The following is a 144,179-nucleotide window of genomic DNA, read 5'->3' as shown; positions in this document are numbered from 1 at the left end:
GCATCCACCACCTCTCTGGGCAACACGTTCCAGTGTTTCACCTGACTCGTTGTAAGAACTTCTTCTGTATATCTAACCTAAATCAACCCTCCTTCAGCTATAGCCACTGAAATCTGAGGATGCAAAGACTTTTTGTTGTAGTTACCTCTATTTACTGAGACTCATTCCAAAGCAGCCCTTTCCTGCAGGCATCTGTCGTGACTTTAATTCTGCGTTGCACTGGAGCAGGGAAGCACCAGAGGGAGCTCCGAGACAGGCTCAAAGCCAGAGTAACCCAAAAAGCGGAGCTTCTGCTGGACATGGCTGGGAGTACAAACCACCAAGGCTGCGAGGGTTGTGTTTGCCTTCAGCGCTGTCTCTCATGATTATCCCTGGTTTATTCTTACTGTAATTTGCAATAGCCGCTAGATTTTCTAGTGGTAATACACCTGCTCTGTTCTGCCTCTCCAGGACTTTGGCAGAAGAGAGCTGAAATCAGAATAGGGCTTCCTGGTTGGAAGTTCAGACAGTTGAATGATTCAAGATTGTTTAATGCATATGCACAAGAGGCAATCTAAGGCTGAACCAAACTGTCTTAATTCATGGGGGTTTTCTGGGGGTTTTTTGTTTGATTGATTGGTTGGATTTTTGCTTCAAAAGCCTTAACTCTGCAGTATTAATGTTACCATACCCAAAAGAGTCTGATAGATGTATTTCATTTTAGGAAATGAGCCGACATTTTACAGGCCAAAACAAATGTTGAACGCCCAGAAGAGATATTGCAAAACATTAGCGACAACTGGTCTGTTTCAGTGACATATCACCTGAAGAAAATAAGCAGATCAACATGAAGGTTTGGTTTGGTTGTTCTGAAAATTATGAGGTGCAGTGCATGAGTGGAAAGCCCCACCTTTAGAATTCAGTCTCTTTGCAGGTGCTCCCAGGATCTTTCAGGATAAAGAATCAGGTTTCTTTTCTCTTTTAGCTATGCTTTATAAGGTTATTTGTACAAAGACTGTCTCATTTGTATTGCAAATAAAAATGTAATAGCAGTTAGAGCCTATGGGGAGATGCTCTACAGCAAAGTGAAAGAAATAATTCATCTGCAGATGTAATAACTGCAGAAATTCATCCTTAGAGACTACTGCATCAGGTGATATGGTTTTGCAGGAAAGCAGCAACTAGCAATTTTTTTAGGCAAAGAGAATTACCATGAGTAGCCTTGAAAACCTTGGGGTGAGACTGACAGCTCACAGAAGGAATTACTTTACTCCAGCTTATCTCTGTCAGTGGTCAGTGCTACATACTGCAATTTGAAGGCTCCTAAAAGGTATTCATGACATAGAACGTCCTCTAGAGAATTTTTCCAGAGGTTAACAATTGCTTCTCTACACTGTGAGAATTTATAATTTAGCCTATAGAGTTCTAGCTCAGCACTAAACACAGAAGTCGGCATAAGAAAATCCTGAATTCTTTTCAGATCTTTTATATAAATAGAATTTTACCCATAACATTGGGGGGAGTGGAGACATTTATCATTATTTTCAATTTTCAACCAATCATCTTTCAAATCTGTTAGACTGTATTAGGAGAAGAAAACTTAAACATTAATGAGAAGACTAGAGAAGAAAATCAACAGTTCGCCATTCTGCCTTCTAATTGTTCCCCCTCCTAAATTTAACAATTCCAAATTTACTCTTGCAGTCTTCAGAGACAAACATAGGAGAAAAGATTTTAATAATGCTGGACTCTCTCATCTTTCTCCAGGTTTTTAGACCCTTTCTCAGAAAAGAAACTTCCCTTTCAAATTTCCTTCTGATCTTTTCACTTTATGTTTTGCCTGAGAAGTTCCTCCTCACCTAAGCTTCCATGAAAAAGTTTGTTGGTCTGTAACAGCCATTCATTGGATAATGACACCCTCCAGTTTTATTAATAACACTTTCAACCAAGCCCTCAGCACAAAATCAACACTCCACTCTCAAATTTTCCATTTGAAATCATATCTTTAAAATAAAATTAGATTCCCATCTAGACACACCTCCAAGCTAAACAAGCAGTTTTCCCCTTCTTATAATCTCTCCCAGGTGGTTTTGCTGGCTTTCCTACTCTCTGCCCCTCTCCTACACTGCTTAATGTCATTTGTAGCATTCTCCTACACTGCTCCATGTTATTTGGCAGTCTCTGTGGGCAGCACAGTGTGATCCTGTCAGCCCTGCCTCCATCCAGGTCTCTCCATGCAGGAGATGACTGCTCATCTACAGGGCTGCATAGGCATACCTCCCGTCATGAATACATAATGTGAATTCCAATATCCTCTTCTTCATTAAATCCACATTAAACTGATTTTAAAAGACTGATTTCAAATGACACTAGAATACCTGTATAATAATAATAATGAAAAATCTAATTTCTCTATTCTCAGATTGGCTATCTCAGAGTTTCAATTAAGTTTGAAAACATCACCTTGTTTCTTCAAACACAATCAATGCTCAAAAAATAAATCTATCAATCAATATTTAATTTTGGGGTCTTTTTCCAAGTGCCATGTTGAGTTTTGTACTCCCAAATTACTGATGCTGCTACTGCATGCTCTTTGAATATTACTAGTCATTGCAAGGACTAAGAATGAAAATTAAATATTTTGCATAAAGAAAATATTCTCAATTGTAAGACCCAGTATTTCATTACCCACAAAATTAAAAATATTATAAAGAAACATTTCAGGATGAGTTGGAATTCTTTGAAACAAATTCTGATCTGTTGATTTCCCAGGAATACAGCAAAAATAAGCAATCAAGGAATAATACACTCCAGACAGGGCATATTGGTATGATTATTGCATGCCTCAGGTGGTTCTATAAAACTTAAAGACAGTTTTGAACTTGAACCACCCAAGAAGAAGAATTACTCCATCAGCATTGCCTAGGAGGTCAGCATGCTCTTGTGAAGAAATGAAAGCATACCTGTTGTATGCATTCAGTTCTAAGCAGCTTAGGAAACATTACTTTTCTTTTTTTTCTTTTTCACAAAGGAAAGTCATAAAAAATACATTTTCATAAAACTAGACATTGGCAAGGAACAGTGGTTTCAAATTACCTGTTTAAGAAATAAAGAAAGAATCAGGAAGACATTGAATGTCCGGGATGGGACCTCCAATGTAAGAGATCACTCTAAGGTACTCCAACTGTGTGCTAATTGCAATCTCCAGCTGAACAAGTCTGAGTCGGACTCAGTTTGGGAAAGGGTTTTTGGAAAGCTCTCTCAGGAGTGTACCTGAACTCTTGCTTAGTCTGGAGTAGAAAAACAGAAAATGTCTCCATTCTTTCTGAGAATAAAATTTAAAGCTGTTACCTGACAGGATTTCAAATGGAAATAAACATTTGTGTTTGGGTATTAGGCCTTATTATATTATTGCCTTCAGAGCCTTTACTCTCAGTGCTTTGACTTTTAGATTAGAGGAGAAAGGAATGCTGATAGGATAGAAAGAAGCAGAGACACAATAAAGCTTGGAAAACCCCTGCTGACCTCCAGGATCATCTCCTGCTTCTTCCAGATTGCTCTGAGCACTTCCAACTGCCCTCATCTGATCTGAGTTCTCAACAGCTGTAGGGAGCAGAACAAAAGAGATTTCATGTGCAAGTACAGGAGCAAATATGAAAGTAAAGAAGTCATTTGTCTCAGAGTCGAAATAGCTCTTGATAGCATTTGGTACAACTATATTGCACCAGAAGTAGTGCAACAAATGAAAGAGCAAAAATACCAGGCACTTCTCATTCACCAGAACCTATCACCTTAATAAAATAATAGAAAAATGGCAATGGCCCTTGCAAATCTCTGTCTTCATTCTGGGTTAATAAAAGTTGAGTAATGGGCTTGCGGAATTAAATTTAACCATCAAGTGCCAAAGGCTATCCTGGCCTGGCCAGGATTATCAACATTACCTGGTTTTCTATTCTCTTTGGCATGAATTACAGTTTCCTTCACTTCAATCTGCAATCATTTTCCACATGATGAGATTCAAATAAAACAAAGTGAAATAAATTAATTAGATGTCATAATAAAAACAAATTTCAGGCATCTTAATATTTATTTTTATTTGCACTCTAAGCTGGGGATTGGAGTCTTATGATAGAGGAAGCAAGAGTCAGGGAAGCTAAGTAACAACCTTGCTCAGCGTTCACATCCCTGAACAACTTGTTCCAAAGTTTGACAACCATTTTGGTTAATAACCTAATACCCTATCTAAACCTCCCCTGGCACAACTTGACACCATTTCCTTCTGTCCTATCACTTGTTACTTGGGATCCCCACATGGCCACAACCTCCTTTCAGTTAGGTGTAGAGAGTTATAAGGTCCCTCCTGAGACTGCTTTTCTCCAGACTAAACAACCCCAGCTCCATAGGCCACTCCTTGTAAGACTCATGCTCCAGACCCTCCACCAGCTCTGTTGCCCTTCTCTGGACACACTCCAGAGCCTTAATGTCTTTTATATAGTGAGGGGCCCAGAACTGAACACAGGATTTGAGGTGCAGCCTCACCAGTGCTGAGTACAGGGAATGATCACTGTCTGGTCCTGCTGGCCACACTATTGCTGATCCCGGCCAGGATGCCGTTGGCCTTCTTGGCCACCTGGGCACAGCTGCCTCATGTTCAGCTGATGGTGACCACCACACCCCAGCTCCTTTTCCAATGGGCAGCTTTCCAGCCACTCTGTCCCCAGGCTGTCGTGCTGCCTTTGGTTGTTGTGACCCAAGCACAGGACACAGCACTTAACTTTGTTGAACTTTTTACAATTGGCCTTGGCCCATTGATCCAGTTTCCCCAGAGCCTTTCGGCCCTCCAGCAGATCCACATTCCCACCAAAATTCAAGTGGATGTTAACTCCATTCACCACCATCCTCTGGGCCCAGATATCCAGCCACTTTTTTACCCAGCAAGCAGTGCACTTTTCCAAGCCATGACAGCCAATTTTTCCGGGAAGATGATGTCAAATGCTTTCCTAAAGTCCCAGTGAACAACACCCACAGCCTTTTCTTTATTCACTTATCATAGAAGGAGATCAGGTTGATCAAGTAAGACCTACCTTGCATAAACCCAGGCTGACTGGTCCCAGTCCCCTTGTCCTATATATGCTGGGTTACGACACCCAAGACAATTTGCTCTGTGATCTTCCTTGGCACTAAGGTCAGAGTGACAGTGCCCAGGATCTTCATTCCAGCTCTTCTTGTAGACAAGCATTACATTTGCTGACTTCCTGTCACCTGGACCTCCCCAGTTAGCCAGGGCTGATGAAAATTTTTGTCTTTTTTGAAAATTTTGCCTTAATAGAGGGAAATTAGACACATCAATTTACAGCAGACTGATTTGGAGGGAAGGATTAAAATTTTTCACTGTTTTTTAACTTTCTTAAACATACTGTCTAAGCAAGCCAAGACATCTCACAACAAAATAGCTAAATTCCAGCTTTCAGGCTACATGTGTGTCACCTGTACCACACTAACCTTGAACTGCCTGCTCAGAGCCACAGCCAAGGATGCAGAGATGTTGAAAGGATATGTAAAGGGCCAACAAAAAAGTTTTATTGTGCATAGTTTTGTTGTTCACAACAATACAAATGTGGGCCCTACCTGGGATTCTCATGCTTTCCTCTAGCACTGGATAGAAAGAGAGGGGGTATGTTTTTATTTCACTTTCTTCTCATCAAATTAAAGATTCTAGCCTCTACAGCTCCATGCAGTCACTTTGCTAATTTTTCAGGTAACAAAATCATGAATTACATTCATTTTATCCATATTCATGGCCCCTTTGATCTTAGCAGGTGTATAAGAGAACAGGCAGCAACTTGAATTAACCAGCAACATACAAAAGAATGAAATTCAGAGCTGTTACAAGCCAATTACTATAAAATATCACACAACAAGTTAACATTATGCACAAATAAATAAGGAACCATCTTCAACTGTCCACAAGCACGATCATCAGAAAATGCACCACAGCCATGTTATGGGTGAGTTCAAATGAATGTTTATATGTGTCCTGTAAAACCATGTTCCTTAGTAGCATTCACATGCATGAACCACAACAGGACTGATGTCAGTACAGTGATCTGGTACATCCAAATTGCATTTCCTCCAGGGAGACTGCAATCTGTTACTGATGATCTGTTGAGAAAATCTGCCTTTGCCAGCATGGTAGTTTCATCAGAGGACAGGACACAAAGGGACATGTAGTACTGCAGAGCATTTCATTAAATGACAAGAAAATAACAGAAGTTTCAAGGTGTTCTGGAAAGGATAAATGAGTGGGAATTCTGATGCAAACAATCTGCAGACTAACAAATTCACTAGTCAAAAATGTCCTCAGCTCAACCCCTCATCATATTAGGTACTCTGGTTTGACAAGTAAGAAAGCCTGTTGGGGAAACAGCTGGACATTTCTTAGTTCATCTGACTCTCACTTTCTTTATCATAAGACTCCATCATCAGGTTCAGTTACCGCATTTCAGTGAAATACAATGCCTCAGATGAGCTGCAGGAACAGGCCAGGAACAACTTTCAAACTCTATCTTGCAGCAGTTAAGTGTGTTCACTTGAACATCTTTTATAGAATCACAGAACATTCTGAGTTGAAGACACTGAGAAGGATTATCTCTTAAGTGAATGTTGCTGTTGAGCCGCTAGCAGAGAAAAGGACCCGGGTTCTCAGTGTGACAAGAAAAAGAGGACTTTATTATTTTGATTTCAGCTTATATAGACTTTCCAGAGATTACCCAGATTGGTCAGTCAGAAACCTTGCCCCAGGCCTGATTGGCCAGGTCTGAACTGTCCAAATCTCGAGACACTGTTTTTAATAACATCCAAACTTTATCTTTGTTTATAAAACACAGAAGAAGTTCTCATGGGAAAGACCTGTGCTAGCCACAAGTGAATGACCCATACAGGGATTGTAGCCACAACCTTGGCACTATTAGCACCATGCTCTGACCAACAGAGCAGATCATCACAGTTTGAGGGCATTTTCCAGTTTGCATTTGCAATGGGCTGAGAACATTCCCTAAAGTGGATTCTGCTGTTCAGCTGATGCGATATGCAAGCACTGTAACCCCATCCATCTTGAGTCCTGGAAGCTCTAGGACATGACCATCACTCAGCTGATTGCAAAAACCCTAGCAAATAGTAACTACTGAACTCAAAGGATATAGGAAAAAAGATTATAAATGGAAAGCGAGGAAATCTCAATGTTTATGTCAAGCAAGAGTACGACAAGCAAAAGAAAAAAGTATTTAGACCATTTAGGTTTTGTACAGCAACATCCCAAGGATAGTCCCACTTCCACATCTCAGATTAAGGATGCCAAACTAGTTGCAAAACCAGCAAAATAGAGAATAAAAAGAGTACTTTTCTCAGGGGTAAAGTAAGCCTTTTGTGCAGTAGATACATCTTTTAAATGAAACAAACAATGACACTTAGACAGGATTATAGCGGCCTGGGTGTAAGAAAGGCTGACTTACACATTGGTCCTTCTAGGGTAAGATTTTAGGAAACTGGTATCTCCAGCACACAGTCCCCTAGTCAGTATGCATGTAGGTACAAACTGTAAACATGTCAACAATTAATTAAGAAATTGACTGAGAAAATTCCTCATCTGTTTTCCTGTCTTCTTTACCATTGTTTCCTTACATGCTACAAGATTATAAAGTTGCAAGTCTTTTGCAGTAAGGAATTTAATTAAAATGCTTGTTTGAAATCATTTAGCTGCACTATCATCATCTTGCAATTACTTTGTTTAATCCATACTACGTTAACTAACCACAGATGTTTCCCTTGGCTCATCAGTGATGCTTTCTGAACTTATGTTCCTCTTCGGAGGAGCTGAACCCTTCCAGGAAGGCAGTGCAGAATTTCATTTATCATCTTTCTCTCCAAGAAAGTGTAGCCATTGATAAGTATCAGAGAATTTGACTGCTTTCAAACACCACATGTTCCTGCTCTTTGCTCTGAAATTATGTGTTTTTCTAAACCAAAACTTGGTTTCATTGAGGATAACTTCAATTCAAAAACATGATCTTAAGTGACAAAGATTGCATGACAATGGTAAGTATTTTATAGTTTCTTGTGGCATCTTTCAGGTCAGGAGCTCAGACCTTAGAAGAATTACACTTACTTAAACTTGACCCTTCTGTGAGGTAACAAACATCTTAAAGATTAATAAGTGAAGACAGAAAACATTTACTGTCCATTGGATATGTGCAACTTGAAAGGAAAGCCAGTGAGGCTGTGACAATTTTGGGAAAAATATCTCTTTTTAAATGTGTAATCCTGACCCTGCAGCATTTAGCAAGACTATTTCATTCCTAACATGATACTTTCTTTTAATCACACATTGGTTTCAACTCATAAACAGTCACCCAGCTTGAGAAAAGGATTTCTTAAAAAACATTCTTAAAAGAAATGCACCACTTGTAGTCTCACTTGTTAGCCTCATTCTTTGGTTGATCAGAGGAAGACAAAGGATTCTTCAGACTAAAAAGGAAAAAAAAAGGAAGAAAAATATTGCAGAATTCTTTGCAGTAACCCACAGCAATACCAAACTGTTTTTTTCCCGTGTCACCTTAGACTTTTGATATATTGGTACACTGCTTATAAATTTACATATCCCCACAAAAGGTACAGAAAGTACAAGTGAAGTGATTTTTCAATTTAATAGCAAGAGCTGAGCATTAACGAGCCTTACCCTCATGCACAGTCAAGTTTATCACTCACTATCTCCAAGGAAATAGAGGCACTCTGTTTATTGCCAGCTGTTGGGGTTACTTGCTCTCAAGTTGGCTAATAAGAATCAAGTGCCAATGAGTACACCCCAGAATTGCAAAAGAAAAAGAATTACATCTTTCTTGTCCTTTAAAAATGATATGCCAATGTGAAAAAGAAAACAAAGCATCCATATCATCCATTTGAGAAAGGGAGAAAAGTTTGAAGTATAAATTAATGTTATTCTCACATGCTGTGGCAGAAATAATTACTACAGCACTATAATTATTTTTTTCTGGTGCCCGAATACAGTGGGAGTGCAACTCAGCAATTAACAATAGGGTATACATTCTTAAAATTCCACTTAAAATCCAACTGTCATTCCATTCATAAGCACTGGCAGAAAATGGAATAAAGGCAATACATGCTGATAAAACAGTGTCACTCCACACTAGTGTACTTTCCAAAGGATGAAGGAGGTTGCACTTTATTATAAAGTATGTCTTGGCTTTTTTTATTTATTTGTTAGTTGTAATGTTAACATTCAGGCATGGAGAAATACAATTCAGTGAAATTAATACAGGTTAAATTAACTTGTTCAAGCTGTCATGGGAAAATAGAACATATATGGGTTTGTTTGCAAGGACTTGAGTTATCACCCACAAAATAAAGAAGGAACCATTTCCTTATAAACAACATATAACTTGATTGCTTCAGCTTGCAGCTGCAAGTGGGATTAGAGAGAACTTAGTCTAAAACTAGTGTAAAGGGATGTCAGATCTTTACTGCAAACAGAACTTGTAGCTACTGTCGGAGCACCTGATTAATCAGCCTGTTAAATGATTCTATAGTTTGAAAACAGCTCTTAGAAAATCCTGTCTCTGATGAAAGAGTAAGATGAGGTGATGCCTTGACACCAGATTAAAAGAATGTGGGTGAATTCAACTGGCCATATCAATTCAGTTTTCCTAGTGGAAATCTGGGTTAACTTCACTGGATTTTGGAAAGTTATACTCACATAACCAAGAGCTGCTGGCTGCCCACCTATGACTTAGGATGCACGCCAGAAGAAGGAAAGAAGTCCATTATTTTTGTCAGTCACTGACAACATAAACCATTGGCTTATCTCATTGCAGAGACTAGTTTAAAATTGCACCTTAGTAATAGAAACAAATGATAAATAGTGAGAATTCTTTCTCTATTGCCAATATTAATGTGGATTTTGTTTTTATCTACCAGTGATGATTTCATGATAGGGTTCATTAAAGAACACATTTTCATCTTCCTCCAATCCAAATGCTTCTTAGAAGAATGTTCCTCAAATCTTCTGTCTCTTCAGGGTCTCTCAAGGGGTATCTCTTTATGTACCAGGTCCCAGGTTTTTACTGCTCCTGAGAAAGGCATTTGCAGCTTTGTGATGAGCAGCCCAACATTCCATTCTTATATATATATATCAATTAAGGTCTACCTATCAGTAGGAGTCACTTGATATAAAACTTGCAGCTCTGTCTTTTGGCTGGGTACTTGCTTAGAGTCTGGAGGCCCTCAAAAGGACAGAAATACTTGTTTGAAGTAATTTTCAATATTTGAAGTCACTGTCAATGGATGTTGAAATATTTTTTCATTGCTTTTTCCCTAACAAGTGTGAAGGGCCTTCAAATAAAGCCAGCAAGTGGGAGGTTCAAAACAAACAAAAAGAGAGTTTATACACAAAATGTGTAAGTTACAAAATTCCTTGACTCAAGATAGTGACAAGCAGAAGTGACCAGTATATAGGTATAAGAAGACACTGGCATGTACACTGAAAAGAAATTCCCAGGGGATACTAAACACACAGAAACCTTTTCTGCCTCAGGAAGTCCCTGTGCCACAAGCCATTGTCAGCTGGGACTTTTCTCAGAGCAATTGTCATTGTATGATTCCTCTAATCTAATCTTTTTTCCTAGGCATTCACTTGAGACCATTGTTCAAGACAGGAGAGTGACCTAATACAGCCTCAGTTTTCTGATGTCCATTGGCTTGTTTTCACATACAAAGAATAAAATGAGCTTTAAAACAACAAATACTGGAACAGATGCTTATGTCATGGCCTGGTTCTCCTCTCTTCCCAAGACTTATCTGTTCTGTAGATCAAGTGAAATACCTCTTTTCAGTTTCTGGGCTTTCTTTCCATAGAAGGAGTTAAGAGGGAGGTCAAGCCCTCTTCTCTCTTGGTTTTGCAACTGTCTTTAAATGTTTACCAAGATATAACTTATCTCTGGCAATTTTTTTCTTTGTTTGCTTTTCTTACAGCCCAGTGTTTAACTAAACAAACAGCCCAACAGTCATCCCAACGGTCATGTCAACACAGTATATTCATTAACTATTTTTGCAGCTCTTCATCCATCACTGTGGATTTCAGAGCTTGACCTGGACATGGAAGGCATTGTCTTTAAGGACAAGCATCTGTGTGGTTTAATTCTCATTCATCTGAGTGGGTTTGATGTGATGATAAGCACAGCTGGGCTTATTTAAATGTGGAAGGTTATAATCTAAAACACACTTCATGTGTATAGGTTCAAGTCTTCATTTTTAAGAAGGGCAATTAACTACTGAAAATAGGCTAGCAAAGGAAGTAAGGGACTGTCTGTTTCCTGGAAACTTTGTGGCTAGTTAAATGGGAATGGTTTAGTCAAATATGTGAGATACAAATGTGATTTGAGGAAAGGGATGAAGGGGGTAAGAACATTGACACTTTATGCTATACTACAGATGACATTAAAATGATCCATTCTGGCCTATATAAGATATCCCAATTTCAAAGTCATGTTCTAGTAGAGCAATCATCCCTCTAGTGATTCCATTTAAAACATGATGACTGGGATAATTCATTGACCTTGTTAAATCTTCCATCAGATTACATAAATTGGTAAAATCAAGTATGAAGTAAGAGAGAAGATAGGATAGTCTTTCTATTTTGCCTTTACTCACCCCTTTCATAGCTCTTTTTATGTCCTGTTAAATAACTGACCTGAAAATAAATTTATCATTTAAAAAATAGAGTCCAAAGATTTTATACATGAGTCCAATGAATTTTTTTTGAGCTGCCACAATCATGTTTTAAAATATTTTCTATTGATTTGGTATTTACTTGCCCTACAGTTCTTCACTCAAACACTGCAGTGTTTATGAATTTTCAAGCAGCAGCTGTAACCATACTTGATATCAGAAACAATACATGTTATTATCAGTGTATTTTAACCAACAAAATCCCTTTTCACTACCTGTCAAGTTCAATAAAATAACTGTAATTCTGGAGACAATTCCTCACGTAACGATGTGGAGTTTCTCACTGTATTTTCCTTGCATTGTGGAGTTGTGTGTATGATGAAACATGATGAAACGGCACATTTTCTTAATTTTGTTGTAAGTGGAAACAGTGTTTGCACCAGCAACACTGTTCAATATTTGCACTTTAAACTTTCACATGAGGAAGCAGATCATCCTTCCTCAGCAAAAGGAGTGCTCCAGGTATAACCCAACTAGAGCTGACTATGCACTGGACTGTGTGGGAGCAGAGACACAGCTCCATATCCTAGTGTCTGATGTCTTCCAGGCACCCCCAGGACTGGACTGGGGAAGTGGCAAGTCATATGCCAATTAGCAGAAAAAATTAATGAGAAAGAGTTAGAAATCACTGGGGCTAAAAATCTGAAAATGGCACCATGTCCATAATAAATAGGGCACAACGGAAATACAAGTATAAGCTCGGTTTTAATAGCAGGTTATGAGATTTAATTATATGTCACTAAAATAAAATATTATTTTTCCTTTTGAAGAGAAGGATTATATGTACAATTATGGTTCTACAAACCAAAAAGAAGATTTACATACTCATCAAAGCACACTATCCAAAGGAATCCCAAACCAAAGACTATTTTCTTGTTTTTTAGTATTAAAGAGATCACATTTTTTTTTCCAAAACTGAAAAAACCATGCATTTTACAGGGTCCTTAGTAGAAAATCCTTAATGAGAATAGATCCTTGAAGTGCAATCTGATTCAATGGCAAATATTCCAAAACAGTCATATATTGAAAAATATATTTGTACCTACTCTGTAATGATGTACAGATAATAAATGTGCTTTACTTCTGTGTTTCATTAAATCTTAAATATTCACAGATGAAGCTATGCTGTGCAGATTTCTCATTATGAAAATACCTTTTAGGGAAAAGCATTTTTCCTTTGTACAGCCAAGAGGGAACTGCTTGGCACAGCAAAAGAACTGGAGAAGCTCTAATTTGCTATTCATCCATACACTTAACAATGATAACTGTTTTTTGACAACGAGGTCTTAGCCAGACATGTCTCTTCTTGTTTGTCTGACCTGTGCTTTTCAACCCATTGCACTAAATTCAGTCCTGAGCAAAGCTCACAAGCACGTGCATCGACATTTTGGGGTTTGATTTGCTTGCTCTAAAGGCATTTCAGAACCATTGGCCCAAACAGGGGTCTCCATCAAAGTGAAAAGCTCAACCTGGTGCACTCTGGCCTGTTCCCAGTCAGCACACATGACACCAGGTTAGAGTAGACTGGGACAAGGTGACCCTCAGCTGGTGTGTCACTGCAGCTGCTGTGCCGCCAGCTGTAGGGGTTAAGCACACGAGTCACCAGGCACGGTGTCTGCAAGCTGTGGAAAGAGAAGGCCAGAAACATATCCTCCTGAGGAGCTGTGTTGTGCTGATGGCAGTCACTCAGAAATGTCCCTGCTCCAGCATTGGTGGCCTGTTGCCGCAGTCCCTTAGCAGTGTACCTGCACTCCCCACAGCAGCACTCCATTCTGATTCCTAAATAAGCCCAAATTCCTAAATAAACCTTCTGAGGGTTCCGGCGGCTCCTCCAACTGCTCAAGGTTCAGGCACAAACTGAGCTGTTCATACGTGTCCCAGAACCATCTGTGGCTGGCACAGGGCAAGTTCATGGCCCCCACAGCCTCCTGCTGCCCACATCCTGCTACTCATGGCCAGCAAAGTATCTGCCAAATGGCCAAATTGAAGAGCAAAAGAAAAATGACACTTTCTTAATGGCAGGATCAAGCAAAGGGACATGGTTCTCCCATGATCACCCAGCTCAGTGACACGGTCCTCCTATGGTCACTCAGCTCCTGCTGTGATTTTGGAGGGACTCTCCAAAACCTGTGCTTCAAGATTCCTGAGCAGTCCAGGCTTATTCAGTGGTCCCAGCTGATGCCCTGTGGCCTCAAGAGGGGTTGCTGAGAAGTAGTATTAATGTGTTTTGATAATCTGGAAACCTAATAATTAATTACATGTTAATAGAATTTATTGCTAAACTAGGACTGAAACTATTTTGTTGTGGCTGGTGTACAACACTCCGAAGCCACCAATGTCACTGACACATGATGTCATCTTCTTGGCAAGGGGGAAGCTTTCGAAAGTTCACTCTGAAAGGACAATTTTTATTTTAATAATTCATCATAGTTTTCTTCATGTTCAAAAGAATGCCTTTTGTGAATGATCACATTGTGGGGATAATTAGAACAATATGAAATAAGTGGGATGAGTAAATGTGCTTTTTTAACAAAAATCAGAATTGAATATGGAGTACTCTTTTGTGACTAGGTTTCCACACACAGCAAGGGTGTTTATAGCAGTACAGATAGTTTGTGATTCAAACTTAATTTAAGTTTCTGGCTGGATTATACTCTATTTCAACAGGAATTATAATTTTAATACTAGTCCTCTATTTAATTCCAAAACTGTTGGAGTTGTGTGTTTGTTTACATAATTTGATCCAAGATAAAATCTAAATGACAGTAAATAAACATTGTCATGAAATCCCTATTTATTTATCACTGCTAAGAGAATTCATTTGTGTTTAACTGTTTTTCTAAAAGGGTTTTTAAGGGTTTGTGGGTTAGTTTTATTTTGTTTTCTGTTGGGTGTTTTTTTTGCAAGTATTTTAACTTTATTGCCATGTTACTGAAAATGCTGGCTTTGCACTGAATACTGCTCTCACTTGTGTCCTCCTGTGTAACAGACTTTTCGTTAGCAAACACACTTTGAAAGTAAGGGTTCCAAGTACTGATATTTGCTTACAATCTCACCTTTGGGGAAAATATTTATTGGGGTAGGGCATCCTGTGGAAATTTTCTTTTCTTCTTCTGTAAAATATATCAGTTTAATAGTTTTACTCTAGAATTTTGTTCTGCTATTTTTATAGGGTGATTATTGCACATAGATACATTATGGGAATATATACCAGGAAGAAGGAAAACCTGCTTAAACTCTAACATTAGTGGTACTCAAGGACAATTTGGTATGACTGAGCTATGAAATTTGGAAATAGGCTTAGGTTCAAAATTTTAACCATCAGAAAACCAAGGTCATGCTCTAGTTTTGCAATAGATGATGGGGGGCAAAAAGCCAAACTTATTTTAAGACACAAACTGACAGAAAATTCTGACAAACAGAAGAGTTGTCTTGGAGGAAGAGGAGATATGATTTTATGTGACAAATGAAATGGGTTTCTTCCATGGTAGCAGTTTCCAAACCAACCTCTGAGAAGAGCCAGGATTTTTCTGAGTATGAACTAGGAGGCTATGTTTTCAAACCATTGTATCTTCAACCTCCACGGCTAAATGAGGACTTGGGTACAGACTTGAAATGGACTTTTACAAAGGCTTATGAAAAGGAGAGTGGAAGACACAAGTTTCACAAAGACACAAAGATAGGAATTTAAGGAAGCACATTTCAGTACTTTCATAGGCTATGCTATATTTTCCCTGGATATAACTGTAGGAAAAAGGAGAGTTCAAAAGAGTTGACACTGTCTTAAATAGTCTGTGCTAAGGATGTGAACTATCGCAATGAGGAAGAAGAAAAAAAATGTATCAAGATCACTCCAGGCAGATTAAAAGCTCTCTAGTATCTTCAAAATACAAGGAAGCATCATCCAAATAAGGCCAAATTGCAACCAGTATTAACCAACAGTTTAAGGATTTAGGCCCAATTCATGGAATAAAATATCTCTTGCTCTTGCTAGTTATGCCAAAGGTTAACAGAAGATAATTTTAGCTGAAATTATGAAGCAGAGCCTATTCATTAATCATTCTCTGTTGCACTATTTAAGGTTTGGAAAAAAGTCTTTCGGAAACCATACCTTCTCTTCCTCAGTATACACCTTATCATTCAGACCCCATAGTTTAAAGGAAAAATAGCTCATCACATATAAGACCTCTATGTTTCAAACAAGGCCATTAAGGTTCATTTTCAAACAGAGGTACCACCATTTGGAAAATCATCTAGTGTTTTCTTAAAGCTACTTACGCAAACAGTGTGGAGTCATTGCTACTTCAGAAAATTATGCAAATGTCTTACCCAAACACTGTTGACCATAAGCCATGTACTTGTACTGAGCCCCTTTCGATGAAGCACAGTGACTACACTTCATCGGCAAAAATTCAAGCGTAGGCAAGTAAACTCTGTAAACATTTGGCATGTCTGGGCTAGAAAGGAAAATTCCACCACTTGCACTCATCTGAAATTTAGCTGTCTCCCATGTAACACAAAGTAAAATAAATAATACATGTCGGAACTTACTGACCTTTTCTACAGCTTGAGGAAGGAGTCAATTTATGTTCCCAAACACCTAACTAGCTCTTCTGGTGTTTGGGGTTTTTTTAATCTATCCCTTGTTCAGTATGTCTTTGCAAGTACAGAGGTAAAAAGTTTTAAAGTACAAACTAGAGAAGTAAGCATTTGCATTTCTATTGAGCTTTCCAGCAGGTGCTGTTTTGGAAGAGTGGCAGAATGATTGAAATACTATGGCTAAGTATTTTAAAATACTTCCTAATCAGACCATTTGAATGAGTTGATTAAGAGCTGCGAATAAAACAATTTACAGTTGCAACCCAGTGAATTACAAGGCAAAGGTTTAATCTTATGTTAGGTTGTCTGAATATTAGTCAAAAGACAAACCACAGAAAATGTAAGTGAAACTATAAAAGAAATAAAATTTTCCACAAATTTGTGTAAAGTGAAACATCTGCTTTTGGGTAAATCACCAATCTATCTATCTATCCCTGCCATACTGTGCTCTCTCAGATATGCTCATATAAACAATCCATTTAAGGAATTTTACATTTGAAAAGGACCTGATTCTAAACCTTACATGTCTACATGGCTGCACTATATATAATAATGTGGACATCAACTGTGTACCTGATCCAGAGGTCCTAAATGTCCACAGTCTTACTGAGTCAGGTGGGAGTTGTAAGTTCACACAGGTTTTGAGAAGTATACTGATAAGTTCCAACAGGCAGTCTCAAATAGATCATTGTACTACAGATGAAGTATTCATGATATTAAATGTACCTCTGTCATTTAAGGTGTGAAAAACTGGCATTTTCTTTTACATATTGCCACACAAAACTTGCAGTTATAAGTGGTGGAACTGGAGCATGAAGTGTTGAAATAATTTCAAAATATGCATATTTTTTCCTCATGCAAAGATAGTCAATGTCAAAAGTACTTGTCATATAAATTACAGTTAATGCCAAGCAGCAACTCTTACCAAGAACCATGCTTCAGAGCACATCAAGCTTGACAAATTCCTCGCTTTCTTGAGCTCAGCAAGCAAGGTGGCCACAAAGGCCAATGGCATCCTGGCCTGTATCAAAAATAGTGATGCCAATAGGACCAGGGCAGTGACCATCCCCCTGTACTCGGCAGTGGTGAAGCCACACCTCAAATACTGTGCATTATTTGGGGTCCCTCACTTCAAAAAAGACATTAAGGTGTTGAGTGGTCCAGAGAAGGGCAATGAAGCTGGTGAAGGGTCAGGAGCACGTGTCTTACAAGGAGTAGCCAAAGAGCTGCAGTTGTTTAGTCTGGAGAAAAGGAGTCTCGGGGAGGATCTTATTGCTCTCTACAACTGCCTGAAAGGAGGCTGAGCAAAGCAAGGTGGGGGTCAGTCTTTTATCCCAAGCAACAAGTGATAGGACAAGAGAAAATGGCCTCAAGTTGCACCAGAGGAGGTTCACATTGGCTGCTGGGAAAACTTCTTGGTGGAAAGAGTGGTCAAGCACTGTAACAGACTGCCCAGGGAAGCAGTTGAGTCACCATCCCTGGGAGTATTTAAAGACGTGTAGATGTGGCACACAGGGACATGGTCTAGTGGTGGACTTGCCAGTGCTGGCTTAACAGTTGGACTCAATGATCTTAAAGGTCTTTTCCAACCTAAACGACTCTATGATTCTAAGATGCAACATTACACAAAGTGCCCATAGCCAGCAGGAGCCTGGGGAACTGCAGGTTATACAGCAAACAGCCCAGATTAGAACCAGTCCTGTACAAACAAACATGAGATGAAGGACTGCAGTGTAGGAGAACAAACCTACTTTTGAGGCAAGGTTGTGTGGTGAGATTAATTATAATACATGCAAAACCATAAAATTTGTTAATACCTAATAAATTGCTAATGGAGGCAAGCAGGGAAATTACTGCTATCTTGAATTAGTGTTTTCAGCTGTGACTGAAGTACAAAATCTCTCATTAAACAGAATCGTTATTGAATGAGTCAATGAACCATGTAATAATAATGCTGGTCTCCTCGCATATTTCATCTCCATCAGAAGTGTTCAGATAAACTCTCATGCACAGTAAGCAAAGTCTCTACTCCTTCATCAACAGACATCTTGTGATTCCATTTCCCTCTCCACAGCAATGTGGTGTAGCACTTTATCAGGTGTGGGTTTCTTTTTTATTAAAAAGCCGACAAACTAACAAAACCAAATAAAGCATAAAACTTAGGTATCAGCCTGTTAATATAACTTACCATTTCAGGTCCTCTTTCTGAGTCTCCTTTATTATCTTCCCTGTCCCTTTTCTCTCCCATAATATCATGGTGGTGAAGCATGTCAGTGTGAAGTGTGAGGATAAAGACTGCATTTCAGAACTAATTCTTGCTGAGAGCAAGCTATGCTTTTCTTTACAAATACATCTTCAATTAATTTTCTATACAAATATAAGCACAAGATACAAACTTTTTCCTGATTCCAGAACTCCATATGTAAGTTTTCTGCAATGCATTACCCTTGGACTGACAACTGATACAGTCATTGATCATGTGTAGGCACCAAGGTATTCTCCTAGTCCAAGTTAGACAGAGATGCTAGGAACCTAATAGGCATCCATCTGTGCAACCAGCTTGAGAGACTTCTGACTTCAAGCACAGCCACTTTTGCTTTGGGTTTGAAGCTTGGTTTGCTTCTCCTCCCACTTGTCATAAAAGGCTGTTGGATTGCAATGAGCCTCTTTCAGCTGCTGCTGGACTTCCACTTCTGTGGGCTGCTATGGGTGTGGAACTGCAGTCTCAGCCAATGTTGCCAATGTTTTTTCTGCCAGACACTTTGGGAATATTTCCATCTCTTACTTTGCACCAAAAATACACCGTTAATTTCTTGTAACACACAACAAGAGGAAGAACTCTTACCCAGTATGATTCACCTAAGAAAATTAACTGAGCACAGTTATTTTTTGTGTATTTTATGTACATAAAAGAGAAATCTATCTTTTTATTTGCTAGAGTTTCGTTGTATCACAGGTAAAATTTGCTGTTAACAGAAAAATTAAGTCAGCTATAGATTTTTGGTTCTCTTTCAAATCCAAAGAATAAAAAATTTATGATGCTGTTCTGGAATCAGTCCTAAACATACATTCTTGGACTTGTTTTAAAAGAATTCTTTATTCCAAAAATAACTCCATATTCCAAAATTTTTTATTCAGTATATACTGCCTGTATTAAAGGCTTACATGGCTTTAAAAAGCTTAAGTTCTTCATATTTCCTTTGTTTCAGAAAGAAACTGTACAGTTTTCATTGTCTCTGTAACAAATAGGTTGATTAAAACAAAACTTGTCATGGCAAAGTTGTAAAACATGATTCATGGCATAATGACTTTAAAATCAATTTCAGATTCCATGTAAGTAGATGCACCATTACATTTTTTGTAGCAATGACTCATACCAGATCTGAATTTGGCTCTCTGTCAGAAACTGAAATCTTGATACCTCCATTGCTGCAACATTGGCCAATTTTGTTTCCTCTGTAAGTTTTAGTGGATTCTATGATGTTTTAGAGCTGTCTTTAATTCAGCACAATAGAAGGGTGCACAAATTCTTAAGGCGCAAGATTTGGACAAAGAGTATCTGGTACAGACTTCCTGTGAGATCTTTGTCTCTGGAACTATTTCTATTTGAAGACCTAAAAATCCAAACAATAGGTCTTTCTATTTTTACTACCTCTGACTCTGGGGTGCATTCCAGACCTCTAATTTGAATTTTTCTTGTTCGATGTCTAGGCTTGTGACAAGGTGTTTGAGGAGAGTTACACAGGTCAAAACATATGCTTTCACAGTACCTTTCTGAACAGTGATCCAACTTAAATATCTCTATTAGGAAGCTGGCTTCACCATGTATTCAACAGAGACAGATATTTCTTCTTCCTTCCATTGATTTCAGTTAAATAGTTGAAATGAGATACAACAATATGTCCTGAGAAGAAGCAATCCAAAGGCCTATCTCCACCTGCAGAAAAGCCAAAAAGAGCTGGACCATGAGATACAGTGATGGAACATTTCTGGATAGTTTTTTTTTTTGCTCATTAGGGTTCCAGACTCTGGAATTCCTTCCCTTTCACCAAACCTGTGTTATGTACCTGAAGATATCCTTACCAAGAGCTCGGCATTTGCTAACCACTTTTGAATATAGCTGGCAGAGGAAAATGTATGGCAGGCCTTGCTCTCCATCAGGTTGCTGAGTGACTGACAATCTCAGCCCGCCACATGTCCAAACTACCTTTTGTCAAAGGAATGGCCTCTGATTTCTGCAAAGACAGATATGTTTTGTGCTGAAAAAGAGGGAGCCTGACTGCAACCTACTGCCTAGGGCCCGTATCTATGAGGGAGGAGTTTTTGTCTCTACCTCTGAGTTTTACCTATTTCAATACAAAGTGGGGGAGAAGGACTCCACTTCCTGTGACTTGAATGCCTCAGCCAGCAGGTGACAGGACCAGCAGTCCCCTCACACCTGGTCTGGCCCTGTGAATGCTCTTTTTTCTGCTGCGTACAGAGACATATGCATCATTTGCCTAAATGCTGGAAGTTAGGTAACCTCTCTGAAACAAGCCTTAAATGAGCAATTCTCAGGATGGCAATTGTTTCTCAATAACTAAAGCTTTCCATTCAGTCCAAATGCAGTAGCATTCAGATTCTGATCTGGGTGATCAGCTAACATGAAGCACCAAATACATTTATGTAAATTCTCAAGTCCTTACTGTCATGATGTAACCAATGTTGTCAAATATTGCTATAATGCTATCAGAGTAGATAAGGAAAGGGGAACACATCTCCCCATGGCAGGGGAGTTGGAAGTAGATGCTCTTTAAAGTCCCTTCCAACCCAAAATTTTGTATAATTCTACAATTACATGAAATTTTCATAACTTTACCATTATAAATGTAAATTTATTTTATAAAGGCAAGTTATACAATACATAATTGTCAATTAGCCATTTTTAGCAAATTAAATATTAAATTAATAATTAGGGACACTATAGTCTCTATAGTATTCAAGAGTATTCAATAATTTTGTCCATATTGGTATGTGCTAGATGATGAGACTGCCCAGACAGAATATATATAGTGTATATCTATATAGATTATCAATATATATTAGTCCATATAAAGTAGATTAAAACTGATTTATGCTATTATGTGATAGTTTACACAATACACTCATATAATTATTTATGACTATTTAAAACTGCAGTAAACACTAATTCTGATGTAAAGCACAGAAATAGTTAGGCCTTCTACTCTGCAAATTCCAGCAGATTCTTCCCACAACACTAAGCTTATCCACAGTTTAACTATTTTATGGTGCAACATTTTTAACTTCACATTAAATAAAGCACCGTGATTGTAACTTAGAAAGAAAAACAGAAATAAAAAGGCTATTGAAGTATTGTGTGAGTGAGTTAACAGTATTGTAAGAACTCTGGCTTCTGGAATTTCCTGAGTTTTGAGTGCCTGACTTTAAGACTTGGTACTGCACCAAATCTAAAAATTTTTAATAAAGAGGGAACAAAACCCAGAAGATTTTGTTTGCTATTTTTCTACATGCTTTTCACTTCCTGAGCACAATTTACAAATTGCCTAAGCACAACCTTACACCTCTTTATCTAACATCAGCTAAACACAGAGATAAACTTAATAAGGAGGCCTTGGAAAACTATAATCTCTCATATACCTTATTGCCCAGCACAGTCTGCTCCAGCTAGCTAGAGCCACTACTTTTCACCTACTTTCCATCTGCTGCTCTCTCTAATCCTCATGCATTAAGGAATGCCAATCTGCTCTCCAAATCTTAGTAGCTCCTTGCTCCCATAACATTCAGACTTAAGTAAAAAATGCCTTTACAAATGTGACATGCAAAAGTGGATGTATGGCTTCGTGAATCTGGACAAGGAAACTTGTATTTGCTGTACTTATCTTTGCATTCACGCTTGCCTCTTGTCTGTTTAGACATAAGCTTTCCACTGCAAAAGCTCTGTGCACACTTCTGACTAATGCTAAAACATCGAGGCTGCTTCAAAGTTGGTGCACAGACCACAGGTGTCATAATCTCCTGAAACTCAAGCCCTACCAGCTGTCTACCTGATCCTAGCAGCTTTCCTGACTTTCAAGATACTGAGAGGCAATGCACGCAAGCTTCAAGTACTGTTGTTTATTCCTCTGCTTAATAAGGAAGGAAGCCCAATACAGACTGCTACAGTGCAAGAAACAAAATAAAGGGACCTTAGTTTATGGCCAGACTAACACGTTTAATGGGGCACACAATTTAGTGTCACCAAAGACAGTGGCAGTGTGGATGCAGATTATGTGCTTGTCATGCACCTTACAGAAATGAGGCCCAGCTGCTGCAACTCAACAGTGCTCAACAGGGACACACTCAGAAGCAAAGTGGGGTTGGATTTTTTTTTTTAAATGGATTAATTTAAAGTACAAAAACTGCTTGTCCTCATTTATTTTTTTCTCTTTTACTTTATTAAATAGCTTCTGTATGCTTCTCATACATATACAGGTCAGACAGACAACCAAAAAAACATCGTTGTTACTGCTGTTTCCATATGCATGCAAGGCAAGCTGCTGAACACCTTTTAAGCTGGTTTAAAAGGTGTTCAAGGGCTTCTCTCCTTGAATATCATCAGACTCCTTACTGCAATACTGTGTAATCCTCAAATGTACTTTGTTTTACTGACACAGAAGACATAAACCAGACTAGAAAGTGGTCTTAGAATCAATGTTTATTGTGCGGGTCCCACATAAAGATATGAAATATATCTGATGTGTGATATGAGAGCAAATAGTAAACGAAAACCAAAAGATTGCTTCTGTACCTAATTGTACTAATATACAGAGCTACCAGAAAGAAAATAAGCCAAGCTGAAAAGAAACTTTACAAGCACAAAAGCTGTCCTGCACAAAGAGCCAAAAGCAGCATATGTGCTTCTAAATCTCATCCTATTTTGAGGAATTTAATCATGGATAAGCCTTTTGCTGCCACCTGTACAGAAATCAATGTACAGAATACTTCAGGGAAGTGAAAATAAGCAGGGTATCAAACAGTTGAACTAACAGACATTAATCAACCAGAAATCCAAACTTTTCTGCAGTAAAAGTTTTATCCACGTTAATTCTCGCAGATTGCAAGTTTAATTGCTGTTCAGTAACATTCATTTTCATGTGAAATAGCATTTCAACTTTGGCCTGCTATTTACCCAGTATAGAAACCACACAAGTATAAGCAGCAGGTGTCAGAGAACAAAACTGTGGCAGACCAATGCAGTTGTTTCCAGAGCTCTTGTGAGACTGTTAGTCTGATGAGGGTGCTCACATCCCTCTTACGCTGAAATCACAAACCTTTTTTTTGTGAAAAGTTGTGTTTTTCTGCCTCAGAAGCATGCCAGAGCGGAGCGCTGGAGGACCACTGACATCTGGTGGCCACTTCACTCTAAAGAAAGCTAAGTCATACATTTAATTGCACTGTGACTTGATCAAATTACATATTACAGATGGTCTGACAGAAATACATGTCAGGGAAGCATTAAGTTACAGGTCTTACTCTGTGTTTATTAACTTAGTGGAATTTGATAGCTACAAGTAAATGCAGATGAACTGCAATATACAAACAACAAACTCAGTTAAAGCTGCCAGTACATTAATAGTTTTGTTGGATTAAACTCACTCTAGAGATAATAAAGCTTTTCTAAATAGAGCACATTTAATGCAACAAGTTCTTGAGAACAACTGGGTCATGAAATAGAATTATATAAAACTGTCTTTTTGACAAATAAAAAAGTGCATTGTTTCCTAGGTAAGATGTTTCTTATTACTGAAAAGGAATAATGAGATTTAGGTCTACTTGTCTAGACAACAGTACAATATTGAATAACAAGCAAGAGTATTCAATAATTTTGTCCATATTGGTATGTGTTAGATTATGAGAATGCCCAGACAGAAACTGCCTCAGTTCTCTCCAGCAAACTTGAGATGATCTTCTCACCTAAATGCAATTGTGCAGAGAGACCACAGCCACCAGGACTGGACCTAAAGTGTACTTAGACCTGTTAGCACTGATTGTTGATAGGCAAACATTTAAAGCTATGCTTTGTTGCAGCTACGTACAACTTGTAAACAAAACTCTGAGGCTTTCAGACATTCATCAAGCATACAAAAATCTTACTAAACTGTCATGAGAATTTTCAGCCCTTCCCAAATGCTTTTTTTGCTGCAAAATGGTTCAAAGTCTACTTCCAGGTAAATGTACCTAACTTGTTAAAACAGGAGCTCAGTTCAAAACGAATAAAATTCACAGCATCTGCTGAATAGTAGGAAGTAATCAAAATGTTTTTCTACACCTTTCCTCCATGCTACAAGAGTGCAGTTTTGCAAAAAATCAGCAGTACAAATCATCTGTCTCCAAACTGCACTGTATTTTTCACTTACCATCATCATGACCCCTATCCACAAGTAAACAGATTGCTAAATAACAGCTTTACTTTCAACCTAGGCTACCTAACCAGACTGATAGTGAACTGTTTTTAAATTACTTATACAAAAATGCATTGCTGTGCATACGTTTTCTAGTTGGCTGTGGCACATTGTGGGTGAACGTTTTATTGAGGCACATGCAATTGCTAATGTTGCCAAAAAGCGTGCAAAAAATAGCCAGTGCTCAGAGTGAAACAAGAAATGGTAAATGGGACACTCACACCAAGGCAACTGCATCAAGCCACCCCAATGAAAGCAGCAAATGTGCACCATGATAGTTTGATTTGATTCTGCCAGTCTGCGGCTGAGCCCAAAAGTCTTTTTAAAGCCAAGTGTCAGGTGTTTCACTACCATCTGTATTTCAGCAAAATTCTAGTGTCTGCTGTCCAATGATGCCTCTGGAGAATTTCACTTGTGTGGTCCACAAATCACTGATGTTCTTACCTGTTTCAGTTCTTTTCCTGTACTGCTGCATGAACATACAGTGACAAAAGTGGCTTTCCAAGATTACTTTTTAACACATTCCTAAAGGTCCAACTGCAAATCAACAGACATTGATCAGTATAGAGAAACTTGCTCCTGTACACAACAGGCACAATGTTCCACTTAAATCCTACTCTGAGCATTCAAAGTAAGAGCTATTTTCAGCATTTTAAAAATGCTGGTTTCTGCACAATAATGCATTTCATCTACAGTGAAAAGCTGTCACATTGCTGAATATCTATAAAATAAAAGCATTTTAATTAGGTCAGCTACCGGGTAAAGGAGACAATAACCACTTTTACAAAGCACTGTCACAGTTATAGGCCCTTGGCTGAAAACAAAGTCTCTTCTTTCCTTTGTCATCCCCCCAACATGTATTTTTGAAAAATATCTCAGCATTGCCAACCCAATTATACAGCAGCAGATGATTACTGTGTGACGATGTTCTAATTCACAGACATAATCATTCTTCTACACTTATATTTTATTGAGGATATTTTCCTGGGGGGCAGAGATGCCCTCCACTCACCACGAGGGACAGACAGGGTCTAAAAATAATTTTGCCTGGTTCTAATCGATAGCACCATGTTGGCAAATCTCTTCCGAAGACACAGGAAAGCAAGATAACCAACTCCCGCCAGCATGCTGACCAGCAGGGTGGTGCCAAGAACCCTGGGAGCTCTTTTCTTGGCCACACGGAATGCTGTTGGCAGAACAGCTGAGATTAATATATTGTTGACGTGTCCCAAAACTTTGTAAAATGCTTTTCTCTTCACGACACGCTCGTAATAAGCTTCCAAGTTGGGCCGCTTTCCATTCCCCCAGTTTCTTCTTGCTAATCCCAGAAACTTCAGGCGATGTAATGTGACAGCAAGGGATACATCTGCCAGACTGAAGAAATCACCACAGAGCCAAGGCTGATTTCCATCTTCTAAGCAGAGATAAAACATAAAGGATTAGGAACTAATGGAATATAAGCACATTTAGTTTAGTGTTGTTTCAAAGTACTATCCAATAAACAGCAACAACACTTCAGCTAAATTATTACTTTAATCAGTGAACATTTTACTAATCCCTGTCCACTCTGCACAATATCGTAAAGTTTTAGGCTCAGCAGCTTGGCCTACATTTCTTAAGGAAAAAAGATCCACATTCCAGGTTCATAAATTAAAACCCAGAGTAAACACTTATTTTCCTCAACTACATTTCTCAAATCTGGATTAAATTAAACAGTATTGGAAAGGAGGAAGGCAGTTTAGCTTTTACTAAAAAGCTACCACTTGTCTGAAGAATTTATCATCTTGCCTGTGTCACTCAGCTCTATGACATTCATTCAAGAACTAACTCCAGCTAACTTGAACTAACTCCAGCTAACTTGTTGGAGGCTTTCAAGTCAAAAAGAAATAGATCAGATGGCTGACCTGCACCAAACATATCAGGTCAGTGAGATGACAGAGTTTGTCTACCTGTCCCTCTTTTGTGTCTCTTACACCCCAAACCACAGAGTTTTTACACTGAGATGTTTGAGAAGTGACAAATATTCACACTGCTCACCACTAGCCAGAATCACAGATGGAGACCCCAGATTCACTCTCCAGTCAAAGGAAAGAGGTGAATACTCCTGGGATGGCTCAGAGCAGGCACTGCAAGGCAGCATTGCCCTTTGCCGTCAGTGATCTGGACCACCACCACCTGAAAGGGCTGACCCATAGTGACTGCACCAAGAGCTTCTGAAACCCAGGATATGAAACTTGATAACCAGCACAGCTATCACAGCTGCCAGCATAAGTATTCTGCTCTAGCCTAGATCTTGAATAAGGAGGACTATGCTGTTCCCTTCTCATTGTAACTTCTGCAGTTCATCCCACACAGCAGCCATGCAAAAGTACTGGCACGAACACTGTGCAGCACCTCTCTGGAAACAGAGAAATTTCACAATCTCCTCTCCAACACATTTGGCACCAGAGAAAGGCAGCAGCTTGGCACAAAGCTGGTACCAGTCCATTTTGACTGGTTATGTAGATCTGGAAGAAAGGCCTCTGGAGAAAAGGAGCGTATCCCATGTTGCTGGAAGGATACCTGGGGATTCATCCAGTGCATTAAGCAAGTTGATGGAAAAGACCAAAGAATCTATCCTGTGTGAAAGAAAGATGCCTGCAGTGGCAGCAGCAGTAGTTCAATCATGGATTCAAGCAGTAGCAAGAGAAGCAGAAGCTCCGAGTTTGACCAGGACCTGGAGAAGCACAGATCACAAAACTCAGAAGCTGGAATATCTCAGACAAAACTTCAAGAGGCAAAAGCCCTATGTTTTACAAAATCCTCTGATCCTGGCAGTTTTCATAAACTCATCAATACTGTACCAGTTGACTCCGTGGAAAGGTGACTTAGTAGAGAAACAAAAGAGGCTGCTGAAAATGGTGGCGGACATAGCTGAACAAAATCCTTCCCTTCTTTATGAGTTAAAATATTTTCTGTGATCCTTTCACTGTTGAGTCAGTAGAAAATTTAATCTAGATTTTCAACTGCTGCTTCGAATCTACAGCTGTGATAGTAACCAATAATTATTACAACAGCTATTTACAGAGCTAAATGCAAAAAGTTATTGATTTGAGCAGATACAGCTGATATTGACTGATGCTTCATGCAGTTCCCAGTGAAGTCAGGGGAAGGACTCCTATTAGCACCACTGAGAGCTGAACCATGCTGTGAATAAGCAGAAGGCTAATCCCATTTAAACAGAATTTAGGATGCTGGCAAGGTTAAGTGGCTGTGGGTATAGATCAGGAGGAAAGTAAGCAGGGCAGATGTCCTCGTAGGAGTGTGTTACAGACCTGTTAGCCACCATGAAGAGGCAGACGATGCATTCTACAAGGGATTGGCAGAACTCTCTTTATTTCTAGCCCTTGTACTCGTGGGGGACTTCAGCCTGCCAGATGCCTGCTGAAAATACAACACAGTGGAGAAAAGGCAGTCTAGGAGGTTTCTGGGCTGTGTGCAAGAGAACTTCCTCTCAACTGGTAAGTGAGCCTTCCAGGGATGGTGCCCCACTAGACCCGTTATTTGTGAGCTGAGAAGGACTCATGGGTGATGTGGTGGTCAGGGCTGTCTTGGCACAGCAACCACAAAATGATGGAGTTTTCAGTTCTGGGTGAAGTAAGGAGAGATACCAGTAGAACTGCCCCCTTGGACTTCTGCCAGGCACACTTTGGACAGCTTAGGAGATTAATTGGTAGAGTTCCTTGGGTGTCAGTCCCAAAAGGCAAAGCAGTAGAGGAATGATGGGCAAGATTTAAGGAGGAACTCTTAAAGGTACAGGAACAGGCTGTCCCCATATACTGTTAAGGAAAAAGACCAGCCTGGCTGAATGGAACTTAGACTGGAACTCAGGGTAAAACTTAGACTGGAACTCAGGGTAAACAAGACTCTGTCTCACCTTTGGAAGGAGGGGGGTAACTACAGAGATGTCACGAGGTTATGCAGGAGAAAATTAGAAAGAAAGCCAAACTGGAAATAAATTTGGGCACTGCAATCAAAGTCAACAAAACCAGTTTCTATAAATACATTGGCAGCAAGAGGAGGGCTAAGGAGTCTCCATCCTTTGCTGGATGCAGAGGGAAACATAGTGTCAGGGGATGAGGAAAAGGCTGAAGTACTTAATGCTTTCTTTGCCTCAGTCTTTAATACCAAAACCACTAGTCCTCAGACTACCCAGCTCCCAGAGCTGGAAGTTGGTGATAGGAAGCCCCCATAAACCAGGAGGGAATGGTTAGAGACGTGTTATGACAGTTAGACACCCACAAGTCTGTGGGTCAAGATGAGATGTGCCCAAGAGTAAGAATGGAACTGTCAAAAACTTGCCAATCATTTCAATCATTTACAAGCAGTCCTAGTTAACCAGAGAAGTCCTGCTGCCTGGAAATCAGCAAATGTAATACTCATCTACAAGAAGGGTCAGAAGGAAGAGCCAGTTGCATCCAGCTGGTGGCTGGTCACCAGTGGGGTTCTCCAGGGCTCAGTATTTGGACCAGTCCTATCTAACAGGATGAGAGCAAATGGCCTTACACTGTGCCAGAAAAGGTTCAGATTAGATATTAGAAATGTCAGAAATGTCCCACACTGAAAGAGCATCAGGCACTGGAAAAAATTGTCCAGAACAGTGGACAGCGTGATATGGTTTAAGGGTGATTATGGTGGTACCGGGTTGACAGTCAAACAGATCATCTTGACAATCTCTTTCAATCTTGACGATTCTGTGAGTCTGTGAAAAATGAGACTTTCATTTGGGTGGAGGCAGGTAAACAGGACTACTTTCCAAGGGGGTGATGGAAGTGGGTTGTCTAACGATTACAGCAATTATCCAGATTGCTAATTCTGCATACACCACAAATATCAGCTGAGTATTTGCACTATATTATAATAAACCTGTGTTAAACATTAAGGTTGTGACCATTAAAGTGAACTGAGGCCTACACCTATAACATCAACATTCTGTAGTTACATTTTTTCTGATTTTGTTGATAAAATACTAAAAAACTGCAGTTAATTATACTCATTTTGCTGAAAATGTGATCAAGCACTCTCATAAGACAGTGAGAACTCAAACTCACTGACAGTAAAATAAGCTAGTATTTAAAACAGTATTGATCCGTTCCATGATGTATAGATCAATATATACTAAAAGTATCAAATCTGACACATTAAAAACAGTTTTATAATGGTGCTGTCAACAAGTTTACTCAGTATCCTCAAACAGAAATATTAACAGGATTTAGCAAAAATAATTCTTTACCTGGTGTTTCCTCATTTCGCCGCTGCAATTCAGTCTCAACCTGATCCAAAACTTTTTCCAGTTCATCCAGTATTTTCTTTAGGTATTTTATATTATCATGATCCAGTAGTTTAGACTAAATAGACATACAGGTTAGTGTTTTAATCATCATAGAGTTTATACTTTTATCAGAGCAGCTTATACTTAGGATACTACAGTTTTTATTCATAAAATGTGATGATTTTCTCCATATAGTCAGCTGGATACTACATGGATACTGGTGACAATTCAGAAAACAGAAGAAAAACTTTGGAGATGCCAGATATCAAGGTTTGCCTCGCCCTGCAGGGTGCTCAACAGCCCAACACGGGCACTGATGTGTACTTACCTTTGAAGTCAGTGGGACCAGTCCAGTACTTCAGCACACACTTGAAGTGTGTAGCTGATCTGGGGACAGACTGCTTCATGCCTTGAAGGGTTAAACCACTGCATGACATTACTGGTAATGACAGGTGAAACAAATGTTTATATTGTGACCAAAAAATCTAGCACTAACAAGCTCATAATAAAGGGGCCAATACAAAGGGGTTTCTCACCTTAAGGCGCTTCTGTTTTGCTATATAAGCATCTTGAAGGTCTGGATTTTCTTCTGCAAGTTTCTTCAATTCCGATTCTGTGTTACTTATTTGGCCTGATTAAATAAAATTAAAAAACCAACAAAACAAAACCAAAATCCAAAGCAAACAAAAAAGGAATGACAAATATTATATATCCAAATATACTCATAATGTAATCCACAGGAACTGATCAATTGCCTGTGTACAAATATCATACCAAAGAAATGGGAAGTGCTACTTCAATACAGCATCTGCACCAGGTTAGGATTTAAATACATCATGTTTTGGAAAACTTAACTGCTTTATAAACTGATCCACCACACCTTCAGCTCATCAGTTGGTAATGTGAAAGTGCTGGTAGGCCCACACTAAGATTTTCTGAAGATCACTGTGGGTCACATGCATAATTTTACAGCACAAGCCTAAATGCCACTGAACATGGAGCCACGGTACTTTCATTTAGCTAAAATATGGTGACAAAGTCTGTGATCTTTTTGGAAATGTTCATTAAGAACTACATGGACATTCTAGAAAAACATTCATTACATGACTTAAAGAAGGAATGATGTGAAAAGTTTAAGTTAATTTTACTGATTTCTACTACACGTTTAGCCTTTTCCTTAAAATGGGGCTTTCCTTGAAACTGCCATACTTATAGAACTAGAATACCAAAAGACAGCGAATAATTAATCTTCTTTGAAAAATAAGTATTTCTAATAATAAACTGAGAACAAAAGAATAATTATAGAGCATGAATCATCTCTCACTTGTACTTCATAATAAAGTTTAGTTACAATTAAGTCATAAATGAAAGTGATAAAAATTCTTTTTAGAGAAAATAAAACTCACTATGAAAAACAAACTCACTATTTTATATATTCATTTCAACATGACTGTGAAAGCCATCCTTCAGTACAGTGTATGAAGAAATTGAAAGATGTAATCATACAACTAAAATCTTACATATGTGATTAATTACTTACTTGGATTTGGTATGGAAAAATATAATACACATGGCTCATACCTTATTATATCTAGCAGTCTCAAAAAAACAGTATTTCAAGCTGAAAAATAAACCATCCAGTAGAAGTCTGAACATGCAAAGGAATTGTTACGAAACATCCACAGGCTTTAAAAAAAATGCTTCTAATAAAAGAATCTATGCTATGTTTTAAGTATAAAAAGATAAGAAAACATTCCAATTTAAATGAGCAATAATTTTAGGTCTACCTGAAATGAACATGCGCAAACTGAGAACAATTTATACCAACTAGAAGCTAGAGGGGAAGAATACATACAGCAAGAAAAGAAAAAGATAATGTTGTAAAGTGAAGTGTATTAAAAGCACTGATTATTACAATGTGAAAACAGAGAAACCACCCACAATGCCTATGAGTGAATCACAATTGTTCAATGAACAGGTAGCATTCACATTTGGAAAAAAAAAAAAAACAAAACCACCTAACCAGACAATGCACTGATGTAAGAGAAAAATTCATGCCCTTGGACAAGGGGGAGTAGCTTTATGCTGAAGGAGGTAGATTTAGACACCTCAAAAATACCACTTCCTCTTTCCCATTTCCAAATCACAACAGACCATACAATCAATAAAAACTATATGCACAAATCATCAAGGACTGCAACTAAAATTTGTTAACTCTGCTCAATATTTTGTGTTTAAGGTGGACTTCAGAAAGAAGAGAAATGTAATGCAGCAACCTACTAATTCATAGACATTCAGAGCTACACCAGTACATACTACGGATTCTGCTGGTAGCATAAGCTGGAATCATGGAGTCCACTGTTAACTCGGGGTGCAGGATGCAGCCATGTGTGTAGGCATCCATAGGCAAGGAGTCTAAAAGCTCTCTATAGTGTTGCACCCTTGGATAATACATGCTCCCCTCTTCTGGCATTAATCTTGGTACTTCCTCTGCAAAACAAAGTTAAAAATAAAGTTAAGAAAAGAAGAACCATGTAATTGACCCAAGTTCACTCAGTTATGTCCAGCTGAGACAGCCACAGTTAAGAAAGCTTCACTTGTTCCCCAGCATAACTCAACAGTGTTATTACAGCTCAGAGAAATGTATATTTGTACTTAATTTTAAAATTTTTTAATAATTCCAATTCCTATGCAGCAACCCACACAAACACATATTTAAGAGGCTTTCAAATCAGAAAACCAGGCTCAGCTCTTGTTACGTACACCTAGGAATGGGTGACTGTGACATACAACCCTATAATGCTCTCACAGTGGGGCACAGCTGAGATTCCAAGGAATTGTTATGGCTGAAACATTACTAGTGCTGAAACGATATAAAAATTACAGTACAGGAATCCTACTCTAAGCATGACTGGAAGTACTCCTGCACATCACTGAGTTTTACCCTACCCTGGATCTACCTGTGCCCCAATGCCTTTTTTGAATAAAAGGCAGCACAAATTATGTTCACTCAACAATGAAGGTTTCTTCATGCTTTAGAACTCGCAGCACTAAATCCCTGAAATACAAAATGCTGCTATCTTCACACCTATACAAAATACAACTCTGCATTTCCTTCAGAAGTTGAGGTCGTTTTTTGTTTGCTTTTTTTTTTTTAATCAGTACAGGCACAAAGAATTTCAAAAGCCTGAACATGATCACTTCCAAGGTTTTTCTTCCTACTCTTTTACCTCTTCACTCCATTTTGGCTCCAAAAATAATTTGCTCATTCTATTTCCCTCGTTCCACAGAAGATTATTCCGGAATTAAGCATGTTTCTTCTTATCCCACAGAGGATCTGCTCAGCAAAGGCAGAGGTGCAGCTCTTTAATCAATATGTTATTTTTCATGGCAGTGCCATGCCAGGTTAGTGCAGAACACTGCTGATGCCACTCCTGGCCTCCCTGGAGGGCTAAGAACAGTGGTAGGTTTTACTTATAAATGTTGTGAAGGTGCTGGAAGGCTTTCAGTTCATTTTAGAGGAGCGTGTTTTCAACCCACGCTGCTAACTATTAGGAGAGCCCATTTACTTGCGAGGTTTTAAACATTTTCTGCCCTGAACCAAGAGTCCCGCAGCGACACAGAGCTGCCCGCACATCGCTGCACCTACGGACTGAGGGAAAGAACCACGTACTGAAATGCCTGTGGGATTACCATCTACAAACGTCGCTTCGAGGTAATCAATAATCTGCGTTGCCTCACAAATGATGTTTTCCCCATGGATGAGGACGGGTACTTCTCCAGAGGAGCTCAAGCGCATGAACCACGGCTCGTTGTGCTCGCTCAGCGGCAGGTTCACATCGTGCTCCTCGCACTTCAGCGCCTTCTCGGCGATTGCCAAGCGCACCTAGAACGGCACGGCCAGGGTCACCCGGCAGCATCCCCGCACGGCCGGGCCCTGCAGCCCTCCCGGCCCCGCCTCGGCCGCTCCCTCCATCCCCATGCCTGCCTCCCTCCCTCCCTGCCCGGGCCGGCCGCGGGCGCAGGGGCTGTGGGCACCCGCAGGCCGCCGCCCCGTGCCCCCGCCCTCCCCTCACCTTCTGCGAGGAGAAGGACTGCGTCCAGTGGTACAGCACTAGTGGCGCCATGCCCGGCTCGGCTCGGCCCGGCTCGGCCCCGCTGGGCCCGCGGCGCCGGGCGGGGCAGGAGGCAGCGCGGAGCGGCGGCAGTGCCCGCCCCGCGCCGATCCGCTCTCGGAAATTAACCGAACGGGATGGCCGGGGGATGCGGGGGACGCCCCGTCTTCCCCCCACCCTCACTGCTGCGAGGACAGCCCCTCAGAAGGGGAAACCGCCTGCAAAGCCGTCTGCAGCATCCCCTGGGGAAACGCAGGAAGATGGATGCGCAAGTAGGGAAGGTCACATGGCAGGATTTTCCCTTTTCTATTTATTTGTTTGTTTGTTTGTTTGTTTTTTTTTTTGAAACAGTGCTTCCAGTATGGATTTCAGGGACGTTGGCAACGTGCACTTGGGGCAGAAAAAGAAAAAAAATTATCATAAGTCGTCATGAATTGGACCCTGTGGGCATAGATCCTCTATTGCAAAATAAGTCATAGTAAGAAGGAACATAGCTTTTGAATAACTTCTTTTGCCTCTAGATGTGTTCTTTCAATCTCAAGAGAGAAGATTTCTTAATAATTATTTTTTTTCTAGACAAAATCAGAAAATTGAACAATTTTGCAGAGCTTTTTTCATTTTCTCTGTGGAAACAAGGTCCTTTCTGAAAAGCATTTGATAACAAACAATGGCTTACATCATCAGGAAATGCCTCCTGTGTATCTTACACTGGAGATAGTTTAGAAGATGCGATTGCTGACAGTACATACATTAGACAGTATCAGCAGCAGGCAGATTTTAGCAAAGTAAAAAACTCTGTGATTACACAGTACAGATTATTGTCCTCCTCATTCTGACTACTCAATTCCCAATAAAGGCAACTACTACAGGCAAGACTGATAACTCAGTCCTATTTCTATATAACAGATGAACCACACCATTACTATCCTAAAACCTAGTATGTTGAGAACTATATCCCAATAACAAGTACATTCAAGTTTAAGGGAAATTTTTACTAATGTTAAGCAAGTGAATGGATTTAAGTCACTGAAAGAGACAATGGACCAATCTTATAAATAAAAAGGGAAGAAACAAAAACCCAGCTTCCAGCCCTGTAGTGGTAATGAGAGTGGGCACAAGGAAAGCCCCATGCCTTCCTCAGAAACTACTCCCTGCTAGAGTCATAAGCCAAAATAATCTCTTCAGAAGATCATGCATGATGAGAAGCTTCTCACAAATCCCAGCTGATAGCAGTGTTACTGATGGTCAATCCCACATTTGGGGGAATTTGTTACTCTTCCAAAAAGCTGGAGAATGTGCTTAGAACAATAAGAATGCAGTCGATGGCATGAGATAAATACATTACAGCTGGATTTACTTCTCTTTAAGATACATGTCTGAGGTAAGAGTGCTGGAATATCCTCTCATGCACTAGAGCTTTAAACTGTCACTCACCAATACATTCATATTCTCCAGGATGCCTGTCTAGGCTGCTATAGAACTGTTCCTCACAGCTAGATCTTACAATAACTCAAGGCAAAGAACTGGGAATTGTTTTTTAAATTTGCATGAACTAGACACTTTCAGGTTTCTGGTTTGGTTTTTTTTCCTTAATTTTGCCTTTAAATCAAAATGTTGTAATTTTGTCAGTTACCACACAGACAGCTACTCCATTTCTCTTGGTTCAGCTAATTAATATCACACATGGACTTCTGTGTCTGTGTTATATTCTGGTTTAGATGTCTAGAAAGGCAGAGAAATGTATAACACAATAAAGAAAAAAGGACCAGTGAGAACACTATTTCCTACTTCAGACCTGTTCAGACAGAGCAGCTGCAATCATATACAGGTGTTTCTTCTACCTAAGCTAGTCATCCATATTGCTATGAAATACAGGAAAGATATTTACTTGTTGGAGGGAGTCCAGAGGACCAGATGATTAGGGGGATGGAGCAGTTCTCCTATGAGAAAAGGCTAGGAGAATTGTCATTGTTCACCCTGGAAAAAGAAAAGCTTACCAGTTACTGAATTGTGCCCTTCCAGTACCTGAAGGGAGCCTACAGGAAAGACTGCAAGAGACTTTTTACAAGAGCATGAAGTGATGGGGCAAAGTGGAATGGCTTCAAACTGAAACAAAGTAGGTTTAAATTAGATATTGAGAAGAAATTATGTACTGTGAGAGCAGTAAGTCATTGGAACAGGTTGCCCAAAGAAGTTGTGGATTGTCCCATCCCTAGAAATATTCAATGCCGGGTCGGATGGGGCTCTGAGCAACCTGCTCTAGTTGAAAGTGTCCCTGCCCATGGCAGGGGTGTTGGAACTGGATGATCTCTAAGGTCCCTTCCAACCTAGGCGATTCTCTGATTCTGTGATAAATACCACCTTGATGTCCATTTTTACAGTCCTGGTTCAGCTGAAGGAGGGAGCGCCTGCGGCCGGGCTGGGCCAGCCCGACAGGGCTGTTCCCACGCCTGACCACACGAGGCCTCCCTTTTCCAAAACACCGTGCAAAGGACCTTCCTTCTCCCAGAGATGAAAAAAAAGGGACAATTCCTTTCTCTTGAGGACGAGCACTTATCCGTCCACCTACGTTTGTCCTTCTACCTTCTCATACCCACAGAAAAGCAAGCAGAAGAGCCAGATTATGAAAAAGCTCACCACATCCTTGAAATTCTTGTTCCACGTGCACTTGCACGAGGCTTTACACAACTGAAATAAAAGTCTCCTTAAAGGCACATTTAATCTGTAAATGCCATGAATACACAAGCAGCACAAATGCAAATCTGACTGGCATCTTTGCACCTTGTGGCTTCAAGCAGACCCGTAGCTCTGTGTGGTAAATCATTTTTCCTACCACACTGATGTTCTTGCCCTGTTTCTCTAAATAGCCTCTCCTTTTTGTAGCATCCTATACACATTTACAAATATATATACATACATACATATATGTGTATATATATATGCAAACCTCTCTACAAGTTTTTTTAATGCACATGTTTTTAGATAATGGAAAGAAAATAACATTTACAGCTAATACTAATAAATAAACAGTACAAAAATCAATTTGATAAACAGTTATATAAATTGGGTCAAAGATCTGGAAATCAGTATTCTGGTAATCAGTTTTCTTGTTTACTTCACCTTTCACTCCATTATATCAACAAGAAACATCTAGGCCAGATGTGTCGTTAGAGTCATTGATGCAAGTTAAAAAAATACTATTTTTTTCTTATCAGATCAATTAATTGTGCATATTGAAACCAAAATTTGGTTAGATTACAGGGACAAAATAACCCTTTTCTTTTTTTTTTTTCTTTTTTTTTTTTTTGCAGCCAGAGCCATTTTGTCTGAAAATTATCTGGATTCTGTGTATGCATCATTAACAGATGCATTGGTTCAATTCCAAGTGCAGAACTGGCCTAATTGACAGTGTTGCAGGAGTTAATACTCATTGGGAAAGCAAGACAGGTTCTATTCTGGACCTTCTGTCATCAGTGGTTATTGACTAAATTCCACTGGCAGATGCTGCTTTACTGGCGATGATACGAGTCAAAAGAAAATAGCATTGAGCTCAGGTACACAGCTGAGACTCAATACTGACAGAAGAACTTTCTTTACCATGACTGAAAAATGAGATATGCAAGTATTTAGAAAGACCGAGAGTGACATTATCTCTTGATAGTCACTGCTGAGACTATCTGTGCCCTAATTTAACTGCATATAAAACCACAGAGGGATGGCAATTCTAGATATCTGATTCGTGTACTCAAGAAATATAATTAGTCAGCTACCATTTTACATCCAACAAAATTAACTTATACTAGAATAAGTTCAGCCACTTTTGAAGTCACTTAACATATTAACTAGGTTTAACTTAACATACTCAATATACTTAACTAGGTTTACTTCAGGGTTTTCACCACAAAATTCTGCCAAATTTTCCCTAAATACTATGGTATTCATTTTCCATGCAGGAGCTTTGTATGTAAATATTTCAGAAATATGCTCAATAATTAATTTTTCTGTATAAAATTTTTAGAAGTTTTATAATCTGTTTCAAAATAGTTATTAGTAATTGCAATATAACAAAAATACTAGTTGTTTTGATATATAAACCTCAACAATTTTGATGACTGGAGTGAATTTTCCTGAAATATCAGGCTTTTAAATCACACACAGAAAGATATTTAATATAGTTACATAAGGTGAAAAAAGTGTAGTTTCTTAGCTGTAAATCTTAAAATCTAGATATTAACATTAAAGTTTATCCAGTCTATCACTCCTCAAGCTTTTATATTAACAGCATCTTTACTATAAAATGTAACATATCAGCCAAATTAAAAATATTTAAACCATGCTTTTTTAATACTTGCCCACATTTGTTGTCTCTGTGCACATGTGTAATGTGCTGGCTCACAAAATTGGACCATTACTGAGCTTTTGGGAACAGTTCTGTATCATCACTACATGCTTCATCTTCCATCACATTGACGTAGACAAGTAACCCACAAGAGTGAAAACTTTATTAAAAAAATCCCCTGTGCTCTGTACCTCTGTGCAAAGCATCCAGGTGCTGATTTTTATACCAGTTTTAATCTAACAGTGATGACATTTTGTTTGCACAGCACCGTCTGGCACATTGGCTTTTGGTTGTCTATTACAATTTGTATTGCCACAACACAAACAATGAATGTTAGAAATTGTACCTTCCGGCTATTGCCTGTGGCCAAAATCAGAGTGCCCAGCTTTGACCTAGACTGGACAAATGCTGAAACAAAGTCCACCAAAGTTAGAGGAGTGATTTGTACTGACTTCAGTGGGTCCTGTACCGGGTCTTAGGCCAGTTCAAATTATATTCCAAATACACTGCAAAATATAAATATCCAGTAACTGAGATGACACCCAAACACAGCAGGCCTTAAGAAAATCTAAGGAGTTAAATACAAGTTTGTAAAATGTCGTTTGATGTCTCATGCTGTATTTTCTTTGACTGGAAAACAGTTTTAAAAATCTTTCCTGAAAAATTACGGAAATCAGATCTTTTCCATCCCTGAAACAAACCCAAAGTTAAATAATTTCCAAAAATTTCTAAAAATCTTGTTACACTTTCCATTGGAAATGCTGTGAACACTTTGATAAGATAATTTGTAAGGAAGTTTAAACATTTAATCTTTTCCCAGCAAACTGCTCAGAAAAATAGCTTTAGGATATTTTAAAGCATAATCATGTACTACCACACCTTGTCACTGACAAGTAAAAAAATAGGGCCCACTAAGGAAGAGCCATTTCTTTTAACAACACTAATTGTTGAGACAACACAGAAATACAGTTCTCATTTAAGTAAGGAAATTCTTGTTTCTTCAGCCTTAATTCTTGCTGTTTTCTCATTACATTTGTAAAAGCTGGACTAAAACCTAAACAGTAACAGCCAATATATTTCAATTAGCCTCCTTAAAATCTCTCTTCATGAGATAGTCAGACATCTGTGTTAGACAGAAGTGAAAAAAAAAGGTGCTTTGGAAAGCATAGGTCACCCTCTGTCCCAGAGCACCCTGCACCAGCACAGCAGAAGGGTTGGAGGCTGTTCTGTCCTGGGCCACCGTGGGCTCCACTCCACCACAGGAAAATCACAGTTGCTGTCTGGGTAACCCAGCTCACAAGTGTCCATCGAGGGGCGGGAGCCATGAGTGTGGGTAGAATATTTTCTCTTGCTAACATCTTTTCCCCTCAGTCTAAATATATGCATCAGTATTGCATTGTCTTTTCAAATTATAGTACAGCAGAAACAAAAAGGAAATTGTAGTGGTCAATTATGATACATCAATTTAATATATATTTACTGAATTTTGAAAACTAATTAGTTTTTATTGCTTGAAATAAATGAACAGGAGACTCTAAAACAGCTGGTTAAGTTCACTATCAAATAGCATGCAAACACAACACTCACCTAACTCCTCTCATAAGCAAGACCCTCATTTGTGAAAGTAAAAATAGGACAAGATACAGTTTTGGGCAGCAATAGATCTGGGCACTGAATCACTGTCTATGTTCTTTTGGCACTGACTGAAACATGCTGGCATGATTTTTTCTCAACTGCATAACGTCACTCACAAATAGGGAACAAATACCAGAGCTACTGCTCTGAAAACACACTTCCCCTGTCACATTTAAAGAAATCCCAATGAGATTTTCTTAAGAAAAACAGAGGTAGGATATTAGTGCCAGCTGAAGGCAGTAATACTTGCTATTTAGCATTTACTGAGTTATCTGGAGAAAGGGGAAGAAAAAGCACTATAGAGAGAAAGGGATGAATTTAAATCCCGCGTGTGTAACTGATACAAATGAAAGTATGAAGCTGTCTCTGTGCCCTGTGCGAGTCCAGGGGAGAAGTGAGGGCAGCAGGCGATGGTATGTGTCTGAAATAACAAACCCTTTCCACTAACACCCGAGCTAATGCACCGGTGCGGGGGCAAAGCCAGAGGAGAGAAGCTGCAGAAGCTGAAATGAGCTTTTCAAATTTTACAGAGACGTGCAAACTGGTGGGGGGGGTGGAGGAAGATGCAGTGCCTTGGCGTAATTCCTGTAGTGTCCCAAGTCCGGTGGGCAGAACATAAAGGTAGAATTTGACCTGTGTTTTACAGTCCTCAGAGCAAAATGCAAACATTACAGAAGCATAGAAGTTATATTAACATGAGTCAATATGAACAGAGCTTTGGGACAAGGAAGTGAGAACATTTATTTGGCCCAGGGGGATAATCTATCTTTTCAAGATGAAGAAATTAACAGTCGTTTTTTTCTTGGCCTTGAATAATTAAAATTTCCCCTCTAACATGCTAGATAGGCCACTGCTACAGACCTTTAGGGCTATCTTACTTCATTTCAATATATTGCACAAAGTAAGCACTAACTGAAATTGGACAAAACCTTTTAATCTCAGCTTCTCTCTGATTTCAGTTTGCAACATATTTTAATTTCAGTTTTGACATTGTGTGTGACCCAAGACAGTTGAACAAAGAGCTATTTTTCAGTTCACCTTTCCTCCTCTACAAAAGCTTCATACTTTAGCAGTTCTAAGTCACCGGAAAACATAAGCTAGCATGAAAAGAGAGTCTAACAAGTACACAGTTCATATTTTGGAGCAGTGTTTTAGTACTGTGATTAAATTTGTATTCCCCCTGAACTGCATTTTGTTTGAACTCCATGGCTTGTGATCCCGTTTCCTCCCATTTTCTTGATGTCAGCTACTTCAGGGCCGGCAGAAGATCCCTCTGAACTGCAGCTGCATTTGTAAATGTTTCATCAAAGGCCCTGAACGTCTGGTAAGCAGCAGACCTGGTGGGTGCTACGAATGTGATCTGGGTCTATCTCGGGGAAGAACAGCATGACCGTATTTACTGCCGATGCTATTCTGGGGGCTGGATGACGTGCTTCTCCCCTCTGGCTGAGCAACACTTGCCCGTTCGTCTTTCAACACTCACTCCCAGCATGACAGGATGAAATAAAACAAAATTTACTGGTAGCAAGCGTACTTGCATATTGAAGACTTCCATTTTAACAACTTCATGCACATACACACAAAGTCTTATTTCAATAACTGTGTTAAACATTTTGCACTCTACGTAGATAAGATTTTAGGTTCCATTTTGAAAAAATAAGGCCTAAAGAAGATAAAGGTATTATCTCATTAAATAATTCAAATTATTATGGGGGCACAAATTTATTTGTCCCCATAAATGAACACTTAAGTGAGGACAGTGGCAACAGAGTAGCTCCAGTTCCGCACAACACCTCCAAATGTGGACAGCAGCTGTGTCTCCCAAAAACTGTGAAAGTAGTGAGGGGGGGGAGGGGGGGGGGGTGGAATACTGCATTTTTTTAAAGCAATTGTGCACATAGGATGACCCCTTCCAAAATCAGGCAAGTAGTTTCCAAACTGAAATTCACTCAGTAGCCAGCAGAATGAGCCAGGCACTTCCAGTCATTGATTAAAGCCAACCTAGTGCAAGATCTGCGCTAGACTTTGTAAGAGAAAGGAGAAAAAAAGTAAAAACCCAAACAAATGAAAAACCCAACAAAATTTCAGATTAAAACGATATGCACATTTTTCACACTTCAAGTGTTATCGTTTTGCCAATATTATTTTTTATCTAGAATATGCCACTGATACCAAATGGCACAGACAATATCACTTTTTTTTTCTTCTCTTAAGCTTATGCAATTAATTTTTCAGCACTAAAACTGGAGAATGACAATGTTGCATAGTGCCAGATTCATTCCCTTTCTGGATACTGAAATATTGGGTAGAAAAATCCTGACATTATAAATTTTCAAAATTGGCTGACATTTTTTGAAACATTTCATTTGGCTCAATTTTGCAAATATGCAACCAGCTGGTAAAAATCAAATCTGATTTAAAGTTTTTTTAGACAAAAACTGCAGTCGCAAACTTACATAAAACCAAAACTATATCCCTTTATATGTGAAAACAAAACTGCAACCCCCAGCTTCTAACTTTATCATGTTGTATCGCAGAACCAGTCCTCCAGCTCTATTAAATTTGTGTTTTATGGCAGAACTTCTTACAAGGAAAACCAGCAGATAGATAACTGTAGGTGAATTAACAAAATTTTTTCAAACTTATCATACAAAATAAGGGAATTTCAAAATTAATTTTACTTCTCAAATCAGCGGAAAAAACTTTTTACCTAACATAACCAAATACCATGCAGGTTAATGGCAAATTTTAAAATTAACAATCTAAAACACAAACTAAGGTGATCTCCACAATGGACTTAAAGCACAGGTAATTTTAGGCATATGTACAAATGAAAGATTTAGTGATAAATACATGCCTAACTAAGTACAAATTATTATTCTGCAATTAAATTACATTTATTATGCATTCAGATAATAGAACATCATATAATTGTCTTTCAAATACAATGCATGATTAGGAAGAAATACATGCCATGATTAGAGCAGATCTGTCAGAGAAGAGATACTTTAACATTCTGCAGAACAAAGTATAGTTGGTATACAAAAACTCAAATAATGGATACTTTTTCATAATGGACCTTTTGTACAAGATCACAAACTTCTACATAGAAGGATTTTATTTACCATAACAACTGCAGTTACTAAAGGATAATACTTTGATAAAAACCACTATGAAACCTGGTTTAGACTCCACACCTAGAATGCAGTGTTTCCTACTAAAATAAAAATTACTTTTAAACAAAACTAAGTCTTGAAACTCTCCCAATCATATAATTTGTTTTAGAAAAAAATGCTGCAAATACTAATTTGTCCAATGTCTATCTTGTACTTGCCAGAAACACATAACACAGATATACATAACTTATTCACATGCAGAGCTGCAAACACAAATTCATGTGAATCCACCAAAACAAGAGCATAAAAACTGTACTGCACCTGCACAACACAGAGAGAGACATTCAAAATTCTGCATTGGTGGTTGTGTTTTCCAAAGTGCAGAATCTAATCTGTAAGTGAAATTTCAGTGGACAAATAGAGAACTATTTTGCAGCAGTGTGATATTACAGTAAGAGCATTTGCTAAGAAATCCAGTTTTCAAGATGCAGAGGGTGCTGATACTGTAATCCACACAGTGAAGGGGTTTCTTCATTATATAAAAACATCACAGCCTTATGTTAAGAGCACTCAAAAAGAGTGCTTTTGAAGAGAAACAAATGAAGAATAAACGAAATCTCGTACCAGCTGGGAGGTTTAAGTCATTGGTTAGGCTGATTATGATGCACTAGCCCTTGCTATATTCTTTCATATAAACTTAAATATCAAAATTAATTAAGGTGTTTCACTTGCGTGTTAGCTATGATGAGAACAATTTTCTTCCCCAGAACAAATATTCCTGGAGAAGCAGAATACACTTATCAATAGGGTGCAGTTCTCAACTCAGGCATAACAAGCATCTGTTTGTCTTTTACTGTTTTATCAAAAATCAGTTAGAGTAAGCCGCATTATCCTCACCAAAGTTTAAGCAGATTGAGGGAGTGGCTTTCTATTAATGGTCTTTGCAGTGCAGCCTGCTTAGCCCTATGGTAATGTCCTCTAAAGCTCAATTCCTCTATTGCAGACTTTGTTAATGGAAACATATCTCAAAAGTGACTATACTGTGCATAAAATATCCATATTACATAAAGCATCAAACAGCAAAACCCTCAGCTTTTGCATCTCTGGTAGCATTTGCCTTGTTTTCTATGTCATAAACTGAAAAAAAAACCAAATAAACAAAACACCAACAAACCCCAAACACTGTCAATTTAGAATGACTATGATTTTCAATTAATTTCACAAATGGATTCACTCAGAAGAACCAATTATCTGAGGTATAAGAAGTACCAACACTAATTCATTGGTGAAATGGAACAGCTGTTTGTTCTGATGGAGTACAGAAAAACAGGAGTGTGACATCAGCCAAGGCCATCAAAATGTCTTTTAAAATTAGAAATGTCATATCTAATTCCCATTTTAACAGTAATTTATCACCTTTCAATTAAAAAAGACATTTCCATTTTTATAAGAAAAAACCCAAAGAAATTCACAAGACATCCCATGTTAAGACAAAATTAGGTATGAATGCAGACAGATACACGGCAGATCCCTACGTCTGCCTGATAAAATCAAGGCAGATCATAGGAACTGCAAGCTCCAGGGAGTAGCTGGAGAGGTGAGATCCCTACGGAAGTTGAGATGGGTGACTTCTTTGAGGTGTACTCACCATTGCAAAGGTCTCCTGGAGGGACCTGCAGAGCTCTGGTCTCCTTCACTGGAGTCACGTGAGACAGAAACACTGCAGGGCTTTCTGTCTGATGTAGGAATTCGCTTTACCAGAGCTCTGTGAAGGTCTGTAATCACTGGTGATGAAAATGCTAACTAATAAAGGAGGATTTTCAATTAATAAGTGGCCTAAAGCATGGCAAAAGGCCTAGATTTCAGGGAAGATATAAGTGGTTCTCAATAGAGGTATTCAGAAAAATGGCACCATGATGAGCAGGAAGGCTGCTGAATTTTTTTCCTATAGTATTAAAGCAGTGTGTATGAAAATTATTTAATTCACTAGCTAATTTACATGACAAATTTGAGAGGAATTAAGATCTCAAAAGAATGTCATTCCTACAACTTAAAAAAAGCAGAGCCACAAAATACACATCCAGGCAGAAGAGAGATGGCTTTGCACGTCACTAACGAATAAGTATTAAACAACTCCAATTCTTACCTGATGTGAGAGTTAAAACAAATCCTCCAAATGATTAGAAAAGCTTCAATCAGGTTTTGGTTCTCCTCAGGCACCTGGAAAATCTGTACGACATGACAATGCAGGATTCAAGAGCTTTGGGTGCTGCTGATAGTTCTTCAAAGCACGGAACAGGGTGAACACGGTGAATTTCAACAACCAAGGGACCTGTTGGGAAAGCACTACAGGACCATTACAGTATAGAATCGTAGAATGACTCGGGTTGGAAAGGCCCTCAGAGATCACCTAGTTCCAACACACCTGCCAGAGGCAGGGACACTTTCCACCAGGTTGCTCAGAGCCCCATCCAACCTGGCCTTGAACATTTCTAGGGATGGGGAGTCCACAGCTTCTCTGGGCAACCTGTTTCAGTGCCTCACCACCCTCACAGTAAAGAATTTCTTCCTTATATCTAATCTAAACCAACTTTCTTTCAGTTTGAAGCCACTTCCCCTTGGCATGTCACTACATACTTTTTAAAATAGTCTCCATGTTTCTTATAGATTTCCCTCAGGTACTGGAAGGCCATTGTACAGGGGAAAGTTTTGACACTGAGCAGATAAGTGACTACATCAAATCTGGAATATCTCTTATTTTATAACCCACAGGGGGTAAACTGACTGAAAGTGCGAGACTAAGGGCAACTTGGGTGAAAGATGGGGGAAATACTATTTGTAATTCCTAGAAAAAGAGAATGGAATTACAAACAAAAATGGTGAACAGTAAAGCTGCCAGCTTTTCTGTATGCTTTCAATTGCATAAGGGCAATTGTTTGTATAGATGCTCTGCAAACAGAACAAAGGATTCTGCTTTAAGAGCAAAATAAAAATAAATCTTTTTGCTGGATTATTTTTAAGCTGGATTGATTTCCTGATCCAAATCACAGCACACTGAAGAAACAGTTGTGCTGGCAGCACAGAGGGCTGGGGGTGTGAGAATATCTCAAGCCAGTGTCGGCCAAGACTGCCCTGTAAAAACCACAAACTTAAGATTTGCTCTCAACTGGGTTTTATTATATTATAAACTCCAAAGAGAGAAATCTGTCAATATAATGTGAATATAATGTGAGAATAATGTGAAGGGCATAAACACAAACTACTTCGATGTGAAGGGAAAATAAGATGAATATCATGAGATAAACTTGACTAAGTTGAGAGGTCTTCAGTGATCCTGAAACACTAGAAGGAAGCATACGCAAGTAAAAAGTAGGTCAGATTACTAAAGGATGAATTTTAGGAAAGAGTGCAAGTATGCAGGGGCAAAATCAGAAAGGCCAAAGCACAGAATGAGTCTTAGGAGCAGAAGAAACCGAGACAGCCCTAGAGAAGGAGGAGGAGGACAGCAAAGGGAAAGGCTGTGCCACTGCTCAGTGGGGAGGAAAAGCTTTCAGCTGCACCAGTGAGATAAACCAAAGTGCTGAAAGCTTTTTGGTTTCTGCCTTCTGAAAGAGATATTGTGTATTTTGACTTCAGCAAAGCTGCTGATGTTTATTAAATGCGATCTAAGCAAAGCTGTAAGAGACTACACATTGTTTATAGTTACTAAGTAGTGGTTATTAATTATTAAGTCCCAAGCCTGAAGGATGTAGGAAATGCTAAATCTGTATCAAACATTTTAATATTCAATACCTTCATGAATCACTTTGATCTTGGAAGAGTTCAGTTATTGTATATGCAAATGTGCAAACTGGTAAAAACCTGTGAGGGACTGCAATGTGGAATTAAAATTCAAAATTAACTTATTGGGAACATAATCTTGAGGGGGAAAAAAGAGTGTGCTAGTAAGACCTGCTGAGTGAAACTCAACTTCACTAATATGAAGTGGGAAGCAACTAGTTAAACAACATTCTGTGGGAAAGGATTAGGACAACAGCAGATCACAAACTGAAGATGAGTTTTTACACATCATCTTCTTGTGTGGAGGAGAACCGAATCATCATAGTGCTAATTCCTGGCACCAGTGTAACAGAATAGTGTCATCTGTGAGCCACACAGAATTATGCTACTTTAATATGACACAATATTAGCCAAATAGTATGTTTTGTATTTGAAATCTGACTTTAGCAACTACATAACATAACTGGAGAAAGTCCAGACAACAGCAGCTGTGACAATCATGAGATCTACAAGCAAATAATGAAACTTAGAACCTCCTTAGGCTAAAGAAAAAGGCTCAAACAAGACTAGACAAGCCATCTTCAGAAGTGGGAATTTGCTGCTAAAAGGAAATCCACAAACCTTTCCCATCCTCTCCAAGGAAGCAAGACTTGAACTACAGCAGTTGCAGAATTCTTATCACCATTTACAAAAAATTTACTGGGGATAAATCTGATTTTCTAGATATTTTCCACCTATATAATTTGAATGCTAATTTAGGGTAATCATTGATATAACACTTTTCTTCAAATTAAGTGTTATAAAATCAAACACATTTGGAGTTAGTTTTTTTCTTTTTAAATGGATTAAGGTGTAGCGATCCACTCATTTTTGTTCTGTAGACACATATAAAGAAAACCCAAAACAACCAACAACTCAACTCTAAATGTTGACAAGATCCAGAAAGAATATATCATGTTTTTCTACTATTATAAAATACAGTAATATCTTCACACATTAAAAAAAATCATTCCAACACACTGTATCTTATTTGTATAGAGAGTTCTCTTACTGTTAAAATCACTTTGGAGACAAAGGTGTTCAACATAAATGCTGCATTTCCTTAAAAAAACCCGGCATTTTTATTTAAAATCTAATTCAGTTGCTTGGAACAATGCTGAAAATAGAAGTCTGGGTACAGAACATCCTCATCTTGTTTTCAAGTTAGAAAAGAATCCGTATTTTTGTTTTTTATAAGCTTTATCAGCACTTTTGCAAGGAAAACAATAACTGTATTCACTGAGCAAGCACAATATCTCTGGAATTAAATATACTGTCTTACTGGCTACGTCCCAGCTTCAACTGCAAGGTAGAACTGACACTTATCAATGCAGCTATGAGAGTAGATTCATAACACAACATTGCTCAAATAGTACAGCAGTTTTTTGAAAAAAACATCCTCTAGAATTACTGTTTCAGTTTTTACATTAACTTATGTGGATTTACAGTGTATAAGGAAAAAGTGGTATGTTCTTGTTATGGAAGTCAGACAACATAATTTGTGTTAAAGTTACACAGAACTATATTTATTAACTTTAATATAGACTCCAGACGCAAAAATTGGCATAAAAGTTGTGGCTATTCCTATGGAGCCAGGAAAGACTTATGTGCCTTTGAAATTCTTACACTGTAGTTTCTGTACTACCTTTCCTCCTGTATTTCTGCCTCCCACACAGCAGTCCTGAGTGTGAACTTCTCCAATACAACGTGTGCGGCGCATGGAGCTCATCACTGAAGCATCCTGTCTCCATTCTGCAAAACACTTGAGAACAGTCTTCTTTGCTTTATTTGAGCACAGATATCTTGCAGATGTTTAATTTAAAGCTCATGTGTAGTCCCACTGAAGTAAATGGGATTACTAAAGTACTTAAAGTAATTCCCTGCTGAATCAGGCTTTTAAGAGTTAGAATAAATGTGCCTAATTTTTATTCATGCATCAGATATCTATAGACTAATAGTTTAAACTCAGCAGTTTTGTATCCAGTAAATACTAAATCTCTGGAGTTAGTGTATCTTCACCTGCTGTATCTACCATCCCTATAGCAAGGACCTTTTTAAATACAACCCTGCAGGACAGTTTTTGCATACATACTGTGTCATCAGTCACTCATGTTTTGCATACATATAGTGTCATCAGACGTAGTGCTGTGATGACTTTTTTGTAAATGATAAATAAACTGCACCTGGCCCTTGTATTTTCTCAGTGTTACATACACGAAAGACTTCAGAGAAGAACCCTTGTAATGTAGATTAAAAATGTAGTGGAAGTAATTCCATTTACTTTGGACAAAAGAGATAAACTCATTCATATAACTGCTTACTTCCTGCATCTGTGGAGTTGTAGAGTAATTTTTAACTTAATTCTGGGGATAAGGAAACCAAACAAAATCTGTGGATCTACAGTATTTAACACATACGTACTAAAGGCTGAATATGAGCTTCACTTACACTGTGGCCAGACGCAAATATGAGGTGGCATGAACTAAAGTTAAGACTCGTCAGTGCAAAATCTGTCAGTAAAAAAAAGAAAACCAAACCAAAAACCAAAATAATAAATCTACAACCTCATCAGCAATGAGACACCTGTAGCTTCTTACATCATCAAGACCTGGCTAAGTGATGCTAAGAGTTCTCTGCAAAGCACTTCTATTCTCACATCTATTAAAATTTATCCCCTGCTGAAAATATAATAAGAGAAGGCTGGTAGTGATGAATGCATCTTGTCATCAAGCATCAAGTTCATTTAAATTGATTACATCATTTAAATGAGTACACCTGGAAATATCAGCCACATGCAAAATTACCACTGATTTTAGCATCATTTGCAGGTCACTGAAAAAGGACCCACTGACACGTGTGATAACAAAAGAAAAATAATATGATTCCTTCCTAAAATGTTTGCTGTTCACCTCTGGCCTATCCAATCTTGTTGGTTCATCTAATCTACTATTAAAACCTGGTAAATTTAAATCAAGGGGTCAAACAAAGGACTGATAGACAGATGCCCATTTAATTTATGCAATGGCACAAGATCTTCTAGTGTATAGTTGTAAGAACTTCAGGCAGCCCTGATTAGCTATAGATTTGGGATATCATAACAGACATTATATCAACAGCTTTAGGAATAAACAATTCATCACTAAGTAACAGTAGAGTAGCACATATACATCAAGGGTGCAACTACACAGATCTTTACAACAGCAAATCCAGTTACTCACCAATGCTGAGCCAAAAGTGATACCCAGCTTGGCAAAGGACTTGCACAACTGTGCTTATTATCTAGGCCATCAGGCAGAGGGACACAGCTGGCTCTTCAAAGAAACAGCTCAGATCCACAGAGGAGCTGGGCGAATCTCACATTCCCTCATCAACCTCTTCCACTGCCAAGTCGCAGCAGCACTGTCTGGATTTGCTAACCTGTCATCACACCCCACCTCTGCTCCCCTCTGTGCTGGTTGTGTCCCAGCTGTGCACAGGGCACAGAAGTGTTGTCCAAGGCAATACTGGCTTTACAGCTCACTTGTGCACACAGCACCCAGAAACACTGTGTAAAGCAACAGCAGGCCCACAACAGACACACCCAAGGCTCAGAAGCTCCAGTTCAACCACGACAACTTGTGTGCTTCATAAAAATCTGTTAATATAATAACATGCAGTTATGGACAGGCAACCTCAATGACTAGTTAATTGTATACCAGTATCAGCTATTATGCATGCTGACTTCCAACAGGGAGTTCCCCACACCCATATAAAGTATTTCAATCTTCTGTAATTCTGTTCAAACATGACAGGGCTTTATCTTCTGACAGAAGAAAGAAAGAAAGCAGGAAAAAAATTAATAGAGTGAAAACAGTAAACTCCTCAAAGCACATGTGTTGCCACCACTATTGTTTCCAATCTTTTTCTTGAGGAAGAAATGCAAGACATGTAACGCATAAAACCCAATAAGCTCGAGCAATAATCAGAGAATGCTCACTGCATCTTCTTCAGCAATCCCACCCACCGCAACATTTTCAGACTTCCCCTCCATTCTCAGTAACAGTTTTCCAAAAATATCACATTGCATTGAAGGTCTCAGTCCTTAACTTCAGCACACTTCGTAGCCTTATCCAATGATACATGAAAGACCTCATGTCTGTGCTACAGAAACAACATTTTTGTCTGGTTTTCTACACTCTAAAACTATGGAAAAAAAATTTATGGCTCAAAGGGGCATTGAAAGCTTCTCCATCTTTTCATGAACAAGGCACAAGTCTTTGATTGTGTCTTTTGCTCTTTGCATGTATGTGTCCAAATGTGTGCGCAGAGTCTTCTACCTCCAGGTGTTCCAGCAGAACTAGAAATCCTCTTACTGGCACAGAAAGAAGGCTTTGAAATATACACTTCTTATGATTAGACAACAGTATCACTTATGGTGCCCAACTCTCCTCTAGAAAGAGAAGAAATACTTTGGCATTAAACTATGTAAATGTGGCATAAAAATGTACACAGAAGAGTGTGCTGTGAAGCACAAAGTTTGAAAATTTATTCAAGTTGTATGGGTGTGTTTAGTATGTGCAACACTTTCATTTAGGTTTAAGTCAAAACTGCTTATATCTGGGCTGAATTTGGCAGATTTCTGAAGCTTCACTCTTTCAACTTCCAGTTATTTGTATTCAAGTCTTTCATTTGCAATTATATTTCTGCTTTTATTCATCACTACTAATATAGCCTTTGCTGTTTCCCCACTTTTCCAAATCGTCTGTGTCCAGATAGTACCACTACCCATGACTAACAAATATGATTCATGTTTCTAACAAAATCCCCATTGAAGAGGAACATTTTTTTTACACTTTCTTCAAGTCCTGGTCTGTAACTGTAAATGAATAAAAAGCTAAGATGCTGTGACAAGCAGCTTTCAATCCCTTCCCCACTATTCTCTCTGCTGTTTCTACGCTTCCGTGTTTCTCCTGTCATTTGCCCTTATATTTTTATCTGATTATCAAATATCTGGCAAAGAAGTAGTTGGCAGGATTTAGAGCTCTTCAGTTGCCTGATAGCCGTGGAGCTGACGGCATAACAAGAGGCTCCTAATGAAGTTCCCAGCAGAGCTGTCCCTGAAAGGCCTCGATACCACTCACGTTCTTTTTGACCCGTATTTCTCCACCCGGGAAACTTGGTGGGCTCCACAAGTGATTTGGAAAAGGGACAAAACACAAATCGGCAGTGCTCTTCATGCACAATTTCAGCTTAAAATTCGTCTTCAAGTTCAGGGCAAGTAAAAAATAAAAACCCCAACCAAAACTAAGAATCACAAGTAGCACTCGGAAGCCCTTTCTTTTTGCCTACTTGTTGCAGGTGTTAGCAGGTGTAGCAGCAACCTGTTCGGGAACCGAGGGGCGGGCAGCGCCAAGGCAGGGCAGGACAGACCCGGAGCCACCATCGCCCCCCGGGCACCGCGGGGCCCCGGCACGGCTTGCGCGCTCCCGGCTCGCCCCGCCCCGGGCCCCGCGCGTCCCCGACAGCGGGGGCCACCTTTTCCCGGGAGCAGATGGCACACGGAGACCTCCCGGCAGCAGCCGCCTTCGTCCGGTCGCTCCCGGGGGGACGAGCCCACCCAAACGCGGCGGCCGCAGGCGCAACCCCAGCTCGCCCCAGGGGCGCGCACCTGCCCCGCGGCAGCGGCGCGGCCACACCGGGGGCGGGCCCGGGCGGGAGCGGAGGGGCGGGCGGGGAGGAGCGGGGGGCGGGCGCCGCTCGCCGCCGCGGGGCTGCGGCTGGGCTGGGCGCGGGCGGCCGGCCGGCGGAGCGCTCGCAGTCGCGGGGAGCGCCGGGGCTGTCGGTCGGGCGGCGGGCGGGAAGGGAAGGCGAGGCAGGCGGAGCAGGGAAGGGAGCGGAAGGCGGGCGGGAGGCGGCGGCGGCGCCGCGCTCGCCCCGCTGCCCTGGATGACGGGCGGCCGGTTCGACTTCGACGATGGCGGCACCTACTGCGGCGGCTGGGAGGACGGGAAAGCCCACGGGCACGGCATTTGCACCGGGCCCAAGGGGCAGGGCGAGTATGCCGGCTCCTGGTCCCACGGCTTCGAGGTGGCGGGCGGCTACACCTGGCCCAGCGGCAACACCTACCTGGGCTACTGGGCGCAGGGCAAGCGCCACGGGCTGGGCGTGGAGACGAAGGGCAGGTGGATGTACCGCGGCGAGTGGTCCCACGGTTTCAAGGGGCGCTACGGGGTGCGGCAGAGCCTCAGCACGCCGGCCCGCTACGAGGGCACCTGGAGCAACGGGCTGCAGGACGGATACGGCGTGGAGACCTACGGGGACGGAGGTGGGCGCCGGCGGGGGGCGCCCCGCGCGCGGCGGGCACGGGGGGCGGGCGGGCACGGGGGGTGGGGGGGCGCGCGCCTGCGTGGGCGCGCCGCGGGAAGGGCCCCTCCTTCCACCCCCGCGCCCTCATCGCCGCCCTCGCACCGGGGTCTCTTCTCCTTCCCCTGCCCGCGGCCGTGCGCCCTTCGCGGCGCCGTTCCCTCGGCGCCCCCGAGGCCCCGCTGGCGGCCGGGGAGCGCCACAGGTGCCTGGCGCGCGCCCCGCCCCGCTCCGTGAGGAGCCGCCCGGCCCCGGCTGCGCTCTGGGAGCGCTGAGCTGCCGAGGCTCGGCGCTTTCTCCCGGCCAGCTGGTAGAAATCCGCATTACGGCCGCCTGCAGACAGCTTTCCTTGCTCCCCGCCGAGGCGGCCGCCGGGCTCCCTGCCCGCGATGGCCGGGCGGCCGCGCCTGGCTCGGGGAGCGGGCGAGCCCCTCAGCTCGCCCCGTGCGCGCCGCGTTCGTGTGGAAACGGCAAGAACTTGTTATAATGGAGCCCTTGTGCCGCGCTGATGTGCAGGCAGGGATGGCTTTGTGCGCTCAATGCGCTCGGCTTGTAAACAGGAGGCTGGAGCTAATGGAGTGGGCACGCAGCTTGCGTAAAATCAATGAAACTTGGGTCCACCCTCATGTAATAACTCCCGTTTTTACCAAAATACGGGGTAGGTTTGAGCATCTTGCTGAAAGCACGAGGTGTGTAGTGCAGTTACACAGACCTGCCTCTCACACCTTCCCCACGGCAAAGCAGAAGTGGCAGGGCAGAGCCCGCGGGGGACGTGCGGAGGGAGGGCCGCGGCGATCCGCCCTCCTGCTCCAGCCGGGAGCGGTCAAGAAGTCAGGGTTCAGTGAGGTCAGTGGGGACTGCAGCTTACATGAGTGCTCACTTACAGTTCTTGCACCTCTGTCACTTCGTGCTCTTCACGACACAGAAGCCTGATGCTCTTTAATTCAGCCTTTGCTGCTGTAATGTCATTGGCATCAGTGGAAGTGCCACCTGCAACTTCTGCAGAGTTGCTCTTCAGCTTAGAACAATTAAACGGATTTGTTTCGTTGTAAGCAGAGGAAAAACGGGTCTCAGTTTTCGGACTAGAGAGTTGCTGGGATTTTTTTACAGAAATGCTGCTTGCTTCAGCGTTCAGCAATGTGTTTAGTTAACATGCAGGAAATAGAATTTACCAAAATCGGAGGTACTGTTCGTGTGATGTGACTAAAGGACTAACTCATGTATCAGAAAACAGTTGATACTTTTGTTGGTTTCTTCAAGGAATTGTGTCAGATCTCTGATCACCCATTCTCCTGAAAGTTTATTTTTGTATTAAGCAGAAGATGAGGTATTTACAGTTGGGCTCCTATTTTTTCTTTCCAAAATGCAAAATACAGCGAGTTTGGTAAGATTTATTTCTGTCAGAAAATGAAATGAACAGTGGTTTTTGTACGTTTGTGTCCCCTTGTTTATAGATATTTGTAGCTGTCCAAAAGTCATTTCCTGGTGTGGAAAGTTCTGATGTTCAAAGACAGCTGAGATATGTATTTGTGGATTAAAAAAAGAAAAAAAAAAAAAAAGGAAAACCACCAAAATCAATGTATGAAAGAGAATCAGAATTCCAGTTTCACTTTCATCATGCAATGCATTTTCAATTCTTACTATATTTGTTTTGGCTAATAAATTACAAACAGTGTCTTTTTTTTTTTCCTCGCTCTCCTTCTGGAGAATAAATTGCCATTCCAGTAAATCTTCTAGAAATTATTTTCTCGAAGTTGTTTTTATCCTTTTTTCTTTAGGTGTCTTGTGGGTATACTTATACTTAAGATAGTACTGATTATTTGAGATATATTCTCTCAATAGTTAGACTTGGAACAACATATGAAGGATCCAGTTCACACTGTTAGCTGAAATCTGTTGTCATGACTCTAGTTCTTTTGCATGTTGCAGTTCATAGGAACAGAGGGGTGTGAAGTCCCATTGATTTTAATGAAAGTACTCATGAATGAAGCAGAGCAGTGCGTCATAGATGTTTGCAGATGTGTTTTTGTTTTCATGCTCTGGGAACAATAGATGTTATTTGCACACCAGAAGAACATCTGAAATGGGTTTATAAGGAAACCAGATTTACACATTTATCTTTAACATAATTTAAAACATTTGCAGGAAAGCTCTCTCTTTATGATTACTTGAGAATAACAGCATAGAGAAATAACTCTTTAAACTACTTTAAATGCCAATTGCCAGTTTGCTTTCAAACTCACTATGATCCAGGCCTCTTTGCTGCTAGCTTTTTCTTTTTTTCTTTTTTCTTTATATATCCCCACTATGTTCCTTTACAGTGCATTGGTGGTATTATGAGATATCACTGAAGGAGAGAAAAGGAAAATAAGCATTGACGGTGTTCCTCAGTGCTTTTGCACACAACACTTTTCACTACAGGAGTAATATGTGTCCTGCTGTGTTTAGATGCTTGAAGTTGTCACTCAGTCAAATCTCTGAGGAAAAGACAGTGAATTATAAACCATGATACTTCATTCATTGCATGTGATTACACTGGGCCTTCAAGTGGCCCATCGGTCTGTCCCCTGCAGCAGTCTGGATTTTTGTGCCTCCTTTAAGCTAATCTGTGTGAAGATGCAAAACATACCAGAGGAGGGACTGTGGCCTAATTTGAAACTTCTGTATTCTAAATTGGTTATTTATGGTCCTTCCAACAACAGCAAAAACCAATTGCGTGTTACTGTTCCACAGAGGGAGAGCAGTGGCAAAAGCACCCTGTGTGAAGGTCACGTATGTTCATTGATTTCTGAGAGGTCTTCTTTCTAGGTCTACGCTTATTCAACACTTAAGTCAGAAAAGCATGCAAAAATCGTGATGAAAGAACAAATTGGTTAAGCCACAGAATATCTAAGTAAAGGATAAGAGCAAGTGGAGTTGTTAAATGGGTCCTTGGCCTCTCAGGTTTTTTCACAGTGTAGGTTTAAACATTAGCTGCAAGTGGGCAATGACATTTACAGCTGTAAGATGTACCAAGGGTGTTTTAGAAGGGATGGCACACTGTAACTAAGGAAACAGGTTATGAAATTATATCTTACAGCAACTTGCCAGCAAAAGGAAAAGAAAATACACTTTCTTATAGTTCTCAACCTCAAAATATGAACACCTTTTCAAGAGAACCAGTTAAACACCAGATGGATGATCAGTAGTTGCGGCTGAATGTTTCATCAGTTACAAAGGCTAGCAAGCCTAGCTTTTGAAAAATCAATGCTAAAAAAAGTTACTGTTTTATTGTCAAATACAATTTTAAAATAGATTAGTAATTACAGTGTTAATTAAAATTTTAACAACTGACCCTTAGAGGAATTGCTTTGAACAGTCAGCTATGGTATAAGGTGAAACAGAATATGGTGTGCTTGTTGATACACCATTCCTATTTATCTCTGTCTAGAGAGATAGGTAAATATTGCATATGTTTGCATCTTCATATATAGAATAAGGTTTTTCATCACGTCTTACATCATACATTGTTATATTTAATTGTATCACCATTTGACATACCTTATCTTGCTTGTTTAAAGATTTCTAACATTTTTTTAATTGAATAAGGTGATGCAGTTGAAGTCTGATATATTCAATCAAATTACTGTTCTAGGCTCTTGTGTCTGCATTCTGGACACTGTCCTCCGTATGCTATTAAAATACTTTTCCTTTAAAGTGTGAGTTGAAAAACCAAGGAAAATTAGTTGGCTTTTTAGCATTAGTGTCAGAAGCCTTTCCCTTAATGGATTCATAATAATAGAAGAGATAATAGTTACCTGTTACACTGCATAAAATTCAACCTAAATATCTCATCCTTTTAAAGGACTGAATTAGTATGAATTTTCCATTTCCTTTTTAACAATTTTGTCTTTAGAAGAAGCTGGCATTGATTTTATTTCCCCCAATAGAAAGGAAAATTGGACTAGTGGATAGCAGCACATCAATAGTTCTTGTTTGAATGCCCATACGGGCAGCAGCAACCACTTCCCTTCTTTCCAGAGTAGTGAAAAATGAAAATCCTAAATTAATTATTTATTTTGAGCTTTCAATTAAACACATGTTTATTAATTAAAATATTAGTAAGAAAAAAAGACTAACCTTTTATACTTCTATAAAATTCTGCACTAAAATAAGTTGATTGTGCTTCAGGTCTGACATTGTAATAGTAGCATGGAGAGCCATAATTATGAGTTGCTGCCCTAATGTAATGTAGTATAATCAAAATTAGACTTAGATTTATTATTTCAAAATTAAGTTAACTGGTGCAGAACATTAGAGGGGTTATAATATGTAGCAATAAATATACGAATCCGGATTTTTAGTTCCAGCATATCATTATAGATCCCAGAAATAATTAGAAAATTAAGTAATTTATGCTCATAATGTATTAATGTGTTTCCATGAATTTTGTTTCATAAAACAAAAAAAAATTAGAATGTGCCAGTATATTTGCAGTATTTACAGAACATGTCATACCAGTGCTTTGTGCTCATGTTTCTATTTGTTCTTCCCCATATGCTGAGTTTTTTAAAATAATCATGTTCCTAGATTCAGCACCCTTACAACCAGTACAGCAGTAGGTATCCAGGATACAGAGAATGAGAAAGAAACTAAGAAAGTTGTTTGTTTGTGTCAGCAGCCATCTGTTAAAACAAAAACCCTCCACTTGGTATGGTTTTCTACCAACACAAAACAGTTATGTTTTGGAACCTATCTAGTATTATATAATAAAGAAAGCAGACTTAGCAAATTTAATTGTGTGTTAACGTTGAAATACAGCTTAGCAGAAGAGGTAAAGAGTAAGGCAGTCCTTGATACATGGTGGACACATTCACAGCCAAAACAGTATGTTTATATGAAAGAACTGAATCTCAAAGCAAATTAATCTAGGAGCTACATTTACAACTGCAGATACTTCACAAATATTCTCACAAAAAATTTATCAGTCACTGAATTTAACATTTGATATTTAGTTTTCTGAATAGTTAATAGGTGTTCCAATTAAATTAGATCCAAATAAAAGAAAATAAAGATTGCTTATTCATTCCATTGTAGAAATAAACATTTAAGAATTCTATGAAGATTTGAAGTAGCTTCAAGAAAAAAAAACAAAAAAACAGCGCTAGGTGGACAATAGACAACATTTTGAGGAGCTTAAAGCAGTGTAATGGAAATTAGAGGGAAATTTTCTCAGAAAGCAAGTTATCTTATATTTGCTCGTTAAGGGATTCCTGTCACTTTCCTTTGCAGCCTCTGGTAAAAGTGGCCTTCAGAGACCAGACACTGGCAAGTGTCACAATGAAAATGCCTTTTGAGAATACAAGAAAAATACAGTCTGCTGTAGTAATCTGATAAAGGTGGGGTTTGGCTCCAGTGCAGCTTTGCATGGGCATCCATGACTTTTCATACCATGCACCATGTTCCTCCTTACATTGCTGTTTAAAATTTTTTACAAGAGTAATTATGATTATATGTTTGCTACAATGTTGTGCAGTATTTTGTTGCTGCCTTGCCTTTCTTACATACTGCAGAGCAAATGAAAGGCAAAAAAAAGGGCTAAGGAATTCATGCTTTTGATCCCTCTGTCACAACATAATGGAAAATGAAGTGCATGTTTATGTACTGGAGATACCAGAAGGTGTTGGTATGAAGAGTTCATAAAGAGAAAGGAATCCTAAGGTTTTGTTCTTTCATTCAAATCTGCACAAAATTTTAAAAAGGTTTTACAGTAGAGGTTTATGACAGTGGATCCAAAGACCCATCTGAAGACAATCCAGTGCATTGTCAAATAGCTCCTGACAAGGAGATGTTTGTAGTTACCTTAAACTCAAGATAACGGGACGTTTACTTCTCCTACTTGCTCTTTCTGTGAGCAACTGGGCACAAGAGCTGTGAGTGTCCTGTTCTCTCCCTTCTCTCCAGCCCAGCTTCCCTCCTCAGCTGACTACATATAATGTGTCTCTGTTTCTGCAGGCCATCTTCCTATCAGTCCACCTTAAAAATGGTTGAGGGAGTCCTATTTTAGAAATTTCTCTCAATTTTTTTTTCCTGAACAGATCCATTAAAAAATGCTTATGATTATAGCTGCTGTGTCTTAGTTGCAAAATAAATTAGTTCAGCTGTGAAAGTGAAGGACTTGCTAAGCGAAAAAATAATTCATAAGAAAAACAAGTAACAAAAGTAGTTTATGTGCTGTGTCATGTGCATCTCTTCTTACCAAAACCAGAGCTGACAATGTAGCATTGCCTGTAGCATATTGGATGTAGAGGTCTAAGTCTTCTACAGCTTCCTAAATTTAACTTCTTTTTACTTTAAAAGGCACCTACCAGGGGCAGTGGACAGGAGGGATGAGGCATGGATATGGCGTACGTCAGAGTGTACCCTACGGCATGGCCACTGTGATCCGTTCACCTCTCCGAACATCTCTGGCATCGCTTCGAAGTGAGCAGAGCAATGGCACTGTTCTGCACGATGTCACTTCAGACAGCCCGGCTGGAACAAGAGGAGGATTTGTGCTCAATTTCCACAGTGAGGCAGAAGCCATGGGCATTAAGAAAAAAGGAGGCTTGTTCAGAAGAGGATCCCTTCTTGGTAGTATAAAACTTAGGAAATCGGAGTCTAGGTCATCGATATCTAGCAAACGGAGCTCCGTCAGGAGCGATGCTGCTATGAGCAGAATTAGTTCTAGTGACGCCAACTCTACAATTAGTTTTGGAGATGGTGACTGTGATTATAGCCCTCTGGAAGACCATGTTGATGCTACCACTACAGAAGCCTATATGGGTGAATGGAAGAATGACAAGCGCAGTGGTTTTGGTATCAGTGAGCGTTCAAATGGTATGAAATATGAAGGAGAGTGGCTGAATAACAGGAGGCATGGATATGGATGCACCATGTTTCCAGATGGCACCAAAGAAGAGGGAAAGTACAAAAATAACATTTTGGTCCGTGGAATAAGAAAGCAACTTATACCAATACGAAACACAAAAACTAGAGAAAAGGTGGATAGAGCAATAGAGGGTGCACAGCGAGCAGCTGCCATGGCAAGAACCAAAGTGGAAATTGCAACCTCAAGGTAAGTTTTCAAATGGAAGGCTGTAAACCTTGGTGTTAGTGAACACTGGCTCACCTTTCAATTTCACATGTGTAGCTCCATTGACTTTAGTGGCATTACACATGTGAAACTTTAAACTTCGACTCACTTGAGTAAAGAGTTTATGTATGTTCCACAGTATACTGTAAGAGTAGATTTCCATTCTTCATACATTTCTGCTCTCTCTCAAGAGCTGCGGCATTATGACTTTAAACCTGTTTGGAAAATAAAACTGGTGAGGAAATAAGTGAATGATTTGGGGGATGTGAGATAAAGTTTGAATATTTTCCCATAAGTATGCTTCAGTTATGCTTATCGTATTGCTGATTCTTTTGATAGCATCTTAAACTCACTGAAGCTGCCCATTTGACAATGGGCATCTTAAGATCCATCTGCGGACCTGAGAAACTGTGGTATGAACAGCATAATGGTCAAGGATGTTGTGCTTTGAGGCTGTTTAAAATTAGACAGATTTTTTTAAAAATAAAATAAATTAGACCATTTTAATAGGTTTTATTGTTAAGTTTGAGAGCTCTTTAAAAAACTAATTTCTATTGCCTTCCAATAAGTTTTTGTAGCAGTTTCTCCATTGCTGGCTTTAGTTTGTTTCCTCAGGCAGGCTTTTCTTGAAATATGCTTTGAATTTAAAAAAAAGAGTCCAGAAATGTGCATGAAAGAAAATCTTCATGCTATTTTAGAAAGAGGATGTCACCTTATTGTTTGAGCTGAACAACTGATTCCTAATTTAGTGTGGTCACTAGCATGTCCTCATCAACTACACTTTTCCTGATAATCATAAAGAATACAGAAAATACCAAAAATTGCCTAAGTGGGAGAGTTTGAATACATAAAAATGCTCATAGCAAAAAGTAGTTGAGACATTAATATGAAGAATGTAGCGTACTGTTAAAGGACCTTTCTGAGAGCTGGTCACGTAAGTAACTAAAGGGTAGTGTATACTTGGTTACTTCTATAAATATGTGTGAGGCATTGTATGACAGTATACCATATTAGTAAAACAGCTGTGTAATAACTAACTTTAAGAAAGTACTGGATCCCATTCATGTTCTGTCAATACATAATAAGCCCAAGTTGTGATAAAAATTGGGTGGGGGATGTATGGAAAGGGGGAGTCACCCTTTTGAGTCCATATAAAGCTGTTAAAACATAGTCTGACACCATTACATTCCAAGGCACAGTTTATGCACTTCCTCTTCAAGAAGTGTCTCTGAAGGGTTTTGTTTGCTTTTCCTTCCCTTTGATTTTTAGGTGGAGGACACAGTTCACATTGCTTCTTTTGGAACAATTCATGAAAACAGTGTTTCTTTCTTGAAAAACCGTTTTTCAAAGTGCAGCAAAAAGAATCAGTTGTAGTCCAGCTGTGACCAGGGGTGATCTCTCCTTTGGTTTCTCAGCTGAGAATCTCTCTGAAACACTCCCATGACTACCAGTATAGATAGTAAGATTGCAGATTCAGGTTTTCTCTCTTTTAAGTAGCCACTGCACCAACTGTACTCGCACTGATTCAAAGGCCAAGAGACCTACCTGACACCTAGTCAGGCAACATCAGGCATGAAGATAATATTAACTTCACTTGTGAGTGTGTGTTGGACTCCTCTAGTAAGAACGACAAAACCCTTCCTGTCTCTCAAGATTTCAGAGCTGTTTTGAGTATCAACCAGTAGGAGTAAGGCCATGGCACTGTGTGAACTAAGGGACTGTCATACTGACAGGGTCAGTAGCACTGACTGTCTGAGAGCCAGATCATCTGGAACAGATTCTAGAGCAGCATTGAGGAAAAAGCTTCCATTTCAAATAGTTGTTAAGATCTATGCTGACCAGATTGGTATGGTTTCAAGATGAAAGAACTTCTGTCTGACTGAAACTTGAGGACCTGTATTGGTTTGTGACTGTATTTTTTACCAAACTGATATATTAATAATATATTAATTCTTCAGACAGTAGCATTCTTGCAATGTCTTCTTAGATGAATATGAGGATGGTGGTCTTGTCTGTTTCCTGATAATTACTACTGTACAAAAAAGTCTAGGAGAAGTGCCTTCTGTAATTTCTCTGATGTTTGATACAAAGGTGGTTCTGCCCATATGGCATAACCTCACTGCACAGTGGCCTTCTGTGTTTCAGACTGGACAGATGTCACCAGCACTGTGTGCTTACTGTAGATTTCCATTCCATTAGTAAAAAAACTCGCTAGATAGACCTTTTCTCAACCCAAAAAGCGTCAAACCAAAGAGCTAGAAATCCTGACTCTCACCAGATACCTTCCTTTTCAATGCAACTTGTAGTTATATGCTGTTCTTCCAGTATTGTTTATTCCCAAAATGTTTGTTCAGTCAAATGGAAACAGACCGCACTCCTCTTCATAGCTCCCTGCTGGTCATGACAGGTTTGGCTGGTAGTTTGACCTGTGACAGATGTCCACACAGTCTTCAACGAGACCTACCACTGTTTTGCTTTATATTCCTGATGTCTTTTTATGTCTAAAAGTCCTCCTTAATAATCTGTGTAATCCTCCTTTATCTAAAATGGCAGTTTCATATACATAGAAAAAAAAAAAATTGGGATAAATAGTGCTTTTCTGAACCTGAATTTACATTGGCTCTCCTGACTTAGCTTTTGGGTTTTTGAGGCATTTGTACTGAGGTGTTTTGGAAATGACAGCAGCATTTCTCAAAAGACAGCAGATTGCAATATTGTGTGATGTATAAAAAGCTGCTGCGTCAGGGAAATAATTACAAGCTTCTGCTACACAGATATGTATTCCAAACAGATTATAAATTAGTGATTAATAAAAATGCTTTTAAAATTATAGTGCATCTTAATGGATTTGATTGTGTTTTAGAGTTTCACTTGCTGTATTTAAGGAAAAATATTTCAGCATAAATACCAAAATCCCCGAATTTGAGAAACTTCAAAAGTGTTTCAACGTTTTCCCTTTTCAAAACTTTATAAGGTGCCCTTTTTAAAATAATGTTAATATAGGGAGTAATTAATGAAAATTAGCACGTTGTGCTGAAAGCAGTCAGCTTTATATGTGTTTTTTGGGTGTTCCTGTCTGAAAGGAGAACCTACTTTCCAGAAACCTCTGATTCTTTTCTATATATGTGAAGTGCTTTAAATGCTGGAAGTTGTAAGTTCGGAAGAGCCTTTTGGAAGATACTGAAAAGCCTCAAATGTTGACTCAACTAAGAGTCAGGTGGAAACTGATTTTGAGGCTATCACAAAATTCTCGCTGTAGGGATTTTGAACTTCCTTTTTTGTCATTGTCATATGTCTCATTCAATGGAGATATCCTTCTGCAGTTCAATGTGAACGGCAATTACATTAGAGCATTTCTTTTCCAGTATGAAAATTACTTAAGTTCTCATTATGGTGTATTATATTAACTTTGCTTTCACCAATACTTATGATGATATAAAACTGTTATGTTTCTGGAATTAATTTTCAGAGTTTGAACATAAACTTACTGTATAATACTGAGTGTCACTGGATATTTTTAAAATACATCAGTCCTGTAAGTAAACATGAAGCACTGGAAGCAGAAGGAATGATGTTCCTAACAACCCTTCATGTTCCAAATTCTTTCAGAAAAGTCAATTTTATGGCTTAAAAATTGAGCATTCAGAGCCAGGCCTTTTTGTGTTTTTTTTTTCCCTCCCTTCAAGTATTTTCCAGTTAATTCTCCCCTTAAAAGGTCTTCTCCTTTAAGTGTCAGCTCTCTGAGGAAAAACAAACTTTGCAGGGACACAGAGGGACCTGATAAAAGTAGAGTAATATGAAATATGAACCGGAAGATAGTGTATGAAGGAAAAGGGAGAAAGAAATCAAAAGAAAAATTATTTACTTGTTGATATTTTCCTTTTCATTGAGATCTCAGGTCATAAGCAGATTAAAGAATTTTAACTTCTTTTTTATTCTTTTTTTCACAGAAGCTAAATACTTTTAATTACTTTAAAGTTTTGAGTGAGTTTTAAGTGAAGTGTATGTATTGTCATAATATGCCATGAGAACTTGTGACCGCCTTAAAAGCAATATTGTAATGGGCTCTCATTACATGAGCACCTGAGATTTTGTGAAGCATAATGGTTCCTTTGTGTCAGGCACTGCACAAACAAATTATGCTGGCTGGAGACCTTGCAGTCTGGGGAAAAGGCAATGCCCAACAGATGAAAAGAAGCTGGCAAAAGACTGGATCCGAGAATAAGATAACAGTAAAGTCAATATCTTGCTACTAATAATATGGAGCAGTGCCTCCTTGTTAATTAGCTGTCTGTGCTCAGAGAGCAGTGACTAGCAAACCTCTAGTCAGGAAGATCTTTTAAGTGAAGCACTGAAGAGGGATTAACTGGCATCTTCTGCAGCGATTTTTTTTTCAGAGCAGCTTTTTTAGTCAGCTCAGTTTTATTTTTAACGTGTTTGTGTCCAAGTCTACAGATGCTATAGTTAAGTTTCAGCCTTTATTTTTTAATAGAAGCTGCTGAAACTCTGTTTGTGCTCCTGTCTCACAAGCAGCCTGCTTTGTTCTGTGTAGCTGGGAAGGAGTCTGAAGTTTTTAGAAGTGGATGCGGGAGGAAGGTGCAGCAGGATTGACCCAGTGGAGATTGACCCAGCAGTGGAGACCCAATATAATAAGTTTGTTTGGGAGTGAACCCACCCCCAGAACATGGACTTTCCTGGGTCCCTGCTCTCCTTCACTGTCGTTGTGGCCTGGAGCCAGTAGCGGGCTTGTGTGATGTTCATTGCTGAGGATGATTCAGGGAACTCCATTTTACCCTGAGTCCTGGCCTGGTGCTGCCCCAGCCTGTGCTTGGGCACTTAGTGTTGGCTTCAGGTCACTGGGCAGCACCTCCAGCTCAGTTGTCCACCCCTGAGCACCCGTGTGCACAGTACAGCAGACACTTAAAAACCCACTGCTCATATTTCTTATAATCTTGATTTAGAGTAAGCTTTGTATGCTGTGCTGCATGATGGGGTTATATGAAGCATGTGGAAGTCTCAAGAAAGAGTACTAAATGGTTTATTAGCCAGTTCCTTTGTTGAGTTCGTTGCCTTGTGTGACCAGTGTGCTCAGCTTGACCCGAACAAGCTGTGATTTCTAGGGAGAGCTGAAATTACATGCATGTGGTAGTACAGTTTGTGTCCACATTAGAAGGCAGCTGCCAGTCATTCCAAACAGCATTGAATTATGTGTGCCACACAGAGCTTTCCATGATGGGTTTAGCTGACTCTACGACTCTCACTTTACTCAAGAAACTAAAGTGGACACTTGCAACACTGGAGCCTCACACGCCTTGGAGATGCTTTACTTATTATAGCTGAAATATGAACATTGTGTTTAGGAATAGGATCCAACAAATACCAAAGGCATTTATATAAGACTGCTTGCTTCAGTACAAAGAGCTGCCTTAGGTTCAAAACAAAATCACTTTTAATCATTTTGCTACGTAGTTTGTTTGAAGATAACAAATAAAATGCTGTGGTAAAACTTAAAATAGGTCTTGAGCTACTATAGATAGTAATTTTAAAGTTAATTCTGCATTCTTTATAGAAAACCGTATGTTCTTTGAATCCTGTGGGAGTTACACCACTAACTTCAGTGGGGCACGTTTTCACTCAGATTTCACAAACAACTCATTGGTAAAAGAATATAATCTTGGACTGTTCCTCAGTTATTTCCTGGGGAATGAATAATACATCTGTTTAAAATACATAAATAGTATAAACATCACTACACAGTTGTTGTTTTTTTTATTTTCTGAGTATTTCATGTACCAAGATTACATGGCTGAAAATACGCAAAATTAGTCCTGTACCGTCCCTCAGCTCGAACTTTTAACAAGCTTCAAGTATTTAATTTTTTATCAAATTATCTATATCCAAATATGCCTACCTACAGCCAGAGGCTTGAATAGGGTTTGGTTTTTTTGTAAGCAGTGCTGGTGTATATCCAGTCTTACCTTGTGTTTGTTTTAGACACAGAGTAGTTACTTGAGAGGTGCTTTTCTAAATTGTTTAAAATCAGGAGATTGCTAGTACAAGATTGAAAACATTCAGTGCTTTCAGAACATAAATGAAACAATGCTGCACCACTGCTTCTAAAATAACCTAAGAAAATAGAAAGCCTTTTTCTACTGTACAGACCTTCTTGAAATGTTTCTTTATTCAGATGATAAGGATGGTTTTTTTCCCCAGTTTCCAGAATACTTAATTCAGGAGCAGAGAGGATCTTTGCAGTGGTGGCCCAGTATATGTATGCGACAACATTAAGGGTTTTTTTAAATGATACTGGGATACACAAAGAGACTAATTTATTTTTTTTTAGCCACAGAAGATGACCTTTTATGCAGATTTCTCGCCTTAGTTTTTACACAGCATGTCAGTTTTGATCTGTATTACAGTAATTGTTCAAAAGCTAAGCTGCAAATAGCAGCTGTCTCTACTGACTTTCAGGAGAATTTCTGTGATGGAAATAAATACCCATTTGAAAAACAAAATCTGGATTGTTGGTACTTGTTAGTCATGTATGAACTGTACTGTAAAGTCATTAGATTTATGTTATTGGTTGCTATAAAAATATTCTCAAAACCAAAAAGGTATTTTGTATTTGTGCTGTATCTAGTACGACTGCATACATATGTCTAGTAATTCTAGTTGGAGCTTGAGTAATTTACTTGATGTTTTTCTCAAAGACTAAATCAACTCTGACAGAACATTCCCAGCTTGCTTCTTCAAAGAGATAAGAAAACTTGGTATCATCTAACTGTAACATTGTCAATCAGTATTCCACAGAGTAGGATGTTTCTCACTGAACAACTACAGCAGAAAAATACTCATTCAAATGATTAATTCATGCTCCCTACATTGATCTAATTCTATGTTTCCCAAATAATAATTGATTAATATTCTCAAAACTGGTGTAGTTCAATGAGTAGTGCTGTTTGTTTGAATACTAGTGGATCAGTGATACATATTATGACTTCTCATGTTTCTGGTGATTAATACATTTTTCTGCTTTATGTTTTTAACAGACTTCATACATACTTGCATTCTTTTTGATATCTCTATGCTCTTCCTTTTCTAGTACTTCTCTATTTGTGCTTTGTTTTCTGCTTTTTCATTCTTCTGCAGTTCTTTGCTCTCATTGTCTGTGTCGATAGAGGCAAAGTCTCTTTGGGGCTAGTGTCCAGGAATAAATTTCACCATACAAGTTTGCCTCCCCTCAAGCCCATGTAAGTGTTTAACATCTGAAACAACCTATTGATTTTTCCTGTTGTCCTCTCAAGATCTAGTATTCCCAGATCTGCTGAATAGAGTGAGTCTCGCAAGAGCTCATTCCCGAGGTCACCTCAAAGCCACTTCTCTCATGAATAAAGTTAGGGTTGTTCTGCTTTGCACATTACACTTACACTGAAAATTGAACTTCATTCACCATTAAGAGTGATCAGTGAGTTTTGCACAGCCCTTCATTGTGGTTGTCCCTCAGACTTTCTGACACTGCCATTCACAATTTCTGCCACTTAGCTGTTTACAGCTTTTCCTCAGCATTTATGAATGACGTTGGTTCTCAGCCTTGAGCCCTATGGATACCCAGTGGTAAACTGCAATTGGGAAACCAGTCATTTAGTCTGTCCCATTATATTCTGTTTCTGAATTAATTTTTTATTCCCTTTAGGATTTTTGCTCTCTTTTTTTCCTAATCCTTATTTCCAGAGTTTTTGGTGAGAAATACTATAATTTAGTCCTACTATAATAAAAGTAGGGGTTGTTGAGAAATGATGGTATTACAGTTTTGCATTTAAAAGCCAGAAATTTCCTTATTAGTTTCTGACTAAAATGAAATCAGTTAAATGTGAATTCTCAGCTCTTTTGTTCTAGGAGGTTAAGAAGAAAGGTATCTATTTCTCTTTTCTCTTAGCACTGAATCTGGTAGGTAAGGCTTGTTGTTACTGCTGTAATGCAGCACCTCCACTTCCTGCTTGCCTCAGTTTACTGGCATTTATAAGAGGAAGAGGTCATTTTGCTGCTGCTTTAGCTTTCCTTTTTGGGGTGAATAATTTCAAAGATATTTTTTATCTGAATTTTTAGACTACTTCATTAATAAAGGCATTGGATCATGTCACTCTTAGTTTTGCAAAAGTGCTTAGAATCCACATGTGGAAACAACCAAGACTCAAAAGAGTCTTACTCTTGAGGTGGTCTGTTGGCAGATGTGGGTATGCATCACATACCTGGTTTGCTCTTATTTGAAGCTAGGGTTTCATACCTGTTGCAGGTTAGAAACTTGACTTCCACGGTGAAAAGAAAGACCAAGATATCTTGGTGATCACTAAGCTGAAGTGACTTCACAGGAACTTGTGTGTGTGTTCACCCAAGGTCACATTTTGGAATGTTTCTAAATGTATTACCATTCATAACACCATTTTCTGCTTCAGAGAGCAGTACCTTTTTGGCAATTGCAGATTAGCAACAGAAGTGGGAAAGGCATTTATAATTTTCATAAAAATCAACAGAACAGATAAGTTGGTGGCTATTTCTGATATTCAGACATGTTTGATTTGTACAGATCTGTTGAAGTATTAGTCAGTAGTTTCTGATGAAGAGGCTTTGCCTTCCCATGGTGGCTAGATTGCTTGTGCACAACTTAATTCATGTTGGAAGGTCTGATGTTGCCCAGCATTCACAATTTCTTAATGGTGCCATGTACAGTATAAATATTGTTTTATATTCTTAGTGGATAATGAATTAGGAGAAAAAAATTACAATGGATGTTACAATCCCAAACAATGTTTGATAGTATATGCAGAATCGGTGAAGAGTGTAGTTTTATTTCCTAATCCAGTTTATACCTGTTTCAGAAATTGATTTTAAGACTGAAAGGGAACAGATAAAAATTAGACTCAAAATTTAGACCACCTACAAAAGATCTAGTTGTATTACTTTATAATTGAACTTTATACAAGTGCTTGTTATCAGGAAAAGACACTGAGCATTTTCACCTCAAAGTCTGTATCTCTGTCTGCGACATGCACAAATACAATGCTTTTCTGATGGAAGAATTGTTGATGGAGCTCTGGGAATGAACCTTTTTTAACAGAAGGATTAAACTAGATAGCATTTAGCTTTTAGCTTTGCTGGGTTTATGAAAAAGAATGCAGAGAGCAATTAGTCAAAATTATGGTTCTGAACAAATTCACCAAGGAGTTTGTGCTAAATTTGATTTGATGTTTTCTTCAAGTTCTAGTTGATCAGAATACACTTCAAATGGCTTTTAAGGGTTCACTTGTTAGTTCCATCTTTGTGATGTAACAGATACTTGATTTGAATTCACTTGCTCCTTACACTGATGATTAGAGCAGTATAAAAGTGGTATAGCAGTTGTGAGTTAACTGCCGAGAGATGACATGCTGCATAACAGGATGAACTTTGGCTGCAGACCTTAGTGGTGAGTGAACAGTATGAAAGAGCTGGTGTGTCTTTCAGGAAGGTCTCCATACAGTACAGATAGGTAAGCCTCAGAGGTCTCACACACTTGTTTGCGCAGCTAGATTATTGATGTTTCCAGCAAGGATGAAGCCAAACTGGAATCCTTTCAGTATAGAGTACTACTAAATTTCTAATACAGAAATGTTGAATTTGCCCTGGTTCTTGAGTAGGGGTTGCACAAGGGTTGGATCTGTGAAAGGTGTGAGCTCATTTCCTCATAGCAAAAGTTCTCCCATTTATTTGCTATTTCACAATATATTGAATCCACACTTTGTAATAATGAAGGCATTTTTGCTTGATGGTTCAGAGAACATACTGACTGTGTCTTCATCGTTCAGTCTGAGAAAACTGTCTTTAGAAACCTTGCTTGCTTGTTCAAGGTCCCTGAAAATTTAAGAAATGCCGTTCTGCTTTTAGTGTTTCTAATGTGATATTTTAAAAGATACTTTTATTTGAAAAAGGTAACTAATTTGCCTGGAATTTGCTGGTACATGAAAATGTGTGTTTGAGCAGATGTATACCCTTGCACTGCTAAATCCATTCAAGAAAATAGTTCTGGTTTTGCATAGAAATTCCCTTTGCAGAATTAGGGTGACAGTTTCCTCTTGGATTTTCTGCTTTTATACGCTCACTGTTAAAACCATTTAATATAATCTGACTCTAGAACCATTTATTGTCTTTTCATTAGTAAAACTAATTCACACCTTTGAATCTTTTCATCTCTGCTTTGACACTGAATTGTCTCATTTTGCAAGAAAAATTTCAGAGGAGGCAGAAATTGAGCCTGCTGAAGTGCAAGTGAGCTGAGGAAACATTTTGTCTGCAACTTTGACGCTTCCATCAATTAATAAAGGAAACTTTCAAGTAGATCAAGACCTTTAAGTCCACTGTAGTTTGTTTCAGATTACAGTAAAGGAGTGTTTTAACTACTCTTTCTTCAAGAATATTTACTGTTTATAAAGATACTTCTGTTGTCCTTTGGTGGTCCTATTCCCATACTTTCAGTTTAAATATGCTTTGTTCCTCTCAAGATTAAAATGAAATAGAATATAAGGGGAAATAATTATCAAAGTTCTGTTAATATCCCAAATAACATGCATTGTAAACTCATATTTTCATTGTTTTCATAGGGATATTTTTCTCTGGAAGATTTAAAATAGTACTTCAAAAATTTATTACTTAATATAATAAGCATTTAAAATTAATGCAGCAACAATACAGTAAAAAGGAGCTGAGAAAACAAATGAAAGTCTTGAATTTTAGAGCTATTATAAAATTCTATTAGTATCCCTTTATGGTTTCTTTACTGTCATTTTTGTAAAAAATACTCCTTCAGAAAAAGTAGAAGTTGCTTTAGGCTTCCCAGCTAGCATAAACTATGTGCCACTCAGAAATCGTCTACACTCTTAATTTTCCGTTTGTTTGAGTCTCTTGAGGTGTCATCAGCTTGTTTTGCATTATAAGATTCCTGTTTGAAGTGTTTCTGTGAAAGTTTCCCTCTTTGTTTTGGTACTTCTCTTCAATTACTGATGAGTGAGTGTCACCCATTCCCAATCTCTGATAAACCCTGCTTCAAAATGGATGCCATTAAAAATAATTTGAGATAATTTTTTATTTTCTAGAAAATGTAAATTCCTTGTCAATATCCTCAGGTTTTGACCCTGTTATTGCTATCAGTGTAATGCATTTTCTTCTCTTGGAAAGAAATGCATTAGATGGATTAGCAAAGCACTAAAAATATCTTTGCTTAACCACCAAATTATATAACCATCCGATTTCTGTTGTCTGCTGGTCTCATGCTGTGGTACAGTTTAGAAATCAGCATTTTACAGCACATCAAGTGAAAAAAGTTTCCGATTAATGTCAGATCTTCTTTCAGAGTTTCCAGTGTATCTTTTTTTTTAGGTATCATTCTTTATTCAAAAGGTTAAAAGTAGGATTTACTGAAAACTTCTGCTGAGTATGCTCACTTCAAAATTTGATAGTGATGCTACTTTTATACCTTATATTTCTTCTAGATTTTTGGTCAGTCTGAGGTGGTATGTCTGATACTTGCTTTGGGTATATTCCTTGTTTTGGCACAGGGGTATTTTTAAATGAATAGTAATTTAGATCAGATGCCCTGCTGAGGGCCATGATACGCCGAAATAAGATGAATAATTTTTCTAGAAAGTTTTATATGTATGTGAGGTAAAATTTGAACACCAGACCTGCAATAAAGCTAAATGTCACTGTCTTCTGCACTTGTATCATGTGTAATAAAGCGTTTCCTAGAGTTAATCTATCCCGGAGACCTCTGTAAAGGAGAGAGCAAGATGGAAATGATTAATCTTCCCTTAAGTTAATTAAATCTTTGTAATATTTCCAATATTTTGCTCTTAAATTTACTGTGAAGATCCAAACTGATTTATCTTTTAGTATGCCATTGCAGGATTGAATGTACAAATAGGACTAGGAGTAAGTTGATGCTATAACTCACTTTGCAGCAGTGAATGAAGAAAAAAGAGGCTCAATTTAAAAATGTGGATAGCTGACTGAAATTCTCATCATAAATGTTTGTGATGAGATAACTTTGGTAGCAGTATTTTATTTCTCTATGTCAAAAAGGTCATGTTGTATTGCAGTGGAGCTGTTGCCTGTGGTCAGGCTCCCTGCGACAGGGCTGAAAGGTTTTGCTCCTTGTGAATGTGACAAGACAAGTCTGCTTGTATCCTAAGGTCAACCAAGTGTCACCTTAGCCTGCAGTTACATCCCTTCCTGCTGTTTGTTTTTCTATTGTGTAGCTTTAATGAAAAAGAAAAAAACTTGAATGCAGGAAGAAAGGAAATGATGCCATCAGAGCAATCACTTTGCTTGTAAGGGAAAAGACTCTACATATAATCAGCTGGATAAAGGGCATGAGAACATCCTGGAAGGTAATTGGGCATCTTTTGTCTAAATACTCTGATATATCCCATTAACCTGTTCAGAGTTGCTCAGAAACAATGCCTATAGACATTGCTGCGCCTTTGTTAAGTGCCAGAAGCTTCAGTTATCATAGTGTACAGCATCCTCTTAAAGCTGATACTGTTTTGTGTATTGCTTCTGGAAGAGTATGTACACAACAGGTTCAAACTTCTTTTGGGCTGTTTTTTTGTGCTCTCACCCTTGATGTTCTTTACAAGTGAAAGGGAGAAATACATTGATTTTTCAGATCCTTCTCAGAGTATATACCTGCAGTCATTTTTCTTAGAGAGTATGAGTAGAGACCTAAGGATGGTACCAGAAGTTGTTTCTGATGGGACAACTTACTATAGCTTTTCTATTTGCTTTTACTCCATTCTGTGTGCAATATTTGTTCACAAATGTTCCATATCATCTTTTAAGTTGTATAGGCTCTAGGGCCTTTTCATAATATATGTTTTAAATTCCTGAAATTACAGAACCTAGCCTACTTGTGATCATGCAATTATTAGCAAAATATATTCACTAATAATAAGAGGAGCAGTGAAAATATGATTTCCTGTGGGGTTTTTTTAAGAACATTGTTGTTCTGTTTGAGTTCAGTAATACTGTCTTTATAAGCACTGTGCTGATAATAATGAACAAGTTTGTTGGTTGTTTTTTTTTTTTTCCTCTCGCTTTTCTCAGTGACTTACCAGGAAAGAAATTACAGATTTCTAGTCTTTGAGTCTCTGGTTTCTTCTCAAAAGGAAATAATTAGCCATGGCCCATGGATGTTGTGGTATATACAATTGCTTGTACCAATAGAGAGAATGGTATGGAGGCATTGTGTTGGTCTCTTCTGCCTTTCTGCTGCTGAAATATGTCTTAATATTTACGCCAAAGGAAGTAGGCAGAGATTTTATAACAAAACCCCCCAAACTTAGATAAGAGCATTATGTTAAATCTAGTGAATAAAGCAGGGACTTCAAGAATGAGCATATTACAGGGAAAGCTCTACATTCTTCAATAGCAAGAACAAGGAAAAATTGGCATGATTCAGATTATGGTGCTTCTGAGTGAAAGCAGGAGGGTTTCAGTAGGGGGGATCCTTGCATACATAGCAGTGTATTAGTAATATTGACATGAGAAAATTATTTTCTAATTAAATTGATCTGAAATAGACAACAAGAAGGGCGATAATGTTGTGGGATTTTAGTATGAAAATATGAAAAGGCTTTCATATTATAAATTGAAATTACCTTCCTTTTCATGACCCTGAAGGATACTTTGAAGTGTACTTTATTAATCCTAGAGGTTATTTATGAAATAAAATTAGAGTGAGACTATAGTAGTAACATGAGGTGTTGTTTTGTGAGGTTTGTTGTTTTTTATTGTGCCTGTCATTCTGAAGGAATGAGCTGAGTTTTCATGCTCTGGTCAGCAACTCCTCACTGCTACTCAGTAGATAGAGGGAGAAAATTGGTCGAGTTTTGAAAAAAGTCACCTCACTATTAAAATACTTTCTGTGATGTTACTTTCTTTAGAAGCAGAGAAAATATCCCTTTCTAATCAAAGAACAAACAAATGGCTTATAATCCATTTACCCTGTTGCTTTGGAGGATAAAAGTGTGAGCTGAACATGGCTTTTAATTTATCCTTTACATAGTCCACTGATAAAATGTGAGATGTTGGCCACGCCGACATCAACAGCAAAACTCCCACTGGCTCCAGTGATAGCAGGATATCACTTATGGAACAGTGCTCTTTGTTAGCTGCATGTTTTGTGGGAGTCACTGGCAGTTAAAAGGCCAAAGTCAAGATACTAGAAGTTCCCAGCTGGCCCAAGAAGGGATAATCAAATACAGAGACAGTTCAGTTACCACTGAAGGAAACTTCTAGGTTCTCAGCATACTGTCTACTTCTCCTAATCTCCAGAAAAAACTAAAGTTTATTTTTTTTATAAATTGCAAAGGAACTAATAGTACTTTCAGAGATTTAGTCTTTTCCCTTTGCAAACAATGAGGCTTCTGTAATGAATCCATATGTCACACACATTCTGCTGTCTGCTGTTATTCGTGCTGAATGCTATGCTGTTCTGCATACTGTCCTCAAAACCTGAGATGTGAGTATGGTACAGCTCAGTATGAATAGGGGTGACAGACAGAATTTTTTCTAGAAGGACATGTCAGCTCATTTGCTGAGGAAGTCCATATTTCTGGAAATCACAGTGAGGGTTTGCTTTGAAAAGTAACTGAGAATATAGCTTTGTGCTTCATTGCTCTACTAGTGAATCTGTTTTATGTATTTACATACAAGTAAGAAATATGACTAACAGATTACATGGTTTGCAGTGGAAACAGCTGATTATGGAGGTTACTGCTTCTTTCTTCTTTTTTCAGTACAGCTTCTTCCGTGCTGCGTAGATCCTCAGTGTACTAGCTCACCAGATAAAAGCATCTTATCAATCATGATTTGTTTTCCTCAGCTTTGCTTGTTCAGCCCTGGTTCTGGAAGGTCATCTAAATAGTGGTGCCAAACCTCCCTGGCTAAATGCATGTGTCATTTACCTAGCAGCAGGGAAAGCTAGGTGGTTTATTGCATGTACAGTACAGCAGAGGCTTCCAAGGAGAAGAGGGTGCTGAAGCCACTCAGACAGCTGGCTCCCGGCTGTGCTTTTTCCCAAAGGATCTTTAGAAGCGGGTGTGGAATGTGTTGTGAAATTCTGGTAGAGGCAGCCAGACAGCCTTGTGGTAGAGGCAGCAGCTCTGGGAAAGATAATGATCAGGAGTGGGCTGCTATTACTTCCAGAGTAATTTAGTCAGTCTGTCCACCTGTGCTGCTCCTCCCTGGATTTTTGTCCAGCCAAAAGCCAACCCTGGGTTTGGTGAGTTTGGCCTAGTGAGCTGCATATGCTCCCAGGCCACAGGCAGCATGTTAATCCAGTGCATCTGGTGCATGGCAGACCTTGGTTATGTGGGTTTGCTTTCTAGGCATGACATAAACTTTAGTGTGACGTTTCAGCAAATGAGTTACAGTGGGGCACCATGTTAGAAATACCCAACCTGGCTGCAAGTACTCCTCTAGGTTTTATGTAAGAGAGCCAGAGGGATGTGGTAAGTGTATAAATACAGGTTTTGTTGTATGTCAAGCTTGGGCACCAACTGTCTGTGTGTACCAAGAAAAGTACAGCCTAGTCTAGTTCACCTGCTCTAAGGATAAAATCTGATGAAGACTGGTGTTTATCTGCCCTATTGAAGGTCATATTGCCTCCACTAAAAAATGTAGGATAATAACTGCATGCTTTAGCTAACATGATTAACAGCATTGTACAATACAGAGTGAGTTTTAATAGACTGTATTGTCATTGTTCCAAAGGAAGTTAAATATGTGACATTGAGTGGATCTCCTGTATTCAAGAGCTGACCTTTTGGCAGTAGCAGTGAAATAATATACAGCAGAATCTTGTTAATTCATGCTAATGACTTAAAAGACCCATCACAGATTACTTGATTTTACAACTTAGCAAGTAAGTGAAACATGATGACAAAACTTCAGGGATGCACACTTTAACAGTATGTGCCCTGCTAATTCACCCCTATAGTAGAAGTTGCCCTGTAAATATACCTATAATAGATGAGTTAATGGACAGTAGTACTATTAATGAAAGCAGTGATAATTTCCTGAAATGACACTGCAGTACAGCAGCCTGTTATTAAATAGTTTCAAGGAAACAGGACTAATCTACTAGTTCTGTGAGTGTGAGGCCACTGAAATGGTTCTGAAAGTGCCAGATGTTGGCTTTCAATACTAATAAAAATGTTCTCATATGTGTCATGTCATTTAGAATAAATGTAGCTAGAGTTACTTCAGAAAATGGTATCCTGACTATCAAAGGAATAGTATGTAGGTATATATGTAAATAAAAAAATCATAATTTTTTTTATATTCAGGCTTAATTACTTCTAGAGACCTGAATTGCTATCCTATGCTTATTCTTAAAATAGTAATTTCCAAACTACAGGTTCATGGAATGTCACATATATTCCAGTAAATTCTTTAGTCTTCAGAATACACAGTAACTATCTCCATTATGAAAAAGTCTGTAATTTTTCTGACTTGTGTCCTGCATTAAGTATTATTAAGAATGCGGTTTTCTTACTGGCAGTGTATTCTTAAATGAGAAAATAAGACTTTTCCAGCATGCCTTAGAAAATGACACCAGGCCATTTAATATTTGTTATGTGCTGAGTAAAAGAAGGAGCTGAGGTCTGCACTGGAATCATCGTATGCACTTGTTACTGTGCACTGGTGTGTCAGCAGAGAACCCTGACTAAATATGGCAATGCATGAGTAGAGTTTATCAGCATTTGACAGGAATATAGTCCCTAACAGCTGATACAGTAGCCCATCTTTTCTGGGCTATCATCGTCTCTCTGCATGGCACACAGATGTACATTTATCATCTGCTTGGTTGCTGATAATACTCAAAACTTAGCCCTCCACCTTTTCAGTTAGTTTATGCTGGAAATAATACAAGTGACTGAAACCTTTAGAAAGCCTTTCTATAAAAATGTACATGGAGTTGTCAGCTTTCAAAGTTTAGAGAAGGTACACTGTGCCTTCTGCTGCTTCTCCCACCAGACAATGTAGAGTATTGTGAATATTGTTTGATAATTAAAAAATAGGAAATTCCATGCATTTTTATGCCCTTATGGTACTACTGTGCGCTGAGCAATGCTTGTAGAAAGTATTTGTAACTTCACACAAGCAACTGACTGATGTTGCCTACCTCACTCTGAGGGTCTGATACTGCTCAAATAAGTGTCTAAACTCCCAGTAATCTTTCTGGGAATAGTATTACACCTTGAATGTTTGTAGATGCTTAAAAAAAATCCAGAGTAAAATACCTTTAACAGTATAATTTTTATCAGCCTTACCATTTTCATACCCTTTACAGTATCATCAGTTTCGGTATAATTTTTTCTGTTAGGCTGAGTTTGGTTGTCTGACTTTGTCCATGTGTTGTGCAAGAGTTTGAGATTTGACAATTTTATCCATGAAGTTACTAGGCCAGTAAATACATTTGTTGGCACCTGGCCTCCTGCAGAATGTCCCAAAACAGTCAAACTGGTGACCTGCAAATGTGTTTTGATACTGGAAGTGGATCTAAGTGTGTCTGCATGTGTGTGGCCTTTTTCTAAGGAATTTCTGAAAAATACCAGACATTAAATTCTTATTCCTTACCATGAAGGCAGGTCAGTGATTTGAGAATTCCTCCTTTCCTTGCTAATTCAAGTCATTAAACTGCAATGCCAAGGCTGTTGCATTTCTGGCAAATTTTCTGTTACAAAAGTGATCAATTCCTTTTTTACCAAACAGGAGTTTAAGACAATAGTAAAAAACCCTCTTCACTTCTCCATACCACACTTTTAATTTCATGCTCCTCCTGACTGTCGTTCTGTGCTATCTTCTCAAGCCAGGCAAAGAGGCAAAAAGGGATGGATGGATGGATGGATGATGTACTATCATCTTTATTTGTGACACTGACTTGAGTCTTTTCAGATAAATCCTTTTACACCTGTCTATCAGATGTGTACCTCAAATTGTTTTTTGCACATTCAGCTAAAAGTAGTCTTGATTAATTACAGTTGTTCTGATGTTACTGTAAAGGCAAAACAGGCTTTATAAACTTCACATGAGATCAGATCCAGTGTACTTCTGCCTTTTTACCACATATTTGTATGTACTTTCTGCAACCCAATACTCTACTTTGGCAACTCAGTATCTTGCTTATTTGTTCTTCCATATTCCTCCATTACTGTTTTCCTGTTTTCATAACAGCATCCTCAGCATTCACCCCCCACTTGTCTTCTTCTGTACAGGAAGCTTGCTGAGGAATGGAGAGTGCTTGGCATCATTCTGAGAGCATTCAAATGGTTCCAGGTTTGTTATGTGGGAACCTCGCATTTTGTTTAAGTATTCAGCACACTGTATGCAAAATGATCAGAGAAAGACTAAAATTCCCATGACAGTTTAGGAAAGAGTTTTCTGGTAACTGTCCTGGGAAAGCAGAACAGATAAATATTAAAAGAAAGACAGTGAGGCTTTTTCTTTTGGTTTGCTCCATCCTGTTATCTCTTCCCTAAGCTTGGAATGAAGAGTCAGGTTTCCTTCCTTCAAAATTTACTTTCCTATCAGGACAAAGAAGGGACTAGCAACTCTGCCTTGGGGAGAATGCTTACCTCTTGCACTCTTTAGCAAGGTGTGTGCTCAAAGTGTCAGTTTCTTGCATGCTACTTAGTGTCACAAAAATGCAATACACCATTTCCTGACTGGGAGTTGTGCATGTAAATCCTGTTAGCACAGCAAGCACTCTTTGCTTTTTTCAAAGTTGGTTGTTTTCAAAGTGCCTTTTCTTCTTACCCACTTCAATGCTTAAAAAACCCCAAACCCTGCAATTGTAGTTGAGATCCATCTTCTTCAGTTCAGTAGGCTGGCTTAAATGCCCTAATGTGAATTCACACATCAGTAGCCTTGTTGTATGCAATATATGTAGCAGAGATGCTGTTCTGTGCTCTGAATCCATCTCTGATAATGGTACTGAGAGAATAAGCAGTTCATTGGGATGTTTGCCATTAGAGCACGTCGGGAGGGTTCACAGGAGATGCACAGTGTAATGGACTGTTTGCCATGTGTGCAATAGCTCCCCTCCAAAATAAGAGCACTTCTGCAGTGCACATAAGGACACTTTCAGGCTGCCTTTTTAACACGTTCCTGCTGTGCCCAAAATACTCCATTAGTTTTCTGGAATGTGTCTATCATACACCTGTGTGATCTGCATGGAATATCATGTGTCCAGAGAAACAGAGAAGCCCTGAATTGAAGTGCTGTGACTATGCAGAAAAGCATAATAAAGCCATTGAAATTCTTCAGTCATTCAGGGCTGCTTTATTTTGCGGCATTTTATTAATTACTTTTATATTTTTAATTTCTGAAAATGCATTTTGAAGACACTTTAATTGTTGTAATCATACTAATTATGCAGATTTACAATTTCATGTTTTCTGGTTATTTTAAACATATTCTACTCTTTATAAATATTTTAGCATGTTTTCATATCACACAAATTTAATGAAATATGTATTAGTTAAAAAAAGCTTGAAGCGGCCCAAGGTTCTATAAAATGGGCCTTGTAGAACCTGAATATGTTTCTATATAACAGCTAGTGTTTGGCAAGATGCATTACTATATTATATATTATTCATTATTCATTATCATGAAAACTAAACATTGATAAATAGTACTTGAACTTTAAAGAATAACCTATTCAATAGCAGTCTTTTTATTTGCTAAATGAGACAAGATCAACCTTTGTAGAAGTTAATTAATGTCTACACTGAAGAAATGCATCTGCCTGGGCTATGAGCTAGTTACAAATTTTTAACCTCTGTCAGCTTCCAGTGTAATTTGTGGTAGGTCTGTTTGGTATGCATCAAGAACTCATAAAGAGCTTAAATTTAGTGTATTTTAAAGATGTATTCACTCTAGTTTTATGTTGAACAGTAACTCAAACATAAGTCCCCCTGAGTAGGGTGTTTAGTCATGAGAGATGGTCTACCTAACCCCACCCACAGTATCATATTTTTTTTAATACTTACTTCAGGATTAAATTCTAATATTTTGACTAAAAAGCCAAGTGCAAATAATAGAAAATATCCATTAATTATTAATTCTTAAAAAAAAAAAAAAGGCAGCCCTACTTTCAGTCCCTCTGCTGGGAAGATTAGAATTTAAAAGTTAGCAGCAGGGAATGATGCCCATAATAAGAAAAAATTACAGTTGTTAACTGCAGGAAGACATTTTTATGCTGAGATGAAACACACTTACTTTGCTACGATGAGATTATATTTTCAACATCTCATTAAAGTTTATTCTGTACTTTTATACAGTTACTCTATAACTGTATAACTTCCAGTGAGTTGCAAATTTCTGCTTTTCTGAGGAGATTCTAACTTTACTGCTCATTAACTAAGATTTATCTTTTGGATCACATTGTACATTAACGAAGTGAAATCCCCCATGTGTAATAGATAATCCATTCAGAATTTCCTTCATTACATCGCAGTGTTTAGTGCTCATCTTGTAACTCCAGAAGCAGTCTATGATGTACAGATATGACTTCATCACCTTAAAATGAATGTTCTGAAAGCTTTCATTCTGAAATCTATTTTAAAAAATTGATTTATACTTTTGAAACATTATTTCACATTCCTTTATGTTTTTGCATAGAACAAATAACGTTTGTTGGGAAATAAATCTCTTTCAATACATTTTACCAGCTGCTCAGGTGCAACATTAGAATCATAGAATGGTTTGGGTTGGAATGGACCTTAAAGATTCATGTAGTTCCAACCCACCTGCCATGAGCAGGGACGCCTTCCACTAGACCACGTTACTCAGAGCTCCATCCAGCCTGGCCTTGAACACTTTCAGAGATGGGGCATCCACAACTTCTCTGGGCCATCTGCTCCAGTGCTTCACCACCTTCTGAGTAAAGAATTTCTTCTTGATACCTAATCTAAACCTTCCCTCTTTCAGTTTAGAACCATTCCCCCTTGTCCTATCCCCCAGTATATAAAGTCCCTCTTCCTCATTTTTCTAAGCCTCCTTAAAGGTACTGGAAGGCCACAGGGAGGTGTCCTCAAAGCCTTCTCTTCTCCAGGCTGAACAGCCTCAGCTCTCTTAGCGTGTCTTTGTAGGAGAGGTGCTCCAGCCCTCTGATGGTCTTTTTGGACCATTACTGTCTCTGATGAAACTTCAAAGCTTTTGATGGATGCAGTTTTCAGGTTGTAAGCACAAATTCTGATTTGGGGCACCGAAGGATTTCTCATAGGGGCCCAAACGCTACTTTGTCTACCTAGACCTGAGACCTGAAGTGTCCTGCTGCATAATTTGCAAACTGTGTCTCTTAGTAAATGAGAGAGACAGAGCCTGAGTGTGTAGTCTGTGTAATAAAGAGGCTGAGGTCTGTTTTCTCTGTGTGAATGTGTACTTTTCTGAAGATGAAGTTACTCCAAACGTATGGTGACTTATTATTTTCTCTTACAAACTGGCTTAATTTGAAATATTTTTTCTGTTTATGCTAAGACTGAAATTACCAGAAGAAATGCCATTGCTTTTGTGATAAAAATTTCAAACCTCTATAATTATTTGTCTTTCTTGGTGTAGTTCATACTGAGGGGTGAACATTCCAGTATTTTTCTGTAAAGACTTTAAAGGAGGATTATTGAGAAACTTGGGTAGTTCTTTGAAATATACTTGCAAAAGGTTATCTTAATGAAGAACCTATTCCTCCTAAGAGAAGGAGCATTCTTCTCTCCTTCGCTATGAAAAGTATGTGAGGTTTGTAAGGGTTGCCTGTAGTGTGCTAATATGGAGGGATGCTTTTTCTCTCCTATGCTCAAGTTACAATATACTAAGCAAATATTTATTAACAGACCTTTCAGAGGCTGTGCAACGTCAGCAACTGTACTCACACATCCTGGGTAGCTAGGAAGCTTTGTTGCTTCCTGCCTCTCTCACAAATACCACCTTAGTTGCCTCATTGTATCCTAACGCTGTACATCAGCTCTGCCTCCCAACAAACAAACCATAATTACAGATACTGATATCCATAATCTGCTCCTTGTCTCTAAGTATTTCCCTGTGTCTCTGGGAAATTTTTTAGCACCTAAGCAGGCCCAGCACCATCTCACAGTTAGGCATCACAGAATCACTGAGTTGGAAGGCACCCACTAAGATCATCAAGTCCAACTCCTGGCCCTGCACAGGACAGCCCCAAGAGTCACACCATGTACCTGACAGCATTGTCCAAATGTTTCTTGAACTCTTGTCAGGCTTGGTGCTGTGACCACTTCCTCCACTTCTGTTCCAGTGCCCAAACACCCTCTGGATGAAGAACTTTTCTAATGTCCAGCCTAAACCTCCCCCGACACAACTTCAGGCCATTCCTTTGAGTCCTGGCACTGGTCACCAGAGAGAAGAGATCAGTGTCTGCCTCTCCTCTTTCCCTCATGAGGAAGCTGTAGACTGAGATGAGGTCTTCCCTCAGTCTCTTCTTTGCCAGGTTGAACAGACCAAGTGATTTGTGGCTGTGTTAGTTGCTGCTGGGTTTTGCTAAGCATATAACAAGTTATTGTAGGGGTCTTTGCTTCTCTGCCCTGGCATTTCGCACAAGTGCAACAGTTTATTTATAATTATTTCTTTACCATGGTTTAATTCACTGCTTTTTCTATAACATGTGTGAGAGTGACCTTTCCTTTTTGGAGCCTTTCTTCTTTACCTGTCTTTTGTAGTCCCTTCCAGTCTTGGTGTGTGGTGCCTGGCCATTTTGCAAGCTCTCTCTATTGTAGAGGTTTTAAATAGCAGGGTAACTGAGGAGGTGCTTGCTTATATTTCCTGAATTTGTTAATATTTAGGGATTCATTGCATTGTCATTCTGTGTTTCTGACACTATTTCTGTTAGCTTATTTGTAGGCCCTGGTAAGATGGGTACTGCAATGTGCACCTGTTCCTCTAAATCTTTCTCCTCTTTTGCATCTTGTCCTTTCTTGAAAATGCAGGGTGAGAAGGGGTGAGGGAAAGAAGATCTGCCAAAGGAATTTCTCTTTCAGTGTTGTATTTCACTTTCAAGTTCTTACCTTTGTCGCTGTAAGATCATGTGCCAAAGTCTTGGCGATGCAAAAGCTATAAGTTGATAAGAATATACTTGGGAGTGGGGGTGACCATTCAGCCTGTCTGCAGCTGCCTCTTCAGTGTCCTTGAACAAGAGGGCTCTGAAGTAGGCTGAATGGATTGTCTTGCTGACAGCAGCCCACTCCTGACTTCCAAGGGTTCTCAAACAGCTGAGAGTGGGTAGGGATTTACTGGGTGGAAATAATGCGGATGGGAAACATCAGGCTGAATGATATATACATTTTGCAGTAACTATCTCTGTCTATTCAGCAGAGTAGTGAAGTGAGGAACCACTAATGTCAGGTGCCTTAGTGTCACAGTCCCTGCCCTGCCATGGTGGGGCATTTAGACACCATTGCTCCATGGCAGACACATTACATAGCAGCAGTAGGAGAGCAGGGAAAGCATTTTTCTCCGCTTTTCCATTCTCTGACTTCCTGAGTATCAAGTGGTGGGCAGCATGTTGTTGCCAAGCAGGAAGGAGCTTGCGTCTGCACACATCAAGGAGGCTCTGCCTTGTCCTTCAGCCAAGTGCCATGCCATGCCTCAACTGTGCCTGTGCTGATCTGCCCAAAACCAAGAATGGGCTTCAGGCATAAGTAACGTGGCTGTGTTTATTCTGGAAGATCTCAGCTATTATGCTGCAGCCATATCTATATCTGTGGTTCTAGATATTTGAGGGCTGTGGCAGATAATGACTTATTTGCATGCAGTTTTTGTTTGACAATGTGAGCACTGCTGATCCCTTTTCCCCGGGGGTGCTTTTATGCAGCCGTGCTACTGACACTCATGAGTGCTTTATGTTGGCTCTTTTATGTCATGTTTTTTGTAGTGTTTTCTTCAGCTTTTGAAAGTGATTAAACCCTTTGTACGTTAACATCTCCTTTATGCTTCTGACATAGTACTTCTAGCTGGCTTTTTATTTCTGCTTTCTCTTAAGGCACTTTGATCATCAGGACTAGTCTGGCACCTCCTTCTTGAAGGGAGATTGATTTAAGAACTCCTTTACCATTTTTGCTGTACTTGGCTGCATCATTTGTGACTCTTCTGAGCTGTCTTCAGGGTGATTAACTGACTCTGCATGGATTTGGATTCTTTCGTAACTGAATTCAGACTTTTGCCTACTGTGTATTGTAGGTAAAGTTTAAAGATTTGTTTTTCCACATTTGGATCATTTTTAGGTAAAGCTTTATCTTTCAAAATCTTTCCTGTTCCGCACACACCCTCTGGTATGTAGGTAGTACAGATCCAAACTGGAAGCAGGCACCCACAATTCAGGTTTTGCACTTCCTGAATTGGTGTCCTAATTATCAACAGAGACACAAAGGATACGTGGGACTACAAACTCTGCCTTTGGCAATGTTTTCTGAATGCTGACCATAAGGCACTCATCTGTATTTAAATGCATGAATTTAGAGCTTAAATTCTTGAAAATTGTTATGATCTGAAACTCATTATCACAGAGTCACATAAGTACAGATGAGAGAATGTATTTTGAAAATGTCCCTGAGATTTTACTTTAGGCAAGTTGAACCTTCCTAGTGTTTAAAGTGCTGCCCAGTATCTAATCTGTACATCGGATTCTCTTCCATTCACTGTGAGAGGATGTAAGTATTATTTCTAAGCATTAGGATTTTTACTCCTCATATCTAAACACGGCATTGTTGAGCTTCATAATGCTTTGCTGCTGATCCCCATGCAGTGTAAAATGTGAGCAGTTTAAATATCCCTGTTTTACCAAGACACTTTGAGAATAAAGTGTTCATGCTGCAGAGATGGGGTAAAAGTACCCAGCTAAAATAATGAGTGGGTGAGTGAGCTTAGTGCCTACCTCAAAGGCTGAGTACCCAACACAGCTAATGAAAACTCCAGTGTAATTCAGTTTGCTTCAGTGGCTGCTGAACAGTTTGTTGGTCGCTGTGCTCCTTTCATCTTAATATATTTGAACAGTGTGGCCAGTACTGAAAATGACTGAGATGAACTTCAGGGTGATGGAGGTTAGGGGTGTTGAGGTTTCTTTGTGTGCATGGAGAGGAGTGGTGGACCAGACACAGGAAAAACAGTTCAAGTGTATTTCATTTATACATGTTCTTTCTATATCACATGCCAAATAATGCCAAATAAGGGTAGGAAAGCACATTTGAATTATATTTTTAAAATTATCCAGAGCAGTAGTAGATAATGTTATGTTGCTACATATGCAATCTGTATTTCTTTTAACTGAAAGATTTTAAAATGATTTGATAATATAATTCAGATTTCCTTTTAATGCATGAATTGCATTGCTAAAACCAAGCCATTTATATTTTTGATTCACTACTTCACTGGGATATTTTATTCCTCAGTGAGACAAGCTTTTTCATGACAGCTTATGCTACTAAGGAAAATTTTTAATTAAAATCATCATTATGTTTTTTACTGGTACTGAATTTCATTTTTACCTTTTCCAATAGGACTGACATATGATGCTGAATGTAATTCTGTACTACTATGTAATACAATTTTTCACTGCATTTTTTACTGAAAGAACAGAATACATCCCTGAACTTGAGAATTTTGAGCCAGTCCTGTTTACACGTGCAAGTAGGAAGAAGTGATGCACCCTTCCCCCTTCATTGTTAAGTGGTAAATTGTTGCTATGGTGATCGTTCTTTCCATCTCATCAGCTATAACCTGGTTTTCCACATCAACTGAATAGCTTCAAGCAATGCATGATCTTTATTTTTTTTACTATATATCAGTTAATATTGTTTTGCTACATAGTTATTGTCTTGGGACTTAGCATCAGTATCAAGATGCAGTGAATGTAAGCAAGATAGTTTTAATTTTGTTGTACATAAATCTGTGCACTCATTAAAACAATCTCCGTGTAGCTGCCAAGATCTTTTAAGTAGATTTATTAAAGGACACTTATTTTTGGTGCGTACAGTTGATTATTTCCCTTTCATAATTTCAAAGTCTATAACCTTTTGTTGTAAATATGTTGAAAACTTGGTAAATCTCTGAATAATGTCACAGTTAAGCAATATCTTGTTATCTAAGTGGATGAAAAGAGGATAGTTGTAGTAAAATTTCACAGAGCAGTTTTATTTTCTTGCAGTGAGACTTGGTACACATGAGTTAAAGGCAGAGAGATGCCTGCACTATGGTGAGAGTAAGCCAGGTGACCTGTTGTAGAGTCACCAAAGGAAAAAATGGATTAATATGGTCTGTGTGTGGTCCTCTGCATGTACACAATAGATTTGTGTCAAGAGAAAGGGCAGCATGAGCTTGTGGGCCATCAAAATATTGCCTTGGAGCCATGAGTAGGACACTGGTGTATAGAATGATAAATGTGGATTTAGAATAAACTCTTTGAACTTAAGTTAATGCTTTTAAAAGACTTTTTGTCTAAACTTACTTATGTATTGTTCATTACAGTCAGTCTTTTCTTCTAAGATGCCAAGCCTTTAAAAGTGTAACCATATTGTGTCCTGGATTGCTGGACAGCATATGAACATCTCTTGTATTTCTGATTTTACTCACCTCCCAGTAAATTTATCCTTTTCTTTTTGGAGGCGAACTTTTTCTTCTACTTTTCATCTGCATCACTCATACCTGGTTTAAGTTGTGTGTCACGATCAATAAAGGAGCAAGATCTATCTTGTCTCAAGTGAAGTTTTATGCTTATTACTGGGACCTGAACAACAGAGAAGTATTTGAGTATATAATTTCATGTAAAAGCATCCCTTATTACAGTACATGAAAATCCAAGTAGAATCTTGGTTTCTCTGTTAGTAGTCTTTTTGGGTTCTCTATAAGAGGGAGTGTTTTTCATGTCTCAAAACATTTTGCTGCCATAGGCAAACTTCTATTAGATGTTCCTGACCTATATTTGCAGTGAGGGATGTTTTGCTAAATAATGTCGAAGATCATCTCTCAGCAGAGCAGTCCTTAAAGGATATGGTGAGAGTTACAGTATAAACATAAATGCACTAGATGTGGAGGCAAACTAGGAACTGGATTGATATTTCAATAATATCAATATTGATATTATTGATACAAGTAGGAAGGATATCTGTGCACAATGTAAGTCTAGAGGACAGTATCTTGAATTACTGAATTGCTTAGATCTTTTGGAAGTACTTACTGTATGACTTCCAAAGTAGTAATCCTTTTGGCCAAAACACAGTTCACTAACTAGCCTGAGAGAAAGTATGCCATGGAAGTGAGGAATACCATATTTCCTTCCAGCTGCAGAGGATGAGAAGTTACTGAGAAAGCATATTGTAAAGTTGCCTGGGCCAAAACAGCCATTACAGGGTTCTTGTTGTAATTGTTTTGCTTCGCCTGACTTTACTAGGTAGTATTACATTTTAGTTTGTGAATCTGCTCATCTTCATTTAATGAGCTACCTCATTCCTTAATTGCCCCTCACCAAATCTGCATGATAGTACAAACTGAGTACCTGCAAAAGAATATACCGTATCAGGTACAAAGTCCTTGCACACATTTCACAATCACATGGATAGACCACAGAAAGACTTTGTTGTCATGTACTAAACCTCTTTTTTGTTGTTGTTGGCAGAGAGATACAAACAAATCCAACATTTGGAGCAAAAACTGGTGAAAGAGAAACAGCTGCTCCATGTTCTGCGTTTTCCTGGGTAATGTTTCCTGCAAAACCAGAAATAATTCCTCTCTGAACAGGAGCAGAATTACCCAAGGCTCGGTAGCCCCCAGTGCCAAAAAGATTGCTGAGTATTCTGTGTACCAAGCCCTTTCATTTGCTTAAGCTTCTCACTTCCTTATTTCTTTCTTGAAGCCTGTGGTTTCAAGTATGTTTTAGCCTGCAGTACCAGGAACCAGTACCAGGAATCAGCTGCAGACATGAGACACAGACTGATCTGAGTGCCGGAATGACTGACTGACTGAGGCTGGGGGAAGAGAAGATGGTTTCTTTCAGCTGTGCTTTTCCTTAGATTTAAGCATACATGCAACTACAGCCTTGTTTTACCTGATTTTTTTTCTACATAGTCCCTTAAAGGGATCTAGTGTGTTCCTTTGTTGGATGAGTGTAATCTGGAATTTGATGACCTGGAAAAAATGTATTCAGGCAAAATGCCAGCCAGAGACGAGAATCCTCTGAACAGTAGGGCCGTGCACATGGGACCTTGTATTTCTTTCTATATTATTTCCCTTTATAGTAATAGCAGGGGTGTTTCAATGCTTCAGTTGCTATTGTTTCTGAAACCATGTACATATTTTCATAGTATAAGATTAGTTCAATAAAAGACAAATATAATTTAAAATCAAAGTAAGCTCACATTTGCCACATAAAAGGTCGTAAGATAATTGTTCCTTCCGATCAAATTGTGAAAGTGTGCACATGTTGCCCTGTTTAATCTTGGTAAATTCTATTTGTTTTCTGTACCCAATATTCTGTTTATTTTGCCATTTGTTAATTCAAGCGCAGACTCTCCTGGATAATAGTGGTAAATAGATTTTGTAGCTATGATATGTAAAAAATATTATTTCTAACCTATTTGTTGGTGGTATTGAAGTAGAGTAGAAAATACAGCTACAATAGTAAACCAGTTCCATCTCTTAATTTAATATCTGTGTTAAAAAATACAAATTTTTTAAAAAATTGCCATTTTGATCATCTTAAAGATGAATGTGCTGGCAAGGAGGCACTGTTCTCTCACTGCCGCTCATATAAGGAAAGATAGACAAAGAAGATGTTGATGCTTGACAGAGAAGTCTGCTTCTATAGGTTGAAATGTATAACTTCAAAAACCATTTAAGCCAAAAACTTCAGTGTTTAAAATAAAAAGACAAACACCAAACCAAAATAGAAAACAACCACCACCACCACCACCCAAAAAGCCCCCAAACACATACAAAAACCTCTTTCCCTCTGAACCCTTGTCAGGGATTGAATTTTGTCTTCTAGACTAAGTGTCAAGGATGCAGTGTTTTGTCTGAGTGAATGTAGTTCAACTTGAGAACTCAGAGATTGTCCTTAATGCTTTTCTTGCCTCCATAATTCCCAAGGATAAAGACAAATATGGCCCATATCAAAGATCATGTGGGTACCGAGGAATTTTCTAAGCTCTGATCTTTATTTTTTAGATTTATTTGTAAAATTTACCTGAGGCTACATTTTTCTGATTTGAGGTTTTTATTTTCTTCACCTTGATTCAGTTTTTCTGCAGATACTCTGAAATACTTCCATTTCTTCTGTTTGTCCCCTGTCTAGCTGTTAGCTGCTTTCATGGTTTAATTGTTGCATGTTGAGCATGTTTTATTTCCTTACTAACCGGTTTGTCTTCTTGCTTTTTAACATTTCTGATCTCTGACACCAGCCTGACACTGTTAAGAGGCAATACCATTGTTCAGGGAACTTGTTTAAACAACATATGCTTTGTTCCTTTTAAGCACTGTGCAAAAATGTCATCTAAAGGATAACAGAGAGAAAAATTGTCATCTCTTTCATAAATATTTTCATCTGAGATGAGTGGTAGTGCTTCTGTGTTCCACAGTCTTTCATCACAGCAAATTATGAGAAAGAAATATGGCTTGCTCCATCCAAAAAGCATTATAATAAGGGAAAGAAAATAAGTATTTTAATTTTTTAAAAAATCTGACTTGGAGTAAGTAAATCAACAGACAACACCAATGCAGAGGTTGTTCTCCTTAGGTAATTTATTTTTAGCTGTGTAAAATTTCGTTTATATAAAATATTCTGGATTATCTATGTACAATTCCCTCATGGACTTTCAGAATAACAGTGCCTTTTCCTGGTCTGTTTTGAAAGTGCTTGATGCAGAGAAGGGAGTTGGCTTCATGGGTTTACTCAAACTGACTGTTAAATTTTACAATGAAAATAAACCTTATTCTGAAATAATTATCATATATAGGAAAAAAGACCACTGAAGAAAATAGAAGGCTAGCATTATTACTGATTATTAGCCATTATGCCATATTAATTGACCCAAATTACATATGTTTCTTCTTTCATTTAATTCAAGGACAGATGGATATCAAATACCTCTATAAAAAAAAAAGAAAAGTAAGGCTGTTTAAGTTTCTGGATTCCAAAGTTCACCCTGTCAAAGTTTTTAAAGCTTGTGTTAGATGTAATTCATACTCTTTAATTCAGAGATATTGTAGGAGGAAAAGTAATTAGCTGGAGGTGGACTCTTCTTTGCCTAATTATCCCATCTCCAACAGGGCTAAATTCAGCTCTGACATATGCTGGCAAAAATCTCATTCACACAGCAGCAACTCTGCAGTACATCATGCTCCAGTCTCACCAGATGGCATTTCTTCTTCAGGTGTGTGTCACTGTAGGCACATATACACCTCAGTCAGGTTAGACAGTGGGGGCTGGTTGTTTTGTTTATAATAGCAGCATATTTTCTGGACCTACACCTGGGTTAGCCTTGTTACACTTCCATGGAGGATAGCAAAGTGCAATATGTATAAAGCCTCCAAGTAGAGTGATAGCATAGAAGGGACCTTATTTCCCTCTCACTGTAAGTGAGAGAATGTGATAGATATTGAAAATACTTGTTAGCAATTCAAACATTTCCAAAACCTTCCAGAATGCACAGAATTCTGACTCTGCCCTGATCTGTTATTCCTTTGTTCAGATGCCCCCAGCCAGATAATCCTAAACTTTAAATTTAGTCCTCCTTTCAACTAACATATACTTCCTGCACGAGATAAAAAAGTCAACAATTCTTGTGCTAGGGAAACTGCATGTTCAGATGTTTCATATGTCTGCCTTTAGCTGCTGTAATTCACAGGATGTGAGGTTGTTGACTGAAACTCTGTCTTCTGCAGCAGCTCATGGCCTCATCAAACCTTAAGCAAGCTCCAGCATTTCTATTGCAAGCAATTACTGTACATTAAGTACACCACTGAGAGAACTAATGCCCAACTGCCAGAGCAAAATGTCAGAGAATAATAAAGAGTTAGCAACATACTGATGCTCTTACACCCTGCTGAGGTTTAAAAATTTCAGAATGACAGCGCTACTGATGCTTCCAACATGGACATCAGTAGCCATAGTTACTGCAGCCTGGGTCTCGTTATTGATCCCCGTTACAGGGAGATAGATCTGCTTAATCTGGTTCGTCACTTGATTTCAGATAGCAACTAGCCCAAGCACAAATTGTAGTACCAAGCACACTTTATACAATGTTGCTGGAAGAGGCTTGGTTCTCTTGTCTTAACCCTTCCTAGTGAACAGGGAGCTGTTTCCCCTGAGCTAAGATTTCTACCCAACCCCAGTTTATTTGGCATCTTCTGAGAGTGTCTTGTGAGTGTTTCTCTGATTTGGCTGAAAATGGGCAATTCAGCTGTCAACTGCTATCTCACTTTTTTCAGGCACTATCTTTTGAGAATTGGTCTGCACCAATGAGAGACAGCAGTCTTCTCCTGTCATTATCGGAGGCTTTACAATTGAGGAATGTGTGTATTGAAGGAACACACACTTTGAGGAAGAACTGGGTCTCATGGCACATCATTAATGAGTGTGGAGATTCAGAAGACTGAGGCATACATGGATGGCTAACATCAGGGAAGTCGTGCCAACTGCAGGGTCATCTTCCACATTAATGGGTGACTACTAAGTTCAGTGAAAACAGTGTAGTAGGCACCAGCCAAAGAGATGAGATTTGTAGAGAGAGGCAATAAAAAAGAGCTTGAATAATTTTATAGTGACTCCAGTTGAGCCTCCTAAGTGGTGTTAGTTGTACAGAGGCATTCTGACAAGCAAAAGCACTTCTAAGGACAAGGACCCCAAATAACCTAACCTTTCTTTATGGAAACTGTACTTCAGCCTTGCTACAGCTCTTTGGTTGACTGCTAGGTCTGACAGGCAAGAAATCACCATTTCATGTAGGGTGGGATGACACCTTGTTCTCATGACAGCAGAGAGCTCAATGTTGGTGAAACAACAGTGTCCAGCATTAGCCAAGTAGCTATGCAGAAGGAAATGGACACATTGGATATCCTGACCATTTATCATATAACTCTGTAGTTTTGGGTGCTCTGGAGGAATTAGGACCCTTTTGGAGGTAACAGTTGTTCAGCATGGAGATTTGGTACCTTAGACTCGCTAAAAGAACTGGGACCTCTTACCCTGGGCAGTGGGGCATGAGCACACATGCTCCCTAGCATAGACTGTGTAATTGCCAAAACAACTGTCCCAGCATTGCAAACAGAGTCTTACGACAAATCTTTCTGGGTTGCTGCTGTGGGAGTCAACCTTCCTCTTTCTTGGACACTAATCTTGTTTCTGGGGCAACCTGATAGATTTAACAAGAAAGCAGGTAACTCTTTCTAACCAACACTAGAAAATACAATCTCTCGGAATTTATTTTGCCCTGTTCCCTCAAGACTAACTATTGGGATATCAGATGGCTGGGTCTTTAAATGCTGTTTTTCCTGACTTTTCCATTCAGTTTCAATATTCTATGCCAGAGACAATTTTATTTCTTTCCCTTCTCCAAAGACTTTTTTTCTCTGTGAAGTCTTTTTCAAACAAAATTGACCCTCTTGTTTCATGTAAGACCTTAAGATGAGGATCCTGCTTTCTTGGCACTGGAGACTGTGTATTTTCTCAAGGTAGATTTGAAAAGCCATTTCTTTCCTCTCCTAAAAAAAATTCCAAGTTCTCCCCATGTTATCTCACTTGTAGGCTGGTAATACTTGATTTTATCATACTATTTTTAATGTGCAAGACTAATGCATTGTTTCTGGCATTTTTATGGAGATAGTGCATGATATACCTGAAATTATCAATAAAGGATGCTGCATCTGGAACTTCTCAGTGATGCTCTCACTCTCCATAAAACGTATGATGTGTTTAAAATAAGGAGCTCACTTCTAGTTTTGCCCAGTCAGCTGGGTGATAAGAGAGAAATACAGTGTAGTGATACATGGTGTGACCTGTGTGCTTTCTGTCCAGATATTATGGTATTGAACAGCACTGCAATTTGAATTGTTATTCAAACGTATTAAACATCAGTAAAGGATATAATTTTTCTCTGCAGTGAGGGATTTTCTAACAAATTCCAGAAAGGTTGAGTTTCTGCATGTATAAACTCTGATCAAAGTATATGAAGATCCTAGACCTAAGAACTCCTAAAACTTTCTTTGTATGTCTGCCCATTCTGTGGAATGCCTAGCTGTTGTTAGGTTGTTAGGTAAAAATCTAGTTCCCGTACTGACCCTTCAAAAAAGAGGTCATATCATATTTTCTGAATATTTGAATACTCAAAACAGTGCTTTACTACTAGACAGGTCAATCGTTCAAGGAAAAGTAGTTTGCAAGATTTTGTAGCTGGACTCACACAAGAGGTAGAAAAAAACTGCCAAAAGCAAATTTCAACATCTGCTGAAGGATCTCCACATAATTTCTTGCAAACTAACCTATTTCACTACTTCTACAAATCTTCTAAACACTGGAGTTTGTAGCAAAAGTTTGGTTCATTTCAGTAGGACTTTCACTGCACATCTGTCTCACAGAGGGTGAAGATGTTATTTATTTAATAGCATTGCAGAGTAAGTCTCTACTTGTTACAAAATTACTTCACCTCTCCAATGAGAAGTCACATTCCATGTACATCCACTTGCTGCTGGAGCATGCTTGTGCCAGAGCAGCAAGACTCCTCTATGGGACAGACCCTCACATTTTCTTAAATAGTGTCAGCTAAGCATAATGTGAGGTCATATTCCATGTTCAGTAGACATGCACTGGATCAATAGATCTAGCTGGAGTTCTGTCATTTGTTAAGGGAGAGATTTTTATTATTGTTATTATTATGCTAATTACATAAAAGGGGTTAATCTTTGAATTGCCTTGCGTTGATCATCTTGAATTATCAAATTCTCCAAGAAAGCATGTGTTCATTTTCCCTGCCCTTCCAGTGGCTCTTCAATTATGTCCTCCATTCCTCCTGTAAGCCCCCAGCAATGCAGGCTTCAGCAGAACTGAGGCATGACTGAAGCCTTCCCAGTTGATGACTTTCATATTTCCCCATGGGATTCATACAATAAGATACGTTTTCAGCTGAAGGTGGATCAGTACAGACTCTAGGAAGGACCCTCTTGGTATACAGCCTGACAAAATAAGTTGTTGTTGTTTGGGTGGTTTAGCCCAGGGAAAAGAAGGCTCCAGGAAAATCTTTAGAGTGGCTTTCCAGTACCCAAAAGGGGCTTACAAAGGCAGGGAGGAACTCTTATCAGTGAGTTTAGTGATAAGGCAAAGGATTTAAAACTGAAGATTTATGTAGGGTATTTTTACGGTAGATTTAGATTAGGTATTAGGAAGAAGTTCTTCACTGTGAGGGTGGTCAGATGATGGAACAGGTGGCCCAGAGAAGTTATGGATGCCCCATCCCTGGAAGTGTCCAAGGCCAGTTTGGATGGGGCTTTGAGCAACCTGGTCTGGTGGAAGATGTCCCTGGCCATGGCAGGGGGGTTGAAGCTGGATGACTTTTAAGGTCCCTTCCAACACAAACCACTCTGTGATCATAAGATAATTCATCCAGCCCATAAGGTTATTTCAGGACACTGGTTTCCCAGGATTCATCAGCCCTTTCCCTGCCAAGATACATGCCCTTGACATGGTGAGGCTCCTTTAATGTCCTCGAGAAAAATAGCAGGTGCAAATATTTTCCTGTCATTCACTGGTGTTCAGACCTTTGCAGTTACCACTGGCTGTCAGCAACATGAATTGCTGTAGTAGTAGCTATTACTCCTGTAGTGTTATTTATTGAAGACGTAACGAGTGCAGGACTTAGATGGGTGTGTATTCAGTAATGCCCAGCATTTCTGTAAAACACTGCCCTGTGCATGCAGCACCATTATTCAGTGCAGACAGCAGATCTGGTGCTTCTGGCAAGCTGTGGTAGCCCTGCTATGCTAAAGAGAGCAACATGTGGCCCTTCTCTGATACTCCTAAAAGCTAAAATACCTGAAGTTTAGAGAAGTAACTTTACTGGGAGACTCATTTTTGAGGCTTGGGGATTGCCTGCCAATCCTGATCTCAAGCACCAGATCTCAAGATTGGGCCTTAGCAGGAACAGCTTTTTGGTGGGAGAGGGAGCGCATGGTATTGCCTAATAGAAGATTCTTGTCTTAGCAGCTGCTCCAGTATCACAGTCGTGAGTGTCAGTAAAATCCATCAACCTTTAGATAGACTTGGAAAGTCTGATAAATCTGTGTTTGTGTGAAGAGAGGGCAAGGAGACATTAGGACTTATTATTTTGGGATTTGCGTTCTCTTCCATGGCAGGCAGTAGTGTTTACACTAAAATTCTGCTATTAGTGACTCAGAAAAGAAAGTACTTGCTTTTTAGAGAAGGCTGGGAGAGAATGTAAGGGCTCCAGACAAGAGCATGTTGTAAGAGAAAAAAAAAGGAGCAAATAGACCATGACCAGTTCTGTTCAGAGGGTTTACAACAGTAGACTTTCATGAGTCTGCCATAGGTTGTTGCTCTCATGAATGGTTACTGCTAAATATGTAATACAACAATGAATCCTCAACTTTACTGTGTAGATCTGCATGACTTCAGCTGAACAAAGCAGTCAAGGACGGCTCTAAGCAGGAACAAATTAGCTGCTGTGAACTTTCTCTCAGCAGCCTCTGGATGCCACAAAAGCCTTTTGGGTATCTAGGCAAGATCATCAGCCGTATGTGAACCAGAAGAGAGCAACATTCCTGGGTTTTCAATTTTCCTGGTATCTGATAGGACATACTGGTTGTTTATTCAGTGTGCGTTACTGGCAGCATTATACATAGCTACAGAGGGTAAACATATGCATAGATGTTTATTGGAGGGGGGTATGTATATGAGAGAAGATTATATTAAAGCTTTTAACTGCATTTTTCATAAACTCGGGTTTTGCATTTCCTTCGTGCTGGAGATAGCACTACCTGTGAAATAGCTGTCAGCTACCCTACGTCTGAAATGATCTGGTGTTATTTTCTATCTGCAGTGCTCTTTAGTTAAGAGGAATTACATGTTTACATATGGAAGGATCATCAAAGTCTTTCTTCTGCTTGTTTAACCTGTTTGGTCTCTTGATGTTTAGTATATAATATGAACAGCTTGATTCATATCTGTCAGCCTGGAGAAAAGTCAAAATACTTACAACCATCCCTATACTTAGGTACTTGACATTTGTGGAGAGCTTAGGCTCTTTGTTTAATTAAGCTGCTCACTTGTAATAGATCAGTGTTTTCTGTTATTCATGCATTTCTGTGAATTTTGTACCAGTTGTCTTTAAACAACTGAAAAAGGAAGAGCTTATTCCAGAGAGGTTTGCTAGACATTTTTCTATCAATACCTTTTTCTAGACATCTGGCACCTAATCAGGGAACAGGAACGAGCCATGCGAAGAAAGATAAGCCCAATTTAGTTTCAGCTCTAAGATTGCTAAGGACACAAAAAGTAAATTTGAACACACACAGTTACTGCCTTTAAAAGGCTGAAAGTATTGCACTAGATTTTAATGCCCAAAGATGTTGAAAGGACGTTTAAAAAAATCCCATAACATTGCCACAGATTATTTGAATTAATGTCAATATGCTTGTCATTGAAATAATTTAATTGCACCTTTTTTTTTGCTACAAATGCATAAATGCCACTATTACATCTCTTAAAAAATTATTTTTTTTGCCACTATGTTCTAGACAGTATTTTCATTTTGTATTTTTTCTAGACAATTCTGTGCAGTGCACAAAGCTCTTCTGTGTTTAAGGTTTATTCTGTGGTCAGCATATCCTTTCTGTTCTCATTTGTTATGAAGATCTAAATTTCAGAATATTATTTTGAGAAAACATCAGCAATAAATGTGTGTGCTACAGCTTTTGTAATAGAGAAAGCCAAATAAGCGCCGAGACACTAAGTGTGTAGTAGGGACCTTTTTCTTAGTGGATTTTCCTCCATCAAGAGCAGTAATGAAGTCTTTGGATTCAGCTACTAAAACTGCAATATATAGTAAGTTACACACTTCCAAAGTCACTCACAAAAAGTGTGTATTTATGAAAGAAGTATTTATGATTGGGGAGTTTATCTTGCACCTTTTGAAGCCACTAAAACGTACAGAATTTTAATTAATTTTTCACATTTTCCCTGTAGTTTTCAGTAATGTAATTTTCATGCAACAAGTGAGTTGCGAGTTACATATATTTTGATGTTAAGAGAGATCAGATATTGGTCTTACATTACACATACTACTCTCCAAAAGCTTTGGTATTCTTTACTAAAATATGTCTTACACTGTGGACTTATTTTTCCTTGAAATTTTTAAAAAATGTTAAAATCCCCCATCAGCTCTGTATAAAGGAGAGATTAAGGAATACAGACATTGTCATGGATGACATTTGACAGTTTTCTTGAATAAGTTTACTGATTAACAGACCTTCCAGAAGTTTTTGAACTAGGACTACTCTAACACAAAAATAGTTTTTTTCTAAATTATGACATTTGATACCATATTTTCTGATTTTTTTTTTTATTTTTAAGTAAAGTGGTAAAAATCAGTAGAACACTGAAAAAGATAATGTTTTGAAAGGAGAAAACAGTCCAGTTGTATCAAAACCAAAAAGTTGTATAAAAATTTGTAATCTCTTCTTGTAAGCTGTTCATATTTTTTATCTAGAGGTATCCCTGGAATGATGTTACTGTTTTATCATACTCAGAGTGTAGAATAGCTGCCAGATATTGGTGTTGATGATAACAGTTGTCATACCTACCATTTTATTTTATTTGTCCCAGATGAGAACAGTTTTTAAAAAAAAAATCTGTGGTGGGGGCAAATGCAGTGCACTAAATATACCTTACAAATTATCTAAGTAAATGGTCACAGTGGTCCATGTATTCCCATTTTCTTGAGAAGGATTGCCTTCACTGTGCAGAATTATTACATTAAGTTCTTGCTTTCATGAAGCTTGTATGTTATGATGAAGGAAGGAGAAACATACTCATCTCCTTTTTGTTTTTCTTCACTTAACTATGTCATCAGGAGCAGCTGAAGCCCAAGTATGTATCTTTTTTCATGCTTCCAGCTAGATTCAGCTCTCTTCATCCAAGCAATATAATTGGCTTTAGTGATTGGAAAGAGCAAATTGTTTGCAGCTATTTCTTTACCCCTTTCAAAAAAAAAAAAAAAAAAACAAACCAAAACCTTCCTGTCTGCAGGAATTAATGTGGTCAGGGAACTGGAAGAAAATATTGCTCACTAAGGAGACTTGGTAATAAAACAGGGTAGAATACCATCTGCCCTATAAAGTAGGATAGGTAAATACACATCAAGATTTATACTTTTGTCTAGACATACTTGGCACTTAGAGACATGAAAACATATTGTCAGTGAATCATCACTGGCAAAAATGGGGGGAAACCCCCTATGAGCATAGTATACAAAAGTGTATTTTGTCCAAAGTGTAAATTTTCCCACAGGAAAACTTGCATTCTGATTGAAATGGTGGTGCTGTTCTTGCTGAAATTGAAGACCGTGCTGTCTTTTACATGTAGTGAGGTGGGTGTCAATCTTTTCTCACAGGTAACAAGCAGTAAGACAAGAGGAAATTATCTCAGGCTGTGACAGGGGAGATTTAGATTGGATATTGGGGAAAATTTCTTCACCTAAAGGCTGCCAAACTTTGGAACAGGCTGCTCAGGGAAATGGTTGAGTCACCATCTGGGGTGGTATTAAAAGACGTGGATGTGGCACTCAGGGATGTGGTTTAGCGGCAGACTTGGAAGTTCTTGGTTATGGTTGGAGTTGATGATCTTAAATGTCTTTTCCAGCCTAAATGATTCTGGGATTTCTGTGCCAGTGCTATAATCAATATGAAAGCAAAACTCATTCATGCAAACTACTGACAGAGTGGTAGTTAACACTGAGCACCATCTCATGAAGGGCCATCTTCTCTATACAGGGGCAGAGTATCTGGCATGCATATAAATAATGCTAGGCTAGTGGGACACCTAAAGTTACGGAGAGCAACATGTGAAGCAACCTCTCTAGTGATGCTAACAGCAATTTAAAATGACTTTGTAAATACAGACATCTGCATGTGAGTCTTTTTGCAAACAAGTGAGCAAGATTGAGGGCCTAAAAGACAGACTAGAGGGATAAAACAAATTTATGTCAATTGTTGAAAGTGTATTTTCAGAAATACCTTCTTTTGAGGCTGCTGTCCTTCATTCACCTAAAATGTTTCTGAACTGCTGTGTATATTACAGAAATGAGTACCTTGGCACTCCTGAGTTGCTGAGCTGTTCTGGGTTTATTGATATGGACCCTAGAGATCTAAAAGAGAATGCAAACAGGTTCTAAATCTTGGCATAAGAAGGCTGCTGATTCCTCAACAAGCGCATAGATTGGTGTTTGCCATATTTGTAGGCACAGCAGGGCATGTTCATGCTGACCACTGCAGGAGTCTGACATTTGTACAGTTCGGAGGTCCAAACTGGAACAAGTTTCTTATTTTAATGGAGTAAGATGGGTGTCTCCAATGAGATGATGAGAGCCCTTATGTCAGATTTCAGAAATACCTAATGTAAACAGTCCCAAAATCAACTAATCTCACTTCCTGTAAACAAAAGACTATGTAATTCTTTTCTGAGAAAATGGATTAAAGAGGACTTCTCTTACAGTGCCTAATATCATTGCAAAGGCTTAGAATTCAGGAGTTGCGTAGCTTGCCAACTCTACCACAGTATGTTTTAGCTTGTATTGAAACATTCTAAATGGGAAATAATAAACAACTCTGGAACAAAAAAACTAACTCTTAAGGTAAAATGAGCATCAACCTTTTTCTTTGTTGCCTTCTGCATTAAGCTTTGAAATGTGTCAGAGTTAGCTTTCAATCTATTTTGATGTACCTTATTAATTCAATGTAATTTATGAAGTTGTCTGATTACATTGCCATAGGGTACAAAATCAGGAACCTTAAAACAAGCATGTTAAATCAAGGCAAATGAGATAAGGAACAGGACCCATAATCTTTACATGTGTATGGAGTGTTTGGCAAAATACTTTGTTAAAGTATGGTGTCTGGCACAATATACTGTTAGCCTATAAAGCTCTGTGGAAGCAGACCCAATTTATTTATGCTGTTACTTATGCCTAAGACTGATATCTGGCTTACCAGTCATTAGCTCCAGGTTATTTTTTCAAGTACTGAAATCAGGTTGGCTGTTTGCCAAGTGTAAGGGATTTCCTTAGTTTTTCAGGACTCATTAACTAAAGGTTAGTATTTTTTATGTTCTTCTAATATAAGTTAGGACTCAAAAAAATGAGAAATTAATTAAGGCTGGGAAGGAAGAGTTTTCTGAAGCAAAATCCATTAGGCAAGATGATACATATCAAAGTGCCAGCAGTGTTTGTGTAATAGACTTCTCTGGTAGTACCAGAGAAGCTAGTCCAGTTACTGAGTGAAGTCAGTTCATAAAGAAGGAGCGGCTGGTTGAGATTAAAATTTAGTAAAGCACAAAGGAGATTGACAAAGTAAACCTTAGTTGAGGGAGTATGTCTCATTTTGTTAATTCAAGCTGTAGTTTAGGATCACTTTAAGTTTCTTACTGACATGAAGCTCTTGTATTGCTTTGTTTCTCTCAGAGACTCCCATTTCTTGCCAGTATTCAGTGATCTACCCTAACTTCTGAGCTATTACAGCAATGAGTTGCTGAGCGTTATGAAGTCAAGAGTTCTTAGGTAGCTCTACACAGTCATGCATGTATGTATTTTTAATTCTACCATAGCAGAGTACTGGTTTTCACCCAGTATTATCACTGAAAGAAGCTGAGAAGGATGACTAGCGCACTTGATAAATGCCAGTCTCTCACTTGCAGTGTTAAAAAATGCATAGAAGTTATATATATATAGAGAGAGAGAGAGAGAGAGAGAGAGAGAGAATTCATTACTGATATATAATATCAGAAGAATATGGAAATAAAATGGGGGCAAGGAAAAAAATTGTCTAACAAAGAACTTTCCTTAAAGTTTTTCCCTTCCTCTCCAGCTCCTTTTACCTGGAAATGCTACAGATCTCTATCAATTTTACCAGAACTTGGTTTTGCAGATTGCAAAGCTGTTCTCTGACAGATAGAAACAAATGTGAAAATGTTGGAGTTTTATACCTGGAGGAAAACCTCAATGTAATATTCTCTACTTTCCAGAACAATCACTGCATTTTAGAGTTTAGGAATTGTGTTCAGAGAATTCCAGTTTTGAGAAGTATGGTAATGGGTAGTAACCCACAATATGTAATGTTACACAGATAAACCTAATAGCTGTCATTAATAAAAAGTATCTCTTGAGAACTTCAGGTTTAGCCATTATTAATATTTTTGTTCTTACAATATAGAAATCCGTTAATTTAACATTGTAAGTATTATAAATTTAGGATAATGTAATAGGAGCATAAGTCTGTTTCATGTATTTGGCAAGTGGAAAGCAAAATTATTTTTATAATTTTAGGAACTAGGAAGCAATCTCCTGGAAAGCTTTATGCTGAATTCACTGTGTTTAATAAAATCTGAAAAATGCAACAAAGTAAACATATGCTGCTTACATTTTTAGTTGACTGTGAATGAGGCAGCATTACAAGTGCGTTGAAGGATACCATGGAAATATGAAATAATCTGGAGGGTAATGGACAGTTTTAAATGGGTTTTAAATTTAGATAAACGTTACATAATGCATTCCAGGCACATGGCATTATATATAAGCATTGTTGCTGCAGAAAGGGAGATAATATTGTTTAAGCTCTTCAACCCTCAGCACTCCTCCTTCAAGTTATTTCTCATGCATAAACAGATGGAAATCTGACCATAGTATTGCTGAAAGGGGAGACTACTTGTAAGAAGCCTCTGGCTTTGTGTTTATACTTTTGAGTGTAGTTAAGATTATGTGTTCATGTTTACCTACGCAGGGAAACACAGAATAGCAAGATACCAGTAGTGATACCAGTTGTCCCACAGTTTAGAAAGCTGCTTTAAAAGTCAGACCCTGGTAAGCAGTTTCTCACAGTACCAGTTTTTCAGTCAGCCATTGGTGCTGCAGCCCTCGCTCGGTGCTGACAGAGACTGGTATCTGCCAGGTATCTGTAGAGACCCCAAGTGCTGCCATGTGGTACCAAGACTCTCCATGAGCTATACGTACAGATTGCTTTTTAATGTAAGTGCAGTTTGATTCCTGCCACAGATACAAGTTAATTTTGCCCCTGTCTTCATTGAATTTACCACCTCTGTACATTCATTAGTGAAGTGGTAGATTGTCCCTCTAAATATGAATTGATTTTGGTAAACAGGTAAATTTTTATATTCATTTGAAAGCTTTCAAGCACGTGTTTGATACATCACATGGAATATTAATGGTATTGATACTCTCCTGATATTTTCCAGGAGAAATAAGCATAAAACCACACAGTAATTCAAAAGTTACTAGTGTGTATTAGGTATCACAGTTGCTGAGAATTAATTTTTACAAAGAACTGCCCATTCCCCTAAAATAAAAAGAAATCATTAAAGGTGCTTTGCTATGGATTAGAACCTGAATGCAGCATTGCAACGCAGGTTACTCATCTTCCTGTGCTATTTTGCAATCTGTGGACTGCAGCCTTTTTTCCTGTATAATTTGTATTTTGCTGCTGAAACTTGAGATGAATCTTTTCTGGAAAAAACCTACTGCAGTCTTTTTCTTGGCTGGGGAGAGGAAAGGAGAATTTTATTTCTTTTTCAAGTTTTGCTTTCAAGAGTTCTCATAAAGATCTCTCGTCATAGCAAAGGACGTAGAGTTCCCTGGCGGAAAAAGCAGCTCTGAAGTAGATGGTGGTCATTCAGATGTGGGTCATTTTGATGTGATATATCATAGACTTAAATTTCTATGAACAATTGCTGGTAGCAAACAAAACTTGGAGACCTTACAGTGCCAAATTTACCCCAGAAATGAAAGGTAAAGAAAGCTTTCCAAAACTGTGTGAAGCATAAATGGAGGAAATGGATTATATGTCTGCTTTGATAGTTCTCCTTTACAAACGTTGTCATTCAAAACTAACATATTTCTCCATAGTTTCTGATAATTAGTAGTCTGATAGTGTGGGGGTCAGTGCAATGCAGAATAAAACAAGTTCAGACAAAATGAAGTGTCAAGAAGCAGTAATTGTAAGCAAGTAATTTGGAAAATACACAGGCAGGTCAAATGTGGAAGTTAGAATGAAAAAAAAAAACACCAGGAAAATAAATAGCAACAGAAAAACTATTTGGATCTGACACTTAAAAGTGTGCAAGAAGTTAAAAAATTATCTAAGTATGCAGTTGCAAATGGAGATGATAAAGTACATGTTGCTGAAGTTAGCCAGTAAAGCATCCAAATGCCAAGGTGATAAATAGCAAACAATTACGTATAGCGAAGAGCCCGCATTACCCAGGCTGGGCACAGAGCTGCTGCTCTGTGCAGCAGGATCAGCTCTGCCACTTTCTCCTGTTCTTATCACTTTTGTCGCTGCTCATCACTGCTGAAGAGGCTGTCAGGAAAGTGTCTCAGCACAGGCATGTGCTCACACTTCTGTCTGACTGTCGAGGGCCTGCTCAGGAGCATAAACATGTTCTTGTGCCTTGCCCTCCTGTGCTGGGTAGTTCCTCTTGCTGCATCGTCTCTCAGCGACAGCACAGACAGCACTGAGGCTCTGCTCATGTGTGTCACTGCTGGGACATGCCTTGGCAGTGCTTGCTCCTGTTCTGGTCTGCTGGAACTCCTCACTGAGAGTACAAAAGGGGCAGAATAGCAGGAAGTGTCAGTTGAAAAAAGAGGTGTGGGATAAGGCAGCCAAGGAAAGCTGTGCTCATTTACCTTCTGTTCCTTTGGTTTCTTCCTGTTGCAACTTGTTCTGCCCAGCTTCATGTGACAAACTGAATGTCTGTTTTGCTTCTTGGATATAATATTATAGAGAATTCATAGGCATCAACAAATAAATGTATTATCCTGGCAGTATGTTTTCCTGGTGCTGGTCATTTAGTATATTAGCTTTTAAAATGTTTGTTGTAGCAGTAGCAACAGTATTAGACTATTTTTGTATGGGAGTAGTCTGGTTGTTCTTTCATCACAAAAAGATGACCAGTGTCTAGTTTATCTATGAGCAGACTACATTATTGTCTCACAAAACAATGTCCCAGTGATAGGATTGCTTCATTAAGTTTATGCTACATAGACATAATTATGCTGGAGCTAAGAATAGCTCATCTAATTGAAAATAATGATTATACAGAAAGAACGGGTTTGATTACTGTTACTAAGCAAGCACATACCATACACCCATTCATGAGCTGCATAGATCACATATGGGGTTATACGGTGTATTTGTTTTTATTAACAGTTCCTTTCCCCCATCCTGAGTACAGATGGAAGGTGTTACAACTCATTTGCTCGTTATCTTTTTTCTCACAGACCTAGGGGGACATGCAAGAAGGCAGCAAAAGCTAATATTTATCCAGTAAATTATGACAAGCTAAGCTTTGAAAGAACATTCAACATTTATCCCCACACACATTTTAGGGAGGATGTAACTTAAATAAATCTTCTCCAAGCACCACAGATGAAACTGTCTATGTGGTTTTTTTATGTCTGTGTTTATACTAGTACCCTACGGGATTAAACATCCTTTTAGAAATGCAAAGTCTGCCATACTGTTAATCTCTTGATGTTCATTCTGGTTAATGCTAACATTTAATTCTTCCTTTTTCTAAAACACATAGACCTCTTCTTTATTTCTTGAAAATAAAACTGAATTTTTAAATGACGTTGTAAGAAGTTTTAATTTATTTAATTGCTATTCATTCCTATTACCAGGCACATGGGATAAATTTGGTGCTATTGATGTCCTATTAACTAATTATTTTCTCACTTCTGTGTCAATTTTCTACTAGAATGATATGAGAAAAGTGATGAGACCATGAAATTTAATATGTTTGGTTCAGAAATGTTAATAATATCTTTGGAGTCTCAAAATATTCTGCTGGTTTGCCATGTTTAGCTTCCCCTCTGTTCTAACGAGCCATTTCATAGCTCTAGGCTATGTGCTGATGCTGGAGAGGCACAGAGAGATCACTACCATCAGGAGTTTTTAAACAGATGACTGGAGAATGAAGTGGTGAGGGAAGATGGGACAAACAGTTGATGCAAACCTGCAGTAACACAACTATCAGTTTGCAATCTGGAATCAGAGGCCTTTGCACAAGCTGTTCTTGAGGCTTTTGGAGGAATAGCAAGAGGAAAAAAGTGGAAGCAGAGTGCAGATTACCAAAGTATTCCATACTGTTGTCGTGACTTCAGAAAAGTTGCCTTTTCAAATTGTATTTGGATTTGAAATTCAGTGAGTTACAAGAATTTGGAACAGTTAAGTCCCCAGTTCTACAAATGCCTATTAAAGTGTTAAACATGTTTTCTGGGCTATTCTTTACCAATATGATCTGATTGTGGAAGCCGTTTCCTATTTTTATTTTTTGGGCTAACATACGTGAATTTTGCCCTTCAGAAATTTTTACATGGCACCCAGCATTGACCCAGCATTAACTTTGAAATGTGGTAAAGGTAGTAGCATTCCTCAGTTCCTTTGAACACCATTTGTCCTGAAATTCCACAACCCTATTTAGGAGTCAGTGTGTGGCCCAGTCTGACCTTCTGTACACTTCTGTACACTTTCTGGTAACATGAAAATAAGTCCTAATCCCATGTTTCTGTCAGATACTATTCCTTCTTTCTATTTAGAAATTTTAACTATAAGCTTGGGCTGCAACGCTTGTGTTCCTGCAAGTAAATGTGATCCAAGGATGAACAGGACTGAAGAACTGAGAGGAATAGTGATTTAATCCTGAAATACTTTGCTGATTTGCAGCTACAACAATTTGTCCTAAGAGTTCACTGTACTAGTGTGTGATAGCTGTGGTCCTTTGCACTCACATTCTTGATGTAACTCATAAAAGACTCCTCTGCATATAAACTGTTTTCTACTTTGTACAGAACTGCACATGCAAGAGCTAAAGCTGATGCTGCAGATCAGGCTGCTCAGGCTGCTCGCCAGGAATGTGATATTGCAAGAGCAGTTGCCAGAGAACTTTCACCAAATTTCTACCAACCAGGTAATTGTAGATTGGGGTTTTGTGTGGTAATTTGTTTTATTGCTTTGAAAAGATTTTGTGTGAAGTTAAAGTGTTGATTTCATCTTGCATGTTGTCACTGATACAGAAATATTAGTCAAATGTATGTTGCGAGGAGTGTACATTGCTCAAGGAGATTTTATTTTCAATTTTTAACAATTTGGTGACTGTTTCTTTGTATGAAAACAGTTCAGTGTTCAAAAGTCAGTATCAAGTGTATAACTTTGCCTCAGACTAATAGTTTATTTAGAACAGTGCCAAAGACAGACTTAAGTCATCATAAATCAACAGAAATTTGGGTTAATTCTATGTATTTATTAGTGGGAAGATCTATAGCTTTTTTACTGACCAGTGGAATTCCTGAGTCTTGGTTAGCTAAGGTCTGAATTTTGGAGAATGCTTTACCATTAGACATACATAGTCTATAAGGGAATCTTCCTCTGTTATGCCTGGGATGCTCTGTAGAACATTAGTCCCATATTCACGATAGCATAGAATTAAGTCTGTCTCACTTATATCAGCATCGCAGCCCATTTTCATCTGTCACATGGTTTGGAAAGTTGCTGTAGGAAGAAGCAAGGTTGGTTTTGCTTTGTTTTTCTGCTGTCTTTCCATAAGCCTGATATTTCTGTGTACTGCTCTTTGGCTTAAAATTGGATAGATAAAATGGAGCTCCATTTGCCAATTTAATGTCTTTTCATGTCTGCCCTTTCTTTCACCTGTCAAATTGAGTTGAGTCATATCTTGTTATTACTTTTCAAGGATCTGCCCGTACTCGTATGCTAATACAGATTGTAGCTCTGAGATTCATTTTCACTCAGTGTCATTTTCTGCTCATCCTTGTTTCAGACACAAACTTACTTATTCTTAAATGTACCCATGTAGAGAATGCAGGCTATCATGACCCACAAAAGCAAAGAATAATAACATTCTGCAACATTTTCTAAAAGCACACCTATTTACTTCAGTTTTTAGTTCAAGTGGCCACTTTATATAACTTGTTACTAAATGTTTACTGTCAGTTACCTTAAAGAATACTTTTTTTTTCTTTATTCCTAAGTATTTGGTTATAGGGAGAGAATGTGTTTTGGGGTTGGGGGGATTGGGGCACTCTTTTTGTATTCATTTAGTGCCTAAGTCAAGAACTGGTCATGTGATTGGAATCTTCATTCCCTTTACCAGTCTTCCAGACTCAGTTTGTACTCATCCTGATGTAAATTCATCTTTCTTGAACATGGCATTCCAGAAGTGTAGCCAAAGTTCAACAGAACTATTTCCATAGTAAGACTTTACTAGCTTTAAAACAGGATAAATATGTACTTTTCACTGTAGAAAATTACCTCAGTACTACCTCTCCTGTGGATTTATATTAGTGGCCTGTACTTACTGCTATCATATTCAAGTCTTTTTGTTTTTTCATTATTTCATTCACCACCAGCTGAAGGAATCCCAATTTACAGCAACAGATCATCTTGCCAGTTTTAAGTTAAGAAGTCATAACCTTAGTCTTGCAAAGAATTGAAGCATTTGGAAAGAAAGTATTTGAAAGCTGCCAAATCCTTCAAATAAATTACTAGAGTATTCAAGTGAAAATGCCAACATCTGACAGTGTGAAATTTGACACCAAGAAATCACCCAGATCGAGAATTTCTCGGTTGTCTTTTTACTACCTGCCACAGGAATTGAAGTAGTATTGCTGACAAATTAGGTGAGATATGGGTGAGAAGGTATGGGATCTTATTTTCCTCTCATTTGAAACTTTTATTCCGTTTACAGAAGAGGAGAGCTTGTATCCCTTCCCCAGATGCAGCTGGATGTGTGTGGAATGACAGAGCAAAGTATTTCTCAAAGTTTATTTACTCTGTTCTCTGTGTGGTAGCTCCTAGCAAAAGATAAATGCCTCTCTGGACTCTACATTTTGGATTCTATAATTGTTTCCAAGATAGCCAAATACAGCGTATTCGTATACATTCTAAAACAAAATCTATTCCCATTGCTTAAGTAACTTTAAAATGCCAAGATGTTAACTGTATTTCTGTTATCCAAATAAACTTCTGCAAACCACCAGCTTGACACATTATGTCTAAGATGTTTTCCAGGCTCAGTGTATGTGATGCCTTTTTCACATACACTTTTTTGTGTGGTACCAGTTAACCTGCTCACTTGTACACATACTTGTTTGTTTAAGCATTTCCCAAGAGTCATGCCAAGAGTAACTGGACAGTGTTATTGTTAGCTTTTGTCATTTATGGTAATAAAATAGATAAGTATTTCTAAGTATTTACATTCACTCACATAAACAGCAGTAAATACCTGCTTTTCAAGTACCATTTTTCATGTATTTGAAAGAAAACAGGGTAACTGTTACTGCTTCCTAATAGCAACTTCTTGGTTTTCTTCTGTTGCTTGAGCTTTTTATTTTTACAATATCTGTAAGTGCTGCTAAAAGGTATCGATAAGTGTTCTGTCTCATTCTCTCAAACTATGGTTAAGTGAAAGCTTTCCATTGTACTAAATAGTTTTGAAAATAAGTTATCATAAGAAAGTGTAATTTTTCTGTTATTTTTTTAACTGCTTAGTATGGTAGACAAGCATGCTGTCAGCAGTAAATATCTGTAGCATATCAACAAGCCTCGTGGAACAGAGAAAAAAACAGCGAAGTACAATTACCTCTCTGTAAACAACAGAATCATTCTTTTCTGTCTTAATGAGGGATCTCTGAATTACTTGCAGCCTAAATCCATTTAAATATTTGAAAACCTTTTGATGAAGTTCTTAAATTCCAGATACTTAAAAAGCAACTTTCTAGGCCATATAGCGTAGTATTACACACAAATCATAATTACAGTTAATATTCATCATTCATTGTACCGTGGCAGTTCATACTTCCCAAATACATTCTCTCATGTTTCACCTTTATGTTCATTAAGGCTGCCAAGCTGCCAAGAGGTTCTACCTTTGTAATGTAGTTTGAAAGGAGACTAAAAGGAGAACAAAGCACTATGAAGTAAAGTAGCATCCAGCAGGTAAGAATAATAATGAGGTACCATAGAAATCTTGAGATTCAGGTTTGCCAGTGATTGATTGCCTTAGTATTTGCATATAAAGAAAGCCAACTATGATTAAAAAGGTCAGAGCCATGGTGTAAGGACTTAAATGGTTGCAGGGAGCTGTTTTCCCTGAGTTTATTCACTCTATTACCAAGCAAGACCCTGTTTCTACTTTTGCTGTAGCAGATATTTGGCTAGTGATTAATAATTATGAGGATGTATATCTTTGCAGAGCCCTACCCACAAGGCTCTACATTTTCTAGATTTAACAAATGTTGTACTCTTTATAGAGGCCACACTTTACAGGCCTTTTTATCAACAAATAAAACTAATTTTGAGAAATCCCAGCTCTGACCTGTTTGTTTCCTCCAGGCATCACTAAACTTGTGGATGTGTCAAAAGAGAGCATACCAGGACAGGAAACAAATGAAACCTGAGTCATAGCCTCATTCAAGGGAGTCATCCAGGGACAGTTTGAGATTTGTCTTTGCTTAGAGGAAAAAATAAGTGCTGGTTTGTGTCTCTTGTTAAAACCTAGAGAACAAATGACTGATGGGAATGCTGTATCAAAGGTGTAACAGAAAAGAAAGGGTTTTGACTCAATAAAAAGGGAAAATATTGTTCTAGTCTTGCACAAGGTTAGTAGATACTTTGACACATTCCTTCTAAATTCCACAGACCATCTTTAAGATATGGTTTTGTAAACACGCTATCAGGAGGTAAACTGAAGTATAAACTTGTACAGATTGGACAGCTAAGCCATAATTGTCTGTGTGCATATATATCCTGCAGCAAATGGATACTGCTCTTTCATTCAGTTTGAATGAATAACATTTGATTAAATGAAAGAAGGGCAAAACTACTTTGCTGCAGGGTAAGAGCAGTCTGGGCACTTTACCACAGAGCAATTAAGGTCTGGAAATTCAGATCTGAATTGTTTTCTGGCAGATTATTTGTCAGGCCAGCCAGCTGCCAGATGAACATACATGGATCACCAAAACAATTCATCCAGCCTTTGACCTCCTAAACAAGGCATGAGAGAAATCAAGGAGCAGTTTATAAATTAAAGCTGTGTAAAGAGATAGACCAAATTTCTTTAGGTGAAATAAATACATGAGCAAAGACTTTCGACGATAATAATAATTTGTTAGGTTTTACCAGTATTTTTACTATAATGTTTGGTTACTTTAAAGTATCAGGATTAACATGCTGAACATTACTAGTTTCAGAAATAAACATTTTAAGTTTTTTACAAGGCAATTTGTAATGGCCTCTAGTGCCATAGAGAGAACTGTGATTTACATTCTCTTTTGACCAGTGGTAGATGTCTGTAGCTTCAGAAAAAAAAGCATCCTTCCCGTCTTCCTTCTCTCTCTGCCTTTGCCACCTCCTCGAGTTCTCAAAATGCAAACTCCATATGGACAGGAAAGAAAGATTTCTGGCTGCTGCTAATTAACTGGAATGTCCTGGCTAAATGCATGTGGGCCAGACCAGAGAGTTTTATTTAAAAGGCCAATTACAATGAGCATTTTGCCTGATTAAAGTCACCAGCCGTGCCATCAGTTTGTGCCTTAAAGCATACTGGAGTTTGCTTGTTATTCTTAGTCATACAAGAGCCTGTTCATTTTCTGAATTTATTCTACATATGACTCCATCATCCTCACAGATCTGTTATTGGGTTTCTTGCTATGCCATTTTTTCCTCTACAATTTATTGCTTTTATCCTCTTTCTACAGAACTCTGGAGAAGCCAGAACCTATAAACGTATCATAATGCACTCCTGTTGTATCCAATAATCAAAGAAAGAACGTGCATTAAAAGAAGAGGTGTCACTTTCAAGCTTTATTCTTGTTCTTCCCTTTCTTTTTGTAACTGTTGTCATACCAGTCTTCAGAACTTGATTTCCACATTTATCACCAGTCTCACCAAGCCCTCGGTACAGATGCCCCCACCCTTCCACACCTTTCCTCTTGCCCAGTGTTAAGCCCATCCAGCTTCTGGCAGTCTGCATCCATCCTGCCACACTGCCAAACACACCTGCTGCCTCAACCCACTCCACAGTGTTCCTGGAATGCATCTGGGACAGGAAAGCGTGCTTGCGAAAAGGCAAAGCAGAGAGAGTTTGCAAGGGCATAGCCTTAGTTCTTCAAGATGCTTTCTCAATCTCTCCAAGATACTTTTGAGTCACATCATCAGATGATTTGCTTAGGAAAAAATATGCCTAATTAGTTTTGAGCAAATTAACTTCTAAAACTAATAACAGAGAACCAGTTTCTTGTAGAGAGATAGAGCTGTTACAATCACTGTAATTTTCACAGATTTGCATTAAGTAGTGAGCTAGTTAATTTGCATCTAGATGAAAATCATGGTTGCTTAGTAAAGGTGGCAAGATCTGACTATGAAGCTAGTTAGAAACCTGGACTAACTTCAGTGCTGTCTCAGCTGCGTTGCTATCTTGTCAACTTTGTGAATTCCAGCCTAGGTGTGCGTATCTAATCTGCCACCATGGGAGTGTCAATTACAGGTATGGTGTGGGAGAAAGAGGTCAGTGCTTCCTTTCTCCTGTTAAAAATCATCCATTTGCTCTGAAAAACAACCATTACTTCCAGGACACTGTTGGCCTGCTCCAGTGAATTTCTATATTGGTCTGTCATGGTGTCTAGCCAAGGACAAGATGAAGTAGGGTCTATCACATGGGAGTATTATCACAGTGTCAAAATTTCCATTATAAATCCTATTTATAACTGCGGCATAAATATTTGTTCCATGTTGAAATTCAGCTAACAAAGAACTGAGAACTTGCCTTACAGTGCTAATTTTCAGTGGAGTATGGTGATCTATTTTGAAAGGATTTTATTTTACTAGTGAAGGTTTAAATTATGTTTAAAGGGTTAGGTTTCTGCCGTTACACTTTTAACATATGATGTGGACCATTAGAGGAAAATAATCTTTGAAGCTGCATTCTGTGTTTGTCAAGGCCACAGAAATAGATGGCTAATGTACATGGCCTTTTATTCAAAGAAAGTCCGCAAAATTTAAGAAATAGTTGAAAGTAGAGAGATTCTAGGGTTATATCAAAAGAAGAAAAATCTAATTCATATTATAGACCTGAGTCATGTAGAGTAATATGGTATTTTTCAATATGGTGTAGAGGACTATGCTGAGAGAATTTGGAGAAGAGGAAGATTTCTGCCTGTTAGTTTAGTAATGGTTATTCACTCAGATCATCTGAACAGGAGTAAAACCTGGAACTGAAATACAGCCACATGGAATGGGTAGTTTTTGTACAATGAGATTAAACAGGATAAAGATTGTAAAAGAAAGGTAGAGAGAGTGAGATTAGAATAATCGCAGATTATTTTCCTTTAAAGTAATAGTTGAAAAATGAAAGAAAAATAAGGGTAAATTAAAAGGATAAATCATAGATGTTAACAGAGAATTGTCCCAGAAGAGGAGAATGGTCACATGTGTCAGAGGAGGGTTAGAGTTGACTACTGGTACTGAGATGTGACTAAGAAAATCACAGAGGCTCCTCAAAAAGTATCAGATGTAGAGCAAGAAAATATTTTGTCAGAGGCAGTTGCCAAATTGAAGAGTATGGGATATATTTGGAGGAGAGGTAAATGGATATTGCAGACTTAGACTTTAGAAATGAAAACTTTGAGCTCTGATGTGAAGGGAAAGAACTGTCACTGTGTGAGGTCAGAATGATAAGTGGCATGATGAGTGGGGTTTCTCTTTAAAATACAAAAAATTAAGAACATACTGGAAAGAAGCCAGAATTGGATGCAAGACTAAGCAGCTCACATACCCTAGTTTTACCAGAATTAAATTGATTGTTGTATTTCTCCAGTTCTGGCGCTTGCAGTGCAGCAGTCAGTTCTCTTAGCCCACTTCAGGGTCTTACACTTTATAATTTATTTCAATGCTAGATACAAGAAATTAACATTGCTGGAAGTGTGGTGCAGCTTAATTAGTACTTTTTTTGAGAAATACTGAATCAGCCCTCAAACCTCTGAGAAAATTCATAAAGCCATATATTTCAAAAGTAGTAAATTTCGAGTCTCTTTATTTTACTCCTGGATTTGCATCTTTCAGGTTCATAATTTCAACTGTGTTTCTATAAACACAAGGGGATAAAGGAGATTTCTAAAAAACTTACATCTGACATTATCATATAATCATTAATCCCTTAGAAATATCTGAAGTTTTAAGTAAAGGCAGTAATGTGTCTCTAGATCTGTAGAATCAATAGAGTCTGAAACTGTCTAGTTACTTCCATGTTATTTTACCTATCTGTATCTATTTGATATAGTTGTTTGGTGACATACATGTATTGTCTGTCTTCACAGTATTGAGCCTTATTGGAACTTATTCCACAAACATAAGAAGCACTGGCATCTGCAAACCAAGCCCTGAATGCATATCCTAGGCTCTCCTTTCTTCTGTAGTGGAGGAGCAGAAGGCTGTTCTGAGAAAAACAGGCAGTGTCTGTTTATGAAATAAGCATTTTAAAAGAGACAAAAGTTAGAAGGGTTTTGGCAAAAATCTGACTAGGTTGTTGAATTTACTAAAAAACAGTTCCTGAGACACACTTGGTCAGTTGGAGAGAAGATATAAACCTGCTCCTGTTGAGGTCAGTTGCCAAACTCCCATGGAGCAGGATGATAGCCTTGCACTTGAAATGGGATAGGAGAAGTAGGAGAAGTGGCTAATAGCCTTCCAGGCTGTATATGCAGAAGCATGTCATGGAGAATGGTCCCTTCTCTGCATGATCCCAGTGACACTGAGTCTGAAATACTGTGTAGAACTTCGGGGATCATCATGTCAAAAAGATGTGGACACGCTGGGAGAAATATAAAGAAGTGTGAATTCTGCTGAGTAAACACAGCTATTATACCACATTAACAGTCTCTCTGTGTATTTAAAATTCATCTTCTCAGAGAATAAGCAGTTGCAATGAGAATAGGATAACAGCCTTTCACTTCTGCCCATCCTTTAGGAGCTTAAAGAACACTACTTTTGCAGTTAAGAGCTGGCCCAGTGCAGTTCAGATGAAGTAAAGCAGTCTCTAGGTTTTCTGTGAAAAAGCTAAAAATTTACGTTCTCAGTTATCGCCTGTTAAGCAGCCTGCAGGCTTAGAAGCATTCTAGTAGATTATGGTGTGTGTGTGTTATTTAACTGGGATCATTCACATTAAATACGATGTGTGTATATTATCTACCCTGGTAAAATGAAGCTTGTCCTAGATACGGGAGTCATAGGCATCACCATGGAATCTTGACAGATTTTGTTTGAAGTTCTGTCAGTATTCATCAACAGAAAGGTAGGGTCAGTAAAGCAAGCTATAATTAAGATTGCTGGTCACAAGCAATTTCGGTGTCCATAAGCTGATGTACCAGTGAGGTGTTAGAGGTAGTTGTACAGCACTCACAGTGCCTTCTACCAGGTAAGATAAATTTGTTACATTTTTCTGATGGTATTGAATCCAGAAGTATAAAGACTTACACACTGCTATGCAGATACAGTTAGGAAATGTTGCCCTGTTTTGGAAATAACCACAGCTAGTTCAGTCACCTGCTAAAGCCATAACAGAAATGGAGCAGAGATTGGATATATAGTCAGAATAAATTCATTGTTCTTGGTGCTGACTCAAAGCAGTTTTTGAGATTCATTAGTGTAGTCTTTGCTGACTTCAGATCTTTCAATGTGTATATGTCTGCTCTATAATGATGCATTTATGAACCTTTAGAGGAAGTAAATCTTATTTTTAGGGATTCTTTTATCCTTAATGATTCTTTAGTTACAGGATAATACAAAAATGCAAATTACAAAAATACTGTTTAGGTTCTGTATGCAGGTGTGTTAATGGTAGGGTAACTCAGATGAATTTCAGATTTGGAGGAGCTGACAGGGAGAAAAGAGGCAGTCTGACTTTCGTGCCAGAAGAAATTGCATTAATATTTGTTTTATCATCCTACTGCTAGACTCACAAGTTTGTGATGTTGCCTGTGATGTGAATTGTTTGGCTGAAGTCCATTTCCTTTTCTGTTTCCATTGCTGTTGCTGGCAACTCGAGTGTGCTTGAGTAGACGTTTTGATATTTCCAAAAAGCATTGTGAGATAACATGGTGTCATATGCTTTTCAACAAATTTGTGTGTGAAATGCAGGGACTCTAGCAGTAAAGTAATCAGCTCACAGGTCACCCCAAGAACTGTATTGTGCTGTATAAATATCACAGCAGAGTAAACACAGAGGCATAAAAACAGGCCTTGGATTTGGCTAAAGTGTATGCGTGCCTCTGTATGTGGGGCTAGTAAATAAGTAACTAAAGGTTTTTGATCTCAGTCTAGTCTGTGTCAGGAAGAATTTGATGGGGGTTCTGAGAAGGCTGTGTTGCTTTCATTGATGTCAAAGCCAGGAAAATAAAGCATTGGCAGATATTTTAAAGATGGTAGATACATATTCTAGCAAAACTATGCAGAAGTTATCTAGGATACTGCTTCCTAAAACTGTTTCCTGAGCAGGTATAAAGAAAGTAGCAACCTTGATAGGCAAGAATTCATGTGTTTGGGGTTCTTCTGAACAAGACATGTAATAAGCAATTTCTGTCAATGAATACTTTCTGTATGTCCTTATCTTTACTTAGCAAGAAGGGCAGGTTGCATTGAAAGCTGCTTTGAAACCTGCTTGTATTCAGTGATTCTACCTTTTAAAGTTGGTCCTAGGTGGACTATGACTCCTCGGGGAGATATGTGTATTATAACTTTCGCATCACTGAATGATGATTTGGCTTTGTCAGGTTGTGGCAATAGTAAAATATCACCTTATATTTTGTCTTTGCTCATATTTTTCAGTTGTGTTGGTAGTACATGATTTCAAAGACAGCAGGCTGCCAGATCAAATCAGAACAGTTCCATGAAATAAACACATGTAGGCATCAATCTCCATGACGTTCGTGGGTTTAGTGTGTAGCTGTGAGAAGGAAGACTACCAGGAATACTGCTTAAGGAAGCAGCAATGCTATCAACAGATTGAGAAGCCCTGAAAGGACAAGCTGGAGAAAACTGCAGCAAAGGGAAGGTATTTTTAAGCAGGGAGGAGTAGGAAATGAGGATATGCAATTAAGAGTGGATTAAGAAATATTCTAAATAATAAACATTGTATTTCAGAGTATTTTTTGGATTTTGCAAAAAAATGCACTCCTCTCCCTCTTGTTTACATTGTAGTTTGCTTTCCTAGGCGGCTATGGTACTTCCGTGCTCGTCGTATTAAGTCCAGGAAAAAAAGACCAAGCATTTTAAGGCAGCCAAATGGCATTTTAAAATTGATCCAGGAAAGATTTTTTTATTTGCCCCTAGCTAGGGAAGCTGCTTAATAGCATATGAAATGCTGATCATACCTCACCAAAATGCAGTTGCCATCAGAGGCTAAAAGTTAAATCAGCCGTCCAGACTTGAGTTTCTTCTACATCTCACAAGACAGTGTCAACAGTCCTTTCCATTTCAAATCTTTTTTCCCTTTTGTGACATGCTTTATTTTTAAGCCTTAGCTAATGCGGGTTTTTATTCTCTGAGGTGTTCTCAAGTACAGTCAAAGAAAACCATTATTCCACCTGGCATAACCAACTTCAGATGCAGCTGAAACAGGGCAGCAGGGACTACATAAGTGGTTTTGAATTAAGGAATTATTAAATAACTTACATATACATCACCAGGAGTAAGGTATTTCTTACCTTGCTGCACATTGCCTAGCCATGAAGGAGCTGCACTATTCCGTGTCATATTGCTGGATCACTGTATCCATCAGAAGGGTACTGCAGACACCTGGGGTGATAACCTCTTAAAATACCGTTAGGAACTCTTTCTCTACCGGGTGTGTGGTCAAACATTGGAACAGGCATTTTTAGAGAGATGGTCAGTGCCCCAGGCCTGTCAGTGTTCTAGAGGCATTTGGACAGTGTCCTTAATGACTTTAAGGCTTTAGCTTTTGCTCAGATCTGAATTAGACAGTGACTTGCACAAGATGATTGTTCTAAGTCCCATTTGACTAAAATGTCCTGTTTTATTCTACACATATCTAAGTCCAGCGGGAGTGTTCTCTCAATGCCCTATGGCTCTTTAAGCACTTTGCCTTATTTCCTTTAATTCTTCTATGGCAATAATCCTTAGCCCTTAATTTCCAGCCCTATTCAGTCCCAGTTCAGTCTGCCAAACATGACTAAAACCATAACCATATCTCTGCTCCTGTGAGTTCATCAATATATTTTGCACATGGCATTGCACAGCCCTCCATTCAGGTGAGCTGAATTCAAGCCAGCAGCTTAGCCCTTAAGAGGTTTTTTTGTTCCCTCTTACCAGTATAACCATCAGAAAATTAGGAACAAAACAGAGGACACACTGATGATACAAATTCTAGTTCTTCCCTCTCCTTTCCTATCTCCACAATGAAGAAATAATAATAAACCCTTTTGAAAATTTACTGAATATAGATATTTGCACTTCCAAAATGAATTACTGAATCACTTCTTTTAAGAGATTGATAATTGATTATTTTTATTTCATTCACCTACAGTTACCATCTTGAGGAATTCTTCTAAACTGGATGTCCTATCCTGAAAAATCCTAACATAAGAAAAAAGATCCTGTATTAATTGATCCTTTGATTGACCACCCGTCTTTTCAAAGTTTTATTAAGTTCATCAGAATACCAAAGAAATCTTATTGTGAGAGCATAAATATTGTTACCAACAGTGATAAATTAGAAAATCATCAAAAACATAACTAGATAATAAACCAAATTATTTTCACTGGCTCATTTCATGAAGAATATATATCAACCTGCAGTACCAACCCTTAAGTATACATTTTCCTTTTTAAGTGGAGTTCATTTGAATACAAAAGACTTAAGCTTTTGCTTCAACTGTATCATGCTCTGGATTTGTATTAGGGTATAATCTTCAGTAAGAAACTTATCCATCCTTTACTATTTCCTTCTCTCTTTGAATTTTGATTTGGTAGATCAGTTCTCAGCTTTTTCAGCAAGATGACATTTACGGTAGGCGACAAACTTACCGCCAAAGTGCTGTGTCAAGTTTTGATTACTTGGGAGACTTACACACCATTCCTAGTTTTGACAAAGGCTTTTTCTGCATCTTTAGGTTTGCCAAAGATTTAGGAAAGCTTTCAGCATGTTGTAACTTTATTGACAGCTGAATTCAGAAAGGTTATTCAGATGAAACATGTGCTTTGGGTCATGATTTCCTTTTGGATCAACTTCCCCATCACTAAAAAGGGGTATTGGTATAACCTTTACTATTGTACTTACAGACTGTGAACTTTTCAGACCATGAATTCTCTCCTGTTTTGTAGAAATGTTCAGTAGTTTAGTAAAAAGGGACCTCTAATCTTGGAAGGTTTGCACATAGCCTGCAGTGTTCTGGTTGAGCAAGTAACTTTGATAGTGTCACCATTACCCCACAGACAGTTGTTAAACATTACCGTGAAACTGGGGCATCCTTCCACTGACGGTTCATACATGTAAACAAAATTAGGAAGTGAAGTCTGTGCTTCACATTTGGAATTTATAAGCACAACATAAATTTTCTCATAATGGTAAAATTGTAATGTTGTTTCTTATTTGGGTTACTCTTTATTGCCCTATTTGTTAACTCTCTATGTAGCACTTAAGGTAGCTTACATCACATAACATGTACTTTAGTTCAAAAAGCAGAAATAAGGATATGTCTATCTAATAAGTACTTCTAATATACCTTGAAATTGAATCACTTCACTCAGCATCAACAGTACTTTAAATATTACATTCTTAGTAGATTATGTTCTGGAGCCTGCATTAGTGGCATTGCAGTCTTTTTTTTTGCTTTCAGTAGACTACTAAAATACGAAATGCTTATTTTTCCTGGATTGTAAGAATGGTAAGGTTGGGCATGAAAAAGCAGTAGACATATTGTGAAGAAATTATAAGATGTTTATAAAATTATTTATGAAATTGCATGTATGCCTTTTCCCTCACTATCCTAGATGTATTTTGCCGTCCTTCTCAAGCTTCAGATTTCATTCTGATCTGATGAGGCACAAGGTCTCTTCTTAGCTTTCATGGGAAACAGTGGCTGCATGTACAGTGTCCCGCAAGATGACATTTTCAGATGTTCCTTGGGCCACAATCCTGCAACTGCCCTATGCTGCCAATATGTGTGCCTCACTAGGCCATGGGGGAAAGCATGTGGCTGTCACCTCTTTAAAAATGCTGTGGCAGAACCAGGGCATCCTTCTCTTCTCATTTACAGGGCTAGCCGTGCTGTCACATCACTTACTGGAGCCCTTCCAGGAGGAAGGACATATTACACAAGTAACTTCACAAGAAATTCTAGATTTAGAATAACCATGAGTGTGCCTTCAACCAAACCAAAGCTTCCCTCCCCCCACAGCCATCAATGAAATGCTGCTCAAGCAGACCATCAGACTGTATGAGACTCTGTGTGCGTACCTTGCACACATCCGCACAATCCTTTGGCTTGTCAGAGGCTATTCCCCCTGAATACTGGCTAACTCACACTTTAATGGTGCCATCCAGTTGCTGACATCACAACAGGTGTGTGAGCCAAAACCACCCATGGCTGACCCTTAGCAAGTAAAGGTGCATCAATTTTGATCCAGTGGTAGCACAGCCAGCATGTCACCATAAGAAAACACACAGGTTCATCTTATCTTTTCTTGGTTAGATAACATTTCTTCGTTCTGCTTTCTAGAGCAGGTTCTCCTTGGGCACTCAGATGTATCATGTCTAGGACTAGATCTACTTGTTGCTTGAACTGCAAACTGAAGAACCAGAGCTCTGTGTTTGTTTCCATGTTATATGATCCCACTTTACCTTCTTCCCACCCTCAAATTCTATTCTCTTCCTCATTAAGATCAGCCAGCTAAGAAATTCTACAGGATAACATGTTAGTGACTCTCTTTCCAAATTCTCTTGGCCCTTGTTTTTTTAAATTTGTGCTGTGGATTGCTCTTATGATGAAGAAAAGAGCTCTCTTACCCATGTCTGTAGTGTTAGATAATGTCTTTAACAAAGGGGACAAGGTAAATCTGGCAGCCCTTAGTCCTCAGAAGGGAATGGGAACTGAGTTCTTGCTGCTTGGAGTCAGTGGTTTTGACAGGTGCATAATCCAATTGTATTGGATGCAGCAAACTGACGTTTAAAAAGTATTTGGACAATCTCCAAAGCTAACTTCCACTCAGAGCCAAGAATTTCAGTGTTGGAAAGATTTGCCTGACAAAACTGGAGGCAAGGGATATATCTCTAATATCCATATGTGATGTACTGGGGGTGGCAGGGAGGGCTGCTGTGCTATGTTCAGGCAATGCCTGAATGTCTGGTCAGACACCCTCAGATGTTACTTGGATGCAGCATTCTGTGGAGCTCAGTGTCACATAGCATCAAATATTGCCAAATACCCTGTTAAAATATGGCATCATTAGCCTGTTGAAACTTAACTTCTTTGGGAAGCTCCAGATTACATTTTTGTTTTGCTTTAAGTTTTTTATTTTGCACTCTACCAGTCTCTTGGAGAGACATGGGCTTCCTTCTTCTTTCAGAAATTCAAACACAGTTTGGAGGTCTCTTGATGAGAGGGATTTTCTCTTGCCAACTGTGGCAGGCTTTTATTTGATCACAGGAAAAGGTGGAGTGGGATGACATTTCTGGGGTCATTTCTGATGTCATTTTCTGATGTTTTCCTTATGGAAGTGTCTCCAGTTTGTCAAGTGCTGTCAGATATTAGTAAAAGTCAAATTTTTATGTGTGAGGCAGTGCAGAGTTGTCACAGTATGTGAATTTTCAGGAACAGATCAGGTGCCGTGTAAGCAGCATTGTAAAACTGAAGAGATAGTATTCCAATTGGATGATTTAACCACAGCAGTCATAAGGAGCAAGCTAATGTGAATGTGGATCTCTCTGTAACAAATAATCATTGCAATTTGACAGCTCCGTGGCTTGGGCTTAAAGATTAGTCAGAGCTCTTTTAGCTATCCTTTTCTCTTTACACCCCTAATTATATCTAATGTGAAAAGATATGAAAAAGAAAGTTTATGCATGTTAAACCCTTCAGCATTACCTTATGGATGTCAGCAAAGATGGAAGGAAATCCCCAACACGACAGAGAATTTTTTGAATGGCGATCATACCTGTAACTTTATATATGGAAACTCTTAATTTGTGTTGTACGGCCTTTCCCTTTTACCAGGAAGATTATAAAAAGCTGTGAATCAAGCCTCTAGCTCTCTCCCTCTGTGCAGACTTAACTCTGCAAAACTTCCTCCTCAAATGTCATTTGAGAACAAATCCTGACTTGTCTGTGTCTAGTCTTCTTTTTTAACAGCTCCCTATTTCCACCCCTGGTTTTCCGAGATTCAAAAAAAGTGATTTTCCTGCTCAAAAGACCTTGCATGCCGAGTAATACTTCTTCTCAGCAATGCTTGCTTACCAGATGACTCAATAACTTCCAAAAGCTTCATGCTGCTCTTCCTTCCTCTCATCTTCGCACTGCGTAGTGATGCATATGCTTCTGGCATCTGTAAAAACACTGTATCTGCCTAGCACAGTAAGAGCCTCCTTTAAACTCAAAAGCAGAAAAATGTGTGCAGGCATTCTTCCTGGGCACAGAATTTCTCTGTGACATAAAGCACAGATAAGCCTCACTTAGAGACAAGTAAAAAAATCAAAGGGAAGATGTGGTGCTAGCAAGGATAGAAGTGGAGAAACAGTTGAAATGCATTTTTCAGAAGCCATTTTTGAAAACACAGAACGATTGCTGGTAGCTCTTTGTCCACAGAGCTCCCCAGCTTCTGACTTCTTAGGGAAATTGATCCTTGGAATCTGGGATGTGACCTCTAGGAAATAAAACAGAAAACACTGCCTAAAATGAGTACAGATTGACAGTAACTTTTTTTCTTCAACAGTGTTTGCTTATTTTTGTCTTAGAATTAAACAGTTAAATCTGACAACCAAAACTTGGAGCAGAGCATGTCAGCCACCTTGTGTTTATGTTTACAGCTGTATAGAAATGCACTTTGATAAGTGTCTTAAAAGGGAATGTGTGCATGTGTGTTTTGCTAGAATTGGGGGAGAGGATGTTCTTCACACTTACTGCTCTCTAAGTATTGTCCTAGTGAATATAAGAGAATTTGTATTCTTGCCTTCTGAGTAGGAATTGTCTTACTTGCTAGAGTGGTTCAGCTGGGTCTTCATATGGGAGTGATTTGATGTGATTTTTGTTTTTATCTTCATATTTCTATTACACTATTTTTCAGGCCCTGATTATATCAAACAAAAATTTCAAGAAGGAATGGATGGAAAAGAAAAATCGGAAGAAAAAGTCCAGGAGAACCCACCCACCCCAAAAGAGTCACCTCACTTTTATCGAAAAGGTACTACACCCCCTCGAACCCCAGAGGCAAGTCCAAGGCATAGTCCTACTCTTTCTTCTGAGACTTCTCCTTCAAATCAACTGAAAAGGCAAAGCTCCACTTCTGGAGCAAGACTCAGTCAAGAAAAAAAGCATTTAGCCACTGAGAATATAACACCCACAACTAACAAGCCTTTATATTCAAAAGCACCGGCAAAGGAGGAAGTAGCTGGGAAACACCAGCCAAAGTTTTCAGCCCAGCACAATCCCATCAGCACAGAGAATGGGGAGCTGCATGGTCACTACCATGGCTATTATGTAAAAATGAATCCAACAGTGCTTCCACAGGAGCTCAGGGAAGAAGATGAATATGCCAACCCTTCACCATCAACACTTGCACGGATACCACCCTCACAGAAGCCAAGTCCTGCTAGATCTGGGGGTAAGCCAGATGCCAAAGAAAACAAACCTGACACAAAAATTAAGAAACCAGAATTTGCTGCACCAAAGAACCCAGCTAATAATGAGTCACATTCAGCAATGGAAAAGGAAGTAGGAAACAGCTCGGTAAGTACTGCAAGAAACCTTTTCACTTTCACTGCCCTTTTGCCTCCAAAGGTCTGCTTTTGACTACTGTTGGAGATGGGATGCTGGCCTGTGGTCTGACCAAGTCCAGACAACCTCCCATTTTCAACTTCTTCTCTATGTTTGTATTGTGGCCTCTATAAACCAGCAATTTGAACTAAAATATGTACTGTTTTAAAATGCGTACATCTAACAATTCTTACATTTTACAGTGATGTGAAAAATTTTACTTTTCGTCAGGAAATGGAGTTTTAAAACTACCCATTCAAACCAATGTGAATCTTAATTTTGTTTTTATCTAAAAATAACGAAATTATCAATAGCTGTGCAGAAAAGGAGTGATGACCAGTAGCATTTCTATTCCATGTGAGAAGAAAAAGCCAGGGTATGGAATTCAGAATCGCTGATGATGATTCTGTGATTTTTGGGCAGGAGAAACTCAGGAAAAGCATTAGTTTTAGATCCTAAAATTAACCTTTAGCAAATAAAGAGGTCTAGATATAGATAATTGTCATAATATTTCTCTTTTATAAGCATTGTTTTTCTGAGTAATTTTTGATGGTGCTCTACAAAATAAACAGTGTATCCTTATTGATGAGATAAACAAAATGACCCATTTAAAGAGATCCAGATATCCTAGTACTGATTGCAGGCAAAACACTTGAATAATTGACACCAAACTGCATTAATAAAGAATTTAGAAATAAAGAGGGGGAGGAATTTCCAATCAACATGAGTTGTCAAAAAAGTTTGAAGTCTTCAGGTGTGACAGAAGAATCATATCTTCAGTCAAGAAGGTCTCTTGATTTGCTTTGACACGGTCATGTATTCTGACAAGGAAACCAGAGTAGTGCAAAGGCTAAATGTCATATTAAAACAACTTTTTAAAACTGTCTGATGGTTCTCAAAAAGTTGTTAGAAAACCATCAGTTACTTGATACTATTCTGGTGAGATTATTCTTACATTAATTCTGTTACTCTTATTCACATTCTTATTAATGGCATACAAGAGGACGTAAGAATATTACCCATGAATTTTATAGAAGGTGCAGGAAACTGGTCAATAATGAAGAGAAATACAAGCAGATGGAAATCAATTGCTAAGAAGGCTGCAAGTATAATTATCCATAGGCAGCACAGCAAAATATAATATTGTATGTGAAACACAATTAATAGAGCCTGACCACGCAGGGTGAGAACTGGAAAAGGTTGGTAGATCAGGGCAAGAGAGACAACTGAACATGAGCTCCCAATCTGCTGCTGTTGTTTAGAGATGTTAACATAATCCTTAGATTTATCAACAGAAAAGATTAAGCAAGAGTGCATGGGAGTCTGTTCTGTCTGCTTTTGGCACGGGTGCAGCCACTTCTGGGATAAAATACAGTGTCTGTAAATCAAGGATTTAAAATGAAAAAAAACCTTGAGGGGAAGTCCCACAAAGAGCTACAAGAATGATTAAAACATATATTTCTATAAAAGATTCAAGGTACAAAAAACCCTGACACACTAAATCACTTTCTGTAAGTACGCTTTGAAAAACAGTTTCCCAGACTAACAAGCAAATGTGTAAGAAGATCCAACAGCTAGAAAGATTCAGATGAAGGTCTTGTTTTAAGTTGCTTTTAATGATCTTAATTAAATATGCGATCAATTTTCAGATGCTGGGGTTTTGGAGCCATTACTGAATAGCTCAATATGAGCGTTTTGCCAAGATGATATTCTCCAGTTCTGCAGGAAGCTTTTATTCTGTTTTATGCGGATCAAAGTAGATGTTCACAGAGTTTTTGTAATCTGCAAATCTGTATTACAGCTGATATCAGCCCTTTAACCTTTCAAATCTCACAGATATGACTCCGACACAGGGTAACACAAAGCTGACAGGCTTGTAGATGTTGAGTGAGCATGGAAAAATTTTAAGCTGAATTGGAATTGTTTGTTCAACTCTGGTGAAAATAAGCGACTAGAAATAGTCCTTACTTTTCCTTCATTTCAAATAATATTTGGGAGCTGAGGGAGGCATGATCTTAACAAGTAGGGTACCTGAACAGCAGTTTATTGACTTTGTAGAATAATCAGGATAAGGCCCATGAATCTACAGCCTGCTATCACAAAAGGTGTAAAAGTGATGAGATACTGTGCATTAGCTACTGTTTATCCACTGATACTGCAGGTTGTCTGGGAACTGTCCCTCTGCTTCATTTGGAGCTCCCTAATTGCGTTATTCTTATTACCAGCATTTCAGTATGGAACGAAGGTAGATTTTAGGAATTCATTTTTAATACAACAGTATTATAAGATGTATGTAGATGTCTTCTATATGTGTCTATAAATTTGCCCCTATAGGATAAATCTCCTATATGCTTATTTCTTCAAGATGCTGAAATGAGTAAAAATGCTAGAATAATTAAAGCAAAAAAGAGTAGCCTACTGGCCTAGCAGTCTGAGGAAGAAACAGTACAGAATGACTGTTAACACTGCCTGGAGACCTTTAATTTTTAGTATCACCTTTCAGCTTCAGAAAAACGGTGGCCTGTTGTGCAGTGCTCCTGGACTGAGCTCAACAGTGTGTTGGAATTAAGCAGTGACTAAGCTAAGAGTGCACAGTTACTGAGGAGAAGCCAGATTCATGGAATCATAGAATAGTTCGGGTTGGAAGAGATCTTAAAAGACCATCTTGTTTCAGCCCTCCTGCCATGGGCAGGGACACCTTCCACTAGACCAGGTTGCTCAGATCTCCATCCAGTCTGGCCTTGAACATTGTCAGGGATGGGGCATCCACAGTTTTTCTGGGCAACCTGTTCCAGTGCCTCACCACCCTCACATTACAGACATTCTTCCTAATATCTAACCTAAACCTACTCTGTTCTAGATGAAATCCGTTCTCACTTGTCCTAATTAATGTACTTCTTCTTATCCCGGATGCTTCTGAATGTTGAGAGACCAGAATTCTAGAGTTACATGGGGCAATTACTTTATTTTAGTAAGAAACTGCTTTTTAGTCATTCTGACAAACGATTTTGTTATGCTTTGAAAGTCAGTCTGCCTTAGATCCTCCATAAAAGTTCTAAAATATATTTAATATAAAGAGAAAAGAACTCTCACTCACATTAAAAGAGAATGATAAAACATGGTTTTGGAATGCAAAAAATGAATCTATTAACATTTATTGAGCACTTTCATTAGATTATCTGGAAGTGCTATATAAAATTGTGCTGTGCTTTTCCCAGGTTTCCAGTGTGATAGCACATTAAGAACATAGAGAAGGGAAGATTTTCCAATTCTTCTTTCCTTGTATCTAAATCAAAGCCATTTCCCATACCTAAATGAAACACAAATTTTCATTAGGATTACCACCTTTAAACTACTTTATTTGCAGCAAAACTTGTAGCAGCTGTTTTAGTAATCAAATTCATGTTTCATATTTTTTGTGAATGTTACATCCTTAAGAATATCTTTGAGTATTTTTGCAATAAGTTAGTTATAGGAACAGTCTTGATTCTCTAGGTGTCCCCATTTCTGGCACTATACTTGAAAAATACCCACACACACTTCTTATGCCACACATATCAGTGTGTTTGTCTGTGTACTTACTCTCTGATGTTCAAAAATCAAAGTTTGAAATCATTCCACAACTCAGGAGAAAGAGCCACAGTTTTATCAAGGTGAAATCATGCATAAAGCACAATGACAAAGTCACCATTCATCAGCTGCTCAGAAAAAACTGTTTTCAAGCATTACTTGTCATTTCTGAGAGATAAATCCCCCCGAGAATTAGGCTCTTTCACATTACCTTATATTTACCCCAGTGTGAAGCGTTCACAGAGACACTTGACCACAAACCAGTACTGTTGTTTCTAAGTGGTCATTAGCACCTCTAGCCCCAGTTTCAGCTTGCATGCTTCTGTTCCCACCTTGACTATGAGCTGATTGGAGATTGTCTTGGATTTGAGTGAAAAATAGGATTGAATTTCACAGAACACTATTGTAGTGTACATTCATGAATACACTTTTCTTTTCCTGATATGTGTCCATGTGCTGCCCTTGGATAGGTACAAGCCCAGGCACACTTGTTTTATTATGTTGAATTTTTTTTTTATTTGGAAGGTAAAGATTTTTAAACATAACCTTGTTTAGCCTGGTTTTCATCTGTATCTAAAATCATTGTTTTGCTTAGTGCTACCCAGTGCTTCCACTCCCATATTTTTGTTCAGTTCGCACCTCTTTGTTCACTTAACATCCATGTAGTAGGGGCTGTAAATAATATGTTAAAAAAAATAGATCAGTATTTGCCTTGGTCCTAAATAAAACCTCTGAGCAAGAACTTTATGCTAAATTTAATGGACATTCCTTATGCAATGGAATTACAAGACTAGTCTTTTTACTTCCTGGCACTACATTTTAGGAAAATAACTTTCTTTCTTCCCCAAATGGAAACTAATCGTATAGGTATATTTTGAACTGCATTAAATGTCTAACTTACGAGAAGCTGAGAGGGTAAATTTAAGGAGGACTGAAGGTTTTCAACTACAGCTTCTTTAGTGCACCTGTTCCAGTCACTCTTGGACTGTTCAAACTAATTTTGGCTTTTGCTATTTTAAGCCCTTGCAGGACATTAAAGTCTTACTTGTGGTATTTGTCTTAAAGCATTAAATGCTTATTCCATAGGTATCTACAAAACAGGTGGTAGTTCATTGCATAATAACTGTGTGCTCCATAAATGTTGTTTGATCATGTTTTAGCATATCAGGAAATCCTGCTTTGGGTATAATTATCAGAAGATGAAACACAATGCACATAGGCCAAAGAATATGAGATTTACTTCTTTGTATAAAGCACAGACTCATTATCATAAAGAGATAACACATTTTGCTATGATCTTCGTGTAAAATCAACAGCCCAGTTCTCAATGTGTCACTTAGTTCTGTCTTTGTAGATGAGACTTCTTGATTCAGACTGTAGCCCCTGGGGTTTTTAGACTAATTTATCTAATCATGTTTTGGTGAGATTGTTATACTTAACCTGACTGACAGATGCATCAAAAGAGAAGTCCCCTCCCCCTGCAACAAGCTTAATTCCATGAGACTGTGCACTAATAATACCGAGCTGCCATTGGAGCTGCAGTCCTGATTTTTCAATCACCAAAAATCTGTCATGCAGCTACCAGCATGCTGTTCCATGATATATTTCAGGTAATGAACAAGTTCTTGGCTCCTGTGAAGACACCATAGGTTCAAATTTTTTTTCAATCACAGTAAATCAATGTGATTTTCATGGATGTCATTTTCAAATATGCAAAGTACTAGATGGCCAAATCCCAAAGAATTTTAATGGTGTTTGGCAGAATTTCACAGTTCCTTGGAATTCCTGATGCAGTATAACTGTAAAATCTTCAGGTGGGATTCCAGGCTTTGGAATATAAAGGAGCCATTGACCTGGTTTGAATCACATGGAAAGTCCCTATTAGAATCATAGGATTATGTAACCATAGAGTGTTTGGGGTTGGAAGGGATATTTAAAGACCATCTACTTCCAACCCCATGCCATGGGCAGAGCTACCTTCCACTAGACCAGGTTGCTCAAAACCCCATCCAGTGGTGGGGCATCCACAGCATTTCCAGTGATGGGGCATCCACAGCTTCTCTTGGCAACCTGTTCCAGTGCCTCAACACCAAAAAGAGAGATGTTGAACCCACATTTGAGTGGAAGTTAATAATGTAATCAAATCACACTTCCTGTAGAGAGTAATATTACAATTATAAAAATCCTATTATATATCCTCTGTAATACTAGCATGTCTGTTGTGAGATTCTGGGATTTCTTTTTGCAAAACAAGTAGTCATTAAATTGAAGGTTCCCTCCTAAGGGTTTGACATTGACATTCCAAGACCCAAAGACTGAGAGATTCTCAGAGTACCTTTTGTTTCAAATAAAACATGTCTTACTGCTCAAAATCTTCAGTAAGTCTATCATGCATAAATCTCACAATTCCCAAATGCATTGGGTGGGGTTTGTGGTAGGAACTTGGATTTCCATCACAGTAGAAAAGCGCAGAAGTACCCAACCTAGCAAAACTGTGATCATGCCAGAAAGAGAAAGAAGATACTAACTTTGAGTTATAGACAGTACTACAGCAAGGCTGCTTACAATGCTGTGGTCAGGAATGTAACCATATCTGGTGCTGTGCTTTCCCTTTATGCCTGTTCTCTACCCTCGAGTGTCTCGTATGCTTTAGCACATGGTGAGTCACTTCCACTTAGGAGGAAGGAACATGGTTCCACTTCTGTTCTGTCACCTGGTGGTTGAAACATACCACTGGTAAGTGGGAGCCTGATACTCAAAATCACTTTGACTAAGGTGTCATTAAACCTGGTGTTCAATTTCCTTGTGAATATTTTAGACATTCTGCCATTAAGCAAAATGTGAGTGCTACTGCCAATACCATTACCCCTATGGCATCGTTTAATTGGCATTCTAATAATCTCAATCATTGTTTGAACTTGAACACCTAGTTCTCAGTGTGTGAACAGACACCTGTGAGTTGGTGCAGAGGGAATTTGATGGCTGTTATGGATATAGGTGCTGATGTGGTTTAGACTCACCAGAGATTTAAGCAGGACCTGGTATAACGTATTTTGTGACTTACTCAAAACTCAGCAGCCCACATCTGGCTTGCCGTCTGACCTACTGTGTAAAGGTGTGTTCTGGTAGAAAGTGTTTAATGAGACTGTTTCAGGAGAGCATGTGATAGAATAGTGACACAAGTGCTATTCCATAGCTTCCCAGTTACACTGTTGCAGCTAATTACTAATAGCAAGTTCTTACACTTAGCATTCCAGAGATTATACAGCTGATGTTAGCATTATGTTGTCATGAAGCATAATGAACTTCTGCAAGGCATGCCTCATGTGAAAAGGGAAAACACTATATCGTTCCTGATCAAATATATGCCTTCTTTATGCAAGCCAGTGATTCTTGTGTAGCTCAGAAGACAGTTTTCTGCACAGATTTTCTGGTGGGCTTCATGATTTGTGATTGAGGAAAGTATTGTCTGAATAAAGAGTGTCTCTATTTCTGCTTATAGTGACACCCTAAAATAAGAGTATACAAATATTTGTAAAACTATATTGTATTAAAACAAATATGTTAAGAGCAGAACAGAACTGAGAACTTTCATCTGTTGGGATATTTTTTCAAGTTGATAATTAGAAAGCATCCTTTTTTTTTAAAGAAAATATCCAGAATTGATAAAAAGAATTCAAAGCTTTCTTCTCTGGCTTCACAGAAAGACTAAAATTGTGTAGTGAATTAAATTTTCTAACCAATTTTAAGTCTAGATAGGCATGGAAGGAGTTATGTGATTTTTCATTTCTTCAGTACATAGGTCTGTAGGACAAGTGTCTGAGTAAATCAAAAGTTTAATTTTGCAGCTGTAAAACTGGTTTTAATCTATAATGGAAACAGGTAGGTTAGTGCAATGGTAAGTAAATTTTTTTCCACTTTGTTTATCAAAAAAGTGTATTTTTTTCTTAAAATGTCTTTTCTATGTCTGTTTTTAAATGGGTTGGAATTGGAGAAGGAACACGTAAGGATGAAGGGCAGCACCTTAGCTTCCCTGAAGTAGTTCACATTCTTTGTTTTGCTTTATTTTGACATTGTTATTGTGTTGATGGGTTTGTTTTCATTTGTTGATGCAGTCGTACTTGCCAGGTGGCTTAATCTCAGAGTGATTAAGAACAGTGGAATAATATACTCCCACCTGAATTTATCCAGCTCATTTTCACACAGATGATATTTATCTCACCTGAATATCAAGGGTAGTGGCTGTGTTTCAGGAGCAGGCTCTGTTACCTTCAGAGCAAGGTCAAAACCTATAGAAATTGTAAATTCAGGTCATGTTCATTGCTGTGCATGTGTGGGAGGTTGCATTAATCCTGATACCTTTATTTTATTTTCAGGGGCCTAACTCAATCATGATCGCCCTGGTAATGCTGTTGAATATTGGTTTAGCCATTCTTTTTGTCCATTTTCTAACTTGATTGGAATTAGGAAAGGTAAGAAAGGTCTTGTTTCCATATAAAATCACCATATCCACCCCACCTTAAATGATAAAGATTTAATTTCTTCACATACTTTTAATGTTCCCCACTTTAATTTTAGCTATGCCTGAATGTGATTCAACATAGTTATTTAATATTGTAACTGTTTTGACCCTTCAGTGAAGTCATGACAACTAGTGGTGTTAGCCCACAGTTCTCTGCAGTTGTGTCATCAGCCTTTTAAATGGCACCTGTCATACTCAGACACAGGGAAGGAGGCTTGGAATTAGGATGGGACGCAAGAGAGATGAAACTTGGAAAATTCAGCCAGGGGCCCAGATCAGTTTCTCTGCTGGTGGCTCGTGGCTTGGGGGTCCTCTGAAAGCTGAAGCAAGCAGCCATGTTGGAAAACAAACAAAATAATCTGCTGAAGCAGCCCTGCCAGTGAAGCACGTTGGCTTCTCCATCTGTTCCAGCAGAGTGTGACTAAACTGGAAATGTACGGAGCTGCACTTTTTGTTGATGGAAGTTAACAGCTGCCTTACTATTTTACCGTCTGATGTTTTTAGTGGGGAGATGGGAAAACGACTGCCAGAGGAATGTGGTCAGAGGATTCTGTTGCTGTGGAAGTGATTCCAGCGTTCACTCCTATCTCATTAGAAGAAATAGTTAGCAACATCAGTCACCAGTCTTATTCCATTACCTGCTGCTTTTAACATCTCCTGCAGTATTCTGGGAGATCGAATTTCATTTGCCTGTGCATGATTCTGTTCATTTGTTGTTTATGAAATTTGATGTATAGCCATAAGTAGTGTTTAGTCCAACCTGGAGAAAGCTACCAGTTCTGCCTAGCAGCAGAAGCAGAAAATCAAATACGTTTTCCTAGTTCAAAGATAAAATTCTTGAATTCATTTTCTTAAACCTGAAGAGTTATTTTGCATTAAGGTTCAATAAATAACATACCATTACTGCAAAACTTAAGGATACTGATATCTTCCTTAAAATGCTCAGATACTTACGCCAATACCAAGCAACATTTTTCATAAAAAAAAAATAAGAATCTTACATTGGTATAAATGCATTCTAAGCAGGAGATAGAATATCAAAATAAGCCAAGAAAGGTGAGATATAGGGTTTGCATGTTGACGTTTTTTTGGGTTCTTTTCTTAATTCTGGTACTGTGGTAATTGGTTATTTGAATTACTATGTTTCAACACTGAGGTATTTTGACAGCAGCTAAAATAAAGTCTTGTCCGGGTGCACATTAATGCCAGTGACAGTTAAGCTAGCTAATGCTCATAATAAATCAGAATTTTAAAATGCTAGATTTGTGTTGAATACATTCAGGTAGAGCATTTAAAAATGTTAAGTGATTGTTTATTGATTTGATGCCTTCAGTGTCTTTAAAGTCCATTTATAATTTTACCTCAGCATTAAAAAAGCCTCAAAATTTTTCATTTGGAAAACTTGTCTTAAGTAGTTTCATAGCCCTTTGTTCAAACAATGTGATCATGTTTCTTTTTACGTGCCATTATACTGTAATTATTGTACCCTGTATTAATCAAATGCATGCTTATTTATTGAAGATATGTGGTGTGATCATTTGGCAAGCAAACATTTTAATTTAAAGCTGCAAAAAGCAAAGGGCTTGTATTACGGTTTATTTTATCTCTATTAGAAAATCTTTCATACAGTGTAGTTTTTGAACCTGTTTGTAAACTTTCTAAGTTTTTGCATGGTTTAATGGGCAACATTCTTACAAAATACATTAGCTATTTTTTGATGCAGCATAGTAAACTACCGTAGGTAAGGACTGAATGTTGTGCAGCGAAGCAGCTCCGAGCAGGGCAGTAACACCATGGTGTTTTTTTCAGAAGTATGTTGAAAATCCTGTGTTTTGACCAGTGTGGATAAAGAAGAAAGCAGAAAGAGTGCAAATGAAAATAAAACTTGTATATTTATTTTTAAAAAAAAACAAAGTTTAAATTGTGTTTTAAATTTAGGAAAGTAATTTTTAAATAAGAACAAAATTTTAAAAGTTACTGTGTAAGCCTTGAATTAATGGATGAAATGTTCCATCCCACAGTTAAATCACCCCCTGTCTCCTTACATGGAGAGATAATTTTGTAACTGACATATTTAATTCCTATTAAATGTTTATTTAAAATACTTTATGCTCTGGAAATAATGGGTAACAAAGCTTATGAAAAATGTTTATAAATTTAAGTAAGCATGTTAGTACCATTTATAAATATGTATGATTTATAAGCTTTTTTAAAACAAAGCTCAAACAAATTGTTGGTATTTTTCTAAAATGTGCACAGTTGTATTTTACATGAAAGGCTATTTATAATTGGTTGTTATACTGTACACTACATTTTGGACAGCACAATGAAGCCTGCCAATGTACTTAAAAATGTCATTTTGTCTATTTAAAGTTTCTTGCTGTCAAAGAATGAACTCTTTATCTATGAGTTTCTCTATTTATAATTCTTGACCCAAAATGTACAATGTACAGTTTTCACAACTGTATTTGCTCTAATAAAAATAAGTTGGTTATTAATAGAGTTTCAGACTACTTTTTCCTGTTTATTAATTACTTTGTTCACTCTCTGGAAGCAATTTTTATAACTAATCAAATAAACAGGAGTGATGCAGGAAAATGAGTGAAATTCTGTTCCCTTTGAAATAATTGTGAGTTACTGTTTTCAACAAAAGTGATTCTGGGAAACAATTAAAAATAAATATTTAAAAAAAAAAAGTCAAACTTCCTTTTGTGTCTTCTTTTCTCTTCCAATACAGGATTTTGTATGTTTATAAATTCAGTATCTTAAATTATACTCCCACTGCAAGATGGTTTGATCAGTTTTGTTTTAATTGGTGAGTGAGTGGTCCATTAACAGCTGTTCTTGTAAGGGAATTCATTTTTTTTAGGCTTCACTGTTCCTCAGGGTCTTCATAGGTTCAAAATTAACATGAAGTTTGTGAGACAATATTTACACAGAGAAAATTTGCCATTACCACCGTCTTAAAGCCACCACATTTGCTGAACTGCTCAGTCAGCTGAAAATTTTATTTTCATTGTTTCCAGTTCATTCTAGTAGCCAACTGTACTGAAATCCTAATGTTTGGTTGAAGAGGAGAGCGATTTTTATTAGTAGTTCCTATTTAATGGAAATGTATTTTTAGGAAGTAGTCATTACTGTCTTGGTCTTTAAAATACTTCTACTAGCATGAAGCTTACCTTTAAGAATTTTTCTTTTCTGCACAATACCTGCTCCCTGAAGAAAACCTTCAGCTCTTCAAGGAGAGAAAAATGCATTCTCAAGAAAAATAAACAGAAATAACTTTAATGTCAGAAAATTTAGAAGTCAACTTCAGTGAGATAACTCTTCTCTGGCATTTGTGATCCTCATTGTATTTGTTCAGTAATGAAAGTAAAGTGTCCATAAATATTTCTTGAGGCATAGGAGTGTGATAATACACTCAGGCATATAAAAATCTGAACAGCAACAAGCAAAAGATTTGCATGGAAATATAAGAAAAAGGTGCTCATAATTTTCAACTCCTTTGCCATCTAAGATGTTTTTAGCAGTGGTTTATCTTACAAGTGGTGTTACATGGCAGTGCATCTGTTATGCCTAAAGGAAAAGAAACCATGGACACACTGCAACTTGATGCTTCCAGATTTGCTCCAGCATGAAAAATTTTACCCCACTTCAAGCAAGGAAAGCTTTTCTCAGGCAAAGTAGTTTCTCCTGGCACAGTTGTGCATTTGCCCACAGGGACCAGTAAGCACAGAGCTCTCTCACCCTTGAATTTGGGGGCTGTTTTCTTGGACAGCTCCATTTATCCAGTTAAGCCAGATGTAGTGTACACAGAAAGACAGCAAGTGAGCTGCGGTGAGGCTCCATAGGCTGAAGGAAAAAAGAATCATCTGTCATAGCTTTTCAGGCCTTTCTTTACTTGGTATATGTATATATTTTTACATATACATACATGTGTATGTAAAAGTATATATATTAGTTTGCATTTCCATCAGAAAAGCTGTAAGGAATGTAAAGAGTGAGGGATTGTTGGCATTTGCTTTCCAAAAGGAGCGGTTCACTTTGAAAGTAGAAGTTTTGTGACATGTGGCTACAACTTGCCTTTCAGATACAGGCGTATGTTAAAAAAAATCATCAAACCTAGTGCTGACTTTAGAAGTAAACACCTCTTTATGAGATTTAAATTAAAAACCTTGAAACAGTTAATTGCATAACTTCTAATGATGTTCTGTAATTACATATTTATTAAATGCTCTGTTAAAATACACAGTATGAAAAGATTCTGACAATAATGTAGATGCAACAATAAAAGCCTGGAGAAATTCAGCCCATACTGAGCCTCAGTAACATTCTTAGTTGTTATTAATAAATCATGGTTATGAATTGCATCTAAATCGTTTTACTCATAGTTCATTTGAACCGTTTAGTCAGGGGAGACAGTTCTACAGATCAATCTCCTATGGAAATGTAATTCAGTAAACAAAGCAAATTAAGAGAAAGGAGATTAAATAAGCCTTTCAGATGAAGTAGTCTTCTCATTCTCTCATTTAATATTCACAGAAACAGCGAAGAATAGAAATTATGTTAAGTCTGAGCAAGAAGCTCTGTATGCCAACATGCTGTAGCATAGCCATCTACAGTATCTGTCTCTGTTTTTTTCTACTGGACACAGAAACTGCAAACTAAGAGACATTGCATCTCGTACCATTGTAGGAGGTAAATATAATTTCCATACACAATATCTTTAAGAAAAAGAGTCTATAATGTCAATGACTATAAACCAGAAGGAAAAAAGCCACTTCATCTATCTGAACAGTTATGCTGTGACCATGACTGTAACAGCAGAACAAAGCCCTCAGCCCCCTAAAACCAATAACAAAAATAAAGCTGGTAGCAGAATTTGATAACAATCTTTCATATTTCTTTCTTTTATTTGCTACAAAGAAGGGATGGGGGGGAGAACAGGAAACAGACAACTTTTTTTGACCCGATAATCTAAATTTCATCATGTCAGTATGTGCTTGCTTCAGCTAGCTTTTCACAGTCCATTGGGGCTGGTTATATTGGAGATTTTAGGTGTAAACTGGCAGTATACTGAATGTCATTTCACCAAGAAGGTTTTGAATTTTTCTCAGTAATGAAAAAAGAAAAAAACAAACAGGATTTCCCTTACCACCAGGGAAATAGTTTTGGCTGTACTTTTGCTTTGCCATCGCTGTTTTTCTAATTATCTTCTGTCCTTCACTGCCCACCCACCTCCCAGTTCTGACAAATTTAACTTAATCAGTTTTGCCCTGCATGTGGACATTGCTCTGGGCCTTTAGCCACTCCCTCCAGGAACTTGCATTTTCTGTGGGGCTCTTGTTCAGTGTTTTTATCTCTCTCTGTGGCTGTGGAGCCCATCTCTCCTGCAGTTACCCTCACAGCAAACTGCACATGTCATATCACAGTTTTCATTGGGTCCATTCTCTGCATACTATCAATGCTGATTTATGCAACTGTATTATAATTTCAAATCTGCTCTCATTGTCTCCAGTGTCAGGACAGTGATTTAAATACAGTGTGTGGGAACTGAAAAGAAAAGGAAAATACTGAAAGTGATGCCATGCACAGAGATTTCTGATGTTATTTTGGAATTTGTAGAAACCAAGGTAATGGTGACATTATTGAGAAAAACATCTGGTATCACCTGGGTTAGGAACTCCACTCGAAATGTCCACATTAAGATTGTGAAAAAAATTGGCCATGCAGCTGAAGCTGGTTCTCAAATCAGAAAACCAAGGATTCTTGTTGAGCATTGTGATTTACTGGGACTGCAGTATGATGATTTCTGGAGCTGATATAGATACATGTGGATTGATGGACAGAACAAAATACATGCTGTGTTGGAAATCTGGGGTTGCTCTCCTGCCTGAGCTTTCATGTGTCTTCCTTCATGTCGTATACTGATTAATCAGGCAGCTCAGTGGAAGCTGGGACACATGCATTTAGACAAGGACTAGATTTCCTAAGTGCCTTCAATGCTAATTAAGTAAAGAGCAATAAATGATAGAGAGGTGAATCATAGGCTTTAAGCATGGGGTTCAAGCTCTGTTCTTTTTCTATGTTGGTTTCACCAAACTGGAAGAAAATACAGAGTATAGTCCAAGAGTAGAATTTCAGGTGTTATCTTTCACAGTAATAGGTATGTTAATCCCTGACAGTAGCTGAATTCCTTTGAGATCAATACATTAATTTGAGAGAGAGATATGTCTTTCTCAGCCTTACAGACTAGTTCACTGAATAGCACCTTGACAGAGATACTGTATTAGGCCACAAAAGACAGCTCTTGACCAAAAGTTTTGAGAATGGCTGCCTTTATTTACATTTCTTCATCTATACTTAATTATCTAAATTTATACATTTCCCAGCTTCTGGACACCCCATGGCTACTATTCAGAGACATTTTGGTGGAGGAGAAGGAGGGAGGTCAGATATTACACTGAAAACTGCAATCTATGAAAGTGTTACATCTGAGGTTGAAAGCATTTAGATCTGAGTTTTGAATCAGCTGTTGGAGCTACAGGCTCTGATTTGGGGATTTCAGTCGGAATCCAAATCTGGATCTGATTCCAAAGGCATACAAGTAAAATACTTGAACCAGGAATGCTGTTAAGGAAGGGGTTGTGGGGAGAGGGAGTTACTTAAAGTCAGGCTGCTCTAACTCTGAGTTAATTAAACCGTTACATTCTGTACTTCTGGAACAGTGTCATTAACTTTATTTAACATTGCAATTTTACTATATTCAGGACATGTTCCACAGAATACCTCAGAAAGTATCATCATTCAAGGTAATGGTGCTTAATTACTTCTCCAATTTTAGCTGCAAAGTACTTTCATCATGTAATACCACCAAGTCTTCAAAAATGTTTTAAACTGCCTTCCATTTAATTACGACAGCTCAGTTCTAGATTTTGTTTAGGCCACTGATGAGAAAGGATGGAATTGGCTACCATGGAAACAGTGAAGACAAGAGCACCAGCAGTGTTTCTCAGGGGCTAGGACTAAAAAAGACATTCTGCAAAGAGAAGTTAATTGAAAGACATTTACATCACGGCGGATGGCTGCCGTGCATTCCTGCCATACCAAGACAACACATTCCTGGCATAGGCTGCAACAAGCCTCCACATGCACCAGTGATACACAGCAGAACAGGCATTGTCAGAAAGATTGGAAATGAAGCTTTAGGAACAAGGAGGTACAGACATGTTGAAATCTAAAACAGAAGAAAGAGGAAACCAAGGGGGAAGGGAAGAAAGGGGAAAGCAGAAGCCATGAGGAACCTGTATGTGTTAAAAGAGAGGAGATTTTTTATAGGTAAAAAATACTAAGAACATGGACAATACTGGACACAGAGGAAAGTGGCATTTGTTAGATAGGAATATGAATGGGATAGAAGACTGAGAAGTAACCATCCTCAGTGCTCAAACAGCTGCTGTAGAAAGCTGCTTTCCAAGCCCACGGGGATTAAGAAAAAAACAGATGGACTTAAATTGCATGAAAATTGAGATCCAAGTTAGGCATAAAGAAAAATTCTTTAATTGTAAGAATAATATCTTTGGATTAGATTACCACAGAAATGAGAGGATTTAGTATGTTTATTCTGAACAAGATTACAGATTGAAAGATTGCTGAATGTCCCTTAATAGCCTATTTTCTGTGATTCTATGATAATTGTTATGGAATGTGATCATCAGACAGAGGTGTGATGGGAAGGAACTTGGGGACAAGGGAATGAGTTCTTTTCTTATAAAAGAAGTGAGGGTGTTCTGCAGGAATAAAGTAGGTTGTTTGGACAAGACAGATAATAGGAACAAGAAAACATGAGCCATAGAGAATGAAGAAGGGTGTCGGGGTTGACAGAAGGCACACAAGAACGAAGGGAATAAATGGGAATAAATGGGCAAAACCCACAAATGTAGGGTTGCAATGCAGGAAGGAGTACAGGCAGAAAGTAGGCTGGGAAGTCTTAGGCAGAACACCACACTGCAAGAACACCACACTGAAACACAACAAAAATGGCTTAGGAGTCAAAAGACACAAAAAGCAACACGAAGGAAGCATCAGGTGTTCAGCACCGCCACAGGTGTCCATCTCTGTCATTTTCTCAGCTGAAGATACTCAGGACTTTGATACAATTTCTAAATTGTGGGATAATTGAAGCTATCAGGAGGCCTCCTTTTATTAAAAGATCAGGGAAACATCTGTATCCAAAACCTGCAAAAAGCAACAGCTTGCTGTTACAGCAGGCTGGCTTGAGTTCCACTGAAAAGAGTCAATAATGCAGACACGGCAGCAATACATTTCATTAACTCCTCATGTAAAATTCCTCCAAGAAAAATATACAACAGGAGTTTCCTGCTGTATAAAGATGTGATAAACCAAATAAACAAAAAATTTAACCACTGCATAATCATAGAAGCTCCCCATTTTAAAATAATGCAAATTTGCAGGTTTATGTCCCTGAGCATCTCTTCAGACTACAGAAATGTTGTTGGTATTTACACTGATTCTCTGCTGTACCAAATGTTTCATGTGCTCTGTAGACTGTGGTGTCATGAGTCACACAAGAAATTATGTAACATTTGGAAATACATTCAGTCATCTGCTTGCTACAGAAATATTGCTAACAGATTCTTCACTCTCTTTTATCTCTACAGTCTTTATCACCCGTGTTAAATGTTATTTTCATGCAACTTCCTCAAGGGGAGATGACTCAGAGAGAGAGTAAACTATTATGCTCCATTGACACCAATGGCCATATGTGCTGGTAATCAGGTGCTGCTGTCCCCTCCTCCTTGAGAAAGCTGTCCATTGCATTGGGGTTTAATTGCATCCAGAGTGCTATTCCATGCTACATTCAAGTGCAAATGTCACCGAGAATAGGCTGGGAACATAACCAGTGAAAGGCAAGATCAGTAATGCAGCTCTCCTTCCAAACAACAGTTCTCCAAAGTATCAGCATTCCCTCCTGGCCACACACCTTTTATCCTGACTCCTGGCTGACCAGCTGAGAGGAAAGATGGGCTTTTCCCTAAAGGTGGACAAATGCAGGATCAAAGACAGCTTTTATCTGCGGACTCTTTCCAGTAAGCCAGACTTCACTCGATCTCTTCTGATTTACCTGAGTTTAATTAGTTTATGCCACATCCTCGAAAGGCTATATGGGCACCTGCACACCTTTGAGGATTTAGGGCTTCATCATTCTGTCATTTCTTTAATGGAAGGTGGGGTCAGGTGGCAGGAGGTTGCGGTTTGTTGGGATTTTTGCACACACACACGTGCATGCACTTCTTGTTGTCCAGTGTCCATCCTTCTCAGGCAACAAGAATCAGCAGTTTTACTGTTTTCTGCAGTAATTGGTCATTTCTCCCAGTCAAGCAGCCTGAAGGAAGCAGAGACATTTCAGAGACTCAACATGGACGTGTGAACTTCATCCTTTACCCAGGAGACTGAGCACTTCTATAGCCCATTGCTGCCAGATGGGCAGCAAAAACACTGCATGTATAGAGCATATAGCCAGCTGTAAAGTCTGTCATTAATGCCTCTAGCCACTTTTACAAACTTCTTTTTCAACTATTTAAACATCAGGGTGGGTTTTTTGGTTGCATAAATTGCAACTCTTTAGTGATTGGCATAAAAAACATCAGTCACTGGTTTGGCTGCCAGAAATAGGGACTGCTAAGTGTTCAGATAGGTGAGATGTCATCTCATGAGGAGAAAAAGCAGAAGAAAAAATATTTTCAATTCACCTTATGACTAGTAACTAATTGGCTGACATTTCAAAACCCTGTGTTCACACATCTCACATTCTTCACACTACATGAGAGAGATTGAAAACACTGAAGAAAATGTATTTTCAGGCACAGGGAGAAGCATCATTTGAATTTATTTTGGATGGAAATGAAAAGTGCTTTTTTGGTTATATTTATGATTCAGAGAACCTCAAAGCCCATTTGTGTGCAGTGATATTATGTACACAGAGGCCAAGCCTGTGTCTCAAAGGCCAGCGAGACGAGCTGCACACAAACACACTGCTGAGGACACCCTCTGTGTGGGCACAAGGCTCCTTTCAGCACACTCTTTGAACTGCATTCCAGCTGCCAGCCAGCTGCAGGTACGAGCTTTAGGGCAGAGGAATGGCATGTGACCTAGGGCTGGAAAGCTGGAGGTGGTGGAGCACCCTGGGCTCAGACAGAGGCATCCTGACACCTCCATTTGCCCCACCAGCGCTGGGTCTGGATCACTGCCTGTATCCTGGAGAGGGCAGTGGTGAATGGTGGTGCCTACAGGAGAGCTGCACACATGCCTGGCTCCCACAGCCCCCCAAAGCTCGGTGCCTGCAGCGTGCCATTAGTGCTTTGAATGTCACAGCGGGAACCAGTTGTTGCATCAGGGCACCTACAGGGTATTTTGGGTATTCCAAATATGCCTCTGTCAAAGCCCTGTTGAAATGCTGCGTGAATACTGATGGCAGAGTGAAATAAATTGGAAGGAGAGCAGAAAAAGTTGCCACTTGCAAGACAAAAACAGAAACAAGAGGCGCTTCCAACCTTACAGTTCATGCACGTGACCTGGGAATAAGGCTGGTGGCCAAAACTGCCCCATTGTGCCTATCGAGTGTCCCTGCGTTGGGAGGGAATGTCCTGAGGAGCTGGCTGGCCACTGACATTTGGTAAATGAATGAATTGTGCTTGCCAGGTGCTTGAGAACAGCATTTGGCATGAAATAGCTGGCATGACATGAGTTTGCAGGCAGTGTTTTATTTCCTGTTCTGCTAGACCTTCCCATTGTATCAGGGGACTAAACAGGAACCCATTTCAGAGTGAATCAAATGTTCCAAGGGGGTAGTTACAGATATATTTGCAGTATATTAATTTTATTGACATATTTAACTAGAGTAGGATTGCATAAGGGATATTATCCTAAATAATAACAGCAGTGGACACCTGACATGGATCTGGAAAGCATGCTGTGGAGACACCAGGAAAATCTGGGAAAAATCAAGGTAAGAAAATCTGAAAATAACTCTGTTATTTCCAGGATTTATGAAAAGATGAACAAATTTGGCAGACCTTAGCTACCACTTCGTTTATAGCCCTGCTTTAAACTAGGAACAGGGGGAACCCTACTCTCTGCCACCCTTAATTTTTCCTTTTTGTGTTTTGGGGTTTTTTTTTAAATGCCACTCCAACACACTTTAATATTCACCATAGCAAGAGGTAATTGAAGTAAATCACAGGAGAAGATCTGATAGAGCAATCTGTCACACACTGCTGCAGAACAGCCTTTAAATCCGTAGTGATCTGTGTGTCTTGAGGAAGACACTTTGTTCCTGGAAGCCACAGGTGCTGCTCATAGCACATCTACAGCAGAGAGACCATTTTAACCTACCTTTGCTGCATTACTCAAGTCACATAACGTAGAAAGTTAACATACTTATTCAGTGGTAATGGTCATTAACCCATTTGTTTTTTAAGCTCTATAAAGTTCAGTGGCAATAAACAAAGTTACTGTATAGCTGGAGAGGAGCTCTTACAAGCTGATTTGCTTTCATACAAGAAATTTATTTGATCTTGAAAGAATCTTGAGTGGTGACTTTGAATGAATGATGGAAATAGAAAAACCAGGCCAGAAATATGAGCTACCTATGTCCTCCTGACATGTTGAGTTTTGCCTGTCTCACCTGAGTTTTTCCATATTCTTCGGAGATTCACACAATTTGGCCCTTTGGTCTTTGAAACAAAGGTGAATCAGCAATGCAAGTTGTGACATTTTATTAATGAATATGCAAGATTTTCCACTCTACACTGATTTTCCTTTTTAATATTGATAAGCAAATTTCAGTCAGGACATGGGTGCAAAACGTGCTGCACTGTCACAGCTCCAAGGAGAGGCAGCAGAAGGGTTTGACAGTGAATATTCACACCATTCAGCCCAGGAGACTTCAAAGGTCTAAATTGTTGTCCTGCTTTCACATTAGGGATTGAAAATTTACAAATGGTAATCTTAGCCCTTCCTTCTTCTCCCTCTGACTC

The 144,179-nt window shown here is 38.6% G+C and overlaps 2 protein-coding genes and 1 long non-coding RNA gene across 7 annotated transcripts; 2 read left to right on the top strand and 1 right to left on the bottom strand.

Moving 5' to 3' along the window:
- Positions 1-23,074: 23,074 nt before the first annotated feature.
- Positions 23,075-36,262, bottom strand: GDAP1 (ganglioside induced differentiation associated protein 1). 2 transcript variants are annotated; one of them, XM_085053063.1, is made up of 6 exons: positions 36,154-36,262; positions 33,844-34,036; positions 32,467-32,640; positions 30,687-30,781; positions 30,112-30,226; positions 23,075-26,253 (listed from the first exon to the last, which is right to left on the bottom strand). In XM_085053063.1, exons 2-6 carry the CDS (start codon positions 33,947-33,949, stop codon positions 25,871-25,873), a joined length of 873 nt encoding a protein of 290 aa, XP_084909189.1. In that variant the 5' UTR covers positions 33,950-34,036; positions 36,154-36,262; the 3' UTR covers positions 23,075-25,870. The 2 variants fall into 2 exon arrangements, with proteins under 2 accessions (XP_084909189.1, XP_084909188.1); XM_085053062.1 differs by lacking the exon at positions 36,154-36,262 and adding an exon at positions 34,227-34,543.
- On the top strand, positions 27,971-30,693 carry LOC146442140 (uncharacterized). Its single transcript, XR_014850164.1, has 3 exons — positions 27,971-28,113; positions 28,223-28,339; positions 30,346-30,693. It is a non-coding gene; the product is annotated as an uncharacterized LOC146442140 (long non-coding RNA).
- Positions 36,263-52,992: 16,730 nt separating the features above from the next.
- Positions 52,993-134,816, top strand: JPH1 (junctophilin 1). Of its 4 annotated transcripts, none has more exons than XM_085053061.1 (6): positions 52,993-53,478; positions 59,856-60,612; positions 106,824-106,942; positions 123,340-124,001; positions 131,975-132,070; positions 133,930-134,816. In XM_085053061.1, the coding sequence occupies exons 1-5, from the start codon at positions 53,100-53,102 to the stop codon at positions 132,053-132,055; spliced, it is 1,998 nt and encodes a 665-aa protein (XP_084909187.1). In that variant the 5' UTR covers positions 52,993-53,099; the 3' UTR covers positions 132,056-132,070; positions 133,930-134,816. The 4 variants fall into 4 exon arrangements, with proteins under 4 accessions (XP_084909187.1, XP_084909186.1, XP_084909184.1 ...); XM_085053060.1 differs by having other exon boundaries at positions 132,625-134,816; XM_085053058.1 differs by having other exon boundaries at positions 132,236-134,816.
- Positions 134,817-144,179: the final 9,363 nt, after the last annotated feature.

This window comes from Lichenostomus cassidix, chromosome 2 (genome assembly GCF_008360975.1).
Source record: "Lichenostomus cassidix isolate B80296 chromosome 2, HeHo_3.0, whole genome shotgun sequence".
NCBI lineage: Eukaryota > Metazoa > Chordata > Aves > Passeriformes > Meliphagidae > Lichenostomus > Lichenostomus cassidix.
This window is presented reverse-complemented; position numbering and strand designations above follow the sequence as displayed.

Excerpts from the sequence above, each read along its gene's own strand:
- GDAP1 (XM_085053062.1), bottom strand. The coding sequence starts at position 34,277 with ATGGCGCCACTAGTGCTGTACCACTGGACGCAGTCCTTCTCCTCGCAG. Across the intron at positions 32,641-33,843 it reads CGAAGCGACGTTTGTAGATG|AGGAAGTACCAAGATTAATG; the intron begins GTAATCCCACAG and ends TTTGTTTTGCAG. Across the intron at positions 30,227-30,686 it reads CAAAACAGAAGCGCCTTAAG|TCTAAACTACTGGATCATGA; the intron begins GTGAGAAACCCC and ends ATGTCTATTTAG.
- JPH1 (XM_085053061.1), top strand. The coding sequence starts at position 53,100 with ATGACGGGCGGCCGGTTCGACTTCGACGATGGCGGCACCTACTGCGGC. Across the intron at positions 60,613-106,823 it reads GTGGAAATTGCAACCTCAAG|AACTGCACATGCAAGAGCTA; the intron begins GTAAGTTTTCAA and ends TACTTTGTACAG. Across the intron at positions 106,943-123,339 it reads ACCAAATTTCTACCAACCAG|GCCCTGATTATATCAAACAA; the intron begins GTAATTGTAGAT and ends ACTATTTTTCAG.